We start from the raw sequence: 144,179 nt of genomic DNA on the forward strand, positions 1-144,179 counted from the left end.
CGTCCCTGGACCATAAAGCAAGACCACCTTCTTCTTCAAGTGACCTAACTAGAAGAAGAGCTCCACAGCTGGTTTCTAGTTGTTCTGACTAAGCCAGCCTGGATGTCATGTGCAGTGTTTTTGTTTCTTTTTGAACAGCATTGTCTGTTGTTTTTTGTTAATTCTTTCATGTAAACGGGGACGGCCAGGTTGGTACTATAAAACATGTCATTACCTCATTGTTATGTAGCAAGACCTTAACATGGGCTTCTTTTGGTCCTAGTAACATTTACAAAGCACCTTTTGTAGAGGGCTGCATATTGACATGCTGGGAAAATTCATTCTAAATATGAACAGCTTTACAGGTCTTAAATTCAAATCTGCATTATCAAGAGAAACATGTATCAGTTGAGCTTCCTTTGACCATTCCAAGGTGAGGTTATTTTAGTAGGCCATATTGCAAAGGAGAACAAAAACTTCATTGATGCTGTGAAAGTGTCCTGAAGACCCACAGAGGTGTTTGTTAAGGTCTTGTTCCATAACAGTAATTGAGTAGTCGTACCTCAACTAAAGCGTTAACTGTTCACTTGTGATGACCCACTTTTGTCAACTGTCCTCCTACACTGTTCAAAACAGTCCCTGGAATGATGTTACTCCGTTATGTTGACCTCCTTTGTAAGTCACTTTGGATAAAAGCATCGGCTAAACAAATAAATATAAATGTAAATTTAAAAACTACAATGCCCTATGTAAGTATGAAGATATACAGTATGACTAGAGGCAGTGTGGTGTAGTTATTAAGGCTTCAAACCCTGAGGTTGTGGGTACAAATCCTGCTACTGACCCCATGTGACCATCAGCAAGTCACATGACCTGCTTGTGCTCCAATTGGAAAACCAAAAGAAATGTCACCAATTGTATCAGAAATGTTGTAAGTCCCCTTGGATAAAGGTGTCGCCCAAATCAGTAAATGTAAGTATAGCAGGTTTCGCCTAGGGCAGGGGTGGGCAATGTCGGTCTTGAAGAGCCGCACTGGCTGCAAGTTTTTGTTCCATCCCAGTTTCTTAATGACAAGTCAGTTACTGCTGATGAAGCTCTTATTGCTTAAGTGACACTTAGTGGTCTCGCTTGTTAAGGTTCCCCACCCTTAATTGCTTATTTCAATCTTAAACAGCTGCATTCAGTGTTTTAATGGCTCCTTATTAGCAATAAGATGGAAATGACAAAGCAGTCAGCAGTTCACCATCTTGCTTGTTTCCATTTACATCTGTGTGTGTTCATCATGCACTGTTTGATTTATTGAAACACTTAATAGAAAAATGTGACAGACTGAAAATGATCCGTTTTAGGCTTCAACTCATTTGGATGACATCCGTGGAAAGGAAAAGATCTACGCTATAAGAACCTTACATTGCAGACTAACAAGACATTAAATTAAATTAAATAAGGTCTGAGATTGGAAAGGATTGGTTTATAATTAAACAATTGGGTTGGAATGAAAACCTGCAGCCACTGCGGCCCTCCAGGACCAACACTGCCCACCCCTGGCCTAGGCTGCCTTGTCATCATGGTCTTCTGTTCCATACACAGGCTGATGACACCCAAGTCTTCATGAAGATGACCTGTGAGTCCACCTCGACCACAGATGAGCTTACTGTGTGTTGTACTGGCATCCGTGCTTAGCCCAATGAGAACGTCTTCAAGTAGGGGTATCTCTAAAAGAGGAGAGGTCTTCACCTCTGTCTTAATGAGGTTATTTTGCTTGTCTGGGAAAACAAAAAAAAAACAAATTTGCCATTTCTCAACACGTGCATTTTATTATCTTGTAAGTAAATGAATATCTTGCTCAGTTTAGGTCACCTTTACAAATTCCTGAATTTGTGACAATTTTATAACCAGAGTCCAGCCATTACTTTCTGCAAAAGTCATTCATGTTTTCATGTCAAAAATGTTGCAAAATCTGTTGTGAGTGGCCTTGCTGTAACTTACCTGTAAGGCTTATTTTGGGGGGTGCCAACTGACGTGCAGCTCTAAATCCTTCCATCGGAGAACATGTGCACCAACTTGAAGAGTGGGGGTCCATTCAGAATGACACTGCACCTGACCCACGTCCTTCATAATGTCTGGTATAGTAATATAAAGCCCACCCTCTTGGGTGTTTGGAGTTCACGTTGCCCTCTTAGCCTCATCAGGTTGTCCTCTTTGTTGTGCCAAGTATTAGGTGGCAGGGATGAGAATCAACTCAACCAAATCTAAGGTGATGGACCTCTCCTGGGACAGAGTGGCTAAGCGGTGGGTGGCAGACCCAAGTGGGTCAGGCTCCTATTAACAGATGATTGGGATCAATGGCCTGAAACCAGTTTTGCACAGGTAGTGCTGGACTATTGTGGTGAACAGGGAGCCTTTCAATGTAGTGGTTACTACAGATCCCCATCCTTAACGTAAGGTCACTAGCTGTGGAGAACAACAACAACAAAAAAAATGAGAAAGTAACTGAGTAGACATTAGATTCCTGTGGTGCTGCAATCACCTTACTGTGATGACACTAAATCCAGTAGAGGGTGCCAAAGCCTATACATGCAGCTTGGGGTGTAAGGCAGGAAACCAACCTGCACTGTTAAAAACAAAGGTGCCAGAGCAACGCCATAGGGGAAACAATTTTCGTCCGCAAAAGGAACCATCCACTTGAAGGTTCCAGAAAAGAACCTTTGCTTATTTAGATCTGTAACAGGTAACATAAATATACATGTACTACCTGTGCTACTAAGATGGATTAAAATCTAATGTAATAAACATAGACTTCAGAGTTAGCAGGATAAGCAGTTTGCAACGTGCCAGCTATTGGAATGTATCTTGTAATGTACATAGTATTAAAACACATTGCATTTGTCATTCCAACAGATGGCTCATCACAAATATTTGCAGTAATAAATGCATTACAAATGTTTGTGATGCACCATCTGTTGGAATGACAAATGCAATTCATATGTCTATTTTACGCCCTTTGGTACAGGATTCACAAAAGCTTCAACACTACAACAGTTAATTTTCACTGTTTAATTTTCTGTCTGGAGTTTGCATGTTCTTCCTGTGTTTGTATGGGTTTGGTTAGCTGGTGACTCTATTGGCCCTGAGCATGTGTGGGCTTTTCAATGGACTGGCACACTTGCCAGAGTTTTTCTTTTTCCTACCTTACATCCAACTGCTACCAGACCCACCATCATCTCTACCTGTATGTTTAAAATAAACATAATATTTAGGAATTAAAAGAAGGAGAATACAATAATGTGGTCTTTCTAGCAAAAGACATAACAATAAAGTAAAAGTAGCTGCATCTACTAGAAATAAAGCTGGCAATAAGGGGCGTTTGGGAAACATCACTCAGGGAGTTGAGATATGACTGACGCCTTAGTGCACACTGAGCTCTGAAATAGCCAGCCATGCCGACACTCCAGGGCTAAACTTGGTAAGCTGAGAAGCAGTGTATCGATCGCCATGTTTCCATGCACTCCCATGCTGTCTTCTTATGACACTATGATAAATGACATTTGAATCCCTCTCCGTGCGACTTAAACAGTGCGCATTCTGCTCAAGTGTAACGACAGGCTGTGACCAGCAGAGGGCGCTGTCTGCAGGCCAATCTCATACAGGAGATTCAGATTCATTGAAATCTTCGCTGTTTTCAGATCAACATTCTCGTTTCTGCTTCTACTAAAGATCTGAATTTGCTTCATGTCTGTGTTTTATAACCATGCAATGCTTATTCTTACAGTAATCAGTGTGAAAGGTGATATCTGAAACAAAAATGAGTTTAGGTTTAGAGTAGCATCTCATGGGCTGTTTTTTATTTTTCTTTTACAAAATACTTGTTTCACCATCCATACTTTACAAGATAAATTTTATGGGTTTTAAGTAATCTTAAAACTCAGGTGCCCACGTTGAGGGGCAGTAAAGTGCCAGGGCACCCGTCTCTCTTTGCTCTTCTTCGTGTTCTCTGTGGTGTATGTATTGCAGTAAGTACCATTGTGCTTCATTTGTTTCATTAATTTTTATTTCTAAGGACTGTGTGTGTGTGTGTTTTTTAGTTTTTCTATCTGAAGGTTTTGGCCAGACTCCAAAATGTGTGCCATTCATCTAAAGCTATAACGGTACTGAACACATAGCAGTGAGTGTGCAAACATTCCCCCCTGCATTTTTGTTTCTGTTCAATCCCTTGCCTTTTCAGGCTCCATAATAAAAATGCTGCAGTAAGCAGGGTCAAGTAGGATATGCCAGTGAGAAACGTGAAAGTGAGACTATAGGCTGTGATTAGAGCCTTTAATGTGTGATGAATCCTTTTTAATCACATGATATGAACTAATGTCGCCATTTAATTATAAAACAACAGAGTAGCCAGCTGCGGGGAGGAACAGAATGGATGACAGCTGCACTTTTAGGGGTTTTTTTTTTTTTTTCAGTTAAACACTTTGACCTGAAAGCAAAGCTTTATGAATTTTCTTTATTTTCCTGTATTTTTTTTATTGCCAACTTAACCCTAATTGTAAAAACAAATGTCTGTAGTCACACCTTCTTACCATTGTGCTCTTTAACCTTCAAAGCCTAAGGAAACTTAATGGGATCCCACCAGAAATCATGGAGCCCCCACTCTGATCTGAGCAGGCTTCTAAAAGGAACGGACATGCATTTAATAAAAAAGAGAAAACTTTAATAAGGCGCCACTTTATCCTCTTTTTGTTAAAATGACTCAGGACCACAATTTTGTCTTGTAAAATAAACGTGTGCCATTCCCATTTTCTTTCCAAGTCTGAATGTGCTCCGGCTTTTCTCCCAGATTCCAAAGACGCGTGTTATGCTAAGTTGCAATTCTACGTTTGTTCTGTGTGGCGTATCCAGGAGTGGACCCAGTGGTGTCCGTGGTGGTTCCTGCCTTGCACCCACTGCTGCCAGGACGGACCAGGCTGCCCACAACCATGAATCAGATTGCAGATGTCTAATGAAGCTAAATATAATAAAGGCTTGCACTGTATGTTGTAATGTGTGGTCTAGAGATCCACTAGCAGGGGTGTCAAAAATGACTTCTATTACCGCAGCTTCCACTTCATGAAAGCTGATGATTCTCTCCTCGGTGTAAGACACTGCATACATGAAGACACACTTTCAAAGATGGTAGTCTAAAGTCAAGTACAGACGGTGACCCATTCATGGAATCATCGACACAACCCTACAATTTAACGTAATCACTCTTTCTACACACACAAATCGGGCTAAGCAGATTTGAAAATGGATGTTTTCTCATTTTCAAGATCAAATTGAGTAACCCTGCACTTGATGCCAGCCTGCTGAATGCCAGTTTAGAGTTGCTAATAAAGTATAACATGAGCTACGCTGTGAGGTGAAAGTGGAGTCCATGAGAACATGGCAGCTTCACACAGAAGTTTTCTGATTGTGCTACTTTAAAAATGTATTTTGGCTTTTAAGAATTTTTCTTCTGAACTTATGTTTTAGTATTATAGGGCTTCTGAGCCCTTAATCGGTCATTTTCACTTTGGGCCTGCTATGCATTGTTATTAACATTACAGTTTGTTATTACTTCGATGCCATTTTGTAACATGGATTTTAGGGTTGGTTTCTTTTGTGATTTGTTAATTGTGCAATTCCTTAGTTATCTGAATTAGGTTTATTTAAGCGTGCATCTGATAGACGTGCGTCTTTGCTTCAATCTGTTTAACGAGTGCTGCCCCCTTGCTTCGTGTTGCTAATTGCTTCAGTTGTCACAGCCGGGCTCATTTAACTACCCCCTTATTTAAAGAGACTTAAGACAGCGTCACCCATCATGGGCAGCCATCCTTGTGTGAAGACTGCAAGCGAGTCCACCAGGCAGTGACACCAGACCAGACCTGACCAGACCAGACCTGACCAGACCAGACCAGACCAGACCAGACCAGAGGACACACATACTTCATTCACAAAGGTACAGTTTTACCTTCTTCTTCAGCCTGTGTCTATAATACATTCCTGTTATTAACACTAGATGTTTTAGCAGGAGACGGAGAAATGCTAACAATCCCGTCTGCTTCGTCAAGCCACTTCTTTAGACGGGCTTTTTTCCTTTGGCTTGGGGAGTTGCCAGTCTGCAGTCAGCAAAGCAGACTTTATTCAGGTTTTCGACATCCAAAGATGTCTACCAGAGGTGGCACTGATGGAGACAAGGATTCGCTGAGAAAATGCAGCAACACCGATAGCACTTTCTTCACCCGTAGCTGCTGTTTCACTGGTAGGGTTAGGGTACATGGTATCCTTGTATTAAAGAACTGGAGGTTCACCCTCCTGGATACTGTATGTACTGCAGCTCTGCTACCTTTTTGAATACCATGCAGTTACTGTCATCCAATTAACATTGTTATTTATTGCCCTCCAGATCTGCTCAAGAACTTTGTTGATGAACTGCTCTCTTCCCTCCCACATGACAGCAGCCCAATTTTAATACTTGGGAACCTGAACAGCCACTTGGACACTCCTCTTGTTGCCAGCTCTTTTCCTTTTCTTTCCTCCTTCATCATAACTCCACTCCACAGCCCCCCAGCCCACATGTCTGGCAATCTGCTAGACCTTCTTCTTTCACATTACCACACAACCACAAATGGAACTGTCACTCACCAATACATATTTGACTCGATGTGTTTAAGAAGCAATTGAAAACCCTACTGTTCTGTGAATATCTGTCAAATTGTTAACGGTGGTGTTTTTCCCCTGTGACTATCTATTTTATTGTTAATTGATCGTTCTTTATTCATCTAGCTGTATAGCTCATGTCCCATGATATCACATAAGTATACAACACGAGTTAGATGGCATCAAAGACTTTCCCTAAACCTTTAGCCAGTGATCTTGTTGAATTCTGGTTCTGAACTTTCTCATTCTGGCTTTTTACTGTAGGTTTTGTTTTGTGACTTTTGGCTAAGACTCCGGTGTTATTGACCTCAGTTTCGTTTAGACAGGTAGTCATCATCTGGCCCCTCTCTTCTGCCCCTCTTGGACTGCATTTTTTCACCTTCTGGTAGAAGAAGAATGACAATTGGACAAAAGGTTGTAAAAGTTTTGGGGCATCAAAGCCTCTACATGTATCATAATGTCATAAAATCACAAATTGGTAAGCTATGTAAGACATTTGCTAGTGTAAACATACAATTTTTAATCACAAATATGGCTCTTAGCTACCCTCCCACACACATTTCCCAAGTTTCTAGGAGTTCATCCTTATTATTGTTCCTTAAGTAGACAATCTTAGAAGAGCTAATGAACATGAACTTGAAATTAACCAAAGGCACAAGTAAACGTTTTAAAACACACTAACGAAGGCCACTAATGGCAGACCAAAAAATACCAAAGGTCACAGATGTGATCATCTGGAGAAGTTAAGAAAAATCTTGTATACAAAGCGATTGGTGAACTTTATAGATTTAAGTGTGCTGAATCTATGAAGACTTACAACCACTTACTCTGTTTAGAACTGCTGTGACTTAAAGCAATCTTTTTGTTAATATTTTTCCACATTATAAGTACACTGGTCTGCAATACAATCTTTTTTTGTGTATTCTTATGTTGGCTGGAATTAGAATTCTCTTTCATAAATCCTTTCTATGAGATATCAGATCCAGTGAAAAACACCATTTTGGAAAAAAAAGATTATTTTATTTTTAAATTGTTTCATTTGCTAAGAATATTATTTAACTGATATTTTTGATCTGAAAATGGAAAGCTACCATATTCTTTAGGTTGTTGGGGCAGAAACAACCCAAACCAACTACTTGTTACATATTTTTTTTTTCCTCTCTTCTTATTCCTTCAAAATAGCCTGGGATGTATATTTAGTAATTTAGTAAGATGTTTATTTGTCCAGAAGAGAGAACTTTGATGTTTAAATGTTTTTTTACAGATATATGAGAAGGTGGATTCATCCATCCACTGTCTTGATCAGGTAACAGGTAAGCAAACAACATAAGAATACAAAACAAAAGATTGTAGTGCAGACCAGTGTACTTATAATGTGGAAAGAAATGAACAAAAAGATTCCTTTAAGTCACAGTAGTTATAAACAGAGTAAGTCATCGTTGTAAGTCTTCATAGATTCAGCACACTTAAATCTGTAAAGTACACTGACTGATCTTTGTGTGGGACGGCTTTTCTTAAATTCCCCTTTTTAGACTTTGATTTTCACTTTACGTTTCGGTTTTGAGATATTTTTGTACGTAAGCCAAGGTGGCAGTGCCAGTCATCCAACGTGTGTAAGTATGATGATAAATAATGACTTGTTAGCACTGGCTGCATGCTTAGAATATTGACTTTCTATCTTTGTCTTGGAGACTGATGACTCTGTCGTCTTGAATCGCATTATTTTTGTTTCATCAATTATTTTTGTTCATTTGAATATTTTGTTTTTCTTGTTATCTTTTACTTTTATTATTATTCATGCAATGCCATTTTGGGATCATTTTGCATGACAGCAGCCTTGTTTGTGGTTGCTATGGCCATTGCCATTTGTGTGACATAGGGAATCATCTTTCCTCGCCTGCATGAGATGGAAACACACAGGTACAGGCACAGGAGTGGTGTGACGCCACACTTAAGGAAAAGGAAGCTCATAACATTCTCAGATCTGCTTACTCCATTTCAGAGTTTTATCTGGCAGCAGTGGGCACAAGGCAGGAAACTGCCCTGGATGAGGCCCTTGTTGCACCAGTCACAGGCCAGTTTAGAGTCCACAATTAAACAGAAGACACCATCAAGACAAGTACAAATGGCTTCAAAAAGGTGTTATTCAAAGTACTTAAGCAATGCTTCAAACTGTTAGTTTAAATTATTTGAGTGTCTGATTTAAGTACAATAATATTGTGTCACATTATTAGGAAGTGTGAATTTTTTTTTTCTGTAAAATAAGTAATAGAGCATTATGCATGTTTGGCAATACAGGTATCCCATTAAAAGACTCAGACAGCATTTCTGCAATATATAAAATTCTTTTACAGTCCCTCCCTTTCAAAGATCCAAGAGGACATTGGGAAAAAGATCTATCGCTCAACATATCAGAAAAGGAGTGGAAGGTAGCAATGCAGAGAATTCACTTGAGCCCCACATGCACAAAACATACAATTATTCAACCTAAAATTATATATCGAGCACATCTGTCTCACTTAAAACTGTCCAAAATGTTTCCAGGTCAAGATCCAACCTGCGAACGCTGCAGTCAAGTTCCAGCCTCACTGGATCACATGTTTTGGGCCTGCATCAAATTAACACCTTTCTGGACAAAATTTTTTTAAGTACCTTTCAGACAGCCTTGGTGTCACAATCCCTCCTAACCGATTAACAGCTGTGTTTGGTGGACTCCCAGATGGGCTTAAAGTGGAGAAGGACAAACAAACTGTGATCGCCTTTACTACACTATTGGCACGTGGACTTATCTTGCTAAACTGGAAGAATCCTAACTCTCCTCTTTTAAGTCAGTGGGTAACTGATGTTGTATAATATTTGAAATTGGAAAAAATTAAATTCTCACTTAGAGGATCTGTGCAGAACTTTTTCAAAACCTGGCAGGATCTAATCAATAACATTTTAGAATAAGCTTTTAAATCGCTGAGGAAACTCTCCCCTGTTTTTACTCTATTTATTTTTATTCATTTTCAATTTATTTCTATTAATTTCTCTTTAGTAGTTTTACACTGCTGACCTAGCTCTTTTTCTGAGGGGTGGGGGTTGATTTGTTTCAAACCTTTTTTTTTTCATTCTTCATTTTATAAAACTTGAGTTATGTGTATGAAATGTTATTTGATTTTAATAAAATAAAAAAAGACACTTTTAATTGGAACGTCTGACTTGCATGCAAAAATCAGGTCATGAACAACTTTTTTTTTTGTCCAATATCTTCCAGAACGATATCAACCTGAATTTTAAAAGCATTACGCTATCGGTTTAAATGGTAAGCTAGCTCTTTGCATTCCTTTTATATAGAAATGTCATTTTTTTATTGTTTAAACCATGTACAGTATATGTTGGCTTGGAAGACTCCAACATTCAATTCCTGCGCACCCTTTCCATGCAATTTACTGGAAGACCACAATGAAGCAAACAGCAGGCTTTAGGCTCCTGTAACCCTAAACCTGTGGCTTGTTGAGACAACTCCAAACAAAGTGTTTTTATAGACTGATAATTGAATAACTCAAAACGGAACAACAAAAAGATTTGCTTAAATGCAATCCAAGGTCTGAAAATGGCATACAAATAGAAAAATCTAGAAAGCAAGTAATAACATACAAAATCAGAAATATTAAAAGTAAACAATACTCGCTGTTCCAAGTATCAGTCAATGGTCCTTTGCTGTTTCCGCCACTCTGACCACAATATGAACGCAGATGGAGGACCCAACTGTAGTGATGTCAGGGTGGCCACTCACAAAACACAAGAAATGGCTGAGCCTTTAAAGACACAGTATATCAGTACTAAATAATAAACAAACCCAAAAGGAATTACACAGAGGCATGAAAAAATAATAATAAAAAAACAAAACAACAAATGCACAATCCAGGGAATAAACCCTGGCTGAAATATAATAATAGGTAAGACACCCCAGTTTCTCAATTAGATATTTTACAAACTTCAAACAGCATCTCTACTTCAGCACTCCAGTGATGCCGTTTATGAAGATGTCTTTCCATGGCTTTTAACATAAATGTACTTCCCAGTACTTTCCACTAGCTGTCCCTGAGTACATGAACCACTGTTTTACCAAATGATCTGTTCTCAACAACTTGATTTTCCTGGAATAGGAAGTTCAGCGTAGTTCCAGGAACAATCAGAACCCCCATGGTATCTGATTTACTGCATTTCCACTGCTCATTTTCAGCCAGCTCCTCTTCACTAAAAGGTACTGATTTACATTTAACTAATCATAAGCTTTATAAGAAAATTGATGTGAGAAGTCAAGCAAAATGACACCTTTTATTGGCTAACTAAAAAGATTACGATATGCAAGCCTGTGAGTCTTCTCCGAGTTGCTTCACAAGCTTCCATATTGTAATCTTTTTAGTTAGCCAATAAAAGGTGTCATTTTGCTTGACTTCTCATTACATTCATAATGGCTAACACAATACAACACCCTAGTACTTAAGAAAATTGATACAATCAGATTAGAGGCTTAATGCATATTAGTTTTTTCAAAAGCACAGCAAACTGATGTTTAATATTATTTAGGGCTAAAACACAAATGAAAAACAGCACTGAACAAGAAACTGATTTATAGGTGTCACATACCACTTGATTCATATCTGTGTGGGCTGCTTGTGTTCTCCCTGTCTGTGTCCGTTTTTTTCCTTTAACTATTGTATTTTTCTCCCACGTCTAAGAGATATACAGTTAAGGTTGACTGGCACCTTTAAATTGACCTAGTTGTAATATGTGTGCCCTGAGACAGGCTGGCATTATACCCAGGGTTGGTTTATACTGTAATCCTGATGCAGTCAGGAAAGGCTTCAGGCACCCCACAGCCTTACATTGGAAAGGCGCACTCCAACAATGGATGGACAGGCTGAAGAAATTGACAAAAAATCCTGTGGTCACTGCTGCCCTCCAGGACTTCTCCTGCTATAGTCTTTTTCATTTGTGTCAAATTTGATCTCTTGTCATGTCAGTTTTTCAAAGCTTATTTACATTTTTGAATTTTTTAATCTGCTACCTTAAAATGTTAAGGGCTGGTACCCTAAATTGAGACAGTATTGTCTTCAATGAACTCATAATAAAGTAGCCTTGAAATCTTGGGACTTTTGCATAGAATATGTGGCCCGTTGCCAGTCTGAATTTTCATGCACGACGTTGTCTTGAATGCAGCTTGAAGAACCCTCGCAGAAGCGCATGTCCTGTGACCTTCGTCAAATAAAGCTTGTGTTCAGACTAAACTGCGTCTTTGCATTTGGGGCATGTAATGTCAGAATAAACACCATAGCAAAACTACTTGAGCCCCTCATAGTGTGACTTGGTTGGCTGATTAAAAACTTATAAATAGACTCTTGTCTTTTTTTAGGTGTAATTCTGTTCTCTCTCTATTGTGATGACAGCTGGCAGAGTTCATAGTCCATGCCAACTCCAAAAATGCCTGCTAGTTTTGTTATGTAGTTATCTCAGTCCAACTAAATCCAGTTAGAAGCCAACTTGTTCTACTATATACACTTTAATAAAGAGCTTAACAAATATTCAGGAAAAGGTATTTTGCAACTTTTTCATCTTCCTTACATTTTGTATTGTATGGCTAGCACATCTTTAAACATTTGACAGGCGACTTCTTGCATGTCTACAGTTCGACACTATGGGTGCTTTCACACCTATAGTTCGATTGCTTTAGTCCGCACCAGTCAGAAAAATGTTACAATGTAGTAAACAGACGTGGGTACGGTTTGCTTTCACATATGCCGAGTTCTAAACGAACGAAAATAGACCGCGAAGCCCATCGGCACCAGGGAAACTTGTCTTTCTCTTTTCCAGAACTTCCCGTCTTGCTAAGTGCATCACGCACTTCTATACACTTCGCCCGAAGTTTTTTTTGTCTTAATACGGCATTGTTCAACTGTCCGAGGATAGCCTTTTTAACCTAGGCAGCTTACTGAACAGCGCGTAAATGCAGCTGTTTTTATGTGTCGTAGACAGTTGCTTTTGGATATGCTCATCCGACCATATATCTATGAGGCACTTAATTTCTTCGGCACTCCACGTTTCTCCGCGGTTTGATTTCATCGCGAGTCGATAGCTTGAAAAATGTAATGGAGTCAACAGGAAGTGAAAAGAATTTTACCCACAACCCCGTATCTCTTATACCCAAAGTGCATTAAACTATACAATTTCGTCAGATTTGGTTTGGTTGCTTTCACACCAGACGAACCGTACCAAAGTAGAGCGGATAAACCCCTTCAGGCAGGTCTCGGATCGATTGATTTGGTGCGCACCAAAGTACCGAGATTGCATTCACATCAACGCAAACGAACCGAACCAAGGGACCAAACACGTTTGGTGCGCACCAAATGCTGTAGGTGTGAAAGCACCCTCGGATTCCTTTCTTTGCCACTCAGTTCAAACTCTTTCATTAGGTATCTTATTCTGATTGAAAACATGCATTAAAATGTATCAGCCTACTGGGAGGAGAACCTGGGAGATTATATTCATCACATGGCCTTGGGATGCCTGGGAATTCCCTTCAGTGAGCTAGAGAATGCTAATGAGCTTGGCTCTGATTATTGAATACAAGATTTTTGAGCCTACTATTTTCTTTTGTATTTGCATTTTTGTAGTTATTCCAATATTTTGTATTGGATTGATTCCATCAATAAGGTTTTGACTAAGTTTTACAGCTGGATGCCCTTCCTGACACTATTTCTATTTATCCAGGCTTGGAATCAGCACCAAGTTGGGCTGTTTGGGCTCTTGTGGCTAGATTGTGTTGTGTAGCACCACAAAAGAGCAAGTGGAGAGAAAGATGGAAGAATGGAGAAGGGATTTGGAAGATAGGTGTCTGAAGATAAATAGGAAGAGGACAGAATATATACAGTTTAATGATGATCAGGATTCAGAAGTTAGCCTCCAGGTAGAGCAATTGAAAAGAGTGGATACATTTAAAAATCTAGGACCAGTGGTAGCCCAAGATGGAAAACTAGATGCAGAGATAACTCACAATATGAAGAAGGTATCAGGAGTATTGGGTGATCAAAGAATTAGGTTGAAGGTTAAAGGTAAGGTTTTTAAGACTGTTGTAAGACCAGCAATAATGTGTGGAGCTGAGACATTGGCAGTACAGGGACCACAAGAAAAGAACTTAGATGTGCCAGAAATGAGAATGTTGAGATGGATGTGTGGAGTTACAAAAAAGGACAGAATAAGGAATGAGACAATCAAATCTACAACAAGATTTGGAGCGATATCTATGAAAGTAGGATGAAGTGGTATGGACATGAAATGAGGAAAGACGATGAATATGTGGGCAATAGAGTGTTGGGAATGGAAGTACAGGGGAAGAAAAAGTGAGGGACACCGAAACAGAGGTGGATTAATAAAGTAAAAGAAGATCTGAATCAAAAGGTCCTGACTAGCAAGGAAGAGCAAGACTGAGCTATATGAAGGACGTTAATCACATGATAGAACCCACATAGAAGTGGGAAATGATGAAGAGGAAGAAGAATTCCATATTTTGCACTGTTGAATTATTTTCATGCCTTTTTTTGTGATGTCACATTGATGCTGTTTTGTTAGTGAACAGTGGTGTTGAGACGTGTGATGCTATCGGCCATCTCCTATTTAAGATGGTGGGGTGTAACTTCAAGTATCCTAAGCTTCGAGATAAACACAAATACAAATGAAACACTATTACTCTGTTTTTTTCTTCATGACATTTCTTTAGCAGCAGTTTTGACTTAGGAGGAATTTTCTGACAAAATTTTGCCTAGCATTTTGATTGTTGGAGTTTTTGTATTTTTTTTGGCTTCTGCTTTGCTCTTTGAACTTGTCTGTTAGTTTTCTTTTGCATTTTAAACCTATTAATTCATATACTGCTCCATAACCATAACCATAACATAACATAACCCTAACCCTGAGAGTTTACAGCTTGGCATAATACAAACCAAATTGATCTGTTTCCACAGTGACCCTCACCTAAAAAGTGGGTTGAAAATAGGAGTGGGTGATATGCCAGTTTATCCAGTATACTGAATTTAATACTTCTTGTGGTATGAATTCTGAAAAAAAGATTTTACCCACGTATTAAACATCAGTGGAAAACATGTTCTGTCGCAAAATATGCAAATGTACAGGTGCCGGTCATAAAATTAGAATATCATGACAAAGTTGACTTATTTCAGTAATTCCATTCAAAAAGTGAAACTTGTATATTAGATTCATTCATTACACACAGACTGATGTATTTCAAATGTTTATTTCTTTTAATTTTGATGATTATAACTGACAACTAATGAAAGACCCAAATTCAGTATCTCGGAAAATTAACAATATTGTGAAAAGGTTCAATATTGAAGACACCTGGTGCCACACTCTAATCAGCTAATTAATTCAAAACACCTGCAAAAGCCTTTAAATGGTCTCTCAGTCTAGTTCTGTAGGCTACACAATCATGGAGAAGACTGCTGACTTGACAGTTGTCCAAAAGACGACCATTGACACCTTGCACAAGGAGGGCAAGACACAAAAGGTCATTGCTAAAGAGGCTGGCTGTTCACAGAGCTCTGTGTCCAAGCACATTAATAGAGAGGCGAAGGGAAGGACAAGATGTGGCAGAAAAAAGTGTACAAGCAATAGGGATAACCGCACCCTGGAGAGGATTGTGAAACAAAACCCATTCAAAACTGTGGGGGAGATTCACAAAGAGTGGACTGCAGCTGGAGTCAGTGCTTCAGGAACCACCACGCACAGACGTATGCAAGACATGGGTTTCAGCTGTTGCATTTCTTGTGTTAAGCCACTCTTGAACAAGGGACAGTGTCAGAAGCATCTCGCCTGGGCTAAAGACAAAAAGGACTGGACTGCTGCTGAGTGGTCCAAAGTTATGTTCTCTGATGAAAGTAAATTTTGCATTTCCTTTGGAAATCAAGGTCCCAGAGTCTGGAGGAAGAGAGAGAGGCACAGAATCCATGTTGCTTGAGGTCCAGTGTAAAGTTTCCACAGTCAGTGATGGTTTGGGGTGCCATGTCATCTGCTGGTGTTGGTCCATTGTGTTTTCTGAGGTCCAAGGTCAACGCAGCCGTCTACCAGGAAGTTTTAGAGCACTTCATGCTTCCTGCTGCTGACAAACTTTATGGAGATGCAGATTTCATTTTCCAACAGGACCTGGCACCTGCACAAAGTACCCAAACTACCAGTACCTGGTTTAAGGACCATGGTATCCCTGTTCTTGATTGGCCAGCAAACTCGCCTGACCTTAACCCCATAGAAAATCTATGGGGTATTGTGAAGAGGAAGATGCAATACGCCAGACCCAACAATTCAGAAGAGCTGAAGGCCACTATCAGAGCAACATGGGCTCTCATAACACCTGAGCAGTGCCACAGACTGATCGACTCCATGCCACGCCGCATTGCTGCAGTAATCCAGGCCACAGGAGCCCCAACTAAATATTGAGTGCTGTACATGCTCATACTTTTCAGGTTCATACCTTTCAGTTGGCCAACATTTCTAAACATCCTTTTTTTGCATTGGTCTTAAGTGATACTCTAATTTTCCGAGATACTGAATTTGGGACTTTCATTAGTTGTCAGTTATAATCATCAAAATTAAAAGAAATAAACATTTGAAATACATCAGTCTGTGTGTAATGAATGAATCTAATATACAAGTTTCACTTTTTGAATGGAATTACTGAAATAAATCAAGTTTGTCATGATATTCTAATTTTATGTCCAGCACCTGTATGTATGCCAAAGGAAATAGGAAGTATGATTTAATGTTGTTATATTAGTGTCTTAAAGGTAATGTCTTTTTGAATAAACTTATATGTGAACTATATGTGAGAAGTGAACCCACCCCTTTAAGAATGATGAGTGGTTCACCCTGATTGGTGAGTCATTGCTCTGTCTCCCTGCCCCTCTGCAATTTATCCATCCATCCATTGTCTAACAATGTATATATGCATGTCTAAAGCTGTCACATTACACGACTTCTAGTGCAACAAGATCATTTCATAAATCATGTGACTTCCTGATCACATGACTGCCAAGAGTTGTTGTTGCTGCAAACAATATGACCATGGCCACCAGAAACAAACACATCATCTTATATGTCATTATGGTGACATCACTGTAATGATGTAGTTAATAAACAATGGAAGAGCATGTATAAAAATGGAAAAAAGAACAAAAATAAGCCATAACACAGAATTATTACAAAATGGAAATCATTTAGTAATGACTTTCTGCAGCACTACACCATTTCTTCATGAGGTGTTTCACTGTTTTGAGCAAAAAGAAAAGAAATTGTTGTAAAGTGACTGTCAGGGACCTTCCTGTTGTTCCTATGCTAGTCTTCCAAGATGCAGACAACAGAGTATGTATTTATACTGGTTATCGACAAGAACATTACCAAGATTTAAACACAGAAGAAGTGGACAGAAGCTTCTTATCCTTAATCATCATGGTGGACCAGTATGCAAAGGGCATAATCTGTTAACAGCATCACAAGGTAGTATCGACAAGAAGACTTTATGATTTCTGAGGTTCTTATACATTTAGACTCTCTGGATATTCCCACTGATCAGAGCAGGACCCATATATACTGTTAGTGTAGCCTTAATGTTACTTGAAATGGTATGTCGTGAGAGGACTTGACAAATAGTTATACTTAAACAACAGTGCTGCAGTTTTGAAAATGAAGAAACTTTGTCCCACAAATCTAAATCTGATTGCACCAATTCACGTCCCATCTCAAGCCTCTCTGAGCCTATGGATTGAGGCAGTTGTGTGCTCCCACTGTAATCACCATACAGCCTTGCAGGCCTTGAGATTACTGCATATTAAAGACTTCGGCAGCTCTTAAGGAGACAGTTGATTTACTACAAATGGCCTCACAGCCACAGTCCTTAAGCGATGAATCTCCCAGATATTACATTTAAAACAACATCAAAGTCCCCCTGGTGTTTCTTGTTTCAACCTACTGCCAACACTTGTGTCATTTTGAGTGGAATCATCCATTACTAGGACCTACTGGGCCACCTGGTAATACAGTTTTATCATCTGTATTTGTTATATAGCTACGCCTGCTTACTCTTTATTAAAATGTGCATCTTACTGTAGCTTTTCCATTTCCTGCATTATTTTTTACCTATGACTCTGTTTTGAAGTAGCTCCAAATATTTTGCCTCTTTTCCAATGCCATCATGTTTTTTCTTGGGCGCCACCATTGTGAGCAGAGGTTGCCACAACCTTTATAACTGCCATGCAGGAGTGTCCAGAATCCTGTCCAGGAGGGAAGGCAGCCCCTGCCAGGAAGGGAGACTGGAGTGAAAGGACAAGAATGGACTGGTGTCCAGACCAGGTTGGGAACTGATCCCTTGCCAGGAAGGCTGACCATAATAATGGAAGAGTCCTGGGGTTCACTGCTCCGATTTACCTTCCTGTGGGGCACGCTGAGAATCATAGACCCATGGGTGCCACCAGGAGCAAATGCAGGAATTGACCATCCCTATTTTGTGAAACTTCCATTCAACTTGGAAATACCTCCTCTGGACCTTGCCCAAACACCAAAAATACTTTCAGGGTCTGACTTAAAACTATCCCTCTCATTAACCTCATGAAGTCAGAGTCAGGGGGCAGAGGACAACTCTTGTATGGAAGAAGAGGAAAAAGAGGAAGAATTCGCCATCTCTAGATGTACAGTGCTGTGTGGAACAATTCTATAGGACCTGTAAAGGTATTTGGACAAAATAAAACCATTGCATTTGAACCCGTATCTGTGCTTTGTGTCAGTTGTGTCCAGGGTGACCCCACTGTTGTCAACAGCTTGCTACATAAAGTGTGCAGTGATGACATCATTATTGTGACCAGATAAAAGTTTGATATTTGGCAATTCCTGGGTTCCATGTTCTTGCAACTGTGCTGGGAGACGCAGAAAACTTGTATAGTTGTGACATCCTGGAGGAGCTGGACTATCTGTGTAAACTGAATTGGCAGGAGGTACCATCTTATGCTACCAGTAGTGACAAAGACAGTAGAAAAATGCAAAACTAGACAAGAATCAGTCAAGAAGGATAAGGAGAGAGCAATTGTCTGTGACCACCACCTGCAAAACTATTACCCTACATGGGGCTTGCCTCGCTGTTGCCTCTCCAGTGCACCTCTTGTCACTTTCATCACTAAAGTAAGGTGAAGTTGATTCACAATCACTTATGCTTCCTAAATGGACAGATTGATGTCCCTGAAGCTTAACTGATTTGGTGCTAGTCTGTGATGATTAAGTGTTCCCTTCATTTTTTGAGCAGTGTAGTAACAAGTGGTCTGTATACAGTAAGATCAGTTAACAGCTGAGTCCAGCGACTGAAAGAGGAATATCAGAATGCACAACTCACCTTGTGTTATAAAGGGTGTAGTATGTCAGCAAACACTCAACTGGTTATAGTATTCTCATTTTTAAAATATCTATTTCTCTGAAAAACATTTTCTCAGATTTTTCTATGAAAAACAATTGTTTTGGGAAAAGATAGTTCTATTAGTTAAAGAAGACAAGTTTAAAGGTACAGTAGTTCTACTCACCAATCAAAGCATACATTAACGGACACGAGCAAGTCAGAATCTTAGTGTGCTCTGTACATATCACAGCAGTGACCTGATACACCATACAAGACACACAGAACATGGATATGCTCTCAGTTCTTCTACTCATGCTGTTGCCGCTTGCAGATGTTTACAGGGTGCAAGGCCAAGGTAGACTGTAATTTAAATGTCCAAGTGTTGAACAGATCAGCAGCGGTGGTGTCCTGCTGTGTCCAGATTTCAGTGGTTGTAGGGGTCCAAATGCTAGTGTATGGTAGCACTTTTTCTTTCTTTATGATAATACTGTGTCACACACACACACACACTTGTGCCTTGGGGACAGTTTAAAGGCTCTGGTGGTGGTAATTCAACACCAACGAACAAGGTGGCGGTGTATAGTAACACCTCTTCTCTTCCATCCTATATAAAAAGGATAACTGACAAACTGCCTCTTCATATGTGCCTTCCTGCCTGGCATTTAACCGAAAGTCCAGCCATCATGTACAGTCTTGTCTTAGACTTGTGTCTTGAGAGGCATTCATTTTTGCTGAAAAGTCTAATCATTTTTTACTTATAATATACAGGGTACAGTGTCACCCCAACCTTTTTGATTTGTAGTGTCTCTTTTTATAACTGCTTTGGTACAATAAAACAATGAGCATTTTACCATGAACTGTAGGCATCCAATGTGACAAGTTTTTTAGAAACCAAGGACTTTATCAGCATTTCTGATGACAGAGCCTATAAAATATTTACTCACTCTGTGATAATGAAAACAAAAGCAAGAATATACTATATAATAAAAACTGGCAAGCAAACAATGTATCATAATAATATTTATAAGAAGAAACGGTATGTGAAATCATAATATTCCATAAGTGGGGTATATTGAAACATAGCTTATTGAATACACAATGACACCTTGAACATCATTTGAACTTCATGGCCGCCTATGCTCACATTGACATCATTTTCAGCCTCAGTATTAAATAGAATTAAAGAAAGAATAAACTAGAGTATAATAGAGTAGCACTGCTGCCTCGCAGTTAGGAGACCCGGGTTCGCTTCCCGGATCCTCCCTGCGTGGAGTTTGCATGTTCTCCCCGTGTCTGTGTGGGTTTCCTCTGGTACTCCGGTTTCCTCCTACCTCCACAGACATGCAGGTTAGGTAGATTGGTGATTCTAAATTGTCCCGTGTGTGTGCCCTGTGGTGGGCTGGCACCCTGCCCAGGGTTTGTTTCCTGCCTTGCACCCTATATTGGCTGGGATTGGCTCCAGCAGATCTCCGTGACCCTGTAATTAGGATATAGCGGGTTGGATAATGGATGGATGGATAATACTAAAAGAAATGCCTGAAGAAATCACATAATTTATGATATAACACACACAGTAATTATCCTGGGCATCTGGACAGAGAGGTGAACTGAAAGAAAGGGCAGAATGTCAGGTTAAGTTGAAAGCCCTCCTGAACAGATGAGTCTGAAGTTGTTTTTTTAAAGAACGAATGGAATCAGCTGATCTCATTAATTTAGGGAGGTCATTCTAAAGTCTGGGCGCTATACACCTGAAGAAGCAGTCACCCATGGAGTGCAGGTGAGCGTGGGACACAAATAGATTACCAGAATCAGAGGACCATAGTGGGCAAAAAGGAGCATAGAGATGGAGAAGGTCAATGATATTATCCAATGGGGGGCCATTTAAAGCTTTGTAGGTTATTGTTAGAATTTTCTACTCGATCCTGTAAGACACAGGAAGCCAGTGAAGGTGAAGCAGGATGGGATTTATGTGCTTGCTGTTCTTGGTCCGTGTAAAGACTCTTGCAGTAGAGTTTTGAATTAGCTGGAGATTTGATGTAAGATTTGGGGCACCTGCCAGTAGGGAGTTACAATAATCAATGTGGGATGTGAGAAAAGCATGGACAAGTTTCTCAGCAATAGAAAAGGAGAGGAAAGAGCGAACACGGGATATGTCATGGAGGTGGAAGTAAGAATGTTTCTTAATGTGGTTTATGTGGGTGGAGTAAGAAACGGAGGAATCAAGAATGACACCAAGGTTCCTTGTATTAGAAGAAGGTCTAATGAGATTACTGTCAAGAGTGACTGCAAAGTGTTGTTGCAATATAATTTTAAAGAGTTCTGCTCCATCCAGGTTTTAATTTCACTGAGGCAAGCTGAGAAAGCTCTGATGCAGCTTCACTTTTAACACTGAAATAGTTGAGTATTATCTGCATAAAAATGATAACCCAGTCCATAGCTACGAGTGATATGGCCAAGGGGAAGCATATAGATACAGAAGAGCAGAGGGCAGAGGACAGAGCCCTGGGGAACTCCTTGTGTGACTGGAGCCGAGCTGGATCTGTTGTTGCCAAGACTAACAAACCTTTGCCTATCAGTCAGATAGGATTTTTTTTTTGATTTTATGAAAATTAAATAACATTCCATACAAATAACTCAAGTTTTACAAAAAAATGTTCTAAACAAGCTAGTAAAAATCAGTAAATAGATACATTAATAAATGAATAAAGATAAATGGAGTAAAAGAGGGGAGAGACCCTGCTTCCTGAATTTAAATGCTTATTTGAAAATGTTATTGATTAGATCTTGCCAGGTTTTGAAAATGTTTTGTATAGATCCTATGGGTCAGATAGGATTTAAACCACTGGAGGGCAGTGCCAGAGATACCCAGCATGTTCTCCATTCTGGAGAGTAGAAAGACATGTCTGACAGTGTAAAAGCTGCACTGAGGTCTAGCAGAATTAATATGCTGGTTTGTCCAGAGTCTCCTGCCATAAGAGAATCATTGGTTATTCGAAACAGTGCAGTTTTGCAACTTTTGCCATTTATTTTTGACTCTGGGTTAGTCAGTCGTTTTGGCTTATTTTCATATTCAGTATATGGGTGCAGACCCAATCACTAATCTGTAAGCTAGCATCAAGGATTTAAACTTAATATGTTCTTCTACAGGGAGCGGACATAGTGATCTGAAAAGAGGAGTGACATGTGCCCACCTCAGGTGGGTAAATACCATATGCTGCATTTAAATCATCCGCAGTGACTTGGTACATGCCAATACTCCTTCATGCAGAGAGATGCAATAGTCCAGACATGACAAGACCAAAACCTGGACCAGAAGTTCTGCTGCATATACTACCAGATATAATCTGATCTTGCAGATGTTGGATAGAGTGAATCTGCCAGTCTAAGAGACAGTTACAACACAGTTACATCATCACCCCAAGGTCGAGTACTGACTTGGCGGGTGTTAGCGATAATTGGCCAATTTAAAAAGAGATGCTGAACAGATTTAGTGTAGTTCTCTGTTCGAACACAAAAGGAAGTTCAGTGAAGAACTGTTTTATGCCATGAAGAAAATTTATCAGGAAACACAAAAAGATGAATGACAATATCTTTTTGTGGGACTGGCTCTGTCAGGTCCTCTGTTATCTGACCCACTGACATGTAATTCCAAACCCACCTCATAATCCAAGTCCACCCAACCATTAGACCTCTTTACCTCAGATACACTGAATAAAGCTGCTAAAACATGTCCAACTTGTGTAGACATTGTTATCTTATTAACATTAATTCATGAGTTGTTCATGTCCATTTGTGAGGCGTGGGTAGTGTTTTAATTTCTCTATCCTTCATTTTTCGAGATATTGTGCATTCACAAGTCAACTTTTTTGCCATGCAATACATAGTGCAATGAAATTTGTACTTGCAAAGTTGCCAAAATGCAGAACTGAAAAAAAAACATACTCCTGGTAAAATTGTCTAGTGTAGAATACGTAGAATATGTTTCCTAAATAGCCACTGCAATTGAAAGGTATGACACAATATGGCTTACTATGAGGTTTTTAGCTTTACAGAAGTGACAAGGGAAGATTTAGGCCTTCAAGTGGGTGTTGATGCTCAGCATCTGACAGAAGCAAAACCACTAGGCCAGGTGACAGTGAGGTGGGCAGTGATGACTCCTCATCTGGTCTAACAAAACCACAGACTCACTTGTCATATTTTCTTCTGCCAAGTGGCTATGAGACACCACCAAAGAAGAGCAAAATAGATGATACATACACACCCGCAGAAGCACAACACAACCCCACAGTGACAGTTTTTTAGGTAATGTGCGCTGCTATTCTGCTCTGTAAAGCATAGCTGGTCATGTATACCCGTGTTTAAATGCAGATAAAGACCAGCTCTATGAGACACATACTTGACAAGGTGGTAAATAAAACAATTTTGTGAAACATATTAGGGAGTGGGTGCACACACACAAAACAGTAGTAATATGTCACATGCCTTTAAAGGCCAAATTGAAATACAACAGGAAGAAGGTCAAAATGGTAAAAAAGAACCATAACCATGCCATGTCATTGATGCTTGTTAAGACTTATACCGGTCTTCCCAGTTCCATGGGCTCAGTTGTACTCTTTTTTTCTAAAGAACAAACAAAATACACTTGTTCTTGTCCTTTCTAGTTTTCTCTCTGCTGTACAAGTGCATGCAGTCAACCCTTGATATGCGACCAGCCTGACATGCGAACAACTTGATTTACGACCAAAATTTTTGTTTTGATTTACGACCAACATCTTGCGTTACGACCCGAATGCGGTCACGTGTATCCGCTTGTGCGATTGTAAACAAACAGCCGAGAGCGTTCGTGTCAGTCAGAGCCCAGATACATGTGTTTGTGGATGTAATTTCGGTCAGTGCAGTGATTTATCTATATACAGTATATTATTCACTAAGACCATGGCAAGCAAGACGCATAATTGCTAAGGAAGGAAGAGAAGGTAATGAAGGTAAAGAAAGCGATCACAATTGAAATGAAGAAGGAAATTGTGCGGAAATATGAGAGTGGCGTTCGTGACTGATCTCGCTAATATGTACAGTATGTCGAAATCCACCATCTCGACAATTTTACAAAGAAAAGATTTGCATAAGGAGGCTCCTTCTAAACAATAACCACCTTCCGTTTCATTCTCCTCCTCCTCCCTTCCTGCAGCCCAAAGATGTCAAATTAAATGGCGAGTGCAGTATGAAATTGTTGTTTCTGGTAGGCTAGGCACTTTTTATAAGTTTTTGGTTAGTACATTAGAAAAATTATTGGTGTTTTGGTAAATTATGCACATTATACAACCCTTTTTTATTATGAAATGGTTAAGTAAATGTTGCAGTGGGAGGTTCAGAACGCATTATGGGTATTTCCATTGTTTCTTATGGGTCTTAGTCTTGACTTACAACCAACTTGAGTTACAACCAGCCCTCACGAATGAATTGAGTTTGTAAGTTAAGGGTCCACTTTTTATGCCAAATTGATTTCATGTAATGCATTGTCAACATTATGACTCGTCAGCTCATATTTTATTTCTGGGATCGAGCCTTTTTTAAATAATGCAATTAAAATGGCATCTTCTTACCTCACTCTGGTTGCTAACATTCTGAATGTCACTAGTTTGGAACCCTGCTAAAACTCTAAAAGATGATTTACTGCTGTCTATGAGTGCACTGATACATCAGAATAACATCAGAGATGGTCAATGTTGTACATGGTGAACGCTCATTCTATGGGTTTATCTTCCAGTAGGAATATTAAATATGCAAGGTGAGCTCTATCATGAATTCATTTTAAGCTGCATATTAAACATCATATTGCATTGATTTAAAAGATATTTTTTACATGTACCGGTGTACTGCATGGGATGCGGTATGGCTGGCTTCACTGGCTGAGGACTGCATTTGAGTCACATTGTTCAGTCTTTGGAAAATAGCATTTAATACCCTCACAATTTGTTGCAGTGAGTTCATAACATTCCCCAAATGTTTTTTTTTTATTTCTTTTACTACACCCTTTTAATACTTAATGTCTTTATTGCAGCATCTCAATTCAGGGCTACTCATTTTCAATGATACAAGATTCTATTCATCAAAGGGTGATGGTGGCAGATGTAAGGAAAATGGAGCCAGAAGAACTCTACTAATATAAAAGCCCACAATTCAATACCAAGAAATCAAAACTGCAAGTTGTCTAAGCCAAAACAGTAATCGAATTAGAAGTTAAAATTCAAAGTGAGAAAATTCAGAACCTACAACTCAAACCATGAACAATGTATGTTATAGTTTGTTTCATATCCATAATCTTGGACAACCAGGAACTGAAACCATTACAACAGCATCACATGCTGCACATCTCTGGTCATCCTCATGTAGCAAAGCCTTAGCAACCGTTAACAAACCAACCACAAAATGGTGGCATCCATTGAAAAACAAATGGGTGTATCTGCACAATTCATTTAAAATGAACCAAAATTAAAATAAGCTAAAAAGTGGATTTTGTGGCCTAAGAAACCATTAAAGAGGCTCAAGACTGAAAATGTGAAAACATTCTAAACAAAAAAACAAATCATAACACAAATAAACAAAAAAATATTAACAACAGCATTTGCATCTCAGAACCTAACTGAGACCTATCTTACATCCTATTCTGTCTCATAAGGTGGTGCTTACAGGTTTATCTCCAATGGCCATAAAATACTGAAATTCTCGCCTCCCATTTTACTCTGCATTTATCTCTGTTTACCTGACCTCTCTTATTTACTCAAAGTCTTAGCCCTGACTCACATCTTGAGTCCAAACTCAGTAAGTCTTTTGCTTCAAGGAAGCTTTAACCAGGGGTGTCAAACTCCAGTCCTGGAGGGCCGCAGTGGCTGCAGGTTTTCATTCTAACTATCTTCTTAATTAATGACCAATTTTTGCTGCTAATTACTTCTTTTAATTAACTTGACTCAGGCCATTTATTTGTTTTTTTTTCCCTTAATTAGCAGCCAAACAATAATGAAACACAAAACAAACCGCCACATCACACAATATCTGAAAATAAAGAAAGGTGAAGGTCTCAGTAAGGCTGATCTCTAAACTCACCAAAACACTTTGACGATGTTCTTATGAAAAACAGAAAATCCACAGTTTTGGAAATGTTCGCTGTGGCAGAACAAGAGCAACAAGCCGTGGAATTAAATAACGAGTTTAATTAACAGCAAGAACTGGCTTCTCATTAAGAAAATGGAGTTTGAAGCCCCAATTTAGCTGGTCATCTGTTGGCTCGTTTCACGTCTCATTTTAGTTTCGCTTCATTTTAATGAGAAAACGAATCAATTCAGAGGACTGAATCCTTCTAACATGGCTATTAAAATGTGAATTAGAAGTGAAAACTGGTCACTGATTAGGAAAAGGGTTAGAATGAAAACCTGTGGCCACTGCAGCCCTCCAGGCCTGGAGTCCGACACCCGTGCTTTAAACCATTCTCCAGGATCACTTTTGGCCAAGACACAGAATTACTTCCAAGGTCAAGGGCAGCCTTTCTTTTACAACAGGAACACCAGACTAGAGTTCCCTCTAGTGGCATATGGTGTTCTTTCACCCTTGAGGAGAACAATCTCTACCATAGCATTCTTGTCTTACTGCCTTACCATTTAAAAGAGCAATTAAGTCCATGTTGTCCCAGTCAGGAAGTCCTGGAATTTTCTTTTTCTCAGCCTTCTATTATCATCATTTTAGTAGGAGGGCCTGTCTTTATCTATTCAACTACTGAGTTTCTTGTTTTCTATCGTCCAGGGGGGTTGGTATCCAGACCATTCAAAAGTTCCCTGATGTCTGTCCCTGTCTTTAGCTCTTTCAGAACATCCTGTACTCATAACGTGACACACCGTCCACTGCCAGTGGTCCTCCATCTGCACATCATTTGTGCAAGTGCAAGCTTCCTTGTCTTTCTTAGAGCCTTTCTGGGTCCTACCCTCTGACAGCCATTTTCGCCTGCAGTCCTATTGTTTTTATCAGGCCATCAATCACAACCTATTTAAATGTTTATGGATTAAGCAGTTTGGAAAATTGAAAAGTGGATATATATATGATATCTAAAACTTGCCTGTCAGTTTTGTAAAGGGCCATTTAAATAACTGGACTGGATAAAAGCCATGCATTCTGTGTTATATACTGTATTCTAATAAAAACCTTTCAAAAAGAAGAAAAATAGATTGTGAAGTAATACTATTCACTTTGGAAAATGTACATTGGAGAATTAAATAACTGATTTTTTATAGCTGAATACGTTTCTGGGCAAGCAGAAGATTTATGTGTACATTATTTTACTCCTTAACAGGACTGCTTGGAGTCAAAGATTATTATGGGATAAACATGCACAAGGATAGATCCAATCCAGGATAGAGCCCCATGCTTACATACACAGCCACCCAGTTAAGTGCTGTCATTCAAGCTAACAGCATATCTAAGGACGTTTAGAGGAAACACTAAAGGGCAACGGGAGAATATGCAGACTCCACACAGGAAGCACCTCAACTATCACTCATGCTACACTATAAAGTAGTTAATGGCTGTGCCAATGGACCATTTCTTAATAATTATAACACAGAAAATAGTAAAGTTGTAGCTGTACATTTGTAAAATAGATGACAGTGGGCAATACATTTTTGTATCTAGCAGTAGTGGTCTGTTAACTGGATCTCTGAACTGTCTGTTTCATAGAAGGAATAATACTCCATTTAAATGTACCATATTTTTATTAAAATATTGGTTTATTTTATAGTAATACTTTCATTTATGTTGCCTTTTAAAATTTCTGATGGCATTTTACATTGGCTATTATATCATCCCTAAAACGTTCGTCCCATCACCCTTGCTTTTTACTGCCTGTCCCCACCACAGCTCATTTGAGTGTGAATCACATCTCTCATACTTAACACCCCACCACTGCTGTCAGATGGCACCCTTCTAGTCAGAAAGGTCTCAAAGGGCAGAAGAACTCGATGAAACACACAAGGATGCAGCTTCTTCCAGAGCACCTCACATCTGTTTGACAATCTGTATGAAAACTGATTTTTAACGCTTTTATTTCCTTTTCAACTAATTTTCTAATAGTTAACTTATTGCCTTAAGTAAAAAAAGCCCCATTGACCTGACTACTAGGTATTTTACTTCTTATCAGATGAAGAGGTGTGCTTGAAGTTCATGATGATTTTTAAAATATGTGGAACAAAGAGTCATGTCCATTGAGAGCTTATGGAGGAGGGAGTGGAGTGGTGGGGCACAGCCAACACTGAGGTCAGATTCTCACATGCATTATCTACTGATATAACAAAAAAGCTTCAATGACTGTAACACCAATTAGAACTAGTTTACCAAAAAATGGCAAGGAAGCATAAGATATCCAGTGACAGCAATGGAAAAGTGTGAAAACCAAGCAGTTTAATCTTGTCTGACTAACTGATGCCTAAAACCGTAAAGCAATGTGGCCTGCTGGTTAAGGTAGAAGTTTACCCATTCATTTGGAGCAGCTTCACCATGTGACGTAGTGCAGCTGTCTTAAAGTGACGGTGCTGCACATGCATTCTCATGACATACATTCATGTTCAAAGGCTAGATAGATAGCTATAGAAATCTTCTACTCAAAGTACAATTACCATACACTTTGGGTGGCTAGGAGCTGCAGCAATGTCTTATAACAGTGTTAACAAGGAAGAATGAACGGGATGCCAGTGTGTCACATTGTACACTTATGCCAGGGTTACTTAGGGTCGCCAATCATAGCAAGTCCTTTGACTAACATAAGGATATAAATAGGCAGATTAGATTTTTCTGGAAACAATTCAGAACAGGATGAAGGGATGGGGTTGGCTGATTTATAATTTTATATCCTGCGACTCTGCTCTGGAAAAGCGGGTTAGGAAGAACAGTAGATTGATGGAAGATTTCATATTTTTAAATTCTTTGCTATTGCATCAATATTGAAATATACAGTACATTTCTTTCATGAACATTAAACTGTCCTCACTCACACAACTCCACAGAAGTAGAAGTAGAACACATGTTAAACTGACAATGACAACACAAAAGTACAAAAGGCACAAACCACTGACAACAAACTGAAAATCAAAACTAGTCAGTAATGAAACAGATGGATTTTCATAACATTCTGTCTTAGCTGGTGATGCAGGGCAACTGGTTCACTGTCTGATGGTCGCTCATATTGTGCATGTGAAACAGTAGTGATAATGTTATGATCATGTATACCGATTATGGTGGAATGTGGTCATTCGGAGCTTGAAGGTCTGTATTTTTCAATACCAGGGTGTATACACAACTACAGAAAACATCTTGCCAGCACACATAGCATAGGTATGAGTCTTCCAATCAATGGACATTTACCTGGATCGATTTTATGCTTGTCTTGAATAAAACTAATAAAATTGGTTATACTGTTTAATACAGAGTGAGCGTGTAAAGCTAGCAATGCATTGTATGCACAAACATGTAGAGTGCAATGCTTGTCTAACTTGCTTGAATGAGAATTAGTCATAATATGGAACAAAAATGATATTTTTAGAATAAACTGGGACACCTAAATTAAAGATTACATATAGGACTGTCCCAGGAAATACAAGGATGTGTATTTGCTTTACACACAATATAAACTTTAACAGGACAGCATTTAGTCACAAATTAAAGGGGCCACCTCCAGTCACATTACCTTGGCTTCTTGTTCCAGCTGTCGTCACTTCTTTTTGGGAAGACATATTTTTAAACTTTTTTGCTAAATATATTGTTAACAAGCTGCCATCTCTTTTTAAATAACAGCTGACATCCACTGTACTAATTCCCTTCATAATTGTAAGCACATTATTCACGTTTCTACTTAACTTCTATTTGCTTAAATTGAAAAAGCTCCTTTCATCTGTCATTATTGCCCACATACATTCTGAGATCAGCCTAGTTGCTCTACTATGTGCTTTCATTTGGTGGTGTTACATGTTTTGTCAGGGCCGTTTGAAGGAATTTGGGGGCCCCAAGCAAAATGGACATGGAGGCCCCCCGCACGCACGCACGCAAAGGAACCACAGCATAGCCATACAGTAATCCCTCCTCGATCGCGGGGTTGCGTTCCAGAACCCCCGCGATAGACAAAATCGCAAGTAGAAACCATATGTTTGTGTAGTTATTTTTATATATTTTAAGCCCTTATAAACTCTCCCACACTGTTAACATTATTAGAGCCCTCTAGACATGAAATAACATCCTTTAGTCAAAAGTTTAAACTGTCCTCCATGACAAGACAGAGATGACAGTTCTTTCTCACAATTAAAAGAATGCAAATAGATCTTCAGGAGCAGAGAATTTCAGAGGGAGAGAGAGAGAGAGCTCACAAAGAAAAGCAAACAATCAAAAAATCAATACTTGTGCTTTTAAGTTTGCCGCGGCATTTTTTAGAGGAGCGTTAGTATCTTCTAAGCAAACAGCCTCTGTGCAAACAGCCCCTCTGCTCACATCTCCTCCGTCAGGCGCAGAGAACGTCAGAGAGACAGAGCGAGATTAAAGCAACAATCAAAAAATCAATACGTGTGCTTTTGTGCTTTTAAATATGCCGAGCAACGCAATAAAGCGGCATTTTTTTAGAGGAGCGTCAGTATCTTTTAAGCAAACAGCCTCTGTGCAAACAGCCCTCCATCAGGCAGAGAATGTCAGAGAGGGTGAGAGAGGCAGAGACAAGCAAACAATCAAGCTCAGCGGGATGCATATCTTATAGCATTGAGGAGTTTTAGTTAATATGTAATACATGCTCTGATTGGGTAGCTTCTAAGCCATCCGCCAATAGCGTCCCTTGTATGAAATCAACAGGGCAAACAAACTGAGGAAGCGTGTAGCATAAATTAAAAGACCCATTGTCTGCAGAAATCCGCGAACCAGCGAAAAATCTGTGATATATATTTAGATGTGCTTACATTTAAAATCCGCGATAGAGTAAAGCCACGAAAGTCGAAGTGCGATATAGCGAGGGATTACTGTACATATTTCTGCTAGCCTACCTGCTGCAAAATTGCACCATTTGTACAAGACAAGTAGAGCTATTTTATTTGTGTAATTTATCACTTACCACTGTCTTGTTTTTTCTTATCCTCCTCTTCCTTTCTCTTCTTTCTTTTTTGGCTTCCTGAAGCATAATTCCGCTTCATGACTGCTGAGGAAGTTTTTGTATTTTGCCGGCAGCAGAGATCACGTGGTTGGCTGGCTGCTGTCAGCGAGGGGGGCCCCCTTGAGGGGGATCCCGATAACAGTGTCATTGCACTTTACTGCATTCACTATCAATGGGGCGCTCACACAGTTTGTCGCTGTATTTTATTCTTAACCAGTCGTTGTCTTGGGGCCCCAGGCCAGCTCGGGGCCCCAAGCAATTGCTTGGTTTGCCTGCCTTGTCGCAACGGGCCTGTGTTTTGTCATAGTAGAAGTCCAAACTACACTCAGTATTCGTAATTTGTTACATTTGTATCTTGATATTCTTCTAGATTCTTATATATCTTTGTAGTAACATTAAGTACTTTTTACTCATCGTGAGCATTGATCTTCTGTTTGGTACTAGGCCTGCTATAGGAAGAAAGAGAGCATGTATTGAAGCTAGAGAGAAATAATAATTATTAGTAAACTATTACAGTCATCTATAGCAATGGAAATGTAGTCTGCTCCTTGCGTAATAACAGGTGCACTGTAGAAGTATTAATCTGTCATATTTATAAATATAGCTTAGTGCCATCAGCATTTGAGTGAAACCTAACGTCTCCTAAGAATCTGTGTTGTCGTATATAAGGCTCTGAATAATCTTGTTCATTCCTATATTTTGATCTGTCTGCTCCCGTTTCTTGCTAATAGTAGTATAAGATACTCATATGCTGGTTTGCTTGTTACTATAAAAGTCAAGCATAAAATAAATGATAAAGTAGCCTTTTGCTGTTATGCATCACACAATAATGACTTATGTTACCACATTATTTTTTTTTTACAAGGCCCAGTTGGGACTGAGAGGTCTTTTGCCCTTAAAACTCCTGGAGGTTTGTTTTTTCCAGTATCCTATTGACTGGAGTTTATATTTTTTCTCTCCTTCCCAGTCAAATGACTACAAAAAAACTCATGTAGGTAATATTTAGTTCCAGTACAGAGTCATCTGCATTTGTTTTATTCATTTATTTTCTATTTCATTGCTTATTTGTATTTTTATTTTTTGTTATTTATGTATCTTTTTTTTATAATTTCAAATCTTCTACTTCTTGTAAAGCACTTAAAGCTACTATTTTCCATTAAAATATGCTATATAAATAAATGTTATTAAAAATTGGTCTAACAATAAATAATTTCAAATAGTTTATATTTTTTTAATTTACAATTCATCATTTTTTAGACTATGTATCTTTACAAGAAACCCATCATGTCACAAAAAGAATGCCACATTTTCTAATTTGACCATAATCTGTGGCCTGAAGTGCTCTTCTTAAAGATTTTACATCAGTGACTCTGATAATTGTTTACTTCTTGACTAAATATTTTTCAGAAACAAAATTCTAAATCTAAAAATATTTGGAAACTGCTCTTGAATTTAAATTGCCTAAAAATGCCACAGAATGTTACTATAAAATGGAAAAGCACCTACACTCATCCTCACTTGTATTATACGTCTTATATGTCAACATGAAATAACTTGGCTCCCAGTGGACTGATTATGTTGAAATTTATTACATTTATCTTCAGGGAAGTTTGTTGGAAATATTCTGTTTTTGAGGAGCTATTACAGATAAAGTGTACTCTACACATCTTTTAAGATTGGAAAAGTTCTAGTTAAAAAACTGGTGAATTATTTTAGATTGCCTACCTTAAAACACAGAAACATTTACCGCTTGTGGCGGATGGCCGGGGCCTCTTCTTTATATGGTCCGAGGTAACAAGCAGGGACTGAACAGTACCTCCCCTGGGACGCTAGATGGCAGCCCCCCGGGTGGCACTGGTGCCTCGGATTCCCACAGGGCTCTACGGGAGATGGAGTTCTCTACAACCCTGATGGGATCCGGGGATGCTGCCAGGGGGCTCTGCAGTGGTTCCTGAGCCTGTGTGGGCGGTTGTCACGCCACACCTGGAAGTGCTACCAGAAATAGGTCGTCAAACACCTGAAGCCAGCAGCCATCACTCTGGGAGCCAGAGTTGGATGGTAGTGGATGACGCTTGCCGGAGAGGAGTGGTGGAGAAAAGAGGAAGAAAAGAAATATTGTGAGGATTGTGCTTGTGCTTATTAGAACTGTGTTGTGCCTGTGGGAACGGGGAAGGTGAAGAAAAGACAAAATAAACATTAATTTGTTTTATCAGTGTGCCTCCTGCATCTGTCTGTGTTGGGTTGAGCGTTGATATAGCACCTTTTGTCACACACTTCAGAATTACCATGACAGAGCTTATTTCAGGTTGTATATTTTGTAAATTTCTCCTCTTTACACATTCAATAGCCACGCCTGAAGGCAAAACAGATTCCCAATACAAGTTAGCCTAAGTTATACTGTACATGCAGCCAGAAACTTGAAACGTTTGACATCAACATTAATTTAACTATCCATCAGGTAGACCTAGACCATCCATAACCAATAATTACAAAATGAAACATCAATGTAATTTTTGCATTGTTTCATTTGGAATCTGCTGTCATTAAAAAATGTTTCAGTCACTACAAGTCTATTTGGGTTTGGTTTTCAACTAAATAAATAGGTATCTAATAATACATCTATCCATTATCCAACCCGCTATATCCTAACTACAGGGTCACGGGGGTCTGCTGGAGCCAATCCCAGCCAACAAATCCCAGGCAGGGCGCCAGCCCACCGCAGGGAACACACACACCCCAAGCACACACTAGGGACAATTTAGAATCGCCAGTCCACCTAACCTGCATGTCTTTGGACTGTGGGAGGAAACCCACGCAGACACGGGAAGAACATGCAAACTCCACGCAGGGAGGACCCGGGAAGCAAATTTGGGTCTCCTAACTGCAAGGTGGCAGCGCTACCCACTGCGCCAGTGCGCCGCCCTATAATACATCTACTTTTATACATAACACATTTTCTGAATATGAATCATTGTTACAAAAATATTAACAAAAGAAATGTGATATCTGTGTATCTGATGCAGTACAGTGCCAATTTTCTCAGCCATTCACAAAAGCCCCAAACACATCTTAGTATTACTCCATGCTTACATTTTCCATTTTTGCTTGGATGATTTCAGTGTTACAGACTGAAGGATAATGAACATTATTATGCTGTGTTTGTCATATATGGACCTATGTCCATTGCAGTACTATCCAATGGGAGCTTGTTATCAAACAGAGAAAAGTACAACTTTAAAGATGATAAAAATACATAAAGAATACTTACTGTTGATAAAGACTGAAAAATCTGCTAGTTTCTAAGTCTGGCATGAATAACAGCCTTCCAGCCTTCAAGGTCTTCTGAAAAGTCAAAGACTTGCTTAAAAGAAGAATTTTAGGAAGGATGTTGTGACACTCATTCTAGAGTACAAGCTTGGTGCAACTTCAACTTTCCAGGGTCATTTTTGAAACTTTAATTGAACATCTTTGAGTGAATGGGCATGATCAGAGATAGGGATGTAGGAAACATAATGCTAAAGATGAGAGGTTTACAAGTTACATGGTGTCAAGCGCATGTGAGTAGGAGACATTTTCAGGGCTCTGGTCCCACCTCGTGACAGGAAGGGGTACTTTTGCTAACACAACATTTCTTTCCATCTGCAGTTCAGAGGGATGTCAGCAAGAAGACGAGAGATGGTACGTCTGGGTCTTCACTGTTAACACCTGCCCCTTCTCAGCACTTTAATACCACCTGGCACCAGTTGAAGGCAGTCAGTACTGACACTCACCATGATTGAGATCGACTGCTCACAAAACTTAATTTATTTTCTCGTTTTTAGTAACCTCACATGCTGTTTATTTTCCATTTTTCATTATATCCTGCTTTAAAAGGGGGCCCACTGTTTCCCCAACCCTTTCCGTGGCTTCTTCAAATTCTCTTTTCGAACACAGTGGAAGCATGAAGAATCCATGACAAAACTATTTACTATGAAAAAGAGAGTGGAAGTAGGAAGGAAGGGAAACACACTTTGTATTATTTAATAATTCTGTAATTAAAATAACGGTCCAGGAATGAATAGTTCTCAATAGATGGAGCCTGAAGGCTTTACTTTACTGTTTACAATGAATATTTGTTTTAAAGTGTTGTTTTTTTGTGAGGAAGTATGATTTATCAGCTGAAGAGACAAGTAAAGTGTTCTTTTAATGCTTGTCTTTGTCTTTAGAAGTCCTGCAATTGAAGATCATATGATCTTTCCTTTTCCTAGTTCAGCACATTAGGGTGCCTCGTGACTTGTTTGCTCACAGCAGACATGTGTTTTATATTTCAATTTACTGTGTTAAGCTCCTAGAAATCTTCTTTTATATTTTTAAATATTCGTCTTTAATGCCTATGGACATGTACTGTGAATATCAAAACTATGCACACTTTCAAATTTTGTTAATTTAAAAATTAAATATTGATCCAGTGCTTGTTTCCGGTTTAATCTTTTAACACTCAACAATATTTGAAAAACAAAGATTTTTTTAGAAAAATAATTTTTATGTCTGAAATTCTATACAAATACATGGAGCTCAATGCTGACAGATTAGGGGTTGTCATCACTGGCACCATCTCGGTATTAACAGAGTTCAGTAAATCCTGAGTCTTTATTTGAGTTTTCTTAGTATATGGGAGGCTTTGACTATATTAAATGTCAGATGCTATTTGTGTCCATACTTTTTGAACTGCACATTTCTGCTCCCTAGTTTGTATTTACAACACCAACATGTACAAGAACAAATCTTCTGCATTCTGAAGATGCTGGCCAGCCACTTTTGATCAACATTGTCTAATTATTCATCTTCTAATTTGGCTATCAGATCATGCATTTCTGAGAAAACAGTGGCAATGGAAGAAAGAGTCGCTTGATCATCTCATGCATGAAAATTATAGGAATGTGCCCAAGATTAGTTGTGTCTGCCAAGTTTGAACGTGTGAGGAGACCGAGAGATGGTTTACCACTTCGTTAGGTAAAAATGACACTTTAAAAATGATAAATGAAAATAAATAAATTAAACTCCAGTAGCCACTGTAGAAACAACTTAGTGACAGCAGACAGAGTGACTCGCAGAGTCTGTATCCAATGATTGTTGATGTTGTTTGTTTAGGAGCAAACGTGTTCTGGACAAGTATGAGGAAACGTACTACTACATGTTCAGAAAAGATACAGTACTTAGTCAGACTTTATGACTTATTCACATCTGTGCAATAAATGAGGTCTGACCGCCCTAAGTGTAATTCTGTCTCCCAGTGGTTTTCTTGTTCTTTTGAAACTGTAGTAGAACACAATCAGATGCTCCAGTATCTCAGTGTTTTTTGTTATGGACTAGATCACTGTTGGCATCATAAAATAATGGTTTGAGCTGTAAACGTCACTGCCATTTTCACATGTGCTGAACAACAGTATGAAGCTGCTGGCAATGGTGGGACATTTAGAAACTGTCAACAATAAGGCAGAACAGAGCATAAGAAATACTTGATTAAAATATGCCAGAGAAAGAAGCAGATAACTGCGTCAATCTGTCTCTCCTCTCTGTTTGATACTGCTTTTCACTGCCTTACTGACTTTTTTCACATGAGCCTACCAAGTAGTAGAATCATAGGAAATCATTTCTGGAGAGACAGGAAGATTTACGCATCTGTCTGGTGCCTATGCACCCCTGAAATAAGTGACTCACAAAAAGTACTATACCCCTGTCAATCTCTACGTATTTCTCTGTCTACATCCACTTCTACCTGAGGACCCTTTAAAAAATCCTTGTGCATGATGAAAATGTTGTCAATAGTAAGCATGAGTACGCACAGCATTTGTAACAAAGCCTGTGCAATAGACAATGTCAGCACAGCTTAAATGACACTTCTAAGGCTAACCAAGAGAAGAATGGCTGAGAGAAAGGAAAGTCAAATAATGAGAAAGGAGTCAAAACTGGGAAAACTAAAGATCATAGCATCTGAGCCAATACAAATTCCAAAAATGCCGATACTTGTGTCCTGGAGAAGACCTGCAAGTGGCAAGGAGGATACCATTGCCCTTTTGAATGTGTGGTTGGACAATAAGGCTTCAATATGTTCGGGAATATTGGTGGAGAACAGGAGGACTGGCATTTTGAGAGAAACAAGAGAAACCCCTGGAGTCTCTGCACTGCCTGACCTAACCTAGGTTTAGAAAAAGGCAGTGACCAGTGTCTTTTCCATTTTTTTGGACCTGGTTGTTATTTTGACAGCATTTTATCAAGATCAGTAGGATAAGCCAAAGAAAGGTCAGAACATGCATCTTTACAGAGTCTATTACCGACTGCTTTTTGTATTGTTGTGTGTTCACATATCTTATTACTGTGTGCTAACACTATAAAAATACAATATACACTATCTGTTGAACAATATAATTATTTATATTTCTTGTAAAGAATCAGTATTTGGAGAAAATTAAACAAATGGCGCTAGGATGCCTCATTTTTCAGTATACCCTTAGAAACCACATAACAGAAAATACTGGCTAGTAGGGCAAAGTAGCCTGCACATCATGGAGTACCCACTGAGATGACCTTCAGGACATACAAGTCTGTTGTAATTATTGCTCCTTTTTAAATTTTAATTGAAGGTAAACAAGACAAAAGGCAGCATATACAACCCTTTATGACAGTTGAGGTGGAAAATATAAAGTCAAATAACACCTGGACAGTGGACAAACCAAAGAGGAGAATGTGCCCTATACAGGATCTCCAGGAAGACAGTATTAAAAAGAAAATTTGACTCTAAGAATCGCAGGACAGTCATCCTTGGATTAGCTACCCCATACACTGGAAATGGATCATCCATTAATCTCCAGTGCTGACAATCCTGAAAAGAATGTGACTGAATAGAAGAAAATACAGAGGAGGATCACCCTTTTTTCAGCAAGAGGCTAGAAATGATTTGTCCACTATTCTGCCCAAAGGAAACACCTTCTACTGAATTGGCTAGAGAAGAGCGGTCCAACAGAAGGCAAATTTGACGTTGATGTTGATAGAAATGGCCGCTAAGAGACAGTTGAAACATAAGGATAAAATTTAGAAATTGGTGATATTATCAGAACAAATTTACAAATTTGCCAAGAATTTTTGCCTGACAGTTAGCAGTTTGAACCTGGAGCCACAACCATGGCTAAGCACTTGGCAATGGATGAATTTAAATTGAATGTTTTGAAGGTTGGAGTTTCTGGAGGAGGCACAAATATACTTGATAATCGATCTGAAGAAAAGAGAGACAGTCAAGATGCCAAACAAACTGAATGGGCAAGGGGCTGTAAGTTGCAGTGTGGAAAACTGTATACATTGCTACCACTGGCTTCAAGAAGGTATAGTGAGCTGGCAAAGTTACAGAAAGGATGGGAAGGAAGCGGAGAGGATAAAGGAACATTACAAGCCATATGAACAAATCTAATATGAATATAGAAGAAAAAATGAATACAAGAATATAAAATCTTAGAGACTGGAATGTGCAAAGCTGCAAGTCTTCAAAAATATTTTTTGCAATTACAAAGCCTCAAGAGGACAGAAAAGGACAGAAAAAGAAATAGTGTTTCCAATCATGTGGAAGGCTGGATTTTTGAACATCAGGCTAAGAAAGTGCCATGACAGCCATAGATCCAAACGTTTTTCCTCTTTGAGGAACATATTCAGGGTATACAAGATTAAAGGAACCAGGTCGGAGGTACAGGATTTTAACTTCAACATGGTGTGATGGAAGAAGCTGAGCGACCACAGTAGTAAACCACAAGATGGGGATTCACAGAAGGGATAAATCTGATTCATACTGGGCACAAGATATAAGGCCAATGGTATAACTCCAAGTGTAGCATGGACCTCTCTCAACAATCTTAGAGGTCATTTATTGCTCCAAAGAAGCCTTGAAATTAGGTATTTAACATTAGCCCAATATTTAATGGGGGCATAAATTAAATTTGGTTCTTGTAAATTCAAGGTGAAGGACTATAGTTGTTTTAATAATAGGTCATCTTGTGCCATGAACCTCAGAAAGCCTTTGCAGTAGTGGAGCTGGGGCCCCTTTGAGGTATTGTCAAATCTGTATTATTAGACAGCAATGGTATTCAATAAGGGGCAGCACGGTGGTGCAGTGGTAGCACTGCTGACTCGCAGTTAAGAGACCAGGCTCGCTTACCGCGTCCTCCCTGCGTGGAGTTTGCATGTTCTCCCTGTGTCTGCGTGGGATTCCTCCGGGTGCTTCAGTTTCCTCCCACAGTCCAAAAACGTGCAGGTTAGGTGCATTGGCGATCCTAAATTGTGTATGATTGGTGTGTGGGTGTGTGTATGCCCTGCGGTGGGCTGGCACCCTGCCCAGGGTTTGTTTCCTGCCTTGCGCCCTGTGTTGGCTGGGATTGGCTCCAGCGGACCCTCGTGACCCTGTAGTTAGGATATAGCAGGTTGGATAATGGATGGATGGATAGTATTCAATAATATTAGAAAGATGATTCAAAGTTGATTTAAAATTGCTACAAATCATAATGCTGTAAATCAAAGCCTAAAAGTATAAATAATTATCATAAAATGGATTTGAAAAAATGTCCACCAAATCTACTATGAACGCTGGCCCGGACACACACAGACGGACAACATATTTTCACCCACACACCGTTTATTTACAATATACACAAGTTCAGTGCACTCACGAACCCCAGTGCCTCCAGCACCGATTCCCCCAATGTCCAGGCCACACAATCCTGTGCCTCTCTTTCCTTTGACCAGCCCCTTTTATGGGAACCCGGATGGGCTCCAGCTGCTCCCCGGCAATTAGCACTAGCCACACCCCTGTGTGGCAGAAGTGCCGGCTGCGCACCCGGAAGATGTCCGGGTGTCCCCTGTCGTCTTTCCCCCAGGCACTTCCTGGTGTGGCGGAAGTGCCGGGCTCCCGGGATAATTAGGCATCGGGGCGCCGCCTGGCGGTGGCCACGGGTCCCTACAGGGCTGAGCTTCTAAGCCCCCTACCCGAGGCCTCCTGCATAACCAGGACGGACGCCCCCTCGCGGTCTGGAGGAGGCACAAGCCCTCCTCACGTCCTCCTGGGTGTCCCGGCCGGGGACCACAGTGCCCCACCACTAGCGAGGACACGTGGGTCCGAACGGCACATCCCGAAAGGGCAGCACGTCCCCAGAGAGGGTCCTACTATGTCCTCAGGGTCCAACACGGCACCCTGGGACATCTCTTTTCGGCACCCCCTCCGACGTAAACGGCTGGGTCACTATAGGCCTCCCGGCGTGGAGCTCTCCCGCAGAGCGGCCCATTCCAGGAGGGCAGGTCCCTGATGACGTCGGCTTCAGCACTCGTCGGGGCTTCGTGCCTGTGAAAAAAGGAAAAAGAGGGCCAGAATCGGGTGAAGAGGACGAGGTTGCCTGGGAGGAGTGGTGGAGCAGAAAAGTGTGGGTTTGTGTTGGTTTCTTTGTGTGTTTGTGCTTTGGACTGTGTTGGGCCGGTGGGACACGGGGAAGACGTGTGCCCACGGCTGAAGAGGAAAAAATAAAAGACCTTGAGTGTGAACACGTGCCTCTGCATATTCTGTGCCGGGTCGGGCGCTATAAAGCGCCCTGTTTACACTACCAATAAGAAACAGTAAAAATAAGTTGTTCCCATTCTACCATATACTGAACGATAGCATGCATTAAAAAAAAAAATAAACGCGTCTCATTCTGTTTCAATGTGGTTTAGCACTATCATGCATGGTAACAATATGCAGGTATACAATAGCGTTGCCTTTTCAAAATTGTAAGGCTTTGCTTTAATAAAAAAATGTAGCATTATCAGTTTATTTCAGATTTATTTTAACATGTATACAGATCAAAGACATTACTGTTGCCACACTTAATCAAGATGCACCACACTGCTACTGTCCTTCGTTGATGTTCTAAACCTCACAACATAGGTTATGTAAAATATAACATCACAAAATTCAATTCAAATATGATGTTTTTGTCCTAAAATTACTGGCAATTACTCTTATCCTCCTAAATAGGATTCACATGGCAAAAAATGAAAGCCGCCTATTTCATAAGTGGCTGAGACAAAAAAAACAAGTGATGTGATCGGTTTATGACAATCAATGAGCAAAACAAAAAAATAAGAATGATAAAAATGAACTTTTAAGTTGTAATTAAGAAGAAATGAAATGCAAAATAAAGGCCTATTATGAGGAAAACCTTATCAAGCATGGAAGTTGGTGACATTTTGCAGAAAATAAGGTGAGCACACTACAGATCATTATGGTGATATTGCGCAGAATTAAATGTTATTAAGAGTTGAATAGTAAAAATGTAATCATCCCAATGCAGTTTCTTAAATATCAGACATATATTTGATGGGACAAGCACAATTATATAAAACTGCATTTCCGTGATTGGCAAGTGTTAATATGCTCACATTCTCTTCCTTTGCTTATTTTAGATGGTCTGCTGAATATGATCTAATGGTAATTGAGAACTGTGAAGTCATGTGATGGTGACATCTTTAGAAAAAATGACACATTCTCTGTTGAAATGTGGTAAAATTTAAAAATTGGTGAGAAGTTAAAATGACCATTGAAAAAGGGTATGGATTTCCCATAAATACTACGTTTCCTTACACATAGGCTGCCATTTTTGCCAGGGTTATGTTGCTTCAGATGCTCATAAGGTATATGCCAACGCATAGGAAAAAGTCTTTATCTTAAAAATAGATATATGTGGCACCCTTGTATTTATTAGCACATAAAGGTTTAAATGGTAATTGAAAGAGCACATTGTACAACATCATGAAATGCATGTATTTTCTGAGCCATACTTCTTAGACGGGCAGGCAACCTTATCTAGCTATCTGGCAGTAAGCCATGTTTCCCTTTTGCCCATTCGCTTCAGTCATTCTTTCTATTCTAACATGCCTGCTCTAATCTCTTTTAGTCTAGTTTGGGTCATTCCAATAATAAATTGAGTTACTGTATATGTAAAGATCAGCCTTTTATATGTAAAGAGACACCTCATAGGTAAACCATAAAGCCCCGAGTTGTCTTTTTTGAAATCTTACACTGACCCTGCCATCAAGTTCTATACAGTATGTAAATTGAGCTTCAGTAAACATGAAAGACAATGTTAAAATAGGATCAAGTTTAAATCAGCCTTCTTTTTGTACCTACATTTTGTCACTATGTTTCAGAGCTCTGAATGTGATCCTGGCTGCTTCAAGTACAAAATAGTAAATAATCCTAGTCAGAATTCTAGCCCATTGTATAACTTACACTTGCCATAATTGGCCAGTTTGGATTCACCAGTTAGCCTAACTGTATGCCGTTTGATTCTCTGGATGAAAGTTCTAAGTTCAAACTTACTGCCCACTGGAGGCACAGTGCACCAGCATGCTAGCACTTGGTAAAATTATAAAATACATAGATTGGACACTTTGTTATATATACTTTACTTTACACTTTACTTGACTGCCTGAAGCGTAAAAGTTGGACAGGTAGACAAGTACCCAAAAACACTGTGCATGTTCACAGTTCACTGGGAGAAACAATGGGCTGCCATAAAAAAAAATCAGCAAACGGTGAATCCTAGAAAATGTTCTGAGGAATGGATGGCATTCGGATAGTTGGTTATGATCGGCATAAATCCATGGCAGTTGGATGCAGGATGACAATCTGTTACTGTTCACTCCTGCCAATGGGGGCACAAGAAGATGTGTTGTATGGAAAGGAAGCACTGCACAATGGAGAATGAGGAGAACATCATCCACCTGGTGATTCATACTGTCAGCACCTGCTAAAACCCCTTGTATCCAGCCTGTCAGGTTTCCATAATGCAGACTAATTGTTGCAGTTTAATTGTGTGGTCTATACTTTCATGAAACACTTTGAGTCCTATGATATAAGATACCAAAAGTTTCAATGTAAGTCATTGCCAGTCAAGTGAATCCCTTCAAAGAAGTGGTGTGACCATGAGCTGCATTAGTAGGATGATGTTATATGGCACAAAACTGCAAAAATCCTGAAATTGCTAAAGGAACGTGAATAATGTGAGGTGGCATAGTGGTTAGTGCTTCTGCTTTACAATCCCAGCATCCTTGGTTTCAATCCCATATCCGGTCATTGTTGAACAGGTTTTACCTCACATCCCTAAAAATGTCCAGTTTATCAGAACCTCAGACTCTAAACTGACCCAAGTTGTGTGTGTGAAAGGGTCCTTTAATGGAATAGGACCCATCTATTTCTTCCTTTGTGCCCAGTACTGCTGGGATGGGCTACTGATGCCATGTCCTTCGTTTAGATTAAGTGGGTTTGAAAAGGGATGATCTGTTCACTCTGTCTGTACATTCCACAGCATATAAAATAACAGACCACTGAAGACAATTTGTTTTTGCCCTTAATCTGATTCAACAGACTGAAAAGTTCCATTTGATAGACATAGGTATTTTAGTATTTCTAATGTATAAATGTTGTAAATAAGACAAGAGTGGGATAAAGAGGAAGACCAGATGATGTCTTAATGTTCATTTATATGTGGAACTCTTTATCTCTTTGTGCACATCTATCAATTACAACTTTAAACTTATGGTAGTTCAAAGGTTTTTCCCATTAATTCAAGTGATGAATAGAAAAATGTATGTTAATATTTAATTGTTTTTTTTAAAAACAGAAGGCACAATGGTTAGTGTTACTAACTCATAGCTTCATAGTTCTGTGTTTGAATCCTGGCACTGCTAATGTCTGTGAGGAGTTTACATGTTCTCTCCATGTCTGTTTGGGGTTTCCAAACACATCCTGAAGATCTATGCATGTAATGTTGGTTAGTGACATTAAAGTGACACCAGTCAGGGTTGTGCCTTCCAGATGATTAGCTCCCTGTCCATAGACTGGGATTTAGCAGGTTAGATAATAGAAATTTGCATTTTCATAAAGAATACCTCACACCAGGTCTTTAAATCAGCTATTTACTTATTTTTATGAACAAATGAATATGGCTTTTAAACATGAGAAACTTATAGCCCAAATGTTGATGTTTTGATTTTCTGAATCAGTTCCTTAAGTACAGGAAGACAGGAATCTAGATCCTACTCCTGAGATCAGTATGTGCGATCGATAGATAGATAGATAGATAGATAGATAGATAGATAGATAGATAGATAGATAGATAGATAGATAGATAGATACTTTATTAATCCCAAGGGGAAATTCACATACTCCAGCAGCAGCATACTGATCAAAAAACAATATTAAATTAAAGAGTGATAAAAATGCAGGTATAACAGACAATAACTTTGAATAATGTTAACATTTACTCCCCCGGGTGGAATTGAAGAGTCACATAGTGTGGGGGAGGAATGATCTCCTCAGTCTGTCAGTGGAGCAGGACAGTAACAGCAGTCTGTCGCTGAAGCTGCTCCTCTGTCTGGAGATGATCCTGTTTAGTGGATGCAGTGGATTCTCCATGATTGACAGGAGTCTGCTTAGCGCCCGTCGCTCTGTCACGGATGTCAAACTGTCTAGCTTCATTCCTACAATAGAGCCTGCTTTCCTTACCAGTTTGTCCAGGCATGAGGCGTCCTTCTTCTTTATGCTGCCTCCCCAGCACACCACCGCGTAGAAGAGGGCACTCGCCACAACTGCGTGATAGAACATCCGCTGCATCTTATTGCAGATGTTGAAGGATGCCAGCCTTCTAAGGAAATATAGTAGGCTCTGTCCTGTCTTACACAGAGCATCAGTATTGGCAGTCCAGTCCAATCTATCATCCAGCTGCACTCCCAGGTATTTATAGGTCTGTACCCTCTGCACACAGTCACCTCTGATAATCACAGGGTCCAGGAGGGGCCTGGGTCTCCTAAAATCCACCATCAGCTCCTTGGTTTTGATGGTGTTCAGGTGTAAGTGGTTTGAGTTGCACCATTTAACAAAGTCCTTGATTACGTTCCTATACTCCTCCTCCTGCCCACTCCTGATGCAGCCCATGATAGCAGTGTCGTCAGCAAACTTTTGCACGTGGCAGGACTCCTAGTTGTATTGGAAGTCTGATGTATAAAGGCTGAACAGGACCGGAGAAAGTACAGTCCCCTGCGGTGCTCCTGTGTTGCAGATCACAATGTCAGACCCGCAGTTCCCGTGATGCACATACTGAGGTCTGTCTGTAAAATAGTCCACGATCCATGCCAACAGGTATGAATCTACTCCAATCTCTGTCAGCTTGTCCCTAAGGAACAGAGGTTGGATGATGTTGAAGGTGCTAGAGAAGTCCAGAAACATAATTCTTACACCACCACTGCCTCTGTCCAAGTGGGAGAGGGATCGGTGTAGCATATAGATGATGGCATCCTCTGCTCCCAGTACAAGCTAATTTGGGATTAACACAAATCCTTTTGATGAGATCATTTTGCAAATGACTATAGTTGTTCTACTATGGCCAATTAAAAACGTAGGAAGAAATGCACAGAAACACTCTTGAGGGGGAATTGAACTGAAGTCTAAACTCCAACAGACAGCAACGTAATCTGCTATGCCTTAATCCATAATGACAGATGGCTTTCCTATTTTATTGTGAGTGCCAAGAAAGGAATTCAGGCTTGAAAACAGAGGTCATTTCTAAAAAAAAATACGTACATATGTAGATTTCTGGTGTTGAAGCATTGAGCACATGACTGATGCCAGTATTGCAGTAAGTGTTAATTCATCACAGGGCACACTCACATACATACCCACATTCACTCATACCAGTCCAGTTCAGATTAAGCAATTAGAACAGTTTGAGACAGCTTCCACAACATGAGGATGAACATCTGCACTCTCTGCAAACAGGACCTGAGAAATCCAAACTTTGTGAAAGACTTTTTAAAAAGTATTCCTAGGTATTTTTTCAGTAGAGTAATTGTCACTATCCAAAAGAATCTGACATTCGTGGAAAAGAATATAAAGGAATGCCTCACAATTCAAAATGTCTTTGTGACACATGTATTGTCATAGATACAAAGATCCAATTTCTGACAAACATCTCAACATTAACTACTAATGTTTGTTTACTTATTACAAACCAATTCACACGTGTATCTTCTCTGCAAGTGTTTTTCTGTTCCATGTGTGTTAAAAATGCTCCTTCTTTTTCACTGCTCTGAGTTAATCGCCACTGCTTCCACAGTAAAGGACCCAGGATGCAAAGCTATTTAATTGACAGAGGACATCTGTTGATGTCACTGACAGAACAATCAAACAAAGAAGGACCAGACTGCACTATATCTAACCCATTAGTTGTGGCCTTCCCTTCCACCTAACAGGTAGAACAACACCTTAGTTTTGGTTTCTATAAATAATGTGCACTTATGGATAGATTACTTAATTATTAATGTGTAACTACAACTTAACTAGAGTAGAAACATGTAATGTTTTAGTGCACTACAAGGAGGGATCAAAACATTCTAACATGTCTGTTACAGGAGGTGCAGTGATAGCAGAACTAAGACGGTATGAAAACTGGGACAGATGTCAATGTTTTACCTGAAACAAAACTCCAGCTATGCCCATAGAAGTCATCAGTATCATGATATCCAAATATAAAAAGAAAATGTTGGTAACAAATGAAAATAAAACTGATAGTTATTTCACATTAACTGTCTCAGTATGAAGTGTTTATCTGTAAACCTGGCTTTTATAAAGATATTGTAATTCAACTAAGCGAAAAAACTGAAGATTCTGACACACCTTAAAAATGATTCAATTTGCAGGCAGTGTGGTGCAGCAGGTTACACACTGGACTTTAAACCAGAAGGCTGCCTTTTTAGTTCACACATCTGACTGACTGAGTCACTTAACTTGCCTAAATTATGTGAACAAATCTACTTTATCCTGATCTATAAACCACCTTTGACAAAAATGTCAGTTAAAATAATAAAAGCAGACAGTGGTGAGCCACTTCAACCACCCGTAATGTTCAGCATTCACGTGTATGATATGATAGCAGACACTTTTGCCCCAGTACACTTACCACACATTAGCTATTAGGAGATGAAGAGGTGAGAGAGATAGTTAGCCAGTTAATGACTGGGGATAATTAGTAGACCAGCATGACCAGGCTGTGGTGCACATTTAGCCTAAACACCAGCAAACACTGTCTTTTTTACAATGGATGTGCAGGGATCGTTTATGACCACAGAGAGTTTCCTAACCTGGTGTGAAACTTGAATTTACTATGTTAAAAAGTGTCAAGTACTGCTTCAAAAAGCTGCAAAATCAATGGGTCATATCATTAGAGAGCCACTTCCCAAAATATAATACATGTACTCTGTTCTTCAAAATATTGGCTCAGTCTTAACAATGTTTTGACTGCACCTTGTATATACTTTTCATTGTTATTTCATACTTGGGGCTGTGCTTAGCTGATGGAAACAATTAATCAAGAACCAGAGTATATTTAATGTACTATGTACACATGACAATAAACTTAAACATGAGGCAAATATATACTAATACTGTAATTAGAAAGTAATAATAAAAATTCATAAAAAAAATAAAAATAAAAAATTCATAGTTCAAGGTGATGTCATATAAATTTAGAGTCAATGGTTTCCACATACAGTATATAAAACAGGAAATGGCAGACCAGAAGAATTTTAAAATCCCATTACCTGAATGCCTTCACTGGTCACTCTTGACTCAAGTGTTTGTTGGCTGTTCTGTTTTTCTTATTTATTTAAGAAAGAAAGAAAGAAAGAAAGAAAGAAAGAAAGAAAGAAAGAAAGACAAAATGTTATGGTACAAAAAAGTTTATTTAGTATCAGTTTTGTAAACATTTGAGGTAAATTAACATTTACATCAACTTGTTCTTACAAAATGTAATACACAAGGCACTTTGGTTAAGACAATGCTATTTGCTAATCTTAACCTCCAGATGTTTCAATGTCCCTGACTTGCCCAATGAAATGTTCACTTAGATCTTTGAGGTTTGAAAGTATACAAGAAACATACTTTGTGGGCAACAGTAAAACTCCAAGGGAGCTCAGAATTCCAACAAAACATTCTGCCCTTTGGTAACTAGCTTCATTTATTTCATTTCCTCATTATGTTTCTTTAAATTGGGGGAAGCTATACAATGATCAAGAAAATCCTTTTCCAAAAATCTGTCTTGATCATTTCCAGTGTCACCTTTCCATACTATGACAAATGTAAGAGTTCTAAAAAACATTCACATTTTTGATTCTTGAAAGCAACTGTTCAGTATACCACCATAATAAACCGGACTGACCTTTTCTACTAAAGCTAATGCATTCTTATTAAGACACTGTCAAAATTAACCTAAAATTACCATAGTTCCGCACTTTTGCCTTTTTCTTTTAGTTCTTAAAACCAGCATTGTAAACTTCAGTAACAAAATTGACTTTCCCAAATGTTTCATTCTTAATCTAAATACTAAAATGTAAACTTTAGGAACCAAAATAACAAAATACAACATTTTTTCTTTTATTTTCTTATTTTGTACAATAAAACTGGTGCAAATAAAACAATACAAACATGTAGAGAAATTACTTTGAAAGTAGTCAGCAGAGGCTGTAGGATTTTTAGAGTAAACGCTTCCTTATAGGATTGTGAATTACTGTCCAAATGGTTTGTTTTGCCTTGGATCAATACTGACTACCTCAAAAGGATTTTAATATCTAGATGGGATCACTGCAGAGGAGCTTATAATTGAGTGTGTGAGGTTCGTGTCTGCAGTATTTGATTGCTGATCCTGAGACGTCAGTCTCTCTCCACGGCCGCGGTGCTGAGCTACTCTGCTTGGATCCGTGAACAAGAGATAAAAACGGGAAATCGTATTTATGGAAAGCACATAAACCAAAACTATCTCAATGAATTAATTAATTAATAAAAGGCTTTCACAATCTAAGCGACAGATGCCGTCTTCGCCAGCTAGGTCATTTCTGGTGGCAGCATCTTGCTATGATTCAAATAGCACTGGAAGCGCAGACCCGGCGAGGTTTAATGGTTTTCTTTTTCTCTCTTTTGAAACGCACAGATTTCACGTTTTCGCTTTTAAAGTGAACAAGATGTTTGGTATCCCTTCATTTCATTTGTGTTTTACAGCGCGAGCTTTTTACCTGCTTGTGCCAATCGTGATTTTATTTTCCTTCTTTTTCGTGGCAATACTGGAGCAAAAGGTGTAGTACAAGTACGCTTGGGAGAATCTTACGTTGGTGAACAGTGTTTTCTGCTTTTTCCGTTCAGTTTGACTCCATATATGTATTCCTAGGCTCGCACTTCTGTGTTGCTACCTAAAAGTAGAGAGCACTATATGCAGCACGAATTTACTATAGACGTCTTTTTATTTTCCCTGGTAGAATGTTTACGTCAAGCTGCTTCCATCTACTTTTCACCTGCCTTTCCCATCCCAACGTAGCAGGAACCGCATCCTGTTCTGGCAGGATCGGGCATAGCCCTGGCCACGATGCCCGATGCCAAAGCATGTGCCGTTCACATTAACACAAGGCCAGTCTGGAAGTCTCCAGAAAACCCAGCAGAAGTGTATTTAATCCAAGCTCAAATTAATAATGTTCCTTTAAACGCTGATTCACTAAGGTTTTAAATTGTCAAACAATATTTTTTAAAAGCTGGAAATGTCAACTAAGACAGGTGACGTTCCATTAGGAAACTTTAAATATTTGCAAACCTAACTTTTTGAATTTGCAGGCATCGCCACGTTCATTCCCCACCCCATTCTCATTTTTAAGGGCATTTTTCCGTTGTATTGTCGTCGGGGATCCGTAGCTTGACCCAAGAGGTCTGGACTCAAGGTAGCGGCCAACGCTGTACGGGACGCCTGTTTGTCGCACGCCCCGTTGCTGTTAAATTGAGTTATATTACAAAGTTAGGAATACCAAGAAATGAAGTTAAACCCAACAAAGGAATCCGTGAGTTGTAGCTCCAGTGTGAAACAATATGTGCTTACCGTAACCCGAAGAATAAAATCTTGGAGCAAATCTACCATAAAATAAAAAGCAAACGTCTTAATAATTTATGTGCTTATGCTGTGTGTGTCACCTTGCTGGCAGGAATTTAAAATGTAACAAAATGCGAGCTTACCGTAACTACTTCGATATCGGCTGTACTGTGTTAGTCTAGTTTTATCGCTACCGTATTGCAGCTTCTCTACCCAAATTACAATTCCATGTTATATTGAGACGCATACCCATTGCAGACTATGGACTGGTTTAACATACCTAAATGATTTAAAATTGGAACGATATGTTACTTTTAACGACATTGATCTCCTGAGTACTTAGATAAAACGGAACATAATGGGGATACAGTTTGGAATTGAACGACCTCAAGAGTATAAACTATGCTAAATGAAGAAGCATGGGGGGCAATCGTTTAATTTATATTATGTATTAAATGCTAAGCATTTTTGTTGTTTTATGCTTGACTGGAATTATTTTTATGCATTTGATGTAAGCCTCGCGGTGGGCTGGCGCCCTGTCCAGGGTCTGTTTCCTGCCTTGCGCACAGTGTTGGCTGGGATTGGCTCCAGCAGACCCCCGTGACCCTGTAGTTCGGATATAGCGGGTTGGATAATGGATGGATGGATGGTGTAAGCCTTGGATTTTAAATCCAATGTTGCCGGTTCAATCCTCTCCTTTCACTTGCCTGTGCTCTGATTGAAAAAAATGTGCCTTTTTTTTTAAAGTGCCTTAGGAAGTTTCTTTAGAAAGGTGCTATACAAAATAATTTTTGTTTGTAATAAAATGTTTTTACTTCTTAAACTCGAACTGTCGCTTAAAAGACGCGGGCTCGACAGAATATCCTTTTTCATAAACGTTCCTGAATTCAGCAGGCCCAAATTTCCGTGAATTCACCTGTAGCATTTGTCTTATGAAAATGATAACATACAGTCATTGATCATTCCGTTGTAAAGATATGACCACGAGCAGCCTTTTTACATACGCTACAACTCACAGATTGCCTAACCTTTTAAATTTGGTGATGTGCATCCCTGTTCCAGTAACCTGCCTTAAGGTTCCATCATATAATGTTTTGCTCCAATACTTGACTCCTTGAAAGCGGGATTTCATTAGATAAATTAAACAGCGAGGTCATCAGACCTGGCCTTGCTGCCGCTGCCTTTACTCGCCCTGCTGAATCTCCGGACGTCGCTGAGCGCGGGAGGCTCGTGCATCTCCACCATAGTGGTGGTCACGTGACACTCGTCCTCCTCGCTTTTCCGGCCACTCGCACTTCCGCTGCTGGCGTCTGCAGTCGTGTCCTGGTGTTGCTCGTTGTGGACACTGCTGGTGGTGGAGGCAGAAAGGGAGGCAGGCTTTCTCTCACGAGTCTGCTGCTCGGTAGCGAGATTTGCCCAGTTCTGCTCCGTGGCCAGCCTGTGGTTGTTGTTGTTAATATAGAAGGGAGGTGCTTGGTGCTGGTCCACTGAGAGCGGTGCCATCTTGAACTCTGCAGTGGGGGCCTCAAGGTAATCTTGTGGACCCCCTGCAACGACCTCTGTGTAATAAGATGGATAGCTAAGACTGGCAGGGGCAGTTCTGGGACTTGTGGTATTGGGTTCCAGGTCAACCTTGTGGCAAGGGGGTTCCTGGTCCGGGGATAACCCGTTTGTCATTCCCTGTTTTATCTTCTTCCAGCCAAGGTGATAAATCTCTAACAAATTCAGCAAAAGTGATATGCAAGCCACCACAAGCATAAATATGATGAAGATGGTCTTTTCTGTGGGACGAGAAATAAAGCAGTCCACAGTGTTGGGGCACGGCCACCGGGCACACCGGTACAGGGGTTTCAATTCAAAGCCATAAAGAAAATACTGACCTACAATAAATCCAATTTCAAATATGGTCTTAAAGATGATATTGAAGACGTAGGTACGCAGAAGCGCTCCCCTAATCCGGATTTTACCATGCTCATCTCGGATGGGAAGCCGCTCTTTTTTACCTGCCGCTGCGCCATCATTTTTAAAGAGGAGCTCCTTTTCCTCCAGATGTCTTTGTGACTTGCGCAGCTCCGCTTCTTTTTCCTTCTTCTTCTCCTCCATTCGCACAATATGCAGAACATGACCAAGGTAAATGAGGGTCGGCGTTGACACAAAGATGATCTGAAGCACCCAGAAGCGAATGTGGGAGATAGGGAAGGCCTTGTCGTAGCAGACGTTCTCACAACCAGGCTGCTGGATGTTGCATGTGAAGTCGGATTGCTCATCTCCCCAAACTTCCTCAGCAGCAGCCCCCAGAACCAGGATCCTGAAGATAAAGAGCACGGTCAGCCAGACTTTGCCTATCACCGTCGAGTGTTCTTGTGCATTTTCCAAAAGTCTGCCCAAAAAGCTCCAGTCGCCCATTGTTTAAAATTTGTAGCCTATGGAAAAAGTACAATCTGTAATAAATATTATGGAGAAAAAACACACAAAACTCAAACATTGATGGTAAAGACAGAGAACGACTATCAAAAATGTTATCTAAAGAAAAAGCTTCTAGAGCAGACGTGAAATGAAAATGTGAAGGATGCAAAAACAGGAGATGCAATTCATATATTCAAGCCAAAATACTTCCTAAACAGATCCCTTAAACAGAATTGCTGTTTTTGATTGATTCGGTTTCTGTTCAGTTTCATAATTAATAGCTAGTATAAAGTATTTTTGTATTTCAGTTCAACCTTAGTAATATTAATGACTAATAATGAAACAAAATGCATCAGTTATTTTAGATTCTTACCAGTGTTTATTATTTACCTTCTTTGTCATGGAATGAATTGAACATTCAAAGATCCAGATAATGAAGTCACTAAAGAACTAAAATATGTTACTGTTAAATATGGCTTATGATTGTTACATTTTTCTAAGCACTTTTAAAACAAACAACAAAGGGTTCTAATATAATGTAGTGTTCGTCACAAATTCATTCATTCTAAGGCTTTTCAAATATGCACAAACCAGTTTGGGGGCCTTATATCAGTTTGGTAAACTGTGATGCTCATGCACACTTATTTGCACTCAGGTTCACATTTGTAATTTAACTTGAAATGTGCATTTGGACTTGATAAAAAAAAACCAAAATCAGCTCTAGGGAGGGGAAATTGCAAAGACTCAGTGACAAAATGGAAACTTAACACTCAGTTTTATGGTGCTGGGAGACAGTATTGGTAGCCATTGTGCCATCATGCTGTGTTTTGATTACAAAGTCCTAGTTTTGATTACATTTTAGCCAACCCCACATACAAGTATAACTACAGTGTTTATTTATAAGTCTCTTTATGCATGCGAATACAGTATGCCTAACAGAGCATACCATATCAAGGCTAATTAATCTAATAGTTGTAGAGCAGTATGTACAGAAAAGGTCACACAAACGAGTAAAACATTCATAACTTAGCAAGTAGCACTAGGGTGTTGGTAACTGTGGCAGCCATTATGGATGTAACGAGAAGTCAAGCAAAATGACAACATTTATTGGCTAACTAAAAAGATTACAATATGCAAGCTTTCAAGGCAACTCAGGCCCCTTCTTCGTGATTACATCTTGCCTGAAGAAGGGGCCTGAGTTGCCTTAAAAGCTTGCATATTGTGATCGTTAGCCAATAAAAGGTGTCATTTTGTTTGACTTCTAATAATCGAACAAAGTAAATGAGTTAAACTCATGGTGAACACAGCTAAACAGACAATCAAACAAACAACAAAATAGTGAGAATTGTAATGTGAAGTAAACATCAATTTGTGGTTAATGTAAATTGTGCAGAATATATTATGTAATCACAATTAAAATAAACTGTTATGCTAACTTTTATATGAGTGGAAAGAAGATATTATGAGGGGAAAATGTGGGAGCTAAAACAGTAATACACTTTACATAAAATCAAGATATTTTTAAAACAGACAACTAAGTGAATAAACAAATACATATACAAATAAACAAGTAACAGACTACTGAGAATTGTAATGTGAAAAAATCAATTTTTGGTTAGTCTGATTTAAAGAGTCCAGAATACATTATGTAAATATCACAATAAATTACCATCTTTTATATAATCATATAATTGGAAGCTAAAACAGTATTAAAGAAAGTCAGGTTAAAAAAAGATGTGATATACTGTATGTATAATCCATGATTTATGTGATATCTGTCATTATTCACACTTTACCTATCTATCTATCTATCTATCTATCTATCTATCTATCTATGAAGAACTGTTAGAGAAATTATGCATCAATTAAAAAAAGCTAAGCGAAGATAATCTGTGATTAAATCTTCCTTGTGCATAAAGTTAGACATAACTCTACAAATGTTTATCACTTAATATAAATCACATTACAAATACTTAATTTGTGTTAAAGTCACCAGCTTTTATTGTTCTCTTCTAATTGCTATCAAGCTCTTATAAAAAAATAGTTGTGAGGGACATCTTGAAAGGGCTAAAAACTTAAAATATATGTAAATGAATGCGAAGAATTATAGTTAGTCTGCAATATATGGTTTCTCTCTGTACGGCTGTGCTGTAATTAGGCCGAATTTTGTATTAGAAAAAGTATTTGGATCCAGCTCCTAAGTAATTGCAAGCATACGTACATTATGGTAATTTGTAAATCTGGCATTGGATGTGCTAAAGAATGTTGTCACCGAAATCGCCGTTTCCTTATTAATAGCCTTATGTAGTAATTCGCTTGTACCATTTGTGATTGGCAGGGTTTTGACATCAAGACTAACTGCAATCGGAAGGAAGAAGTTTACATAAAAGTCGTAAATAACAGCATGCTACGTCACCTGAAATCGTCTTTTTGCTTTCCTAACTTCGTTTAATTGTCCTACTGTTTATTTTGATACGAACATTTTATGACTTCTGAATTTACTTGTGGACACTGGCGTCAGAGTCTTTACACATATGAAAATCCCTAAAAATCAGTTGGGACCATCTAAGCAGGTAAAATACAAGGTTCTTAAAAGCTTATAACAAAAAATGACCTACTGCAATCAGTCGCTCGTTTATTTTATATGGCAACATTAGCAGCATGCGCTATCAAAAGGCGCTTTAATAGTAAGCAAGATTTTAATGCAGCTATTTTTAATCACACAATACAATAATGGGAGTATAATAAGAAAAATATAGTATTGAACTGCGCACGTACCAACAATGAGGGAAATGATTAATCTAGCACTCCACGTGTCTTTTACCGTACAATCAGCTTAAGACACGAATCACTGCCCGGACGGGACCATACTCAACATGAGCACATCCCAACTGTTGACCACTTCGAGTTACCAATGCATGGTTCTGTACCACCTGAGAATTGATCACTAGTGCATGAAATATTTTTCAACAGAATTAAAAGTATTCTAAACTCATTTGCATTCGTTTCAACAGACATGATACCTTGAAAGCGTGAGTTAAAGCGTCGATGTTATATTAAATCTTATATTGTTAATGTAAGCCTTACAATTTTAATTGTGGAAAGAATGTATATATATATATATATATATATATATATATATATATATATATATAGATATATATATATATATATATATATATATATCATTTAATTGCTAATATAACACATGAAATTTTCCTGTCTGGAATTAAAGTAGATTACTTCGTTTAAAGCGCTCCATCTCTAACTGCACATAACTGCAAATAACCGTTAACACTAATCTTAATATTTTGGAGCTCAGATTCTTTATGAAGACATTTTATCGTGTCTCTGTACCTTGAAAGTATTTGAAAACTTGTGGTCAAACGGGAAGTGTAAACAGCAAACATATTGTAAAACAACTTCTCTGTTTTGTTTTTTTTTTAGTTTGACGTTTTAAATTCAGGAAAGAACACATGTTGCATTGTTTTTCCATGTTTACGCCTTGGATTGGTCCTTTTATTTGTCACTAAAGTTTAATGTACTGTACACCCCAGCCCCCCAAAAAAGGTATTTAAATATTTAAACGGTTCCAGTGGTTCCACCCATAACGAATGCTTGTCTCATCGGAATCAAAACTGCTGAATAAGGAAAATATTTTGCTAGATCAACTCAACTATTGCATAGTAACCTGAAACACTTGTGAATTAGATTTTCAGTAAATAATATTTGAAATGCTTTGCATGCTCTTCAGGATTTATTTCACAGTTAAGAATTTTAAAGTACTTTAACGAAACAGTATAAATGTGCAGCATGTCATGATTATCACGTTTTCTTGTAGTAGTATTATTATTAATTTCTATGCTGTTTTTACCATTTATTCGAAAATTATAAAATGAAGTTGAATAAGCCCGGCATCCTGAAAATGATTAAGTGGGGCCAGAGAATTATACGGAAACAGATTAGCTGTACAGTACTGTATTTATATCACATACTTACTTATATGTGTATGTACTGTGTATGCATATTTATGTATATCAATATACATCTATTTATATACTTATATGTGCTTACACATACCGTCACCCTTCTCGTATGTGAAGCTGTATATTTATGTATTATATGCATTTGTGTGTAAATATATATACAGTATATATATATATATATATATATATATATATATATATATATATATATATATATATATATATATATATATATATAGTGGGGACAGGAACCCACCCTGGTCAAAACACAGAAGCCATTCCAGGACACTGCTTTCTCGCTAGGCGCAGACCCCTCCTTAACAAGCCAAGATAACATCGGGCCAATTTAGAGTAACCTTTTAATCTTACATGTTCTCACCGTGTACGTACATACACGTACACACACAAATAATCAAGTTTACATCTTGCCTGAAGAAGGGGCCTGAGTTGCTTTTAAAGCTTGCATATTGTAATCTTTTTAGTTAGCCAATAAAAGGTGTCATTTCACCCTACTTTCTCCTGTGAGTGACTTACAAATCATGGTTGGGTCTTTGTGTTTTTTTTTTTTGTTTCAAAAACGAACCCAAAGACAACTCGACACTAGCCCTGATGTTCCTTCCAAGTTGCTCTTTGTGTGGATTTTGCCGCATTCCTCCTGGTGCTCCAGTTTCCCTCCCAGAACCGCACTTCTAAATTCAGTTAACTGGTGGCCACAATTCGTGTCCTGCGATGAACTGGAGTTCCGTTCATGGCCGTTTCCGGGCCTGCATCCAGCGCTGTCGGGGTAGGCTCCGGTCCCCATGACCCAGGTTTGGATGAACTAACCGATCTTGAAAATGATTGCATATACGCACTTATATCTGCATCATATCTTAATTGTTTGTGTGAAAAAGAATGTGTAATGTATTCGTATATACTGTATAGTCCTAATACAGTCCCGTAGCATCCCCGCCATTCATTGTAGGTGTAAAGCTTTTAGAGTAAATCTCCGTTTAATTCGTCTGTGTTTGGGTGTGAGTGACAGGCGGGCACAATTAGGAAGGTGCCAGCTCTCTTTATGCTTGCTGGCACAATCTATTGAAACCTATTTATTCTTGTGCAAAAGCAATTGTTTAAACAGATGAGCTTAATGAAGTGTTACTAATACCCAACACAATGAATACAGAATTCATTTTTAAACTTATACAAGCAACACAGGATATTATGAAAACACAAACAAGTGAAAAATAAAGACTGAACAAAACAAATTAACAGAACTTAATGGGCAGCGGCTGCCAATAAAACGCAATGCACCAGCTTTTAATCATACCTCGATCTGGGGATGCCAAACAGTTAGCTATACAGTAGCACATAATATCCGGCTGCTTTTGATGCCATATTTTGAGTGCGTTGGATAGCAGACAGACTTTCTTTCCTAGGATGTCGCCCTCCCCCTTCCCTACTCCCAATCACAGCAGCTTTGCCAGCTTACCAAACTCCTCTGGAAGCAGCCCAGGCCAACTTATTCAAGAACAACCTTCTTCGCATATGAGAGTAGGGAGCAGTCTTTCCAAAAAAAAAAAAACCTAGATCTTAGGGACGAATTGAACTTGGAGCCAGGATTCCGCAAAGCTTTGCTTCTCATTCCCAGCCATCGCTGCTATCACATTGTGTGAGTATGCATGGTTGAACCCATCAAGTCATCAGGCAGCCCGAGATCGCCACGCCCCTGGCACTATCACTGACTGCGAGTTGCGCACACTTGACCGCCGCTCTTTCACACGTTGCGGGATGGAGGCACTTTTTTATTTTTCCATTTACTTTCCTGTCTCTCACACACACGCGTTCATGCATTGCCGGCTCTTTTCAAAACTATAATTCATCGTTATCTTGTAGTTCTACAAATCCAGTCATCAGTTCCCAACTAACATTTGCGTCATATGATACCATTTCAACTTGGCGATACAATGTCTGCCGAATTCCAATGGTCTTTTTTAAGTGCGCCTTTCACGCTCTTGTCAAGTGCGTTTATCTGTCACGCACACAAGTGTGCAGCTTCAACTTCATAGGAATATTCGCTCCAGTAGGAGACGCTATTGTCATTTGGAGGAACACAAGCATATACTGCAATATATGCTTGTGTTCCTCTAATAAATATTGGTTAGGTATGATTTAAAAAAAAATAATAAAAATATATATATATATATATATATATATATATATATATATATATATATATATATATATATATATACACATATAAATAAATAAAAAAAATGAAAACCCCATCCAGTAAGGACACACTCGTCTCTATTAATAAACATATATTTTTATTTAACTGGCAGCAACATTTATTTTGAAAACAAAATCTAGGAATCATATACTAATTAAATATATTACTTATAAGAAAAACTACCTTGAAATATTTCGATAAAAGATTGTATTTTAAACATACACTAAACACAATTAATCCAGAAATGTCTTACACAGCTACTCTTTTTTTGCTTAATCTCAATCCACTGTATATTTTGCGTCACAATCGCCAACAAAGCAACAATCGAAAAAAATATTACGTATTGCAGTATTTTCCTTCTTCATACACACAGCTTCCACCAAGTATGAATTAACGTTGTGAAAGTTGGGGAATGACTGCATTTTTGTTAGCGGACTCTTAGAAAAATACAAGTTGACATAAGAAATATCTGACAGATACAAAGTGCAAATAAGCATTATTGGTTATTTGGCAGAGGACAGCGGTCAGACTCACAATTTTAATACAGATCGTTCTATTTTACATTTCAAATATAAATCCCGCAGTGGTTTAAATATGAGAAGTCAAATTACATCATCAAACGTTATTAAATGGAAAAGAAACCAGTAACAAAACATACCCGTTTTATATTATATCTTCATTTGTAGTGTAAAACATTTAAGTGTTTGGGCCTTTGATTATCTCTTTAAACATATTATCAATCATATATGTTGCAGACAGATTCAAATAAGTCCTTTATAGTTTGTAGTGAAGGTACCAAAAAAAAAAAAAGTTTACACGTTTACGATTTTTAAAGGAAACACGCCGCCCCCTGCTGGAGAAATAAAAATGTCAACTTTGTTCATTATTAGAGGAACTTCGCCTAACTTTCACAATAGGCACTTTGTTAAAAAAAATACTGAATGAAACAAAGTATTTTTTTAACTTAATGTCTCATTTTCATGAAATGTTCAACCACAAAAAAGCGAAAGTCAGACAGGAACAGTTAGTGGACACTAAAAAGTAGCAAAGCATTTAAAAATATTTCTTAAAATTACGATTTTTACACACTAAGGTTTAGAATCTTGTTTCTGATTTGCACTGCATAGTTAAAATAATTTTAAGTCTACATTCATCAAAAAATGTCGATCAATATAGATCTAGGGCTTCCCAAGTCTTCATGGAAGCTTTTGAACTTGTGCATAGTATTCACAAATATCATTCAAGGAAATGAGGATTCTACCCAAAGTTATTATTTGCCTGTAAAGTGATTAAATAACATAAATATATCTTAAATGAAACATAAATTATCAGCTTAAATATTATCTGCTGTAGGTACAGCTTTGTAACATTAGGAACACTTCTTGTCAGTAACTAATTATCTTTACGTCTTTGTCTACTTTTTGGAGTGTCAGTGCTCTGCCTTCAGTAAACCTGCTACTCCCATTAAAATAATCCTTCAAGCCAGGGAATCCCATGCTTCCTTTTAATGACCCTCCCTTAGCTTATCATTTTTGACTCAGACCAACATCTTTAATAAAGAACAATACCTGCCAGGGGCAGGCCTTCAGTTTACATTAAACAAAATGTGATTTATGTGTATTGTGTTATTTGCTCAAATGAATTAAATCTATTTCTGAAAGGAATATATGTGTTGAAATGTGTATGTACAGTAAACACTGATAATATATTTAAATATATTATAGTGCCGAGGAGTGCCCAAAAACTAAATAGGCAGTTTCTAGTATGAGATTTTAGTTATTGTTGTTAAATACTAAAAACTACAATAATATGGTAAATAAGCATGCATTATTAAAGTAAACACGTTTTGAAATTGGACCATTTTGTGCCTTATGGCTACAATAACAATCCCCTTTTACTAAACTTCTATATAAAGTGGGTATTACTGTACAAGTTGAGATCAGAAAGAAAATGAATGAACTAAACACTTTGATTTGTGGCAGGGATCCCCCTGGAGTGAATATAGACTTCCTATCTTAAGGTTAATAAGGATTGTGCAAAAAGAATCCTCTTAATCATTCTTTAAATTCATCTAGGCATTAAGACAGGACACTGACAGACATAGATGTGTAATACAATCCTCCTTCACTACATCGCACTAATATTGCACTAACTATACACCTTCAGTTTTGTTTTAAACTTGTAAACAGTGTCTTTAATGACTTTCATTATGGAAATATCACTTTTTCCTAAAAAACCTAAGCTGGAATAAATAACAGTATATGAGCTTGTAGATTTTGTTTCTAATACAAAACTTTGACTATTGATTTTTCATAGAACTGTCCACTTACAAGAATACTTCTAACAATATGAAAGCCATTAAATTCTATCATTTTTTAAAAACACATTCAGGCAGTGATGCATAGTAAAATATAATTTCCAAATTGTTCTAGAAAGTACAATTTCTCTTGTGACCTAATAGCAGTGCTATGCAAGCTTGTCCATGGAGCTGTCTTTGCTAGAAGAGGCCTCAGAAAGCAGCTGCTCGTTCTTCTTGTTCTGCAGGTGTTCCTTCCCTTTGGGCAGGTGGCTGGGGTGATAAGACCTTTGCTGCGAACGCCTGCAACAGCGTACTAGGGCTTTGACCACCAAATAGCACATTTCTGCCACATTGAGGACCATGCAGAGTGCAGAGGCACTAATCATGAAAATGGTAAACACGGTTTTCTCTGTGGGTCGTGAAATGAAGCAATCCACCACATTAGGACATGGCCATGCATCACACTTTACCAGGCGGGGCATCTGGAATCCACTGTACAACAAGTAAAAAACATAGATGAAAGCCCCTTCAAATGCCAGCCTGAAAAAGAGGCTTACAGTGTAAGTCCACCATAATGAGCCTGTAATTGGAAGCCTTTTTTTCTTGAGCATCTCTAGGTCCTCATCAGCCTTATCTCCCATAGTCTTAATGATGTCCTTCTTCTGTTCCTTCTTGCTGTGGGCCACATGCATAGCTACTAGGAGAGCCGGAGTAGACACAAAGATGAGCTGGAGGCACCACAGACGAATATGAGAGATGGGAAAGTAATGATCATAGCAGACATTCTTGCACCCTGGTTGTAAAGTGTTGCACGTGAAGTCCGACTGCTCATCCCCCCAGACGCTTTCAGCTGCTACCACCAGGATCATGATGCGAAAAATAAAGAGGACTGAGAGCCATATCTTCCCCAAGCTGGTTGAGTGTTTGTTTACACCCCCAAGCAAAGAGTACAGCTGTCCCCAACTCATCTTTTCTGGTCAGTGGATCTGTATGAACAAAAAACAATACGCCATTAGTCATTCTATATCTACACGTTGCATCTATTTATCATGTTCCTCATTGTATATAAAAAAAAAACGCTTTAAACTGTACATATGCACTCTTCAGACAAACAAACATCGTAAAACTCATTACACATTTACTACTTTCATACATAAATGTCTAGCAGTTGAAATTTTGTTTTTGGATAATGTCCCAAAAATTTCTCTACCAGGTAAGTTAACATTCTTTAGCAAATATGCATTGTTAACAAATACACAGCAGCTAAACAGAACCAAAAAAGACTGGATGTCATTTTCCAGAAAGATGTGGAGGTTCTCAATGGTTTTGCCATCATTTGGAGATCTGTTGCACTGAAGCAAATACAAAATGAAAAAGAAAATGTGCTTTTCTATTGTGGGGTCCAACAAGTCACAGTTCCTTTTACTGTATATCCAAGGCACACAATGGGGAGCATTAAGTTATTGTCCACTACCGCTACCATAACCAAATGGCTCCCTTGCTTCCTAATGAATATTTAATGCTGATGGGAAACACAATTAAGATCATTGTTACATTTTTACTATCAACCAGTTTCAGCCCTAATAGTAAGACAAGAAGTGTGCATTTGAACCATGGATGCTTTATGCACCATATTTAAATAGTCACTCAGTGGCACAGAGACAGGAAAGGGAAAACAGGGAGAGGGTGCCGGGCAAATGTGTCCACTTATATAGATATTTATTACAACGAGAACTCCCTTGAAGCACAGCATAGACACATTAAAGTGACAAAAACACCCCCAAGAGGAACCTCGATCTCTGTTGCAAGACTGTTTGTGCTGAATGTTACATTTGTAGTAGCATTAAATATAATCACTGCCATTTTCATACATCAAAAAAAGAGTGTACATATCTGAAAGCAAAAATCGGGTTAACCTGGTTTGCTTAGGCCATTCGGCAATTTCTGATTAAGCGTCAGGCAATCTCTTCAGGCTCCCCTGTACTCAGTGAACAGCCACAATCAGCAACACCAGTTCAGCCACAGGGTGAGTGGGTAACAGCGAAATGGGAGTCTAAGAAGTCTCAGCAGAGCTGACTCTTTCAATCTCTGTTGCCTCTGGTGAGAGTTTTTCAACTTTAAAGGGGATTCAATTTTACTTGAGATCTACCATGTGCCAGGAGATCCTTTCAGCCCTAGCTCTAGTTTCAATAGAGCCCAATGGCTAAAGTCCTTTGGACTCAGAAGACATAGCAGCCTCATCTGCTGCACCCAAAATAAAGCCACAAACAGCAATTCTGAAAGTTAACAGTTAATACCTTTGTGAGCATTTTTAAAAAATTATAGGATGTACACTTTTAAATATTACAGTTTTCAATTTCTAGTTATCATTTTTATCATGTGTATCTTACATTTATTTGTATTTTGTGTTTACTTTTTCACTAATTTAAATTTACTTTATTCTATTATTATCGTTCGGGACGGCATGGTGGCGCTGCTGCCAGGGTTTGCCTGCATGGAGCTTGTATGTTCTCCCCATTTCTGTATGGCTTCCTCTGGGTGCTCCAGTTGTCCTAAGGCATGCAGGTTAGGTGAATTGCCGGTGCTACATTGCTTCTAGTTGGTTTTTGTTGTGTTTGTAGTCGCCCTGCAATGGACTGATACTCTGTCCAGGGTTTGTTTGTGCAAGCTGGGATAGGCTCCAGCGACCCTGGTCTGGATTAAGCAGTTTAGAAAATGACATCTTATTATTGTTTTTCTATATTCTATATACACGAATTTATTGTAGTGTTTTAGATAGATAGATAGATAGATAGATAGATAGATAGATAGATAGATAGATAGATAGATAGATAGATAGGTTAGAAATGTATTTGTCCCTGGGGAATGGGGGTTTTATTGATATGAACTGAATTAAATTGTAGTTGTGTTTATTAAATTCTCTGTGTTGATCTTATTCATTTAGACTTTGTGCTAAAATAATGTAATAAATTCTACCATGTTGAGACTTGGGGGAGACCGAAATAGAGGGCCTCATTGAGTTCTTTTTTTTTTGCCCTCGGAGTGCCTAGAATTCCCTCTGCCTTCACTATACTTTTTTGGGTTGGTTTAGTTCTCTGCAATATATACTTATTATGCAAAATAATGCTACAAGAAACATGGACCACAGGCAAAGTCTGGGTTGATGACAGCACTAAATACATTATGATAACATCAATCAGTAGCAAGAAAGTGGATTGTCGAACAGCAGCAGTGTGAGAGAGAGTTAGAAAACTGCAATTAGAAAATAAATAGCAAAAAAAAGCAATTTGGAGTTTTGGCAGACTTGCACCCAAAGCTGCTAGGATATGTTTTAGCAGCGTGATAATCCTAAATTGAAATAAACACATCTGCGAAATAATAAATATCCATCTTGATATGCACTCATGGCAAAAATCAAAGGCAGCAGATTGTGACAAAGTGAAAATGTATCTGAATCTGAAAAGCAGTATTTAAGGTGCAATTTCTGAAGGGCATAGAGCTGGAAATTCATTATATTCTATATCACAGTGTTTTTAATATGAAAAAATAAAATTATGTTTTTGAGTGGTGCTTTCAGGAAACAGAACACACAATAAAGTGGGGCTACCTCATTGAAGTCATCTATGTGCCTCGTTTGTGTTATTTTCAGCAGAAAAGCGAGTACTGAAATATATAATTTGCCCAGCTTCAGGCAAAAATGTCATTAAAATTAATAATGTGTAAAATGACTCTTCCTACAGTACATTTGAATGAGCGTACAACATACTTACCAATGGCAAATTCCAAAGGTTGGCGCTAAAGTCTAGTTTACTGTCACTGTATACATACTATTGACGTCTGCCTTGCTCTTTCATCTTTTTTTAAATGCAGTATTCCAAGGCCTTTACGAATCTACACGTTCCAGATTTACTGCCACCATGAGTATTACTTTACTGTCCGATTTTGGACTTAATCGATGGCGCCTTACATACGTAGTTTTTCCCAATTGCAGCTTCTTGTCGACTGTCTTTGCCAGCTCAGGTCATTCTACAACAGAACACTCTGCACTACCGGGATGCCTGCGGTTCAGGGGCCGGGTGCCCACGGGTCATTTCGAATTTGAGTACGGGTATGAACGAGTTTTCAAGCACTGGACGATCTTCTCGCTCACCGCTTGATGGTGTTTTGCACCCGGCGATGACTGGACAGGTTTCGAACACTTTGCAGTATTGGATTATGCAGATTCGTTAACATACCCGACAAAGATTGGCATTTTTATATTGCCACCTTTTTATAAATGCGCGTGTGGCCGCTAGATGGCGCCACATGACGCAGATGAATTGATTTGCTTATTCCTTGTCGCAGACAGTGTAATGCTTTCTGGTTAACGCCTATCCTGTACAGTCTGCTTTGTCCTGAACAGGGTCGTGTGGGTGTTAAAACAGTCCTGGATATCATCGGACGCAAGGCAAGAACAAGCCCTGGACAGGGCGCTAGTCCATCGCAGGGTTGTCCTGTGCATAGCTTTTATATTCATAGTTCAATAACTGGAAGGCAATGCACATTCGTATAAATCCTACTTTCTTAATCCTGTAGGCTAGAATACATTGAAATTAAAAAAGTCAATTGTACATAAAATATCGGCCCCGGCAGCTGAGTGCGTTTTCGACCCTCGGTTTTAGATATAACATTCCCAAATTCGATTTATCCAATTCAGGGTTAGATTAATTGATGTGTGGTTTTGTGACTCCATGTGTCCCTTTAATGGACTGGCTTCTCATCCTCGATAGAATGCTGTCTTGCACTCGATTCTGCCAGGATGAACCCCGACTCTGTGACTCCAAAATGAACGGGGCGCGTTCACATAATGCAGGTATGATGTATACTAGTTAGAGATGCAACGATCGTACAAAAGTCCTGCGAGTTTTTATGTATAGATATGAACTTTATCTTAAAGGACTGCAGTTTAAACGTGGGCACCACACGAATAATCCACGCTTTAGAGTTTAATAAATCCCGAGTTTGAAATACACATCCACACAAACGCGTTTTAAAGACACGAATTCGCAAATTTAAAAAATCACGTTACAGGTCAAATGTGATTAAAAGACGAGTCACGTGAGGAAGAAACGAAGTGGGCAATAAAGTGACTTTAAGTTAAATAGACTATATTATTCCAGAAGGAAACCGACTTTCAGCAGGCAACATTGCTCACTTAAAAAATGAATACACATTAGTATAATTACAACACACTGCCGGGATGTCATAATTCTAACAGTGATATGTAAAAAGACAGCATCAAGGCTGCATATATTCACAGAGTGCTGATAGCACTAAGATTAAAGATGTCATCTATTCCATTTAAGTGTTGGGACACTAAATAAGAAACTTCATGACAAGAACTGAAACTTGGAAAAAGAGGGTGCCTGCCGTTTGATAAAATCGGTCTTTCAACCTGCTTGTGAGATGCTAAAGAGCATTTTATTTTACAACGATTCAGAACCCAGCATATAAATATGCCGTAACAGACGTTTCAACAAAAGATGTATGGAAGAGTAATCCCCTGCAAAAATACATTATAGTCAAATACAAAGACAGTTTCGATGAAAGACTTGTAAAAGAATGACATTATAGTATTCTCTACTTACAAACAATTTAATTTCCTAACAAAATACAGCCCTTTCTGAATTTTTTTCGTTTACTTCACGTAAAAAGTATTTGTTCAATTTGTATTTAAAGTTCGAACACTTAGTTAAATGACTTAAAGGACCATTAAATAATAAAGAAATTGTATCCGGTCTCCGATCAGTTTTAAAATACAGACAAAACTTAGGAACGTCAAGTATGAAATATCAATTTGTATCTGTCAGAAATTGTCTTGAATAAGAGATTTTAAAGCCGTTATTTAAATTCCGAAAATCTGTAGTTTTATTGGACAAAGCGTATTCTTGTAAAATTGTTGAGATTACCTTGTAAATTACGTGACGGTCGGTATTGTCCAATCTATGATCGTTGATATATACAAGTTGCTATTATTTGATGCTTTGAATTGACTAGATATGAAACCAAGTTTACCGGATTGTAAACTACACAAGCCGCGCTGATAACCGTACAGTAGACTCATTGCCTTTTGACACCCTTTTATTAATGATAGCTATGGCCTTCATAAAATAATGACAGCTCTCTCAAAATAACGGGCTACCGATAAAGACCACGCCTTATCTTCTAGACGGGTATGCTTACATTTTATACGGTTAATTTGTTTAAAATCCAGAAAATCACGTGGCAGAACCCACCCAATCTGCCCCAATCCGACTGTAGTCGGAAGTGTTTAAATTGCGGCGCCTCCTGTCCATTTATCTCGTGGAAACCTCCCAAGATGCCTCAGCGAGCAATCCTCACGGAAGAGACGGTGCAAATTTAAAAATAAATGAACCCAATAGGTGTAATGGAGAAAATGATATTAAACATAAACTAAAATGTAATGCAAATTCTTTTAATTCTAGCAACATTACACTTTCAAACTCCCCTTTGTCCAATGATCGCAAGGTCTGGAGCCTATCTCAGCAGCGCTGGGCACAAAGTTAGAAATAAGTTGACATTGCACCAGCCTATTGTAAATCCCGCACACACATACTGGCAATGTTTAGATTTGCTGGGTCACCTAAGCATTCTGTGCAGACACGGGGATAACATGCGACCTCCACAAGACTGAGCGCGGGATCCAGAAGACGCACCACTGGCTTAAACACGTTTTAAACTAAGTAGGCAATGAACCATATCGAGTCACAAGAAAAAAAAATCTAGTAGTAAATAAGAGACACGCCGTCCATTTCATTGGGAAGCCTAAATCGGTTAGCTGGCAGTGTGTTTTTGTTATGGGCCCTTGCCCAGTCCATTGTTGTGACCTGCTTCATACAGAGACGTAAGTTTTATTAATCTGTTTACAAGAAGGTGTCATTTTTATAATGCTATAACGTTTTACATGCAATGTGAAGTGAAAAATACTAATACGCTTTGTGAATCTTCTGTGGTTAAACAATGACATCCATTATGAGAGCCCGCTTAGTATACTTTATAGTTTTAGGACTGTGCCTATCGAACGCATGACAACGATTTTCTGATTGCCACAAAAAAAGAAGAGAAATCAAAAGCGCATTCCTTATTGCAGGACAATGCAAACATATGAACGACCCTTTCAATTACTGAATCTGATTCAGAAGCAGTGTACCCCGAATAGTTTGTAGATACGGCCTTTGAAACGAATACCCGGTTTCTTTTTGAGCCTGTGATCCCCAACCCCCCTTACCTTAAATTTAACTCTTGTCTTTTAGGAGGCGTTTAGTAAAGTGATCTTCCCATTCCTCGATCACACGCTCGCCTCTCAGAGTCCGTCCATATTATCCAAGACGTAGTCTATAAGCAAGTCGGACTTTATACTTTACGAGTACGAAGTTTCCAACTTCAAGAAAGTTTGCGACTCTTTGATTCGGGCTTGCACCTGCCCTTTAGTCCCTGTACCTGCTGTGACGCATTTGAAGGGCGGAGCCAAGATCTTGACGAAATGATGAATCAACAAAATCGGCGGGGCGGGAGGTTGGTGCAGCTCTGGTGGGATTATTAGGTCTTCAACGGATTTTCGCGTTAATCTGTTAGTGAAGACAGACTTTACTGACTAGAATACGCATCAATGCAGTGCTGACTACAGAAAGCTTCGCCACGTGCACGGCAATTTAACATTCCATTCAGTGAAGTTAGTCAATTAAAATGCAACTGAAAATGACAAGAAAAGCTGAACGCTTCAGTGCAGTTTGTTCAGATTCAGCTTGACTGGTACATGTTACTAACGAAAGGGTAGAGAGCTCTTGACAGCCTGGCTATAAAGGGACGTTAATTTATATATATATGGCAATTATTATATAAACATTAGACTTGTTAATGAAATATTATACGCAGTTCATATGGAATATTTATGCAGAGGTCAGAAGACGTTATGGTTTTAAAGAAAGTACTAGTTTATGATTTTTTTATACTTCTGTTTCATTTTTCATTTTTCAAGGGAAAATAATTTCTTTCTACTCATCCATTATTATTATTATTATTATTATTATTATTATTATTATTATTATTATAGAGTAATGCGCAGGAGTCTTTATCAAAAGATCAAGATCCTTCCATTATCCAACCCACTATATCCTAAATACAGGGTCACGGGGGTCTGCCGGAGCCAATCCCAGCCAGCACAGGGCGCAAGGCAGGAAACAAACTCCAAGCAGGGCGCCAGCCCACCGCAGAAAGATCAATATTGCATACGTATATTAGAATATGTTCAGGGAAACGCAAAGTAATTAGGCAACAGAGAACAAAATTCGAGGTTATAGGGCACAAAAAAGTTGTATCGCAGTAAGATAAATTAGTAAAATGTTAAAACAACAGTTAGGTGTTATTTAAAGGCTTACGGCATATTTTAGTTCAGAGAACAAAATATAATTGAAAAGCACAAATGCAACATTAAAATGAATTATGGTAAACTATAGTTAATATTATGGAATATCTGTATTTTATTAGAAAGTATCTTTTAATCAGTGATAATTAAAATAAGGTTAATGTTGACAGAGTGATAGTTAACAAAAAGACAAGAAAGTGTAACTATTCAGTATTTATTAGACTAAGCAAGACTAATCTGGATGTAATTCAGATTGCAAAATAGTGTATTTGTTCTTTAACTTACTCATGTATGAACTTGTCCCTATTTTTATCATTCCTGAAGTTAAAACTCTTACATAATATTTCAGTGAATGTTCAAATGGGCGGTTTATTAGGAATATCAATGAAGGTACTCAGTCCGGCACCTAACGTTTAATATTTTGCTGAGCACGTTGTCGTCAGGACCACAATAAAAGTAAGAATTATTTCATGCTCAAAAATGAAACTTGTCTTATCGACAGTTTTGCGAATCTGACTGTATTAGAATCACCGAAAATCTTTTGCAATGTTTAGATTGCTTGCTACTTTACATATGGCATTGCAAAACTTCTTGTGATGGGGCATTTTGTTTCAAAACATTATATTTGTACCAGAAACAAACAAACAAACAAACAAACAAACAAAAAATAAATAAATAAATAGGTTATACAAAGAATGTCAGGCCGCTGTTTCTCTGCATTGAAACACCTACCGCGGTTTGAGGTCCATATTTGAAGTGTTCGAACATATCGATCAAGTTAAAAGAGAATATCAACGAGTCACTTATAATTTATTTATAATATTTTATTCTCCATATTTACATTTTAGTATCATTAACATTTATTTATTTACAGCCCTTTGGCGGGTTTCGAATTGCCGCTGCAGCGTGTCTCCGTTTTGCGGTTACTAAACTGCTTCCGTACTTAACGGATCGAACTAAGGGAAGTGCCATTTGTCTAACGAATTGCCGCTAATGTTTATGACAATGTGGCAACAGCGCAGTGTATCGTTAATACTAATCGAAATTTTGTGTGCCTGCAGTTTCTGATCCCTGCGATGGACTGAAGTCCAGTCCAGTGTAGCTTCATGTATTGTTCGGATTTGACAATTATAGTAGTTCAACCAAAGCCCTTAGCTACTTTTTCTTGCATATCTGACTCAGCTTTTGTAATGGCTGTAAAGGGTATGGAGATTTTATATTTATTTATTTATTTATTTATTTTTAGTTCATAATGTTGAGTCAATGATTTTGTGAAGGCTTGTTTGTGCTCTCATCATATACATGCAGGACCCAAATTGGATTAAACGGATTTGAGAGTGTTAGATTATGTGATGGACAGGTTGACACACGAGATTAGACAGGAGTCCCCGTGGACTATGATGTTTGCTGGTGACTTTGTGATCTGTAGCGATAGTAGGGAGCAGGTTGAGGAGAGGAATGAAGGTCAGTAGGACCACTGCGACAGAATACATGTGTGTAAATGAGAGGGATGTCAGTGGAATGGTGATGATGCAGGTAGTAGAGTTGGTGAAGGTGGATGAGTTTAAATACTTGGGATCAACAGTACAGAGTAATGGGGATTGTGGAAGAGAGATTAAAAAGAGAGGGCAGCTAGAGTGGGGAAGAGTGTCAGGAGTGATTTGTGACAGACGGGTATCAGCAAGAGTGAAAGGGAAGTTCTATGGTAGTGAGACCAGCTATGTTATATGGGTTGGAGAGGGTGGCACTGACCAGAAAGCAGGAGACACAGCTGGAGGTGACAGACTTAAAGATGCTAAGATTTGCATTGGGTGTGACAAGGATGAACAGGACTAGAAATGAGTACATTAGAGGGTCAGCTCAAGTTGGACGGTTGGGAGACAAAGTCAGAGAGGCGAGATTGCGTTGGTTTGGACATGTGCAGAGGAGAGATGCTGGGTATATTGGGAGAAGGACGCTAAGGATAGAGCTGCCAGGGAAGAGGAAAAGAGGAAGACCTAAGCAAAGGTTTATGGATGTGGTGAGAGAGGACATGCAGGTGATGGGTGTAACAGAACAAGATTCAGAGGACAGAAAAATATGGAAGAAGATGATCCGCTGTGGTAACCCCTAACGGGAGCAGCCAAAAGAAGAAGACGATTATGTTTTTAGAGTTCCTTGGGCTCTGCCATATTTTAGGTGTAAACAAATTCTGGGAATCAAGCCCTATGCCCTATCAGGAGAACTGACTGGTTAACCTCAAAAAATGCCAGAATTGAGTACTATGACATGATTTTTTTAAATGTCGTCATCCATTTTAATGAAGAAGGACTATAAAGTAAGCTAGCCATTCAAAATGCCAAGTAGGGACATTCCGTTTATTCCTTGTGGATTTAGTTTGCAAGAGTGAAAATGTCTATAAGAAGACACTGAACCTTCAGTTTAGACAACTAAGAACAAAAACACTGGGAAGCCCTGGTAAAAACTGAAGTGACCTTGTCTCAGAATGACCAGTTAATTAAGGTCCTTTACACTGTCGCTGTTTATTGTGTAATCACTCTGACCCTGCACTAAGTTGAACTGATGTTGTGTGCATTGAAGAAACAAATATGTTGCTAGGTTGAATATATTTTAAATTGATGGTGTTATTTAAAAAGGGTATGTGTAACCAACACAATACCAAATACATTCCTTAAATAAAACTGATATCATTTGAAATCATAACCAATATGCAGTAGTTATTCCTTGAATGTGGATATCCTTCGTATACTACACCATACTATACAGTTATCCATGCCTGTTTAATCCTGAACAGGGTCATGGGGGGCTGAAGCCAATCCCAGTAAGCATTAGATGCAAGGCAGGAACAAGCCCTTGGACAGCACACCAGTCCAATTAAGGTTATTATTCATATATTATTGTTAAAAACCAGCATTTTGTCATCTTTTATTAAAATGTCTCTGTACATTATTATTTTTAAAACAGTGAGACTATTGTCTTTGTTAAAATGTACTTATACTATATTTACTCAGTATCTTCAGACTAACTAATACTCCTTTATCCTCCTGTAATTAGTGCTTGACTCAAGTAACAGAAGAGTAAAAATAATTCTAAATAATTTGTGTTTCATACTTACTCATAAGTTAAACAATAACCTTGTCTAAGGACACTGTAGTAAGGCAGTTAATTACTGAGTATTTACAATGTAGGTGCCATATACTGTTAAAAAGAACACCTAATACAACACTGGTAGAAAAAAATGTTCATTTTTATTTTGTTTGTCCATGGTTTTATGTATAAAGTGGGATGGCAGCGTATGATAAGGCGTACATATAATGGAATAATACGCATATTTACAATTGCTACAAAATGCCTGACAATATTGTAATGCACTTCAATGTAGTTCTGTACATCATTTAACTTTCAAATAAAAAGCGACATCACCTTCCTCAGTCACTTGATAATAGTTCACTGAAAGAAAATGGTTAAAAAGAATGAGCTGTCTCTTTAATGTGGAGCGATTGAATTTCTTGTGAAGGAGGAAATCCCTGCAGCTGACATTTACGTGTGATTTCGACATGCATATGAAGGTGTTTGTGCTGGTGTTAGATGATGAGTTAAGTTCTTTTAGGAATAGACATTGCTGAGCAGCCTCTCGGTAATCTCTTGTAAATTGCCTCTACCAAGAGCAACAAAAAAAAAAGTAATCAATGTACTCATTTGAGTGAACTGATGTGTGGCAGTCAGAGACATGGGGTTGGTTATCTGGGCAGCAGTGCTTTGCTGTTTATGGCTGAAAGGGAATTGTTGACCTTCCAGATTGGTGGCAAAAATGCACTGATCATACATCAATTGAAGTTCATAATTAATATGCTTAACATTTTGGTAATGCCCATATATATATATATATATATATATATATATATATATATATATATATATATATATATATATATATCCATCCATCCATTCATCCATTTTCCAACCCGTTGAATCCGAACACAGGGTCACGGGGGTCTGCTGGAGCCAATCCCAACCAACACAGGGCACTAGGCAGGAACCAATCCCGGGCATGGTGCCAACCCACCGCAGGACAAACGCACACACACCAAGCACACACTAGGGCCAATTTAGAATCGCCAATCCACCTAACCGGCATGTCTTTGGACTGTGGGAGGAAACCCACGCAGACACGGGGAGAACATGCAAACTCCACGCAGGGAGGACCTGAGAAGCGAACCCGGATCTCCTAACTGCGAGGTAGCAGCGCCACCGTGCCACCCATATATATATAAATGAGTGGCACAGTGGCGCAGTGGTAGCGCTGCTGCCTCACAGTTAGGAGACCCAGGTTTGCGTCCCGGGTATATTATTTATATATATATAATGAGAGAGAAAAAACGATTGACTACCCTCCCAGGTCTTCTTGTTGCATGGTTTATATTGAGGGATAGTTAAATGCATCTGATGTAGGCAACAACTGGTTTTTTGTATCAAATTATTAAAAAGTAACCCATATGTTTGTTTCATTATAAATACATCCTATCCCTATGAAACAAATTGTATTTTATATGTTGAGAATACAGTATTCTTTCCTTGTGTCATGAGAAAAGAAAACATAAGAAACATAAGAGAATATTGAATGACAGCAATGTTTTTAAAAAGAAGTCCCACACCTTGGGTTGGTTCACCTTTGTGCTCATCATGTTTTTACCATTGCTTTGCAGTTTGTTTTTAACTACCCCATTCATGAATCTACTCTCAGAGTTTTCTTTTCCCATGAGAAGGAGTAGCAAGTTATTTCTGTCAGCAACAGGTACAGCACACCAACAAGCCTTGGTTGGGATGCCAGTAACTTGCAAGGGACCCACACACTTACATGCACACTTGGCCAGTTTAGAATCACCAGTAACCCAGCATTATCAGCACATAGCAACAGAAAATTGATATCATAAATATGGAGGGACATGGTTATTAGACTTAGATACACAGATGTCAAATCCACTGGCTATGGGGTGGCAACGTCCCATCTCTACAACCACGTACTCTATTCATTTACTCCTTAGTCTTAGTGAAAAAGATTCTAATAGCTATTCCATGAGCTGTGTCTTTCACTTTAGTTGTAAATTTATAAGAGCACATGCTTTATAAAAGTGATAGGCAGGTGTTACGCTACTAGAGACTAACCAGGCAACAGTAGATAAAAAGCAGGACCCAACCTAGATGAGACACCTGTTATCACAGGGCACAGTCACACACACAGGGCCAATTTAGAGTCACCAGTTAGTGATAAATGAAAGACTTTGGGAAGAAACTGAAGTATCACCAGGCAGACAATGAGAGAACATGCTAATTGCGTTAGGCTAGTGAGATTCAAAGACAGTCTCCTGCGCTTGTGACTCTGTGATCCTTAACACTGTGCCACCACATCACCCTCTTGGTGGACTCCAAGTACAAACACTGCAGAAGAATTTGTTGGCTGTCTCAGTGACCTGTGCTCTTTACATTAGCATACAAAGAAACTTTCAAGTGAACTCTTGATTTCAGAAGTGCTAGGTAAACATGTTCACTGTGCACACGGGTTAACAGGTATTAAAGCACCTCTTATATTTTTCATCAATCCTCTGTCAACAATGTCACACATTTAGCTTTATCTTTATAGCTACCCATCAGCAAATAATTAAAAGGGTTCCACTCTTTTATGTACAAAGGGCTTGACAATCATTGTCTCCACAAGAATTCACTCAGGTTTAATGTATGTCTTGAGTACACAATTTGCATACAGAGAGGATTCTTTATTCCACAAGCATCTATCCTGGAAAAAAAACACTTGGATGAAGAGCAAATTGTGTTGCCTGGAGTCAGCCTGGCAGTGATTGCAAGGCCCTTCAATGACTCCCCTTTCTAGTTATGTTTTAGCTTTTATTCACTTAAGTGAGAATTTACTTTGCGATTAAGTCTGGCTTAATTTTCAACTAGTGAATACAAAGTGGTCTCAGGGAAACCGAACCTGTGCTAGCATATACACGGTACTGACATACGTACACTGGGCACAGGGCAGTAGAGTGGCAACTTTAAATGCATAAATTAAAAAAAAATAGACTCTTTGAAAAATTATTTCTTGATATTTGTGTTATCCAAATAATTCAGTGCCCCTTTTATATCTTTCCTTTTTATAGCTAGTTGTAAAAGTGTAGCTGTAAAGCATACCACCAACATTGTTACATATTGTAACCCTGAACAATGATGGGTGAACAAATTAGGCTGCATGACATGGGCGTTGTGTGGACTCCTTCTGCTCTTGTTTTGTCAGTGACACGGGCACCCAAAAGGAGCAGCAGATCGCCACTGTGGTCCTTCAAAGGACAGCTTAGGAGGAACGTCTGCAATGTCCTGACACAAGAAGGGTGTCTAACTGTCATCTCCAGGACCATCTTTGACTGATCACAGTTATGTTACACTCAAACTAGAAATTCTACATTCATTTATCTGACATGTTACTACTGGACTGGCATCCCATCCAGGGTTACTTGCAGCCATTTGTTTGATACAGTAGGATAGGCACCAGTTCCCTCAACCCTGAACTGGATTAAGGAAATGGATGGATATATAATATTCATCATTAGGAGTCTAAAAGCCTCAAATTCTATAATATCCATCCATCCATTTTCCAACCCGCTGAATCCCAAAATAGGGTCACGGGGGTCTGCTGGAGCCAATCCCAGCCAACACAGGGCACAAGGCAGGAACCAATCCCAGGCAGGGTGCCAACCCACCGCAGGACACACACAGGCACACACTGGGGCCAATTTAGAATCGCCAATCCACCTAACTCTTTGGACTGTGGGAGGAAACTCATGCAGACACGGGGAGAACATGCAAACTCCACGCAGGGAGGACCCAGGAAGCGAACCCAGGTCTCCTAACTGCGAGGCAGCAGCGCCACCCTAATTCTATAATATGTTTAACATTAATATAAGTGGGTTTTTATAAATGTTTCATTTTATGAACATGGGTCCCATGTCCCCAAAGTGTTAAAAGTAAGGTTAATTGGTGATCGATAATTGGCTCTGTTAGGTGTTATTATGGGCAAGAATGGGGCCTGCCTTACAGCTGACTCTGCCCGGGATAGACTCTAGGCCACGAAACCCTGAATTACATTAAGCATGGTTGAGAATGTAAGCTTTTAAGTTGCACGATGTTTGTGTTTTATTTTAAAAGTCTGTTTTGTAAATGTACGTATACAGCACTCTGAGCTTGACAAGTCAGAAATGTGTTAAATAAAAATGAACTCAATATTTACTAGGCATGCACAATCTTACCTAAAATAATTCTATAAGAATATAGTACTCTTTTAGTCGTCTTCTTGGTACATGCAGCTAATTCTATTTTGTTAACTTGACTGAGGACATGTGTTCTGCCCTTAGGATTTTTATTATTTTGGTTTTAAAAATATAACACATGTTATAAATGAAGTGACCATTGAAGCTCATTCGGGTAGCCAATAGCTATCTTTCTCATCCTGGTGTTTTTAAAAAAGTCGAGGTCTCCACTTCAAATGATAACACAGGAGTTTTGCTTCAGGTTCCATCAACCCTGGGTGCAGGAGTACTTCCTGACTTCAGTCTAAACTGTATGCCCCCTTCATTTTCAAAGGTGTGGTTGAGTATGTGATGTACTATTTAGTCAAAAGAATTCCAATGAACTTTGCCAATGTCTTTGTGAATTTTGAAGACCTGTCCACACAGACACAGCCTTCTCAGCTCATAATTATAGAAGGTTAATTCTTGTAGCTTTAGTTAGACATACAGTAACCTTTGGTCCTGGGATGCACCTGGTTGCTCTTCTCTGCATGGCTTCTGGAGTTGCTGTTTTTTTGTTTTGTTGGAAGCAGACAGATATTGTCTTATTAGTGTATTAGTGAATCTGGACAGGTTTGAGCATGGGTGTGAATCCTTACCTGCGTAGTGGCGTGCATGTTACTGTGTCTGTGTGGATATTTTTTCACTACCTCTTATTTTCCTTATCCATCCCAAAGACATAAGATCTAAGTGAGCTTGGCCCGTTATGAGTTAGTATGCCCTGACTACTACTAGTTTACTTCTTTGACCCACTGACTCAGGACTACATAGTGAGTGCTGATACCTTGTTACAGTGTAATGTCTTAGTCAACAAATCTGTCTACCAACCATATTGTTGCCATAATTTAACAGATAAATAACTGGCCACTAAGCTGACAGTTGTATAACTGTCAAAGCACAGTCAGAAGCATAAACCACTGGATTGTTTAGATCATTAAAATTAATACAATTAATGGCATTTATTCTACAAAATGCTCATTTGCAAACACTACTTTTACAAACATTTATCTTTATATTGTTGCTTTATTGCGAGTCTATGCCAGTACAGCAATTACAAATAGAAAACTTGGAATCTTCCACATTGAAACAATTGATATTGGTCGCTAAACGCTGCTTACACGTAAATGTACGGACCATGTATTCATCTCTTTTAAAACATATGTTAACTGTTAATTGTATTAACAGTTTTTTACTGTGAAAAGAACAGTATTAGGTCAATTCAATGTATTTGTTTTGGATTTTTATAGTGTATGTTCAGATTGCAATATTTGTAATTTGCCTCATTATTCTATGCTGAGTTGTATTATATTCTTGTTCACTTTGTAAAGGACTTTGTGATGGAAGCCATCCAGGGTTAAATCAGAGAATATCATGAATTTGTTGGACTTCATCTATATATTAAAATTTATTCACAGAGGCAAAGAAATTAAAAGACGACATGACAGTTATCTACATACGTTGACTATCACAGGTCAAGTGACTCATTTTTGGCTCATCTTGGCAGTTAGTGATGGAGACTTAGCAGAAGACCATTAAGTTTATAGTCATTAAGCCATCCTGCCTGATATTGTACGTGTATATATGATGACAAATAGGCAGCAAGGATTTAGCCTTGCAAGTACTAGATGAAGTGATCTTTGCAAGGAGTCAATGAAGTGATCCAGAAAACACACACAAGTACTACTGAGAACATGCCATAGCCTGAATGAAAAAGAACATTTCCTACACTGCTGCTTGTTACCTTTGAAGGGAGAACTCTTATATTTCCTACCCGTTTCACATTTCCACAGTCCTCAATGTTTCTAAATATTCTTACTATTCATGTATCAGTTTCTAATCCATTGTTATTGAATTAATTTTGTTTGGTGAGACCAAAAGGGGATGCTTACCCTCTGGTTTGTATGTGGCTCTCAATGGCCTAGTGCAGTGACAGGGACACTGTGCTGTAAATATGGCACTGTCTCTTGGATGAGACATAAACCCAAGGTCATTAAAGATCTATGGGCATCTTTTGGAAAAAGTAGGCTTAATCCTGATGTCCTGGCTAAATTTGCCCTTGAAGGCCTAGTCATTCTGGTCCCCTAATCATCTCATGTCTCTAATTGGCTATCTCTCTGTCTCTCTCTCGTCACTTCACCACCTAATAGCTAATGTGTGCTGAGTGTGCTGGTGCAATAATGGCTGCAGTCGCATCATCCAGGTGGGTGCTACACATTGTTGGTGTTTGAAGTGGTCTACCTCTGTCTAAGCGCTTTCACTAAAAAGAAAAACGCTATTTAAATGTAATTAATTAGTATTTGTTTATCCCAAGAGCACTGGTAACAAAGGTAGGAACAAACCCTGGACAGGAAGACAGTCCATCACAAGGCTCAATAACATACACACACCTACATTGGGCCACTTTAGAGTTACCACTTAGCTGGAGTAATTGAAGGAAAATCCACACTGACCCACACCAGCAAGGTGAGACAATGCATATTCCACCCAGGCAGTGGTAGATCAGGATTAAACTGGTATCTCTGAATGAATGGATAGAAGTCTGAGACCATTCACCATTACACAGCTCCTCCAATGTCCTTCACCTCTGGTGACACTGAAAGTTTAACTGGTTTTATGTAGTTAGTTATTGATTGCATCCGCCAGTGATAGCTGAAGCTTTGTTTCATTGTAGCCTCCTGATTGCTCTTGTACAAATTAACCAGCATGGATAATTCAGTCTGTGACTGACAAAACGATTAATCATTTCAGGGGCTGAGCTGCTCTTTTTTATTAGTTGCCTTCATTGTTTATCTGTCTGAATGGCAGATTTAAAACAAATTTAGGATTCAGATAGACTCTCAGATCAGCAAGATATTTACAGCTTTGGCCTGATCTTGTGGTCATGCTTAGTAACAAGTGATAACAGTGGAAGATGCTTATTAATCTCTGCTCCCCATTTCCTGATTAGTTTAGTCACACATGCTTACACACATAAAAAAGTGCAACACTTGCAGATAATGGTGAAGAAATCCTTTCAGTCTCACTGTTGTCACGTGTTCTCTAAAATCAGAAGTAGACTTTGCTTTCTCAAAAAAGAAATTAAATCATGAAGGGAAAACACTATAAGTCACCCATTACACTGCATTTATAAAGGCAACCACACTTATGCCACCAGTTTGATGCAAGCCAACCTTTTCCATGATGGCCTTATTAGCACAGACATTTTAGGTGAAATGTGAATGGGGTGCACATGTGAAGGGGCTGCACTTTAGACCCCAAGAATTCTGGTTCAATCCTCCCTGTGGCCCTCGTGCTCAGATGTAAACAGATGAGCATTATGTCTGTATTCATAAAGCACCTTGGTCTGGTCTTCCACTTTAGAAAGACACTACATAGTCTAATTATTAGCCTTGATTTGTGAAAGGTTTTCTTTAATTTATGCATTTCCTGGAAGATTTTGGTGACCATCCTGCAGTGTTTGAAGCTGGTGCAGTGGTAGTGCTGCTGCTTTGCAGTAAGGAGACTGTGGAAGATTGTGGGTTTGCTTCCCAGTTCCTCCCTGTGTGGACAGCGCTTTGAGTTCTGAGACAAGCGCTATGTAAATGTAATGAATTATTATTACTACTTTGATTCCCAACTGTAGCTCTTTTATTGTGAGCATTACATGTTCTCTCCATGTTCATGTGTGTTTATTTCTGGACTCCTCTTACAGTCTAAAAACCAGATGTCAGATTATTAAATTGCTTCACTTTCTGCTCATGAGGCAGCAGCAGGAATGCACTACTTCATTTTTTTTTAATCAGGCCAGGATTGCAGACGTGCAAAGTGTCCCTTACAGCAGAAGGTGTTGTATAAAATGACAAACTCCATGTTATTACAAAATAACATTACAATATCCATCCATCCTGCTATATCCTAACAACACGGTCATGGGTGTCTGCTGGAGCCAATCGCAGCCAACACAGGGCGCAAGGCAGGAAACAAACCCCGGTAGGGCGCCAGCCCACCGCAGGGCACACACACGGGACAATTTAGAATCGCCAATGCTCCTAACCTGAATGTCTTTGGACTGTGGGAGGAAACCGGAGCACCCGGAGGAAACCCACGCAGACACGGGGAGAACATGCAAACTCCACGCAGGACCCGGGTCTTCTAACTGCGAGGCAGCAGCTCTACCCACTGCACCACCGTGTCTCCCAAAAAAATAATATCGTTCTCAAAACTGCTAAATCCAGTGCAGAAATACAGGAGGCTGAAGCTTATCCTGGCTACATCACAACAGGGTGCCAGTCCAACATACACATGCCCATACCGAGCCAATGTTAGAATCACATAGTAACCTACATCAATCAATCAATCAACATTTATTTATATAGCACATATTCATACAAAAAAATGTAGCTCAAAGTGCTTTACAAAATGAATAGAGAAATAGAAGACACAATAAAAAATAAACATAAGTCAACATTAATTAACATAGAATAAGTAAGGTCCGATGGCCAGGGTGGAGAGAAAAAACAAACAAAAAAAAAACTCCAAAAGCTGGAGAAAAAAAATAAAATCTGTAGGGGTTCCAGACCACGAGACCGCCCAGTCCCCTCTGGGCAATCTACCTAACATAAGTCAACCAGTCCTCTTTGTATTTAGGGTTTTCATGGAAGGACCTGATGATGATGGTCACGTAGACTTCTGGCTTTCAGTCCATCAATGTTGGTGCATCATGATGCTTTGAGTAGGTGGTGGCGCAGGCCGCCACCACAAAGAAACCGGAAAAAGAAACAGAAGAGGAGGAAAACACAAAACATAGGAAGAATGAGCAAAATCTCAATGGACAACGAATGGGTGTGGAATTCAAGTCCAGAATGCTGGATCCATGAGGCAGTGGTGCTTTTCTAAACACAACCAAGTCACCCAGGATTACAAAATATTAATTTCCACTTTTATGAGTCTTTATTTTAGTTTCACACTGAGTAGTCTTTAATTTCTGTTAATTTCATTTCATTTCTTGAGAACTAATCAATCTGTGAAGGTCTTATGCTTCAGTGAATATTCCAGTAGTGTAATGGCTCAGTATTTAACACTGCGCTCTACAGCTCTAAAGTCCTAGTTTGAATCTTAGGCCTGGCACTGTCTGTGAGAGACTTAGCAGTAGAGTGTTGTACCGTGTTAGCCATAGATTGATACAGGAGAAATTACTGTGAAATGACATCTTTTACTGGCTGACGAAATAGATTACAAATGCAAGCTTTACACCTCGTCTGATGAAGGGGCCTTAGCTGCCTCGAAAGCTTGCATTTGTAATCTATTTCGTCAGCCAGTAAAAGATGTCATTTCACCCTACTTTCTCCTGTGAGTGACTTACAAATCATGGTTCGGTGTTTGTGTTTTTTTTTTTGTTCCAAAAAAGAACCCAAAGACAACTCGACACTAGCCCTGATGTTCCTTCCAAGTTCTTGTTTCTGCTTTTCACCTAATGCTTCTGAGATAGGTTCCTGCCCAAGCAAACCTTGAACTGGATTAATGTTGGCATGGTGAAAGAACATTTTAAAAATATGCTTGAATGGGTTCCACTAGAAATTCATCCACCAATTTGTTTTCTGAACTGAGTATATTAATTATGGTGACGTGAGGAGCTGAAGCCTATCCTAACAGCACTGGGATAAACCAAAAAGGGATAAACCAGAATTGAACAAGATGCCAGTCCATCGCAGGGCACATTGACTCGCATATCTGTATTAATATAATGTCAATTTACAGTCACCAGCTAATATGACAGGATGTAGAAATAACAGACACTGGAAGAATAGGCTGACTCCATTCTGACAACGTCTCAGACATTGAACCCAAGACCTGAGAATTGAGACAATGTGTACTAACCATTGTGCCATTGTACCACCTTTCACTATTCATGACTTTGATGAATGTTAATGAGTATAATAAATGATATTAACTTGTCACAGTATTTGAAGCATGTTTAGTGGTAACATGCAAGGTTTACTTTAATGCTCATTTAAGTAAAGCAAAGTTCAAGAAAGAAGTACAGCTGCTTGTATGGACCCATTTCTCTTTCCATTTCAACATATTAAATTTCCGTACCATTTCTGCATCAATTGATGCCACTTGAAGTGTTTGTGCTGTGTATATTAATATGTGTGCATTGATTTATTCATATATTGTACTAGATAATGTATGTATGCTGATGATGAAATTCTTTTTATAACACTTTATTCATATACTGTACTATATAATGTATGTATGCTGATGATGAAATTCTTTTTATAACACTTTAGCAGCATTAATCTGCATCCAGCTCTGCAAGCAGGACCCCCAATTTACAGGGGAAATCTTGGGGGTTGGTGGCAGGATTGGCATTCCCACCACCATAAAAATCCACACACTGTTCCCAGTCCACTTGGGTCCCAATCCAGATGGTTGGTCATGTGGTGGATGCAACAACGTGCTGTTAGCATGTGCTCCCAACCAACCTTAGCATCTTGGACTCTTGGGCTCACAAGGTTTTTCTAATGGTGTTAAATAAGCAGATATTGTTTACAGAGGTGCAGCTGTGTTGAGCTTATCTGAAGAGATGCCATTAGATTACCAATATTAATAAAGATGCATTATACTGACTTTTGTCTATCCACTTCAAGTATGCAGAAACTTCTCTAGGAAGCAGCCTCTGAAATGAGTCTAAGCACCATGAATATATCTCATTACTAAGTTTAGATCTTCCTACTTTACCTTTTAAGTAAATATGCTCATCTAAAGCTTTGCATGCTATCAGCTATATACTAAAGATACTCTTATATATTCATAGCTATAAAAGCTTTATCTGAACAAAGAAATGTCAGTATATCCATTTTTTACATTGCAGGACTAACATCATAAATGGAATGCTCCTTAGACGTCTTTGTTATATACATTTCATTTATAACTGTTGGGGTCCAGGAAGCCTTTGTGTAACTAGTGTCAAAGTGAACCGGGGATCAAGAAGAACAATCTTGAATCAAGATTTTTTCCCTAACAATTCACATGCTCTTCAGAGTGTTGTGTGTCTTATTATCAGTGAAAAATATTGCTGATGATATTTTAAGGTAAGCAAATCTAAATAGTGAAGGTGTGAGTGTGCATACTGATGCCTGTTTTTTTTTTTTTGCTTGGTCCTGCCTTGTGAACTGTCCAGATTAATGTTCGGATCCCTGTGACCATACAATGGATAATTGGAATCTGAAATTAAATAGATGGAGGAACAATGGACAAAGGCTTTCTGGAAATAAAACTTAATAATCTGTGTCTGTGCTTCACGGTCTTAGATTGAGTGTTAGTTGTTAATTTTGGTCATTAGCCCTGATATTCCACTGAATTTCATTTTTTGTATATTTTTACATGGCTATGAAAATAATTTTGTTTACAGTGTATTTAAAAATAGAATCATTTCATATGACTATGCAATGTATACTTTGAAATTCATTGAGCCCAAAGCTGGCATTCAGAGTAGTAGAGAATCAAATGGACGACTGGAGAACTGAGTTGCTAGATGTTGTGGGGTCCATACTGTAGTTAGAATTTATGATACAAATATAATTAGCTAAGACCTAGGAAGGTCTGCCAGTGAAGCAGCAAGTGACCTGGGGCCTCATGTATTAATGGTGCATACGCACAAAAATGTTGTGTACGGCCATTTCCATGCTCACATTGTGATGTATAAAAACTAAACTTGGAGTAAAGCCACGCACATGCTCATGGCAGCCCCTCACCTTACCCAGCGTCAAAGAAGTGCTACTGTTTCTGTCTGGTCTCCCTTTTTCCAGATTTGCATCAGTGACACAGGATTTATCAAATACACCAAAATTAATTGCATATTGTTTATACATTTAATTCACTTGATTGTAATCATTCTGTAACAATATAAAGGTGTACACAATGAACAAACTCTTTCCAAATACCAGAGCTGCTTTAGTGTTGTTACTCTCAGTGCACCACTCAGAGTATTTTAACCCATTGTATGTGTGTGTGGTATCATAGCTGCACAGTAGCTGATAGGAAACCTCTATGGTGGGTTGTGTCGAGAGTGCAGAAATACAGTTTCCAGCCCTGGAGGACATTTATAGCGGGGCCGGCTCTACGCTGGGGCAAGGGGGGGCAATGCCCCCTTAAACAAACATCCTGCCCCCTTAAATCAAACTTTTACAAGCTGAGAGAGAAAATAATAGATTACCCACAAACTGAATATGGACAAGATTTTAAAAATTTAAAAACTACAGTAACTGAAAAATCCACTGGAAAAGGCACAAATGAGATGATAGGTTTCACTTCTTGTTCGCTCTTTCCCTCCGTGCTCTGTTTGTCTGCAGCTCACACAGCACTCGGCAGAGATCCCCCACTCACCCTCCCCCCAGCTAAACATCCAATCACTGTTAGTATGCAAATGACCCGGTGTCAGGTTTCTCAGTAGGCAGGGCTGCGCAACAGCGGCAGGCTTTGAGGAAGCAGCAAATCTCTGTTGTCAAAGTCATAGCACCTCGTGAGATAATTAACAACAACTAAAAAATACATCAATATTTGTACAGTCAATGGGGGACTAGTCCATTGTTCTTCTTACAGTTTCAGTCTGGTAGAGAAGTGTTTCTTTCTCTATCCCACAAGCACCACTGCTGCTGCATAGAGCCGACTGGAGGACCCGTGTCTGTCTGTCAGACCCCGACACAAAGCCCCGCCCCAGCTTTCAACTCTGCACTCAACAGTTTTCTTGTTTCATATACTGATGTAATCCCAGCGATTTTAGTAAAGCTTAATTACTTTCCTCCCCAGCTTCCAGCAGTTCACAAAGGGAAAGTTAATGCTGTGAGATGCATCCTTTTTCCCAAGCTTTTAAAAAGTGTGGCGCTGCTCCTGCCTGTACCAATAGCAGTAGCAATGATCAGAGACAGCAACTAGCATGTCTACTCCTGTGGCATCAACAGGCACTGCTTCTCCTGTACCTCTGACAACAATTGCTGCCCAAAACAACCCACTCAGCTACCCAGTGACTTAAATGGCAATACACCATCCCAGTCAATACTGGGTAGTTACCCCAAACGTGCATTTGGTGGTACAACATTAAGATCATTCAATCCTGCCTGGTACCGCACACGACCATGGCTGGAGTACTCTGTTGTGCGACGCATGCTTCTGTTTCCCATGTCGGAAATATGGCAGCACTGTTAATGAGAGGGATGTAGTTTTTACCTTAACTGGTTTTAACAACTGGAAAGCAGCACTTGATCGAGACAAGGGGCTACAGAGGCATGTGTCCAGCCACAACCATGTGCATGCTTCAACCATCTGGACTGAGCATAAAAGCAGAGAGGCCACAGGGGGACTGTGGATTCAATGTTGGCTGGTAAAACACAACTTGAAAAAAACATTATTATGTCAAGAGTATTGGTAGTGCTATAAGGTTTCTCTGTGTAAATGAGTTGGGGCTCCGTGGGACTACAGAAACCTTGAGACATGTTGCAGCGGGTAATGATGATGACATTGCTTCAGGTATTTTTCTAAAACTGATGAGAAGCTAGCAAGCATTGCTAAGGGTATCCCATAAAATGCAAAATACACATCTAAGGATATCCAAAATGAAATTATCCAAACACTGGCTGACATGGTGCTTGGAGAGGTCAGGAAAAATATGAAAGTGCTGATTCTGCAGGGTTTTGCCTCAAAAGTGATGGGACCAGGGATAGGTGCAATGTGGAAAATGTGTCTGTGATAATATGGTTTGTCAGAAACTCCATACCAGAGGAGCATCTTATTGGGTTGCTTGACTTGCAACAACTTGATGCAGAGTACATCACCTGTGAGATACTGCTACACCTTTCTGATGCTGGCTACAGTGCTGACAGTATACTGAGCCAGTGTTATGATGGGGTTAGAGGTGGGGTACAAGCTCTGCTCCAAAAGAGGCTTGACAGATATGTCCCATACATCCACTGCTACAACCATCAACTGCACTTAGTGGCTGTGCATGCCATGCAGAGTGAGCCGTGTGCAAAAAGATTTTTTAGCCTATCTAGTTCACTCTACAACTTTTTTCACCACCACTATGTGCTCAATAAACATGATGCACCTTACTTGTCTAAAAAGGCTGCTTGAGATCAGATGGACAAGCCACTATGAGGTGACAAGGTGCACTGTGGACAATCAAGAACAAATCCTTAGTATCCTATCTGAGATGACAGAGGATGATGATGCTGCAGTTGACCTGTGTACCGAGGCATCAGGCCTGCTATGCCAAATTAAGAGGCATCACTTCTTTGAGATTGGAAAGTTCCTAGTGCGGGTGCTTGGTGTCTTGAAACCAGCAAATGCTCTTCTACAGTCTCAGTCAGTCGATCTGTGCAGTGCTTCTGAGGTTGTTAGTGCAGCACTGGACTCCTTAAAAAACATCCATGAGGATGACTGTTGGGGAGTGTCATCTCCTGCTGAGGATGAGTCACATCCAACAAAGAGAAGGAGAACAATGAGCAAACACCTGGGTCAAAGTGTTGTGCTCTCAACTTTGGGCCATACAGACTCTGGTGACCCAACCATTTCCCCCCATCAGTCTCTGAAAAGATCCCTGCTTAATATCCTTGACAGGGCCATTTCAGAAATGGAAACTAGATTTTCACACAAGAATATTGACCTGATGAGAGCCACATCTAGTCTTGCACCCAAATTTAGCGCATTTCTAGATCCCACCCTGTTGCACCCTCTGGCTGTGATGGCTGGCACTGTAGCAGATGTTGTAAGTCTGAAAAATGAAGTTCTTGTGGCAAAACTGCTCAAAAAATGTTCAAAGGAAACAGACCCGTCCACTGTGTGTAAACTCCTGCAGGAGTACAAGGAAGCCTTTCCTGAGTTGCATAAATTGTATGTAACAGCCCTGGTAATTGGTGTGTCTTCAGCATCGTGTGAGAGTTCCTTCTCCACTTTGTCACAGGTTTTATTCTTTATTTTATTTTTCAAGACTTGGTGAATTGATTTTTTTTTTATAACTTGGCCTACCCTTTTTAGTTTTGTTAGTATTGAGAAGTGTTATTGTTGGCTTCAAATATATTTGATATAGGCCATCCAATTAAGGTAAATGTCATGTTTTTAGTTGTTATAATTTGATGAGGAATATTTATTTTACTTTTTGTTGTTTTATTTTTCAGTTTTCCTCCTGAGGGATTGCCACCTTATCGTGGTCAGGGAGTTTGCGTGCCTCAGTGACCCTAAGAGCTACACCAGCAGAAGCTTAGCCTTCAGGTGGGACACCCAAGCTGGACCGGTCTTAGGGTAGAGGCCTGACAAAGTGCAATCCAATTACATGACAAAAGCAGTTATCCAGAGCACCCCCACCCCTTTCCCGCCTCCGTCATCACTATGTGACCCCTTCACATTTCTGTCTGCCCCCTAATATATGCCTGTGTAGAACCGGCCCAGATTTATAGGATTCCACTCAGCCATGCCTTAGTCTATTTGAACTGTAAATGCACTCAATCAGTCCATCAAGTGCTCCTGGTAGAAATACTTGTACTCAGAATTACAATAACCTCGCTGTAAACCTGCACTACAACTGTAACATTGCACAACCTGAGCCACTTCATGAATCATTTGCACTATCTTAACTTTATGTACATGTTTATTGTACTTTTGCTGTTATATTGTATATTTGAATTATTTGTTATTGTATTATTATTATTATTATTATTTTATCATTTTAAGAAAATAAGTTTATGGAGGATTTGCATATTGAATCTCATTGTACCATACAATAATAATTAAGGAATTACGTTTAATTCAATAGAAGAAGCATTTTTACAGATGATGATGACTGGCTTCTAAGCAGATTTAGAATTCCAAGATCTATCCTCTTGGAGCTGTGTGCGGTTAGAATACTAAGTATACTATGTATACTTGATATAATTTTGCATAAACTTAATAATTAAACATGTCGGGGTGCGGTGGCACAGTAGTAGTGATTAGCTGGCACCTCATGCAGTCATTGTTCCTGCCTCGCACTTGATGCTTGCTGGGACTGGCACGACCCTTGATGGATGGAATAATTAAACATGTATCATTATAGATTTTTCAATGTCCCATAAGAGTTTTGAAGAATCGGCGTTCTAAGCTTATAGCTGGTTTTACATTTATTACAGACCTCATTATGTGGAGAAAGAAAGCGGAAGGACAGGAATTGGGGATTGGTACATTTAACATAGACAGTATTTCTGAGTTAAATTATTACATTCAGCGGCGTGAGTGTCCCAGCAAGCATCTTGTGGGAGGCAAGAACAATCCCTGGATAGGGCATCAGCTCATCACTACTGCTGCACCACCATGCCCCCACATGTTTAATACATACATTAATGCATTTCATCATGAAAATGATATCAAATATACATCTTACTATTTTAAAATGTCCAGAGTTGTAATATCATGAATGTAATGTATTCTGTGTGGCGATCACTGCCTGCATGTTCTTGTCTACGAAACAGAAAGCCCATTTAAAAAGCACGTAGTGATTAATGACTGGGCCGGGGAACACATAGAATACAAAGCATTTACCGTGCTACTTTAGTTATGATGGGATTTGAGAAACTCTATTAAATTATACATCGATTTTAAGATGAAGTGATGAAGTTTACAACGTTCTACTTTTTTGACAAAATAGACTACAAGAATAAAGTGGCAATTTCAAGATTAAAGTCTATATTTTGACCATTTTTCCTTCACTGTGTCCCTGATTTTTTCTTCTGTTCTCTGTGCACTAACACTCTGACGGTGGGCTACAACTCGCCTTATCACCTCAATTTTGACATCTGACCACTTCTTTTTTTATTTCAGGCACTGTGTGACTTTCTGAATTTTAACTTTTGAGTGCCACTGTGTCAATTTTTTTTTTGTTGTTCATACCACTGCCTAACCCACCAAAAAGTATGTTTGTCCGTACGTTTGTCTGCATTTCACTGAGTAGTTTTTTTTCTCCATGCTTTTGCCATTGTCTTTTTGCAAAACGTTAAACGTAAGGGACTATTTATATTGATTTGCACATTCAAAGGGGAGTAATTCTGGGAGGAGTGAGGGTTGGGCAGCAGGCACGTTCATCGGTGTTACATTTCACACTGACTGGGATTTGTGGAGCAGAAATGCGTGAGAGTTGGCTTAGGCACTGTTTTGTGCATGTGAAGTTTTTTGTGCGTATGCATATTTCCACTTTTGTCTGTACACCATGTTTTAGTGTGAATTGTACACATGGTGTTATAATGAGGCCCCGGGTCTGCAGTAACAGATGTTCGAGCCAGCCAACTTAGGACATAACCAATTCAGTGACTAGCACGCACTTTTCTTTGGTCCATATCATGCTGAATGAGTATACTTCAATGTGGTTTAGCACATTCTCCCAGAAAGGGGCTGAGGGTCTGGTTTGATTAGTTGTTTATGTTTTTAATAGAGATGAATAGCCAGTGTCTAGAAAAAAAAGATAAAGGGCAGGGTAAGGAGAGCCAAGAAAGCAAGAGGTTCTAGAAATGGAGGTACTATCAGCAGGGCTGGATTAAGACAAAATTGAGCCTGATGCTGCAGTGCAAAAAAGGCCTATTTTTTCTCAGCATTGGTGCATGTGCATTCGACACTAACTGTACATGCGCACTCAGACCGACCAAGAAGCCTTAACTGCTTGCGATGCAACCAGCCAGCCTTTATTGAACATAAATAATAATAACGACGTAGTATCGTAACAACTCAAGATTAACATCAAACTATGTAACATCAACATTCAATAGCAATTGTCTGAAAAGTGCACTTAATGCAGAAAATCTAACAATGAAATACACAAAATTTTGCAATTCTTTTACGAAGCAGAGTAAGAAAAGATGAATTTGCAGAGACATTGGGTCAAAGTGACTCAGTTCAGGCTCTTGAGGGTAAATATTTGTCCATGATTTGAATTTCATAATAGACTAGAATCCTGTTGAGGATTTAAAAAATTCTAAACATCACGGGCCGGCTTTTAGTTTTACCTTTACAGATAACCATTTAAATAGCCATCGATTTTTACCGTACAATTAGCTTTCAAGCTGAAAAATTTACTACGTGGCACTTACCGAACAATAATAAAGTGGCAAGAATCCCCACGATATTGCAAAAAACACATCTAAATTACTAAGTAAACTGTTTAATGTAAAATTGATAGCATTAACTTGAAATCTTCAGTTAACAATAAACACAACGACGTTATAGCTACGTCACAGCACAAAGAACAACAGTAACTGTATAATAAGTAACGCTGTGTCTAGGCATCTGACAGTCGGACTCCAAATTTCATTCTAAGAATTATTTTGAGGTTAATATAGCAAAGGAAAACTGCTCAGCCTCTGGAAAATTCTCATCTGTTTTCATCTGGGCCTATTTCAGGAATGGACCTAATGCTGGAGCATTAACAGCACCCACCTTAATCTGGCCCTGACCATCAGGATGGTAGTGGTTATGGCTATGTCTATAGAGAGTCTTGAGGAATAAAAACAAGGGCATGGTGATAGTAGATGAGCATCAGCATTTGTTAATGTCGGAGCACAGGGGCTTGCTATGGGTGATACTGTATACCCAGTAGGTGTGTTGTGTGCCCTGTAGAGGCAGTAGGCAGGGGCAGCATGTGTAGAAGTGTGCAGTGCTCTCCCAAGATTCTGCTGTTGTGTTTCAGCCAGTCGGCTGGGCTTCAAATGCTGTTTTCTTTCCATTTTGTTCATTTTTGATTCTTTTGTTTAGGTTAATTTTGGTGGTTATTTAGTTTCTATGTGTATATGTATTTACTGTTATGTTCCATGTGTCTTGTAGGTGGTCTCACAAGAGTGTGGGCCGTCTTCCCATCACCACAAGGGACTGCCTTCAACCCTATAAATATAAAGGCTGCAGAAAACCCACAGTTCCTCACAGCCTAATGAATACACTTTGTGTGTTAGTGAGCTTAGAGATTTATTTTGTATACTTTTGTATATATTCTAGATTTTTGTGACCTTTTTCTCTGTTTTTTGACTTTGCCTCTTGGATTTTGTATTGAAATGGGGATTGCTTTTGAATTACCTGTTTTGAAGGCATTGTCTTCAGTGCTTTTGGGCTCCTCTGAGTTTTTGTACTCATTTTTTTATTTATAAAGATTTCACGTTTTCTCTTTTTCCTGAATAGCTGAGGTTTGGTGGTCCCAAAGTCGGCAATTTTTGCGGTTGTTTGGAACTCTGTTGCTAGGCTCTTTCCAAGTTCATGACAACTACAGGGTAGACAACCCATGGTTGGTAGTAGTATTTGGCTCACTATTTAATGAAAGAGTGAGGAAAGAGAAGAAATAGTAAATGTGGTAACACCTGCTGTCTACCAGAGGTCTATGGCTTACAACCCCTGGTAAAATTATGGAATCACTACTCTTACATCCATAGCCCTCTGCTACAAAATATCAAAGACCACATCAGTTTCTGAAAAGATTTGTTCATGTGTGTTCAACATAAAAACAAACATAAAATCCTCCAGGGTCCTTAAGAAGCCTTTGGCAGCATTGAGTGTGTCATCATCTACTATGGTCTCATTCTTGGTAATCTTTTCAAAAGTCTACAGGAGCCCATCATAGTTGTTCACCACAGTACTCACTATTCATGATGTAAAGTTTCACCGAACAGGAGCATTTCTGGGCAATCTTGAACACCCAAGAAAAGACACCCTCTTGATAGATTTAGAACAAAATGTGACAAACCCAGAGAGATTTGCAAAAAAACTCCTAGATTCACTCAAACATTTTATACTCATAGACAACGCCATGTTCAGTGTGTGTGCATAGCAGTGTACAAGCATGGCATTGGGTGCTATTGCTTTAACTTCAGCCTGAAGTCCATCCCCATCACAGATTTGCGACACAAGATTTTCTTGGTAATTGTAGCCATGCATTTTTTCATTTAAACATCAACGACAGATTGGGCATCTCACCCCAGAGAAACATAAAAAAAATCTAGCAAATTACTCATGAATGTGACCTGCATTATCAACACATCAAACTATAACAGACAGTGCCTGACATGAAATGCCGCTTGTCTCATTTAGTTACCATGTGAAAAAGGGAGCAGTTTGAACTTGACCTTTGATTTCATCAACAACAGTGGCTGAATAGTAGAAATCAAATCATTTTAAATGGAATGGGACATGCCAGAAAACACAGAAGATGACTGGAAGTGTGTGGCCAAGACAGAATCATATTTGGATAATGTTTCAGTGAATTCTCTGTAATTCCCCTTGCTAGCTGCTTCACTACCCTCATCATGCCAGATCTTGTGAATGTACATCAATTAGGCAGTTAAGAAAGGCCCGGTTTTTTTCACCGTTTCCTTGTGTTTTGCCACCTGAATGAGAACACCATCATGAATTCCATGTTCTGCTCTGACCACTTAACCGTATACATGAACTCACATGTTCATTGTGTTTCTCATGTCTTTTGTATGCCCTGTCCCAGTTTCGACCAAACAACCTAAAATGGTTTCATTAAGAGGTGTGGCCAACAATACTTTCTCTTTGTCACGGCACTTCCAGTCAACCAGCTTACCTTGTCATATCAGGAGAATTCAAAAGACTTTGTTTCCCTGACTTTTGAACCAAATCAATCTTGGGCATTGATCTGCCCTGCTGTTTAATTCTGAGTCTTTCCTCATAAGGAAGGCAATCAAATGGCTTCACCAAAATCAGGTCAACAATATTAACACTGCCATTGTGTATAGCTGGCTGGCTGGCTAATCCATTCCCCAACCCTAGTTTGAAATATACAAATGCACTTTACTAAACTGAAAAACAGAGCTAACTGAAGAATGCTACATACAGTATATGTTTTAATTAGCAGTAGAATGGGTACAAATGAAAATTGTGGGCTATTTTGCCAGGAAATAACAGACTATGAGCAGCAGCTTGTTTTACGACTTCAGTTACCAAAAATTTGCATGGGACTGAACTTGAAATGTTCCAATGCGAAAACGCTGTTAATCTAAAAGAGGCCTAGCCACTTTGACTGTTCCTCCAATCATCATGCTGAAATATATACTGAACATACAATGTAAAAATGACAAAACTTCAAATTTAAAATCCCCCAAGAAGTCTAATATAAAGTTCAGGCTTTTAGGCAACCAAAGAGTTGAGTTTAAGAGAATCACACCACTAAATAATTACACAGCAGATTTCATATGACCACAATCAAGCTGACTGATGAGGTTGGCTGGCTTTCTTTTAATTGTACTTGTCTTACCCAACAGCTGTTTATAGTATTTCTCACACCATATTTAATTTGTGATGTGCATTTCCTACTGCTATGTTATACTGTCTTCTGTGCCCATAAGTGAAACTCGCATTTTCCTTTGGCTACTTTTTGGTTTCAATCCACTACTTATATTTGTCTAAACTCAGTCCTCATGTAACAATTGAACTTGTTTTAACGATAGACATAGAAATGCTAAATGCCGCATGACCAGCAGCATCGTACATCAACGTCGCCACCATATTGCGAGTGGCACTGCTGTGGAGTGAAGTAATGGATAAAGATGCCTCACGCATGTGCTGCTTGGGATTGTACAAACCGCTGTACGCTCCAAACCAGTTCCCGGGGGATTACATTTCATAGGTAAGGCTGAACAATTGTTTTCGTTATATTTGGCCATTTTATAATCTTAGCACTCAAGGTCACTTTACAAATAAAATTAAACAACATTAGTAAAATTAAAACAAGAGAATGATAAATCAAACATCAATAATTAGCAAACAAACAAAGATCACTGGCAGCAACAGTGCAAAATTCACAATTGGTATGCCAGTTTGAAAAGAAAAGTTTTGAAGGCAGTTTTAAAATGTGTTATTGAATTGAGCTGAAGTATATGAGAGAGAAGAGAATTCCTGAGATGAGGAGCACTATGAGAGACGCTCGAGCTCCCATAGCACAGAGTTTGATGTGTGGTACAGAAAGTCGAGCTGCAGATGAGGATCTGAGTGAGTGAGAGGAGTGTCAGTCTGTAGGATATCAGTGAGGTTGTGGAGAGCTTTAAATGTTAAGAGCGGTATTTAGTATTGTATTCTGTAGTTAACATGGAGCCAGTGAAGTTGAGAGAGAATAGGTGTGCGCCACCTCCACCTACTCAAAGCTTCATGATGCTCCAACAATGATGGATGGATTAAAAGCCAGAAGTCTACGTGACCATCTTCATCAAGTCCTTCCGTGAGAACCCTAAATCCAAAGAGGACTGTTTCATTTATGTTAGGTAGAATGCCCAGAGGGGACTGGGCGGTCTCATGGTCTGGAATCCCTACAGATTTTATTTTTTCTCCAGCCGTCTGGAGTTTTTTTGTTTTTCTGTCCACCCTGGCCATTGGACCTTACTCTAATTCTATGTTAATTAATGTTGACTTATTTTATTTTCTTATTGTGTCTTTTATTTTTCTATTCTCTATTATGTAAAGCACTTTGAGCTACTGTTTGTATGAAAATGTGCTATATAAATAAATGTTGTTGTTGTTGTACTTTAGTACTGTGTTGTGTAAGAACAGGACATAGACAAGAAATGTTTCGGAGATGGAAGAAAGCAGTCCGAGAAATGTTACTTATATGGGAGGAATTATTTAATAATAATAATTATTATTATTTAATAATTGTCATTATTAGTGTATAAATGGATATAAATAATTGCATGTAAACGATTCGCCGAAATCTGTTGTATGTAAACGATACTGTTTTAAACGTTATTGTTTTTTCATCAGAAAACCCGGTTTCCACGTCTACCTGTCTTAGTTTAAATGGCACTTTTTTTACGACTCGCAATATGGCGGACGCGCTGACTTATTGTGTCGACTGGGCAACACAGTGAATGCGGCGTCTACTCTATATGGCTATGGTTTTAACAGCTACACTTCCAACATCTTCCCTCATCTTAGGAATGCCACTGACTGTAGTTTTTATTTTCCTCTCCTCCTTTGCCAATTGGCCATCATTCAACAATTAATTAATTAATGGAAATACATTGTTGGCTTCCATTTATGATAATGAGCTTCAGACTACTTAATTTTTCTGTCTCTTTAAACAAGCCTGTGTTCTTATATGTACTCATTATGTAATTAATAATAGTGTAGTTTGTATTTGCATCTACCGGAAAACTTTTCATGTTACTCTGGGCCTGCATTCAGTGAAGATAAGCTTAAACTGAAGCCTTTATTTAATTTTAAATTCTACTTCACTGCGGTGGGCTGGTGCCCTGCCCAGGGTTTGTTTCCTGCCTTGTGCCCTGTGTTGGCTGGGATTGGCTCCAGCAGACCCCCATGACCCTGTAGTTAGGATATAGTGGATTGGATAATGGATGGGTGGATGTTTCTGTTTTATTTTATCTTCATTATAGTGACACTGTGTGTATCCTGGGCTTGAATCCCACGTTATCCCCAGTTTGAGTGGCTCCTCTGTTTTGACTCCCACATCCCAATGACAGTTATTAGCTTGTTGATTTTAAATCAGCCTCAGTGTGGGTGTTGTGGTGTTTGTGAGTGTGTCCTGCAATGGCATGGCACTCTGTGCAGAGCAGTGTATATTGCTTTGATGCACTGTGACCTTGAATTGGATTGAACAAGTGATTATCTACATATACATTTATACCTTTGAGCAGTGATCTGACCCTGACTAATGTGAAGGGCACGTTATATGAGTAACTTGCTTGCCCAGTCTTAATCTACTTGTGCTAGTGAGGGCAGAGTTGGACAGACAAGACCACCATAGCTCTGGCCACAGTCTCAAACAAAGCTGAATTCTCAGAAACAGGAAATAAGGAAAGGAGCCATGGGTCACAAACCTCTTAACACCCTGTTTTTTCCTCTTTTTGGCAGTTAGATTTAGGTTGAGCATAAAAATTATTATTCATCTAGAGGCTATCTAATAAAAATGTTTCAGATGGAATAAACTCTGTATTGTAAGGTAGCATTTTGTTTTTGCAAAGCTTCCTTTGAAACTCTCCCTGAGCAAAACACTTTCGTTACTTTTCATATCTTACTTTCTTGCCATTATGTGGCCTGCTGATAAGTGTGTTTTTTTTTTGGAGGGGAAATCTCTTGTATCATTGTTTGCTGAAAGGAAACTTTGATTTGGTGACATAATGCTGTGTGGCACCTACTCTCTGACTTTCTCCCTCATTAACCTACTTTGGTCACAACATTCAAATCCAGAATGCTGCATTTCACAACACGTTGAGCATTGTCAGCCCTCATTTTTGTACATATAAATGCAACGTAATTAGTGAGAAGGAGGTCGCTGGGTCTGTGGCCACCCCTGTGTGATCTTTCTTAACTCACATTAAGGATATCAGTTACCTTGTACTATACAGTGGGGCGGAGTTGAATTAAGGAGATAGAATTGTTTAGTCAGATTTAGTGTACTGCCTAAGAAGTATTAAATATCAGTTGGTCAATCGCTCAATCTTTATTTTATATGGCCTGCTCTAATGCTTTTTAAAACATCCTCCATTATAAAATGTTTAATGATATTAAAATGCAGCCTCTAAACTATAAACTGGATAGCACAGTGAAAACAACTCAATAATGGGAACATAGCAGGAGGAGGTGACATTTTAAAATTTTACATTGATATTTATTTGCTTGGCAGATGCTTTTATTCAAAACAACTTACAAAAGAGAAAAACACAATTGAGTAACATTAGGCTAGGGTCTGTTTGTTCAGCAAGTGTAGTAGGACAGTTAACGAAAGTGAAAAGATGTAGTAACTAATGAATTTACAATCATAGATAGATAGATAGATAGATAGATAGATAGATAGATAGATAGATAGATAGATAGATAGATACTTTATTAATAGATACTTTTTTAATCCCAAGAGGAAATTCACCTACTCCAGCAGCAGCATACTGATAAAGAACAATATTAAATTAAAGAGTGATAAAAATGCAGGTAAAACAGACAATAACTTTGTATAATGTTAACGTTTACCCCATAGGGTGGAATTGAAGAGTCACATAGTGTGAAGGAGGAACGATCTCCTCAGTCTGTCACTGAAGCTGCTCCTCTGTCTGGAGATGATCCTGTTCAGTGGATGCAGTGGATTCTCCATGATTGACAGGAGCCTGCTCAGCGCCCATCGCTCTGCCACGGATGTCAAACTGTCCAGCTCCATGTCTACAGTAGAGACTGCCTTCCTAACAAGTTTGTCCAGGTGTGAGGCGTCTTTCATCTTTATGCTGCCACCCCAGCACACCACCGCATAGAAGACGGCACTCGCCACAACCATCTGATAGAACATCTGCAGCATCTTATTGCAGATATTGAAAGACGCCAGCCTTCTAAGGAAGTATAGTCGGCTCTCTCCTTTCCTACACAGAGCATCAGTATTGGCAGTCCAGTCCAATTTATCATCCAGCTGCACTCCCAGGTATTTATAGGTCTGTACCCTCTGCACACAATAACCTCTGATGATCACCGGGTCCAGGAGGGGCCTGGGTCTCCTAAAATCCACCACCAGCTCCTTGGTTTTGATGGTGTTCAGTTGTAGGTGGTTTGAGTCGCACCATTTAACAAAGTCCTTGATTAGGTTCCTGTACTCCTCCTCCTGCCCACTCCTGATGTAGCCCACAATTGCACATGGCAGGACTCCAAATCGTATTGAAAGTCTGATGTATATACTGTAGGCTGAACAGGACCGGAGAAAGTACAGTCCCCTGCGCCGCTCCTGTGTTGCTGACCACAATGTCAGACCTGCAGTTCCCGAGATGCACATACTGAGGTCTGTCTGTAAGATAGTCCACGGTCCATGCTACCAGGTATGAATCTACTCCCATCTCTGTCAGCTTGTCCCTAAGGAGCAGAGGTTGGATGATGTTGATAACAATTGTTGTTAACAATCAATAAAGCAATTAAACTTATTGCAACAACAAATCAACCAACAATATGAATGATCACAGAGCAAAGTTTGTTTTTTTTTCAAATCAATTAGACAGATATTCACAGAACAGATAGGTATTCAATTGTTTCTTGAATACATTGAGGGAGTCAGCAGTTCAGATGGAGGTGTCCAGCTCGCTCCACCAACTAGGAACTACACAGGAAAAGAGTCTGGATTGAGGCTTGATACCACGCAGAGGCAGCATCACCAGCCGCTGTTCACTGGCAGACCTGAGTTGGCAAATCACCAGGATCTCCATATACACAGGTGCTGACCCACTGACTACTCTGTAGGCAAGCATCAGGGGCTGGAACTTAATATGTGCTGAAGCCAATGTAGTGACCTGAAGAGAGGGGTGATATGAGCCCATCTTGGCTGGTTAAATAGCAAGCATCAAGCAGAGTTAAAGATATAAAGAGTATTAAACAAAATAAAAGTAGAGGAAACATTGATAACTCTCACACCACTCTGTCTCAGATAGGGATTGGCAGGTCAGCCGACTGTGTGCCTGATTGTGCTTTGATATTGGCTGGAAGCCCTGCCAGTGTTGTATCCTACTGGTGCAGTTGGGACAGGTGCTGACCCCAGTGAACCTGACAGGATGTTTGGATGGCCTTCAAAGCTTGAAATCTTAGTTAATATACAGTGTGGTAGTGATAGCAGAGATGTCTCATCAATTTGTCAGAGTTAAATGCAGGCAGAATTGCAAACTGTGATAAACTGGGATTTTTTTATAATATGCACACAAAATTTACAAGCACAGAATTAATAAACAGGAAGACTCCAACCATTAGGACTTAGGTCTAGTATTCCTGTTTACTCAAATAGAAATGTATTTTAATATTGTTCATAAATACTAATTTTTTTTAGAGAAGTTATGTATGGTATGAAGTCATATCAGTACAAATTATTGTGAAATGCGTTCTTTGATTTGTGAAATGCGTTCCTTAATTTTTAAGATAAGGAAGTAAGACTTTTTGAGAAAATGTAGTTAGAAGAATGTAAGAAGAAGGAAGTTTCGAGGTAAGATGGTTTTACTTACTAATCAAGGCGCAAGAGAGTGATGATATGTTACATGTTGATTAACATGCGAGTAAGAATTTCATTGTACACTGTACACGACAGTAACGACCCTCTAAAAAAGATAAACAGAGATCATTCACTTCGATTCACTTCAATCATAGATGACAGGTGGCTCACTGCTGAACACTTGGCGAAGTCGACGAAGAGGCTCGAATTGTTATGATTCATGACAATTTAAACAATGTGTTCTCCATAGCTACATTTTTTAATTTGAATCTTTTGACTGTGAAGATTTAAGTTTTTCTTAGCTGTGCATTTATTTTATGTTTTGTTGAATATTTAAAACATCACCATTTTGTTTTTTGTGTGGTCCCACCATTTTGTGGTGCTCTCATCTAGACATGATGGCCCCATAGGGGGATGACTCCAGAGGTTATACAATGTTATTTCACAAACATAATAGCATAAAAGCTGTCATCAAAGAATTTTCTTTATCTAAGATTGTGGATAAACTCTAAATAACATGCGATCAAAGTCTCAGTTACATTAGCATTCTGATCTTCTGCTATGGTTTTTGACTTTGATTCTTGTTTAACGCTTTTGTTTAGTAACCAGTGCTCACTGATTTCCCAGTATTGATCTTTGCTAGCCCTTGTTGTGTATGGTATTTTCCAAATCCTATTTAATACTCTTGTAGCCTGCAGTTTTGTGTATTCTTTGCTGAAAAGTAATGACTAATAACTTAGTCTGGAGACTTAAAAAAGTCAATCATTCATTGCAGTTTCGAACTCGGCGTACTGAAGAATGTTCTACGTAAGTTAAAATGGCACCAAGAGAGAAAGGAAAACTGATCCTTGTTTATTCGAGAGACAGTACCATGTCTTGATCTTGAAAGTCAGCTCTTCACACTCCAAACATTACATTTCCAAATGAGTAGACTGGAAGAGGTGTTATTTTAACAGCTCTAGATTTTTTCGCATGGAGGTGTGTGCAAAAAGTTAACAGGATAGCATCCTGGTTAGCACTGCTGCACCACAACCTAACAGATCCTGGTTCAAATCTTATCTCATCTGCTGAATTCCTTTGTGTAGACTCTCATAACCCTCAACTCTATAGTGGGAAAAATGGGTTCAGATGATTAATAATAATAATAATACATTTTATTTATATAGCGCCTTTCCCATGCTCAAGGCACTCCACAGAGTTTAAGAAAGAACGGCAGGGTATACAGCAGGGGTTCCCAAACGTTTGGACGTCAAGTACCACCTGAGGTTAAGTGAGTTGCGTTGCATACCACCCGCACCTTGTTGAAAGGGAGGGAGAGCTGTAAGGGGGGGAGTTCGGGTCTAAACCTCCCCAAAATCTGAATAAAAGTTAAAGAATTGGAAGAAATTATGCATAAAATTAATAAAAAAATTTGTGCATGTACATACAGTAAATTGATAAATTCCGCCCCAAAACTAAATCCTGCCTTTGGCCTGTATGTGACGCAGTTACCGAAGACGAAATAGTATCGGCTTTGTGCTTAGATCTAGTGACTACAAAATGATACAGCGGCAGTGCACGTATAACAACAAACGCGAGCGGTTTCTGTGAGGCAGAGTTATCGATGACTAAATAGTGTCGCCATGGGCTTTCATCTAGTGAGCAAAAGTTCAAACAGTGAAGAAGTAGAAGTTGCGGAATTATGGTAGCGTTAAATGAACTAAATACTGATTCGAATAATAGGTTTTATTTATTCAGATGACGAAATTTCACACCACACTAAATTTGGGAATCCACGTATTATTGTATTTAAACAGTTTCATTGGTTTTTGCTCACAACAGGCTTGTCATAAAGGGTTTTGCACAGATAAATTAAATTTCAGCGACCGCGATGCGTACCACCTGAAAAGGCTCCACGTACTGTACCACAGTTTGGGAACCGCTGGTATACAGTATATAGCATTGTACAAACCAAATAAATAAATAAAGAAGATTAAGACAGTAAATTCAGAGGAAAGCCTAACAGACAACATAATTTATGGTCTCGCACACACATACAGGTTACATGAGCATCTTGACAGAGAGATAAACTGAGAGAAGGGGAATAAAGTCAAGTAGAGCTAAAAGCCTTGCTGAACAGATGAGTTTTGAGTTGTTTTTTAGAATGGCTGGAATATAAAAAGCATATATACTGAAATAATATGATGAATCGCACTATGTGTTTTACTGCTACAAGGTGACCAAGCAATGTGAAGGACATATAAATTGTAGAGTTTATTCGAAGTGTGTTAGCAATGAGATTTTGGTAAAAACCTGAAAGGCTGACATTTTAAGATGTGCAATTCACTTTCCTTCTTCTGGCCTCTAAACAAATACAGTGAATTAAAAAGTATTCAGTCCCCGACCATTTTTTCACATGAGTAATTGTCACCACTTGGACTTTGATCAATTTCACTCTAAATTTTTATTTTATTATTAAACGCTCTTTCATAGTACTGCTCGTCTTGCAGCTCTTACAACAAGGAGTCTTTTTTGGACAAGTCTCCATTAATTTTCCACAGAGTCGGATTCTTTCAGTCTTCTTAGTAATAGGATGTTGTACCGTGTTAGCCATTATCGATGCAATGAGTAGTGAAGCAAAAAGACACCTTTTATTTGAGAGTTATAATAATAAAAGGTGTCATCTTGCTTCACTTCACATTTCATTCCTTCTTGCAAAATTGTTCAAGCCCTGCCAGGTTAGTTGGAGAACGGCAGCAATTTTTTTTGTCTCGTCAGAGATATTCAATGAGGTGAAAGTCAGGACTGTGATTAGGTCACTCAACGACATTTTTATTATTTTAAGCCACTTAACTGTTGTTCTGCCAGTGTCTTTTGTCCTGTTGAAAGACAAACTTCCACTCCAGTTTAAGGCTTCTGGTAGATGTATGCAGGCTTTCCTTCAGGATCTCTCTGTGTTGTGCAGCATTAATCTTCAATCCTGACCAGATGGCCAGTCCCTTTTGCTGAGAAACATCATCACAACTGGAACCTGCCACCCCCATTTTACAGTAGGGTTGGAGTTATTTGGCTGATGTGCTCTGTTAGATTTATGCCACACACAGTTCTTAGTGTTGAAGCTAAAAAGTTTCACTTTAGCCTCACCAGACCACAAAACCTTCTGCCACATCTTTGCAGTACCTTTCATCTGACATTTTGTACATTCTTTTTGGACAAGGACCTCTCTTCCATAAAGACCCTTTTTGTGCAATGCCTTGATAACATCCTGTCTAATCGCAGTCATTGAATTCTGCGACTCAATCAGAGTGACACTTGCATGACAGTCAAGTGCCATTCCTGTTTGGTGATTAGGTCCTGAGGTGTGACCTGACCTGGGCAGTCTATCTAGTTTTATCGAGTTTTAGATTTTTTCCACGTCTGTATAATTGACTGCACTGAGCACCAAGGTTTGGTCTGTGCATTTGAGATGGTCTCCTACTCTTCCAGACATCTGTGCTTATCTATTAATATATTCAGTTTGAATTGGTTTGTTCCATATGATAGATAGATAGATAGATAGATAGATAGATAGATAGATAGATAGATAGATAGATAGATAGATAGATAGATAGATAGATAGATAGATACTTTATTAATCCCAAGGGGAAATTCACATATTGTTTGACCTCAGAGTTTTGGGGTATTTATCTTCATAAAGTAATTGAAAACAGGCTAGTGGCACCAAGTTTTCCTGAACCCCCTGAAGAATACTATGTTTTCAGGGCAGCTCTCTTGCTGCCTCATCCCTTAAAAGGAAGACTTTGTCCCTGTGGACATGCAATAGTCTCTTGATCTTCTCCAAGCTCTCCATGGCCTTGCTCTCTTTTGATCAGGGGGACTCAACAATCTTGGTCAGTGCTTTGTCATCTGGCTTCTAGTATTACATGTTTCCATGAGGCCACACCTGCCTCTTTCTGGGCCATTTAATTCACATCCAATCCTGGCAGTTCCCATTGTTCTGAACTGATATGATGCATGATCCCTGCCAGTAAGTGCTTCCCTCTCTTTTCATAGAACCTTGCTGTTTGTCACTCGTTCCTGTCTGCAGCCCCCCTTTTACTTGGCCATCCATCACAACTAGTAATGGAGACAATGTACATATAAACATTTACACTGCAGCTATGTATATTGGGAGGTGGGCACCACAGAAGGGTGTCATATCAAATTAAATCTGCATGATAAAAGAAACAAATATGAGCTACAGGTTGAAAACAGGAAATCAATCCTTATACACCATTCACAAGAGAAGATTTACAAAGCTGTGAGAACATTTGAAAGCTTTTGGATGTTCCAACAGCTTTCACAGAAAAGTGCAAATAGACTGCCAGAAATTAGGTGTCTGTGTTGCCCAGTGAATGTTGTTCATGTCACCAGTTAGTGCTGAGGAAACACTAGTAATATGTAAGTTAGCCTCCATTGACACCAACCTGGCAAATGGATAAGGTGTCGCTGATAGGAAAGCCAAATAAACATTCACAGGCTGCAAGTCCCCTGAAAATGGATTATCATTTGAATGGGGCTTCCTGCCTATTTGAAGCCATGTTGAAATGGATGGGGGTTACAGTGAACTATCTTCAAATGTATTTATAATACTTCAAAATGTACTTTCATCCATTCTTTTTTATTATGCTAAATATGATTGGATGGTCATTGGGGGCCAAGATTCTTTCTCAAAATACAGAGATATATCACCATTGTTATTCAAGGCTGGAAGCAGAATGCTAGGAGACCTGATGGTGATACAAAAAATAACTGGTGTGAAACAACTATGACTAGTCTTTACATCTTTTATACAACAATTTTATATAAAACATTAACATATATCTATTATGAGCAACTTGATATCTGCCTTTATGTTAATAACCAATGTCACGTTGACTGTATGCTGTTTTGTCATTGCATGTTGATTTGTGTGTTCTAAGAGGCCATCACCAAATACAGTACATCATATTGTACCATGTAAAGGGTGGCATGGTAGAGCAGTGTTAATCATGCTGATTCACAGATCCACAGTCTTGGGTTTGAATCTCATACCTGGTCATTCTGCATGTTCCTCCTGTGTCCATGTCAATTTTTGTTATGTCTGCAGGGCAGACAAGATTTGGAGTAATCAGGAAAACAATGTGGAATCACTAACAGGTCAAAACTGTGAGATCAAAGAAAAATTTGTGCCACGGCCAAAACTAAGAGCAAGAAACAAAGTCAAGGATGTAAGCAGAAGAGTGATACACAAAAAAAAAGATTTTCAGCAAGCGCTACAATTGTTTTTTTTTTATCTGCAGCTCAAATAGGGAAAGATTTCCTCAGAGGACCTTTTATATCTGTTGAGTCACTGTATCCAGGTCACAACCTCCATGGACATGCTACTTACAACCATTGCGCTTCCTGACAGCAGATGCCAACATCCATCCATCCACCCATCCATCCTCTTCCGCTTATCCGAGGTCGGGTTGCGGGGGCAGCAGCTTGAGCAGAGATGCCCAGACTTCCCTCTCCCCGGTCACTTCTTCCAGCTCTTCTGGGGGAATCCCAAGGCGTTCCCAGGCCAGCCAGGAGACATAGTCCCTCCAGCGTGTTCTGGGTCTTCCCCGGGGCCTCCTCCTGGTTGGACGTGCCCAGAACACCTCACCAGGGAGGCATCCAGGAGGCATCCTGATCAGATGCCCGAACCACCTCATCTGACTCCTCTCGATGCGGAGGAGCAGCGGCTCTACTCTGAGCCCCTCCCGGATGACTGAGCTTCTCACCCTATCTTTAAGAGAAAGCCCAGACACCCTGCGGAGGAAACTCATTTCAGCCACTTGTATTTGCGATCTCGTTCTTTCGGTCACTTACCCACAGATCATGACCATAGGTGAGGGTAGGAACATAGATCGACTGGTAAATTTAGAGCTTTGCCTTACGGCTCAGCTCGTTTTTCACCACGATAGACCAATGTCGAACCCACATCATTACAGACGCCGCACCGATCTGCCTGTTGATATCACACTCCATTCTTCCCTCACTCGTGAACAAGACCCCGAGATACTTGAACTCCACTTGGGGCAGGATCTCGCTCCCAACCCTGAGAGGGCACTCCACCCTTTTCGGCTGAGGACCATGGTCTCGGATTTGGAGGTGCTGATTCTCATCCCAGCCGCTTCACACTCAGCTGTGAACCGATCCAGAGAGCTGAAGATCACGGCCTGATGAAGCAAACAGGACAACATCATCTGCAAAAAGCAGTGACCCAATCCTGAGTCCACCAAACCGGACCCCTTCAACACCCTGGCTGCGCCTAGAAATTCTGTCCATAAAGTTATGAACAGAATCGGTGACAAAGGGCAGCCCTGGCGGAGTCCAACTCTCACTGGAAGCGGGCTCGACTTACTGCGGCAATGCGGACCAAGCTCTGACACCGGTTGTACAGGACCGAACAGCTCTTATCAGGGGTCCGTACCCCATACTCCCGAGCACCCCACAGGATTCCCGAGGGACACGGTCGAATGCCTTTTCCAAGTCCACAAAACACATGTAGACTGGTTGGGCAAACTCCCATGCACCCTCTAGGACCCTGCTAAGGGTGATGAGCTGGTCCACTGTTCCGCGACCAGGACGAAAACCACACTGTTCCTCCTGAATCCGAGGTTCGACTATCCGATGGACCCTCCTCTCCAGAACCCCCGAATAGACTTTTCCAGGGAGGCTGAGGAGTGTGATCCCTCTATAGTTGGAACACACCCTCCGGTCCCCCTTTTTAAAGAGGGGGACCACCACCCCAGTCTGCCAATCCAGAGGCACTGTCCCGATGTCCATGCGATGTTGCAGAGGCGTGTCAACCAAGACAGTCCTACAACATCCAGAGCCTTAAGGAACTCAGGCGTATCTCATCCACCCCGGGGCCCTGCCACCAAGGAGTTTTTGACCACCTCGGTGACTTCAGTCCCAGAGATGGGAGAGCCCACCTCAGAGTCCCCAGGCTCTGCTTCCTCATTGGAAGGCATGTTAGTGGGATTGAGGAGGTCTTCGAAGTACTCCCCCACCGACCCACAATGTCGAGTGAGGTCAGCAGCGCACCATCCCCACCATATACAGTGTTGACACTGCACTGCTTCCCCTCCTGAGGCGCGGACGGTGGACCAGAATCTCCTGAAGCCGTCCAAAGTCATTCTCCATGGCCTCCCAAACTCCTCCCATGCCCGAGTTTTGCCTCAGCAACAACGAAGCCGATTCGCTTGGCCTGCGGTACCTATCAGCTGCCTCCAGAGACCCACAGGACAAAAAAGTCCTATAGGACTCCTTCTTCAGCTTGACGACATCCCTCACCGCTGGTGTCCACCAATGGGTTCGGGGATTGCCGCCATGACAGGCACCTTACAGCCACAACTCCAGTCAGCAAACCTCAACAATAGAGGCACGGAACATGGCCCATTTGGACTCAATGTCCCCACCTCCCTCGGGGCGTGGTTGAAGTTCTGCGGAGGTGGGAGTTGAAGCTACTTCTGACAGGGGACTCTGCCAGCCGTTCCCAGCAGACCCTCACAACACGTTTGGGCCTACCAGGCCTGACTGGCATCTTCCCCACCGTTGAAGCCAACTCACCACCAGGTGGTGATCAGTTGACAACTCCGCCCCTCTCTTCACCCAAGTCTCCAAGACATATGGCCGCAAGTCCGACGACACGACCACAAAGTCGATCATCGAACTGAAGGCCTAGGGTGTCCTGGTGCCAAGTGCACATATGAACACCCTTATGCTTGAACATGGTGTTCGTTATGGACAATCCGTGGCAAGCACAGAAGTCCAATAACAAAACACTGCTCGGGTTCAGATCAAGGGGCCATTCCTCCCAATCACGCCCTTCCAGGTCTCACTGTCATTGCCCACGTGAGCATTGAAGTCTCCCAGCAGAACGAGGGAGTCCCCAGAAGGTACGCCCTCTAGCACCCTCCAGAGACTCCAAAAAGGGTGGATACTCCAAACTGCTGTTCAGCGCATACGCACAAACAGTCAGGACCCTCCCCCCACCCGAAGGTGGAGGGAGGCCACCCTCTCGTCCACCGGGTAAACCCCAATGCACAGGCTCCAAGTCGGGGGGCAATAAGTATGCCCACACCTGCTCTGTGCCTCTCACCGGGGGCAACACCAGAGTGGTAAAGAGTCCAGCCCCTCTCAAAGAGATTGGTTCCAGAGTCCAAGCTGTGCGTCAAGGTGAGCCCGACTATATCTAGCCGGAACCTCTCGACCTCGCGCAGTAGCTCAGGCTCCTTCCCCTTCAGAGAAGTGACATTCCACGTCCCAAGAGCCAGCTTCTGTAGCCAATAATCAGACCGCCAAGGTCCCCGCCTTCGGCCTCCACCCAACTCACACTGCACCCGACCTCCTTGGCCCCTCCCATAGGTGGTGAGCCCTTGGGAAGGGGGACCCATGTTGCCTCTTCGGATTGTGCCTGGCTGAGCCCCATGGGTGCAGGCCCGGCCACCAAGCGCTTGCCATCAAGCCCCAACTCCAGGTCTGGCTCCAGAGGGAGGCTCCGGTGACCCGCATCCAGGCGAGGGAAAATGCCGTCCAAGGTTTTTGATCTTCATAGGAGACTGGACAGCGGATGCCAACAGTGCTGTGAATATGCACAATTGCCTCTAAAAGGATAATTCCTATCAGTTTTTCACCCACATCCTCCAAGATGAGCAGGTTAGGTTAACTGGTAACTCCTCGGTGTGACTGAGTGAGTCAGTGATAGATGGGCATTCTGCCTTATTTCCAGTGCTGCCAGGATGGGCTCGAGCCCCCCTGTAAAATGTAAGACTTTTGTGGAGAGGGGCACTAGGGCTGAATGACAGAGAGTCCTAGAAATTGCAGTGTGGAAGTCAGAGGCTCACTTGCTCAGCTGGGCTTGGGGGTTTCCCATTAGCTCAATTGAATAAGCTACTGCTTACTTATTCTGAGGCCTTAAGTTCATGGCCAACCTCTCCAAGCTAGGATGTGCAATGGAGATGAGCAGGGGCCTGAGCAATGGCACTTTGGTGACAATAAATGTCTTTGGGTTGTTGAAGAAAGACAATGCAGACAAACAAGGATATGCAAATTCCTCAAAGACATTGACTGGAACAGGACTCAAACCTATTCTCCTGAAGCTGTGAAGCTAACCCTTGTGCCAAAGTGCAGCTATGGATATTAGAGGCCATTTAGATGATTTGCATTGAACTTAAGGTAACCTCTTGGTATCCTTCCGTGCATAGCTTTTCTCTCTTCATAAGCCTAAAATCTGAGTTTAAGCCAAGGGATACAGAATTGGTGATTTAACGGAAATTGAACTTGTTCAGTTAGTGGTTCAGTACACAATCTACTATTGAAAGAAAGACAATCCAAAATCAGGGTCAACAAACAATGAAAAGTTAGAAATCCTGTTAAAATTAAATGAGAAAGAAACATGATAAAGTGAGTGCACTAAGCAGGCTCATGTCAAAGTGACATCCACGTGAAAAGCTGATGCCAAATCAGTTAGGGCATACAGTAACATTTGAACCCAGTATACTAAAGGTGTCGGGCAGCAGCACTGATCACTGTGCCTCCATTCCATCCTCTACATGAATAATGTGAGCAAAACAGAAAGGGGAATGTCACATATAATCTTACAACATAACTTTCAGGAGTTTCACTTTGAAGTTTGAGTCTAATCAACCATTATCTTTAGTTTTGTCTTCTGCATTCAGCATTAGATGCTCATTAACTGTGGCCTGAATTTTAAATGACACACCTCATATACTGTTGAGAATGCTTTGCATCATATCTTTCTGTTTATACTAAATATTCAATTTTAGTTGGTCTCTTTTATAGTCAGGACTGTTCTATTTTTCTACTCTAATCCTGCATGCTTTTTGTTCCTTTTACCTTTTTATTAGGGTTTTGAAACACGAAGAACTCATTTCTGCTCTTTAAATCATTTTTGGATCCATTCTTTAAGATGTAAATAATTTTTCACATCCTTCCCAACTTAATTTGTTTTCCTAAGGGGATCCACTATCTTTTGGGTTGGTTGCTGTGGAAACTAGCTTGGTAGCAGGATATACAGTATTATATCATTGACGGGACTGAGGATTTCTGGGTTATCCATAATTAGGTGTGCTTCATAGTGAATTCGGATTAACAGAAACTTTGCAATGGTTTCAACAGAACAATTTTTGGTTTAACAAAAGATTTTTAGTTATTGAATTTGCTCGAGGGCCGCACGGTGTCGCAGTGGGTAGTGCTGCTGCCTCACAGTTAGGAGACCCAGGTTTGCTTACCAGGTCCTCCCTGTGTGGAGTTTGCATGTTCTCCCCGTGTCTGCGTGGGTTTCCTCCGGGTACTACGGTTTCCTCCCACAGTCCAACAGGCGATTCTAAATTGTCCCTAGTGTGTGCTTGGTGTGTGCTTGGTGTGTGTGTGTGTGTGCCTTTTATCATCTCCATTGCCTTTCATTGTCTCAACTGTAACACCTACGTTGCATCAACTCCGAAAACCCTTTATTACCCTGCAATGCTCTGAATCTGACCAGTCGTTTTTAATTACTTCATGTTGTCTAGACCTGTGCTGGCATCCTCTGATACATTCTGAATATTTACCATAATTCTCTCATGAGCTTGTTCGGCTCTGAGGCTCCAGAGGTGGGACTCCATCTTTATTCTTGTATCAGACACAAAAATGCTTTTCACTAAACAGCAATATTGTCTTTTGTGTGGTTATTTAGGAGTTTAGTTTTTCATCTTAAATGTTTGCCTGTTGATACCTAATGGGCCCTTATGGACTAACCTGTCTGTGATGGATTGGCGCTCCAATAAGATTGGTTTCTTACAGTATTTGTTTTATATATCCTCTGTTTAATCCTATTTGCTTGGACCCCTCAATTAAGAAAGTTTGAGAATAGAGTGATGGAATTCAAACATATTCCGTTGATTCAATCACCTTGAGACAAACTAAACTGAATATATAATTATTATAGATATTCAGAGTCTGGTAGAGCCAACTTATTCGTAAAGTGAGCTGTTCATTTAAACATAATAGCTTACTATGAAAGAGAATGCACAACACTTAACTGAACAGTAGTTTGTGTTCAGACTGAGTTTAAAGACTGCGTTACAATTGTTATGTTTTGTTTTTTTCTGAATTTTGTCACTTTCTCACACCTTCATGTTTGTTCTATGGTTAGGTACTTTGTAGTGGTTGATCATTTTACCCCAGTCTCTTTTCTAGGGCTGTTTTCTGGTGTAAACTCTATATTATATGTCACCTGATTGCTGAGGCTCCTTGCTGAAGCATTAGTTTGCAACTCATTTCTCGTGCTTTTTGACTCTCTTTTACGTGTGTCCCTCCTTTTCCCGTTTGTTCCTTGAGTATTGTTAGTCTCTGAACATTTTTGTTTGGATTTCCTGCCTTATACAATTTGACTCTTGTTCATGGATGTTTTTCTTGATAAGCATTTTGGTAATCATTTACATTGCCTTTTGTTTTGCTTATTTAGTATTTTGGTATTCTTTGATTGTCATTGCTTTTTTGTTTTGAAGTGTTATTTGTACTTTATTTATTGAGTTTTACTTACTTTATTTTATATGGTAAATTAGGTATACAGGTTTTGTTTATTTGGTCAGGGGCTTTGGTGGCTCCCCTCTTTTTGGGTGTTGCATTTTTTTTGTGATTTTTACACCCTAGGAGTGTGGAAGCATCAATCATTTTTGAATTATTTGCGCCTTGAAGTTTAAAGGCCTTTATTACAACAAAATCCATCCATCCATCCATCCATTGTCCAACCTGCTATATCCTAACTACAGGGTCATGGGGGTCTGCTGAAGCCAATCCCAGCCAACACAGGGTGCAAGGCAGGAAACAAACCCCGGGCAGGGCGCCAGCCCACCGCAGTACAACAAACTAAAGGTAAAGAATAACACGCTATATAATGTAAGACACAGATGAATACCAAAGCTCAATGACCTTCATAAGGACCTGGGGCCTCATGTATAAACGGTGCGTACGCACAGAAATGTTGCGTAAGAACTTTTCCACGTTCAAATCGCGATGTATAAAACCTACACTTGGCGTAAAGCCACACACTTTTCCACGGTACCTCATACCTTGTCGTACGCAAGTTCTCCGCTCGGTTTTGCAGACTGGCGGCACCCAGCGTCAAAGCAATGGTACTGTTCTTGTGTGATTACTCATTATTTTCACTTTATAAATACATAGAAACTAACCGCATATTGTTTATTAGTGTAATGCATCTGATTGTAATTAACTCGTAACAATATAATGGTCCAGGGAACAGCCATAGTATTCCAAATACCATAACTGTTTTAGCGTTGTTACTCTCACTTCTCCTTCTTCTTCTTCTTCTTCTTTCAGCTCCTCCCGTTAGGAGTTGCCACAGCGGATCATCTTTTTCCATATTACTCTCACTGCACCACGTGGAGTATTTATATCACTGTATTGAGTGTGAATCACAGCAGCAGCTGATCGGAAAGAGAATTATCGGTATACAGCTTTAAGGACACGCTACCTCAGCCACTGCAAAACGTTTTAAAGCCTTTCCTGTACGGACCTCGCGGTTCAGAAACAGTTTAATCCCAAGAACTTTAAATGCAGCCAATCAATTGCTCCTTGTAGAACGGTTTGTACTTATAAGTACAATCACCCCACTGTAAACTTGCACTACAGTTATAATATCGCACAACCTGAGCCACTTTATAAAGCGCGTATTTACATATGATGACGATATCATTTTTAAGGTGAAATGCAGCAAAATATGTTTGTTAAATTATACACATAAAACTTTAACTTCATTTAAATAATCTATATTCTTCACTGGGAGTGTCTTTAAGGATAGAATAATTAAACATGTACTACGAAGATATTTCAATGTTCTTTAAACGTTTTGAAGAATCGGCGCTAAGCTTACAGATGGCTTAACTTCTATTACACAGCTGATTGTGTGGCGATCGATTACTTGGGGAAAGAAAAGCAAGGACTCTTGGGGCGGCCACGCCAATATATATTGAATATAAAACAGAAAGAGAAAATAACAACACAGCTAAAAACGCAGCGACAAATTTCGATAAAAGATAAATGCTTGTCATGAGCACGAGGCTCATGAAACACATGTTTAATAATGTGCTTTAGCTCCTATCATCATGAAAATGACATCACGTATACATCTCAGTATTTTAGTTATTCAGAAGGCTGTAATATCACGAATGTAATGGACTCTGTGTCCAATTGGAGGAAGAGAGACAGTTTAAGAAGCAAGTAGTGATTCACACACATAGATCACATACGAGTAGAAGATCAAATACAAAACAAAGCATTTAACGTGCTACTTTAATTACGATGTAATTTTGAGAAACTGGTTAATTAAACGATTTTAAGATGAAGTTTATAATGTTCTACTAAATGACAAAATAAACTACGTGATTAAAGTGGAAATGTCGAGATTGAAGTGGACATTTCGTGCTTTTTCCCCACCGTGTGCCTTTTTCTCTGTACCCTAATAAGCTTTCACATGACACTAAGAAAGTGGGCTTACAACTCTTCTTTTCATGGCAACTTTGATATGTGACTTCTTTTTTATTTCCGGCACTGTGCGATTTTGTGAACGTGAGCTTTCAAGTTTCTCCAACACGCTATATCACTCGATCAACTTCCTTCTGTTGATTATACCACGGTTTATTTGAACAAATAGTATGTTTTTCCTTTGCCTCCACTTGGTATTCGCTGAAATTCTTATGTTTCCCCCCGTGCTTTTCCCATTGTCTTTTCACAGAAGGCTGCGCTTAAGGGCGATTTATATTGATTTGCATATTCAAATAGGCGTAATTCTGGGAGGATTTGGGGCGTTACATAATGCACGTGCACGAGCGTTAGTTTTCACGCTGATCGGGATTTATGTAACGAAAGAACGTGGAAGTTGGAGTACGCACAGATTCCTGCATCTGGATTTTTCTGTGCGTAAGCACATTTCGGCTTTTGTGCTTACGCCATGTTATAGTGCGAGTTCTACGCACGGCGTTATACATGAGGCCCCTGGTGTAACACAGGAGTGTTTGTCAGAATGGCCGTACAGGACACTTAAATGTTAAAGAAATTTGAATCAATTAACCTATATCTAACCTGAATATAAGGAGAAACAAATCTTCAAACATGTTCACCCCTTTTTAAGGGAATTAGCGCATAGCTTAGATCAAAGATGTGTCTGTTAATTGCATATAAAAAAAAGACATTTTCTAAAGTCAGTGCCAGTAAGATGGTCCTCCTAATACCCTGGGAATAAAAAGGCATTTGTCATATACTTTAATAATAATAAAACTAAATACATTGTGCATGAAAAGGATTGTTGCTATCCTAATAAAAGTTTCATCATCTGATTTTGAGGTAACGTGTTGCTTCATTTATTCTCAATCACAGCATTGAGTCTGCATAGATGTGTACGTATCAAAGGCCAGTTTTTTCTTGCTGCATATTAATCTTCTTGTATTTCATCTGGTGGTTTCTATGTTGCAAGCATTGGTAATAAAGCCTGCTAAGAAGAATGCTTTGTGTTAATGTCTCAGGAAAAGCCAAAAGGGGAAAACAATTCCACGTCTAAAGGTGGGGCTGAACTTTTAAAATGTGCTGAAACAACTGAAACAACAAGAGCATATCAATTTACAGGATCGAAATCTGCAAAGAAATCCCATTCAGCATGTGTTACTATAGGCCTTTGGGGCTGCAGACACTCATTCAGTGCTGTCAGCATTTGGATACAATTAAGGGAGTCAACTCCATAGAGAAGGGCAAAGTAAAACAAAAATGGCAAAGGGAATGTAAGTATTTGAAATTAAAACAAAATATGCATACTGGGCCTTCAGAAAATATTCAGACTTTTTGCATATTTTGTTATGTCACAGCCTTGTGCTAAAATCTTTTAAATGAATATTTTACATTATTAGACAATACTCAAGAATCCAGACTGGCTTAAGAAAAACAGATTTTGGATTTTTTTGCAAATGCAATAAACATCAAAAACTGAATCGTTACACAAGTATTTAGAGCCTTGAAATTTGGCCCAGGTGTATCCCGTGCTATTGATTCTTTTTTAGAGGATTCTACACCTTATTTGGAGTCCACCTGTGATCATTTCAACTGATTGGACATAATTAGGAAAGGCAAACACCTGTCTATAGAATGTCTCACAGCTGACATTGTTTAGCAGAACAAAAACCAAGCCATGAGGTTGAAGGAATTGCTTGCGGAGCATAGAGACAGGATTGTGTCGAAGGCACTGATATGGGAAACAACAAACAGTGGCCTCCACAATTCTTGAATGAAATACTGTATGTTTGGAACAACTACGACTCTTTCTAGAGCTGGCTGTCTGTCCAAACTAATCAACTTCTGGTGAAGGACCATGGTAAGAAATATGAGCAAGAACCCAACGGTTATTTTGCTAAGCTCCAGAGAACCTGTATGGAGATGGAGAAAACCTCCAGAAGGATAACCATCATCGCAGCACTTCACTAATGTGGGCTTTATGGCAAAGTTGCCAGATGACACATGAAAGTCCACATGGAGTTTGCAAAAAGGCACCTGAAGGACTCTTACACTATGAAAACCAAGATTCTGTGGTATGATCAAACCAAGATTTTACTTTTTGGAGGAAACCAGGCACCACTCATCTATACAATACCATTCCAATTGTGAAGTGTGCTGGTGGCAGCATCCTGCTGTGGAACTGTTTTACAACAACATGGACTGGGAGACTCCTAGTCAAGAGTGAGGGAAAGCTGAACAGAACAAAGTCCAGAAATATTCTTAATGATAACCCACATCAGTGTTTTTGGAACCTCAGACTAAGCTGAAGGTTTACTTTCCAACAGGACAACACATGAGTTGTTTAGGCACAGCTCTGGCAATGTCTTTGAGTTGCCCAGCCAGAGCTCTGTCTTGAACCCAAATCAAACGTATCTGGCGTAAACTGAAAACAGCTGTCCACCAACAGTCTCCATCCCACCTGACAAAGCTTGAGTAGATCTGTAGAGAAGAATTGCAGAATTTCCTCAAATCCAGGTGTGCTAAGTTTGTCGTATCAGACCCAAGAAGTCTCCAGGCTGTAATTGCTGCCAATGGGTAAAGGGTCTGAATACTTGTGTCAGTGTGATATTTCGGTTTTTAATTCTTATTAATTTTTCAAAAATTCTTAAAATTCTGTTTTTTTGTTGTCATTCTGGGGTATTGGGTGCTTCTGGAAGAGGGAAACATGAATTTAAGTAATTTTAGCAAAAGACTGCAACATAGCAAAATGAGTAAACAGTGAAGGGCTTTGAATACTTTCTGAAGGCATTCTCTTAGAATAAGAGAATAAAAGAGGACAGGTCACTAAACATTGAGATCAGTTAAAAGTATTAATGATGCACTAATTGTGAAATTTGTTGGAGTAAATATCTGCAGGACTGAACGTGGGAACTACTAGCTCAACATAAAGGTTTGTCAATAAATACATTTTTAAAACATGTTATACTGTATGTGCAGTTCAACTATATCACAAGTCAAAGTTGTTTTTTTTAACTCACATCCTGCTTTAATACTGCAAATATAATATGCTGTCAGAAGCAAAAATTTGAGAAGAAAGAGTAGCTCAAGGTAAAAACATTCTGCATTAAATATTAAATGCACATCATCATTATTGTGCCAGACACAATGCTGTATGAACAGATCAACAAGTGCCTAATTAAAATTCAAAATTTAAATATTACTCCATTAAATGAAGTTATTTCTGATAACTACTTAATTACATTTGATTTAGTTCTGCCCTTGCCAACGCACTCACAGATTAAAACAAAGACAGTGCGACATCTAGAGTGTAATTCAGCTTCAAAATTTATAGATACTTTGAGCAAGTCAAGTGTAATTGTGGAAAACCATTTAGATCAGTTAACATCAAATGTAAACGTGGAAAACAATTTAGATCAGCTAACATCACATTATAATGTGACCTTGAGAGATGCTCTGGACACAGTGGCTCCCCTTAAAACAAAAGTGATCAAAGCACATAGAAACTCTCCCTGGTTTAATGAAAACACTCAAGCTCTTAAATTAGAGTATTGAAAACTGGAGCGCAGATGGAGAACAACAAAACTACATGTCTTTCAAATTGCATGGACAGAGAGTGTTAAAAAATATAAAAAAGCTCTCTTTAAAGCTCACTCAGAATACTATTCTACAATAATAGATAGCAATAATAAAAATCTTGGGTACTGTTTAGAACAGTGGCTAAATTAACAAATGGAAATTCAGATCTACAGTGTTATGTAAAAACAGATATTAACAGTACAGACTTTATGAACTTCTTCAATGAGAAAATTAAAAATATAAGATCCCAGATCTCAGCATCACAGTACAAACCAAATACTAGCTTAGCAGACCCTGCCGCACATTGCATTCAGCACTATAATAATTTTAATCCTGTAACTGAGCAGGAAGTCTTAACTTTAATTTCTAAAATGAAGCCCACTACTTGTTCCCTAGATCCAGTGCCAACAAAACTAGTAAAAGTGCAATGGATGTTCTTGCAGCCTATTCTAACATTATCAATAATTCATTACTGCATGGCACAGTACCTGATGCACTAAAAGTGTCAGTCATTAAACCTTTACTTAAAAAGTCAGACCTAGACCCACACATACTAAATAATTATAGGCCTATTTCAAATTTACCATTTCTCTCTAAAATACTAGAAAAAGTAGTCGCCAATCAGCTTCAGTCACACCTTACGCATTACAAGTTATTTGAGAAATTCCAGTCTGGTTTCGCACTGGTCATAGTACAGAAACGGCACTAACGGGTTGTAAATGACATTCTGATATCCTCTGATGAAGGAAACTCCACTGTAATTATGTTGTTGGACTTAAGTGCAGCATTTGACACCATTGACCATTCTATTTTACTGCACAGGCTAGAAAACGATGTTGGGCTTACAGGCCCCGTGCTTGCTTGGTTTAGTTCTTATTTATCAAATCGATTCCAATATGTACAGAAATGTGCAGACAGTACTCCATCATTATACATAGAAGTTCAATATGGTGTCCGCAGGGCTCAGTACTGGGACCTTTACTGTTTTCACTTTACATGCTTCCACTGGGATCTATCATTAGGAAACATAATGTTAATTTTCACTGTATGCAGATGACACCCAGTTATACCTTTCATTTAAATCAAATGAAGTTTCTCTGATGTTGTCTTTAATTAGTTGTGTTAGTGAATTAAAGGAATGGATGAATGAGAACTACTTGTCTTTAAATACAGATAAAACAGAGATGTTAATTGTTGGAGGGAATGACGCTGATCACAGCAATATTTTGTCATCATTTAACTCAGTTGGAATCACCATTAATTTTACTGAATCAGCCCCAATCTAGGAGTTATCTTTGACTCTAGCATGTCATTTAAAGCGCACATATTACAAAGTTGTCCAAAACATGTTTCTTCCATCTTAAAAATGTTAGGAAATTAAGGGCTTTCTAAATAAACAGGATTCTGAGAAATTAATTCATGCATTTATCTCTAGTAGGATTGACTACTGCAATGCGGTGTTCACTGGCTGTTCAAACTGTTCTTTATACAGCCTCCAGTTAATCCAAAATGCTGCTGCAAGAATTATTACAAGAACAAGAAAATATGAACACATAACCCAGTTCTTAAATCCTTACACTGGCTCCCAGTTAAGTTTAGGGCAGATTTCAAAATCCTCCTTTTAACATATAAAGCATTAAATGGCCAAGGTCCGGCTTACTTGTCTGAACTTATCATGACTTACAAACCTGAGCACATTAAGATCTCAAGATGCCGGTCTGCTTAGGATTCCAAAGATTAATAAAATAACAGTGGAAGGTCAAACTTCTAGTTACAGGGCCCCTAAACTCTAGAATGGTCTGCCTGCTACTATAAGAGATGCCCCTTGGTCTCAGCTTTAAATCCCGACTGAAGACTCACTACTTCAGTTTAGCATATCCTGACTAGAGCTGCTGATTAACTGTACATACTGCATCTCTGTTGTTAGTCATTAGCACTAAAATATATTTAGTAACATGATAGTTATAATTTAATACTAACCCTCACCTATTCTGTTTCTCTTTGCTGTACTCAAATGTGGCACTTGTTGCCACGGCCCACCTGCCAAGTTGTTTGCCTGCCTAAGGTAAAGTCATCCCTGATGGAGGATCGCAGGAATTGTGGGGTAGAGAGGTCCTTTCATGAGACTGGCTGGCCCAGTGCTGTTTCAGCTGTGGAATGGCCAAATGGAGGAGGCAACTTGATGGATGAGGTCTTCAGGACTCTAAAAAATCCAAATCATATTATGTGATATCATCTACTGTTAAATTCTGCTCCGTACTTCTAAAATTTTTATTTTTATACTGTACTGAGGATTTGTTATGTTCTGTGTATTGTATTGTATTGTATTGACCCCCTTCTTTTTGACACCCACTGCATGCCCAACCTACCCGGCAAGGGGTCTCTTTTTGAACTGCCTTTCCCAAGGTTTCTTCCATTTTTTCCCTACAAGGGTTTTTTTTGGGGAGTTTTTACTTGTCTTATTAAAGAGTCAAGGCTAGGGGGCTGTCAAGAGGCAGGGCCTGCTAAAGCCCATTACGGCACTTCTTGTGTGATTTTGGGCTATACAAAAAATAAAGTATCTTAAGTATCTTATTGTAATTGTCACCATGAATACAGAAGACTTGGCTGAGCTTGGAAAGAGCTGGAGACAATGGGCTGCACGAAACACTAAACTAAAAAAAACACACAAACCACAAACACAAACACCACCAAAGCAATCATCTAGAGGCAAGTGTAAAACTATTGAAATGGCAGAAATGAAAGTCATCAGGTACAAAGAAAAGAATCCAGAGGGTGTCAGAAATACATTCACTCCCTGTATCTCAGTACTGAAATAAGCAAATATGGTGAATGAATGAGTGAATAAATACACTTTGCTATCCTTTCTTCAGTCTAAATAAATCTCTATTGACTGTGTTATGTTCAATTCAGTGTTGTTTCCAGGGGCCTAGAATGTCAGAACATTTTCATGGAGAAGCCATTCTGGAGATTCTATAGATAGATAGATAGATAGATAGATAGATAGATAGATAGATAGATAGATAGATACTTTATTAATCCCAAGGGGAAATTCACATAATCCAGCAGCAGTATACTGATACAAAAAAAAAAACAATATTAAATGAAAGAGTAATAAAAATGCATGTAAAAGCAGACAATAATTTTGAATAATGTTAGTGTTTACCCTGCCGGTTGGAATTGAAGACTCGCATAGTGTGGGGGAGGAACGATCTCCTCAGTCTGTCACTGAAGCTACTCCTCTGCCTGGAGATGACACTGTTCAGTGGATGCAATGGATTCTTCATGATTAACAGGAGTTTGTTTAGCGCCCGTCGCTCTGCCACAGATGTTAAACTGTCCAGCTTTATTCCTACAATAGAGCCTGCCTTCCTAACAAGTTTGTACAGATGTGAGGCGTCCTTCATTTTTATGCTGCCTCCCCAGCACAACACCGCATAGAAGAGGGCACTCGCCACAACCGTCTGGTAGAACATCTGCAGCATCTTATTGCAGATGTTGAAGGACGCCAACTTTCTAAGGAAGTATAGTCGGCTCTGACCTTTCTTACACAGAGCATCAGTATTGGCAGTCCAGTCCAATTTATCATCCAGCTGCACTCCCAGGTATTTACAGGTCTGTACCCTCTGCACACAGTCACCTCTGATGATCACGGGGTCCATGAGGGGCCTGGGCCTCCTAAAATCCACTACCAGTTCCTTGGTCTTGCTGGTGTTCAGGTGTAAGTGGTTTGAGTCACACTATTTAACAAAGTCCTTGATTAGCTTCTTATACTCCTCCTCCTTCCCACTCCTAATGCAGCCCACAATAGCAGTGTCATCAGCGAACTTTTGCACGTGATAGGACTCCAAGTCATATTGAAAGTCTGATGTATTGTATATAGGCTGAACAGGACCTGAGAAAGTACAGTCCCTTGCGGTGCTCCTGTGTTGCTGACCACAATGTAAGACCTGCAGTTCCCCAGACGCACATATTGAGGTCTGTCTGTAAGATAGTCCACAATCCATGCCACCAAGTGTGAATCTACTCCCATCTCTGTCAGCTTGTCCCTAAGGAGCAGAGGTTGGATGGTATTGAAGGCGCTAGAGAAGTCCAAAAACATAATTCTTACAGCACCACTGCCTCTGTCCAAGTGGGAGAGGGATCGGTGTAGCATAGAGATGATGGCATCCTCCGCTCCCATCTTCTCCTGGTATGCGAACTGCAAAGGATCAAGGGCATGGCGGACCTGTGGCCTCAGGTGGTGAAGCAGCAGCCGCTCCATGGTCTTCATCACATGTGATGTCAGAGCAACAGGCTGGAAGTCGTTCAGCTTACTAGGACGTGATACCTTTGGGACTGGGGTGATACAAGATTTTTTTCAAAGCCTCAGGACTCTCCCCTGTTCCAGGCTCAGGTTGAAATGGCGCTGTAGAGGACTCCCCAGTTCCAGCGCACAGGCCTTCAGCAGTCATGGCGATACTCCATCTGGACCCGCTGCTTTGCTGGCACGAAGTCTCCTCAGCTCTCTGCTCACCTGTGCTGCTGTAATTGTGGGTGGGGATGTCTCTCCTATGCTGGTATCAGCAGAAGGATGGTTGGAGGATGCAGTACCCTGAGGTGAGAGTGGGTTAGGGTGATCAAACCTATTAAAGAAGTTGTTCATCTGGTTTGCTCTCTCCACGTCTGTCTCGATGGTGGCACCCCGCTTCAAGCTGCAGCCAGTGATAATCTTCATCCCATCCCACACTTCCTTCATGCTGTTGTTCTGCAACTTCTGCTCCAGCTTTCTCCTGTACTGCTCTTTCGCCCTGAGCTGGACTCGGAGTTCCTTCTGCACGCGCTTGAGCTCATGCTGATCACCACCTTTAAAAGCTCTTTTCTTCTGGTTCAAAAGGCCTTTGATGTCACTTACAATCCATGGCTTGTTGTTAGCATAGCAGCGTACTGTTCTTACTAGAACTACAATGTCCATACAGAAGTTGATGTAATCAGTTGTGCAGTTAACAGCCTCTTCAATGTTCTCACTATGTGACCCCCACAGGATATCCCAGTCCGTAGTTCCAGAGCAGTCTCTCAGAGCCTGTTCTGCCTCAGGGGACCACTTCTTGAATGATCGTTTGGTTGTAGGTAGCGCCCTCACTCTTGGTTTATTGTGAGGCTGAAGCAGAACCAGGCTATGATCTGCTTTCCCAAGCGTAGGCAGCAACGTCTGTTTTCACTTATGAGTTTGTAGAGAGGGAGATCATAGCAACAGTAGACACAAGATAGAAACCAGTTGTGAGTGCGAGTCTGAGTCATCACGAGACACACAATCACAACAGGGGTTCGGTTTAGAGCAACCAATCAACTTAACTTATTATGAGAGAAATCAAATATAATTATGGGAAACCTAGGTGAACAAAGGGATACATTTTAGGGATAATACACCCTGGCCAACGAAGCAACCAGGCCCCATCTGCTTGTTAAAAATATGCAATATGTACAAATTTCCATTTTTTTTATTTATTATTGTTTATAATGTCACACATGAGCAAATGGAAGGGATCCATCCATGTCAACAATACCACTGCCGGGAAGAGAATTTAGAGTGATGTCGATCAAATGCCAAGTGACCTCACTTCTATTTCTCCCATGAATAAGTCTCTGCCCCTTCTGGGTATCAGCAATGTAAAACCATCCAGCTCCAGGAGTCAGGCGTTCTTGGACTCGAACATGTCTGAATTGGAACACTCAGGAGGTCTTTGTTCTTTCTGCTTTATTAACATCCTGTGAATGCTTTTTAGTTTGAATTTTTGGTTGTTACCAACTTCTGGCATTAAATGGGGGCCTGCTGGTTCTCCAAGGCTTATTTGGTGGCAATAGGCATTTTATTTCCTACTACTGTTATACATTCTGCTCTAAGCCCTTAAGGCCTGTTTCAAGCCCAACAACAAAGAGTCAATGGGCGACTCAGCAAGGGTTCATTACCCCTGTTCACAATATCATCCACAGATGTGGAAAAGTTTCTGAAGAGGATAAACCCCTGGAAGGCAGTTGGCCCAGATAACATCTGTGGACGTGCACTGAAAGCTTGTGCTTCAATCCTTGCTGATGTTCTGGCTGACATATTTAACCTCTCCCTTACACAAGCCACAATCCCGACCTGCTACAAAACAACCACCATTATTCCAGTGTCAAAAAAGGGCAAAGCTAACTGTCTGAATGACTACCAGCCCGTTGCACTGACTCCTGTAGAGATGAAATGCTTTGAGAGAATCATTATAAGCCCTATTCAAACATTCATACCAGACACAATGGACCCCCTGATTTATATATACAGTTTACATATAGACCAAACAGGTTGACTGAGGACACAGTTCGCACAACATTGCATACAGTTTTTACACACCTGGAGAATTAGAACTGCTACGCTTGATTGCTGTTTATTGATTATAGCTTGGCTTTTAATACCGTGATACCAGCTAAGCTCACCAGCAAGCTCTCCACTCTACTCTAGGTGTACCACCTACTCGCTGCACCTGAGTTCAGGACATTTTAACAGGCATCCCCAGTCAGTCAGGCTGGGGAATAACATTTCCAAAATAATAACCATAAATACAGGAACCCCACAAGGCTGGGTGTTGAGTCCCATGCTGTTCAGTTCCTTTACCCATGACTGTGTCACTTCCTAGCATAACACCAGCATTATTAAATCTGCGGACGATACCACCATCATTGATCTGATTTCTGAGGGTGACAAGTCAGCGTACAGGATGGAGGTAGCCGGCCTTGGGATGTGGTGTCAGGACAGTAATTTATTTCTTAACACCAGCAAAATGAAGGAGATAATTATTGACACATAGTCGGAAGACGGGGCAGCACTCACCACTGTACATTGGAGAGACTGAGGTGGAAAGAGTGGCCACATTTAAATTTCTTGGTATTAACATCTCTGAAAATCTCACTTGGACCTATAACACCCCAGACCTGGTAGGGAAAGCCTGGCGCCGTTTGTATTTTCTGAGAAGGCTGAGGAAGTTTTGACATGCAAAGCACAATCCTCACTAACTTCTACAGATGCACAATTGAGAGTATTCTGACGTACTCCATCACAGTCTGGTTTGGGAACGATACAGCATGGGACCACAAGGCTCTACAGCAGGTGGTAAAATTGGCACAAAAATATCACTGCAACAGCACTGCCTGCACTAGAGGACATCTATAACACCAGAGTTCTCAGGAGGGCCCAAAACATTATTAAGGACACAACCCTCCCACAACATGAACTGTACATACTGCGACCAGCGGGGAGACGTTGTAAGAGTTTAACAGCTAGAAGGGTGAAGGACAGTTTTCTTCCTTTTGCCATCAGGCTTGTAAATAAATGTATTTGCACATGCACTCTTTCTTCTGTTTTTTGCATTTTTTTTGTTTTTGTTTGTTTTGTATTCTTCTCTGTTGCTGGGTATTGTTTTTTATTGCTGTGTATTGTTATTGCCAGGGGAATCACAGAATTAAGAGTTTTGTTGTACCGAGTACATATAACAATAAAGTTGAAGTTGAAGAGCGGAATACTATAGAAGAATAAATGACTTGAACTAAAATACCTCCATCATAATTTTGGAATGACGTTACTTCTCCTAAAACATCCATGATTATGACATACTTAAAGTGTGAATCAATTTAAGTACTGATGTGCAAGAGGTTTTAAATGCCTGAACCTTTTATTTAATATGATTATTTAAATCCAACTCAATTTGTTAATTTTTAACACAGAAGAAGACATTTTGCCTACTATTTTAATACATCATATCATTCTCAGACACATTCGATCCAATTCAGAGCTTCTGAGGTGCTAAAGTGTACCCTGTATTAGACTGGGCACAAACCAGGAAACAGCGCTAGGCAAATTGGCATCACAGCGGCCTACTATTGAATCACTCAGTTACTTTGTGAATTACATTTTACTTTCATTTGGACCCAGGTAGTGAGAAGAATGAATGGTGACATCAGTGGAGTCTGGCCAAAGTGAGTACAGAGCATTCTGCGTGGCTTTATTTTACTAAATATGGCACTTAATTAGCAGAGGTGGCAGCTGAACACATTGCCATGGTTCAATCTGTATTTTCAGTAAAAAGATATTGTCTACTGTATGTCATGGATTTCTTTTCAATAAATGTTCCAAAGTTACTCTGCAAAGGCTTTTTTTGTACATTTAGAATTATTTAATAAATCTATTGGAGCGCAGTAAGTAAACTCTCCCTTTTACTTTAGCCACTCTGACTAGACAAACTTATTCTTAAGCTTACATAGGCAAAGATAAGAAAGACAGCTAACATGTAGCAAATCATCATGTAGACCGCGGAAAGTTACTTTGAAATTTAGAAACTTGAAGTACATCCATCCATCCATTATCCAACCTGCTATATCCTAATTACAGGGTCACGGGGGTCTGCTGGAGCCAACTCCAGCCAACACAGGGTGCAAGGCAGGAAACAAACCTTGGGAAGGGCACCAGCCCAATGCAGGTCTGAAGTACACAACTTATCAAATGATGTAAGGTATGCCATGTTTGTACTGAGGCTTAAGGAAATCCTTTGTTTAATAATAGTAATATATCCAAGTTTGCATATGTATGAAACTATTCATGCATTCATGCATGCATGTTGTGAATTTCTGGAGAGACTCATCTTTGTCCTGACTGCCCAAACAACCCTAAGAATGATGTTTCACAATGCTACACAAGCTCAGTTCCTCTCTTCAGGTCTACTTTTCATTCCAGTGTGATAACAGCAGTAGGGGCAGCAGTAGCTCAGTCAGTAGAGCGGGTTGTCCAGCAATCGGAGGGTTGCAGGTTCGATCCTGGCTCCCGGCATGAGAATGCAGCTGTTGTGTCCTTGGGCAAGACACTTAACCTACCTTGCCTGCTGGTGGTGGTCGGAAGGATTGGTGGCGCCAGTGTTCGGCAGCCTCGCCTCTGTCAGTGTACAAAGTAGCTTATCATCACCAGCGTGTGAATGACTGTTGTGTTGTGAAGCGCCTAGGGGGGTTCTATATCAAATACAGGCCATTTAACCTGCTCAACTGAAGAAATATGCCCTTTGATTCTGAATGTGCTGACTTACTTTTTAGTTGCAGATCCCTTTCTTTACACTTGGGTAACCAGACTGAAGGGTTTATGATGGACTTCCTAATGGAAGAGTCTCCCCATATTGCCCGCCAGTACAACTGAACACTAAACATTCATGTACTCCATAAACTTCATAAAGAACAAGCAGATCATGGAGAGGTGAACAGCAGAGATGATGCTCCCCTACCCAGAAAGTATTTAATAGACTTGGCCTACAGAACACTTGCGCCAGTACTCTCATCACTACTCACAACCCCAGCATTAAAATGGAGGCAGTAAGACCTGAATGTAGTGGACTTTACATTCTTACTTTTAATTGATCTCATTGTTTATTATCTTGCCTTCAAATACATCTCTGTATACTTTCCTATAGCTTTAAATGTTTGCATTTCTTTTTAATTTACCTTTTTCTATAGAGGTTGCTCCATTAATTGTATTAAGATGCTGATTCTGATAATTAACAATGAGCTGAGCAGACACAGGTACAAACAGCATTAAATCATAAAGGTTTTACTTGTCTACTCATTGACAACTATTCCTTACAAAAGTGCAGTCAGCGTTTTGATACTGAAATTAAAAGCTTAACTGCACTAATTGAGAAACTGCACACCAGTGAGCGAATATCACAGGTAAAGTTGGATTTCAGGCGGTCAGCTTTACGACACTGGTGAAGTTGTTCATTTAATAGCATTAACAAAGGTGTTTATTCAGTGGAGGATTGCTCTGGTCTGAAAATAACAAAGCACTTATAGTCTTTGTCAGGACCTTGAAGTACTCACTGTCATGCAAGCTTGGGCTGTCTTTTGTGGGGAATGACATGAAGGATACACTGGGGAAGCACTGAACAGATGTACCACAGCCTAACTGTTCTCCACTTCTGTTCTCAGCCAATCAGAAGACTCACAATGCCACCCAAGCCCCGCCTCTACTCCCACCTCTACATCAGTGGTTTCCAGTCCAAGTCCTCACCACACGAGGCTGCAGGTTTTTGTTCCAAACAGTTTCATAATCAGCAAGCAGTTTTACTTCTAAATGATCTCATTGTTTTATTAGAGTCTTTAGCTTTTTTCTTTTGTTCACCATTTAGAAAAGAAGAAGAATGTGAGATTTACATTTGTAAGAAATGTAAAACTATTGTAATTTTTGACATAGTTTGAGGTTATTAGTGGAATACTCCACCAAAAATGATATTTTTTAAGATACTTATCTCAGGTGATGGCCGAGAAAACTTTTTAATCGCCTGTTTTCACGTTGAAGGGAACTAGCAAAGTTTGTGCTTTAATGGAAGTGGGCGATGATCAATGCTGGACATCAAAAAATATTAAAACATCAATAAAAACATCTTACATAATTCATGTTGCATAATCCATGTCTAGTCATGCAGTCATATATTGAAAACAAGCAAACTGCTAAAATTTTATTAAGTCGTGAAAAGGGTAAAAGGGCTGCTGGGCTGTGGGCGACTTTTGTTTTATGGAGGAATAAGGAGGAACTTTCGTGGTCTCTGGTTGACATGTGAGGCCCATATGATTTTATGCTGCTCACGTTCTCACTCTTCCAAGCCCCACTTGGTAATTGTTGAAGAATGCACATGCTGTATTTTTGTGGTCCCCACGATGTCTTGTCCTGTCAGTGTTATCAGACATTGTCCTTTTTGTTATAGGCTTGCTGTTGCACACAAAAACCTCAGGTTTGAAAAATATGCACATGCAGGGCCTGTTTTAGCTGAAAGCCACCTGGGGCTCTCGGCCCCAACCCGTTCTACAGTAGAATTGATGCCTCTTTGAGTTCCTGAACTAAGCTAAGAGCCAGTGACAAATGTTCAGCTATCTTCTGAATTTTATCTGGTAATAGAAGGGGTATTCAAGAGGAGTAGACACCTCTGCAGATTGTGCCAGCACTCGTCTTAAGCTTATAATGTCACGTTGACCTTTTTCCTACTCTGACGGGCACACTGAAGCAAGCTTTGACCTGTACATGGAAGTGAACTCTGATCAAATCAGCAGAAGATTCATGTTTGCATGTGAATGTTTTTCTCATTCCCTCTCTCCTGAATTCCTCAGAACACACCACGGGATCACTAGCTTTACAGTCAGCCCTCTAGTGCCAGTGTCTGATCCCAATGTTCAAGAGGGAAATTTCTATTATATATCATTTATTAGAAGAGCACCTGTAAGAGTCACACTTTTTCCTATAAAGTAGCTGAGAACATAGTAAACAACCCAACGCTGAGAACGATCTGAGAAAGAACACATCACCGGCACTGACAAAGGGCCACATAACAAAGACTAACAAGCTCAGTCCATCACTAGCAATAGTCTTCTTTTGATCCCAGAGTAGAGACAATGCCAGTTCACACAACATCAGACATCTCCATAATGTCCTAGTATTGTTAGAACAGCTTCATCTGTACCAAGATAAATTAGGACTCTGTGGGTCAGTTGTGTGAGCGCTGAAGTTGAAAACAATGGAAGAACTTAAACCCAATTAAAGTAAAAATAATTTCTTTATTCTTAATTCTTGGTGAGTAGAGAGAATGTGAGACTGCCTCTTTCCAACTCAGTCAACTGATTTGGATTTTGGCAGCCTCTCTAAAGTAAACCTGTTCTCTCTTTTATATCCTAGAAAAGAAAAAAAACCCCTAGCAGTTCATTCTGAGGTTATACATAGCTTAGGTTAAATCTTAATTTATGATATACTGGAATATTCTTAAACCTGAAACAAACAGCCATTTGCATTCCCAAGGAATACACCCTTCTAATTATACACACTTAGAATCAATTTAAACTTTCTTATAGTCCATAAAGATTCTTACATTCTTCACAAGGTCTTCTGATCTTTCTGCATAAATCAGGAACAAATCATATAGCTCTCTGCAGCATGAGCAACTCAAAACACAGTCCTTGATATCTGTGAGTTAAATAATAATGTTTTCTCTTCCTCAGTTCCCCCCTTTGCACATAAAATGTGCACATGAGAATGATCAGACCCAATCATCGGGAACAATATTATCATATTCAGAAGAGGGAGAAAGTTCTGGAAGCAAAGGGTTGTAATCAGGGTTTTGGGAATTGTCAGCATGAAGAAAATAGGCTTTTGTGAGAGAGGTGTCAATAAGCCTCTGAAGGAGGCCATGAATACAGGGGATGAGGCAGCAACCACAAACCTTGAGATCATGTTGCTGAGCCTTCCAGGGCTGATAACCCCAATCATAGGTACCAGTATTTGCAAATACCCACTGCCATTTTTCACAATTACTGCCATAATGAATGGAGACAGTAGTCACACACACATATTTTTCAGCCCTAGTCCATTGTTCATGGCTGCTGGTTCCACATGGAGCAACAGTACAAAAGTCAATCTGGAGTTAGGTAGTCTTCCCTACTTGGAAAGTTAGTGTGGGAAGGTCCCCATAAGTTCGTTGTTGCATGTTCAAGGGGACAGAAAAAGTTATTAATAATAGAACTAAGAATGCCATTCTTTGCAATGTGAGACGTGGATCCAGGAAGGAAGTCCTTCGACTTTAACAGCGTGAGGTGCAGATAATAGCACCTGGAATGGTCCCCTCCAACGAGGTTGATGCCAATGTTTCCTTCGGGTGTCTCTGACCAGTATCCAGGTTCCAAGGGGGATCTGGAACTCCTTTGGTGGGGGACCGGACCGCCAAGCCTTGTTAACGTGTTCATGGACTTCCTTCAGGGAAGCTCGGAGACCTGCAAGACTAGAGAGAAGATCATTGTCCACAATATGCAGAGTAACATTTCCGATAACCGTGCCAACAGGCATGGGGTGTCCAGTAAAAATTTCAAATGGTTCTTCCTCTCATCCCCATCAAGGCCAGGGGTAGAGCATCTGGCCAGGTTAAGTTTGTCTGTTCACAGATTTTTGCCAATTTTGATTTTAGGGTACCATTGCACCTTTCTACAATACCTCCACTTTGAGGATGGTATTTGCAATAATGATATACATTTATCTGGAGCCAAGTAGTCAGCTCATTTATTACAGAACTAGCAGAATACCCGCGCTTTGCAGCGGAGAAGTAGTGTTTTAAAGAAGGTACGAAAAAGAAAAGGAAAAATTTTAAAAATAACGTAACATGATTGTTAATGTAATTGTTTTGTCATTGATATGACATCTATCTATCTATCTATCTATGTTGTTCTCATATCTATCTATATATATATATCTATCTATCTATATATATATCTCTATCTATCTATATATATATACCTCTATCTATCTATCTATCTATCTATATATATATATATATAGCAAAATACCCGCGCTTGGCAGCGGAGAAGTAGTGTGTTAAAGAAGGAAAGAGAAAGAAAAGGAAACATTTTGAAAATAACGTAACATGATTGTCAATGTAATTGTTTTGTCACTGTTATGAGTGTCGCTGTGATATATATATATATAGCAAAATACCAGCTTGAGCGATGTCATGTGTTAAAGAAGTTATGAAAAAGAAAAGGAAACATTTTAAAAATAATGTAACATGATTGTCAAAGTAATTGTTTTGTGTATTTGGTGGCAGCGTCACAAAGTTGTTTTCGGTAGCTGCATCAGAAAATGTACCACGACGCCTGACACGCCTCCTTTTTACTGTTTTCTCACAGCTTGGATTGCTGCTGTCATATATATATACACACACACATACACACATACATACATATATATATATAATATACATATATATACACATACATATCTTCATATCTACATATCTATATACATATCTACACACACAAATTATATATATGCGTGTATGTATGTATGTATGTATGTATGTATGTATGTATGTGTGTGTGTGTGTGTGTGTGTGTATATATATATATATAATCTAGATAGGTGTGTGTGTGTGTATATATATACATATATATATATATACACATACATATATATATACACATACATATACTTGTGTGTATGTTTGTATGTGTCTATATGTGTGTGTATAGCTTTGGTCACTGAGTGCAAGGGAAAAATAATGAAATATAGTCTATAAGTTATTAAACAGTAAAACATTAACGTTTTAAGAAGTACAGGTACATTGAGCACTACTGGAGTGGTTGCGGGTAAACTACATTTTAAAGACTGTGTAACAAAACAGGTAAGTAACTAACAGCAGCTAAAATGTATATGGATCATCTCTCGGTAGTAGATCCCTTTTGAAAGCGCTACACGACGGCTGTGGTATAGAAATTACATTTTCTATGTGAACGTTCAAATTTGTGCCTCTGGTAATGTGCCTTACCGGCAATTAAAGAAAATTATTTTTGTGTCCTCTGACGTGTTAAGAGAGAAAGGCTTTGGTTTGGGATAAAAGGAAAAAGGTGTAAAGAAAGGAAAGTTGCCTTTTCTTTTATATAGTATAGAGAGATGTGTTCGCTGACGTTATGATCGCCTTTTGGGACAGTCGCGTGGGTCTTGTGTAGACTGGTGAGACGTCCCGCCATTAATCGGCTGTGATGGCACTGTCAGTCCTCCACTCGTGCGTGTCTTCATAATCCGAGCTGAGGACCTCATAATCGTATACGTGCAAAAGAAAGTGTGAATCGCCTTAATATTATTTTGCCGTGGTGTAGAAAAGGGGTCACGTGTTTGCACTTGTCTGGGCTATAGCTCAGGGGGCGGATGAAAAAAATTAAAAGTGCTCACTTTGACTTAAGGCAGAAGCGCAGTCAGCGTCTCAAAGGCTGGCACAGCTATGCACGCGCGCTGGCTGCTCGACTTTTGCTGGGCAGGAGACCCCTTTTGTACACACATTCATGATATCAAAAGTCTCAGCGCTCTTTGGAGGTAATTCATATATATATATATAGCAAAATACCGCGCCGAGCAGGAGAAGTAGTGTGTTAAAGAAGTAATGAAAAAGAAAAGGAAACATTTTAATAATAACGTAACATGATTGACATTGTCATGAGTGTTGCTATCATATATATTTCTGCCTAAATAAGTCACCCTCGCTTCGCTCTTACTTTTTTACCGTTCATTTAATCATGGCTAGTGGCGGAAAAATTATAAAATGGAAGGAGGATGGCTTTACCAAAACAATTATTGATGGCGAATCGATTATTCATAAAGCTTGAATTGGTGATCTGTTTTTCTGTGTTAACCTCATATTTTTTCATACTTCTTCTCAAACTAAGGTGGTGCAAGGGTAAAATGAATCGGGATGCGCTGATCAATGTAATCGGTGTACCAGGAAATCATGCATTGACAAAAGCTCCCCTTGCTTGTAATGCAAAGTGTGATTAAATGCATTATTTTTCAACGTTATGGAGCACATGCATCGAAGCTTCTCAGCTGTGCTTGTGCTAAGAAAAGGAAAGATTTTAAAAATAGCGTAACACGATTGTCAATGTGACCTTTTGTAAGTAGTGCCTGGAGGATTCAGTGTGTTGAAACTCTAGAGACAGCGTGTGTATTAACTTGAGGTAAATGGGAGGGAGATGATGACGTGACTCCCCACCCCCTTAACTGTCAATCCCCACAAACACAGTCTCGAATTTGCATAAGCACACCCCTTCACCTACAATTTTAACTTAGTTACAAAGTGATCAAAACTCTCGTTTATATCCTGCGTCCTCTCATTAAACTTGTATCCCGCATTATCTGTGTGTATGTGAAACGCCAGCGTAGCCTGTCTATGAACTTAATTTAAAGTTTAGGTTTACACCTTGCTTTCTTTCCGAAGTAGCAGCACTCATGAATATGGTAGTATATGTCACTCGCTCGCTTGTTATTGTTTCGCTGCCTCCTCAATTATATAATGCATGTTTTCTTAAGCGCTTTTTGTAGGTCTTCCTGGTTTTCTACGTACTGCGTTGACAGTCAGTTCACGTGATTATGTGGGAGGCGTGATGATGTCACACGAAACTCCGCCCCTACGTCTTTGCAGCTCTACTCCATTACAGTTAATGGAGAAAAATACCTTCCAGTTATGACCATTAGGCGTAGAATTTCGAAATGAAACCTGTCCAACTTTTGTAAGTAAGCTGTAAGGAATGAGCCTGCCAAATTTCAGCCTTCTACCTACACGGGAAGTTGGAGAATTAGTGATGAGTGAGTGAGTGAGTGAGTGAGTGAGTGAGTGAGTGAGTGAGTGAGGGCTTTGCCTTTTATTAGTATAGATTCACAAAGTGGGTTCCGTTATCGGTATGCAGTTTCTGTGATATTCCCCATCTTGGAATGATTTCTTTTATTAAAGCTTTAGCCACAGTTTTTGCATCCGCATGTTTAGAGAGAAAACTTCCACTTATCGGGAGAACACATCGACAATTACCAAGCAATAACGGTACCCTTTAGACGGTGTTAACTCAATGAAATCCATTTGGAGGTGTTCAAAGGAACCCATTGGGTTAGAAGTGACGACGGGGCTTACCTGAGTACCTTTACCTACATTAAACCTTTGGCATAGTGCGCATTGTCAGCAGAATTGTTCAGCATATGTAGAGAACCCTGTGGTTTCCCAATGCCGCTCGACATACTGAGTCATAGTGTCTTTTCCTGCATGATCCAGGCCGTGTGAGAATTTGCCATTCCTGGAAAAGAAGCTTTTGGGAGGAAAGGTTTGTTAGTTTGCTTATGGGTCCAGACCCCAGCAGAGAGGTATCCTTCTTGGGACCACTTTATCCTTTCTCGGTCAGTGGTAGCTCTCTGTAAAGAAATAATTTGATTATTAGGGTCTTTGTCATCCTTCTGTTTGAATAAAGAGATTGGTGTGTTATTACAGGCGGCCTGTTTAGAAAAATGGTCAGCCAGTTCATTTCCTTGGCTGACTGGGTTTTGTTTCCCAGTATGGGCTTGGCATTTAATTATTGCCAGTTGTGATGGTTCTGTTATAGCTTCAGAAGGGATTCCACTAATTTCTGGTGTTGTATGGGCTTACCAGTACTGGTTTTGAATCCCCTTAATTTCCATAATGCCCCATGATCATGGAAGACTCCAAAGGCAGATCTGGAATCTGTGTAAATGGTTATGACCTTCCTTTCAGACAACTGGCAAGCTCGAGTGAGAGCTTATTAGCTCATCTGCTTGTGCGCTTAAACTAGAAGAGATTTGGTTTGCCTCAAGTAAGTGGTCCCCTTTGACCACTGCGTAACAGGTGGAGAAGTGTTCTGTTATCCAATCCCAAGGAACAGCCGTCCACATAAAGAATTTCTCCTGTTTCTAGTAGAGTTTCCTGGAGGTCCGGACTAGGTTTCAGGACCTTTGTTATCTCATCCTGGCAGTTATGTGGTTCCCCCTCTCCCTCAGTGGGAAGTAGGGTAGCCGGATTTAGAGTTGAGCATCTTGCAATAGTGACATTTGACAGGGTACAGAGCACATTTTAATATTGTATTGCCCTTACAGTAGTGAGGTCGTTCACCACGTTTCCCTCACTTGTTCATGCACTCTATCTGTAAGGCACTACGCAAACCTGCAAGCCTTTTCCTACATTAAATCTTTGCCATAATGTAGACCTCTTACAGAACTGATCAGCAAAGTTAGAAAAACCTCGGGCGTGACAGTATTGTTGCACCTGTGCCATCATTGCGTCTTCTGGAAGGGTGGGCCAAACCATGCGCAGCCTTTGCAATTCCTAGAAAGAAAGCTTTTAGGAAAAAAGGATGTTTAGTTAATGGATGGATCTAAATTCCTTTCAGAGCTTTATCTGATCCCTCTTTCTGCAACGTCTTTATCTCCTTTTCCGTTGCTACAGTTCGTAGAGATAGTACTGCATCCTTGTGTGACTCTTGTTTCTCCTTCTGTAATAGAAATGAAGAAGTTAGTGGTGAAGTAGGATCCTGGGCGGCTTTCTTTGCCCACATGTCTGCTTGCGCATTTCCCTTACTTTCTGGATTCGTCTTCCCTGTGTGAGCTTGACACTTCACTACCGCAAGCGCACCTGTCAAATGAGATGTTTTTGTCTGTACCAAGATGGAATGTACAGCATGTGGTACCTTAACAGTTAATAAACTCATGAGAACAACATCTGAGCATGCTAATATGGCCTCTGTTATTGCATCAGCTGCTTTCAAACAGGCCGGGATTGTAGCGGCCACTGGATCCAGTTTTATGTGTTAATTTTTTTTTTCAGAATAGTATGTGACCAGTCATTGTCTATTTCCTTGTTGTTGAGTTAATACTGCAGTCATACACCCCCCTTTCTCGTCCACAAACAGGGTGAAAGGACGAGACTACCGTAGTCCGGAACTCTTAACGCAGACATCAAAATTTAGTTTATATCAGTTAAAGCCTTCTCAGCCTGATCCGTCCATGAAATTTTATCAATCAAAACCAAATTAGAAAAGGTTGCTAAATCTTGGAGTGGCTGTGCTTTTCAGCAAAAAAAAAATCTTTTTTAACCCATTGCCGGCAATATCAATATCAATATAACATTCCAAAAACAGACATAACTTGCCGTCTTGCAGACTGTGCACATTCGCCTGAAGTCAAATCATGACTCAGGTATTTAATTTTTCTTTCAACCCGTTGCAACTTTTTCTGGAACACTTTGTGCCCGATTTCTGCTAGGAAGACCAACAAAGCCTTTGTGTCTTCTTCGCCTTATTCCCGAGCCTCAGAACATAAAAGCAACTCATCTACATATTACATCAGGACACCACCCCCCTTTGGCCAATAACCTTTCAATTTTTTATCTTTTCTAATTCTTATCCATACACACACGAACACACACACACATGCACACACAATCACATGCACGCACACAGAGCCTCTGTATATCCCTGCGGCATCACAGTTCAGGTCCAATGCTTCCCTTTAAAAGTGAATGCGAACCAGAACTGAGACTCAGGGTGTAGAATAATTGAAAAGAAAGCATTCACAAGATCAGTAACAGAAAACCACATAGCAGTGGCTGGGACAGTACAGAGAATAGTGGAAGGTTTCGAGACTATAGGAGTCCTAGGGTGTATAGCAGCATTGACTCCACGGAGGTCCTGAATGAATCATTATGAATCATATGCTTTCTAACTGGAAGAATAGGAGAGTATTGGATCAGAATAATGGCACGCCGCTTAACTAAATCAGCATAAACAATTGTAATTCCAGTCCCAGCCTCAAACGAAATAAGATATTGTGCACAATGTAAACGGAAGGATGTCTTTGGGAAAATGACCAAGCTATGACCAGCATGAGCTATTCAGACAAAATATTATTTCCCTTGTACCCAGAGAGATGAGTGGAGCAAATCAAACTAAAAATTTTTAAGGGTAAACAGCATGGGTTTAGGTGGAGAAGTGAAAGATAAATGACAGAACGGATCGGGTTACAGGTACAACTTTCTACTGCTATTTTCTTAACAGATCTATCTGGGTGAACTATCTGGGAGGATTTAGCAATGAGGATATGTGGTAAAACCACTCCAGAAGAAAAGCAATTGTTGTAAAAAGAGAAATACTGCTCCAGCCAGTTTTGCTGAGATATAACAGTTCGTTAGGCAAATAGTCTCTTTTTCTGAAAACAGCAGCTGAAAAGTCCAAGAGTCAGACTTCATCATAATACAGTCCAAAAATCATGCAATATAGTAAAATGATTTTGAATACTGTAATCAAAGTGGAACCCTGGACAGCAGAGATTTTTGCTCTTTTTTGAAACAAACATGAACAATCAAGGCAGCAGCATACAAGCATGTAATGGTGGTGGTCAGTGCAAGGGCGGTGTGCTGTTCTGATGCAACCTTCACTCCCTTATTGGTAACTGAAATGCAAAGGCACAGGCGGACCATCAAGTCTTGTCAAAGTTCACTGGGCATTAGAGGGCTGATATATTTTGCTTTTATTTGTGCTCGTAACTGTCCACTGAACACTGAACTGGCCACTATCAACCCCCTGCCGTCCCAGAGTCTCAGTCCATTGCACTTTCACATCATTTCAGCCTGGACCTTCCTTCTAAGGACCTGAATCCATTCTGCAGTATTTGGCTTATATATTTCATCTAATTGTTTCTCCATTGTCATGAACTGGTTCAGCAATTCCTGTACCACCTCTTTTAATTCTTGCAGGTCCCAGTTTCTTTGCACCATGAAGGTGGGACAGTTTTAATCTGAGTCAGGCTGTTGTACATTATATTGCGGAAAGTGCACTTGTATTAATGGTGCTTGAAATTCCATCCTTTCATATTCATGTTTTTTGACCCTGAGGAGTCAGAATCGGGTCATATTAGGCATCCCTTTTCCCGCTTCTTCATCCCTCTCTGGCTGAAACTGTTCATTTTTAAAAATCATCGGGACCATCTTCTTCCTCTCCCCCATTAATTCCACCAGCTGCCCCAAGGGGTGGTGATGGACTGTTGTCCTCAAAGGGAGTTTAAACGCATGCTGTCACTAAATCAAGGTATAATCTGTTCTTCTTTTTCATATATTTTTATTTATTTATTCTTCCTTCTTTTATCCGGACTTTTGGGACAGTTCTTGCATTATCAAGAACAACTTTTCTTTTTCTGCAATAAGTTTAATTTGGCTTTGCAGTCCCTCATTACACTTCTGCATCGCATTCAGGGCTCTATCTTTAATTATCAATTCCCATCTATTAAACATTTCCATTTTCTCTACCACAGCACCCTCGTGCTTTTCTATATACAATCTACCTAACTTCCTGTATTTCACTCATATCACCAGATCCTTCTACTGGCCACCTGCCCCTGCTCTGTTCATTCCACCATTTACAACTTTATTTTTTTAATCTAACCCTGTTTTCTGTTCTATATAGTGTCTTGGAGAGCCGCTTTTTTTCCCTTGGTATGTTTTCTGAAAACAATACTCCTAACAGAGGCTCCTCATTCACACCCTGTTTTTTCAATTTCTTTCTTTAGGAAATCCCCGACCAGGAGGTACTTTCCCTTTTTATTACACTTCCACCTCTTCCTTCTAATTACAAGACTACTCAAGACTCATTCCAAGAGGCGTTCTTATCGTTACATCCCAGTACCTCTCCCGGACGGTAAAGCAATTGTACACAGCGGTCACCGATCTTATTCCTGTCTGCAATTCGCACCTTCACTCGGGTTCTCCAACACAAAGGAAACTGTTCGGTTGCCAAATAAACAGTGGAAGTAACACCCGAGGAAGACAGGAATAGTTCAATCAATTAGTCTTTATTCAGTCACAGATGAGTTGATTCATGCTTTCTGTTTCCCAAAGGAGTTGTAACCGGTTTGCTATTAGTTTTCCCCATGGTCAGTGAGTTTCCAGCACTCTTTTTGCTAAACCAGCCTCAATTGTCGCTTCACTCCCGGTCCCTCCTGTTCCCCGGTCCACCGGGACGATCAACCTGATTAGCGGACTGATAGTTTCACCCGAAGGCCGCTGGTTACCGCTGTTTAGGTGATCATTTCAATGAGTGACCCGTTGGGTTCAGAAAATAACCAGACCGTTAGAGCAAAGAGTCTCACCCTCCGGCAACAGTGCTTTTTCCCGATCACGAAATGTTCAGTTATTTATCTATTATTCCCACTCCCTTACTACCCTTACTACCTACTCCCATTTTACTTTTAGGCCTCTAAGAGACTTCTTCATTTCCTAGGGAGTATACTAACTCATGTCCTTAACATTCATAATCTTTACACTGTTTTATTTCCGAGAGCTTATCTATACATTCCGGTCCACTCACTGCCTGGTTTCTTATTCCCGGTCAGACTCCCTCGGTCTACTCACCAAGAATTTTTCCTCCCGCCTGGAAGTTCTCAGTTAACTCGACTTTCAGGAAGAATCAGAGGAGGTCAAAGATTCCCCATGCAGGAGTCGCCCGAGGCAGGCCAGTCCTAACTTTTTCCACATCTGGTCCTCCCGATCCGGCCGGTGTCGGTCCTTTTACCGGTCCTCTGGACGGTCCCGCTCAAGGAGTCGCTTGGCCGTCTCTGCCCCACGTTGGGCGCCAAAACTGTGAGCACTGAAGTCGAAAACAACGGAAGAACTTAAACCCAATTAAAGTAAAAATCATTTCTTTATTCTTAATTCTTGGTGAGTAGAGAGAATGTGAGACTGCCTCTTTCCAACTCAGTCAACTGATTTGGATTTTGGCAGCCTCTCTAAAATAAACCTGTTCTCTCTTTTATATCCTAGAAAAGAAAAAAAAAAAAACCCTAGCAGTTCATTCTGAGGTTATACATAGCTTAGGTTAAATCTTAATTTATGATATACTGGAATGTTCTTAAACCTGAAACAAACAGCCATTTGCATTCCTAAGGAATACACCCGTCTAATTATACACACTTTCAATTTAAACTTTCTTATAGTCCATAAAGATCTTACATTCTTCACAGGGTCTTCTGATAGTATAAGAGGTCAGCCTTTCCTATAAATGATAAAAGTTAGTCCCTTAATGCTGTGCACACAGCCCAACTCCTTTTCTGCATAAATCAGGAAAAAATCATATAGCTCTCTGCAGCATGATCAACTCAAAACACAGTCATTGATATCTGTGAGTTAAATAATAATGTTTTCTCTTTCTCAGTTGCAATGTGCTATCAGCTGGGGATGATTCTGTGCTGTGCTAGTGTGGACTTAGTACGTATTTAAGGTAACAAGACTAACTTTCAGGCTTAGTGCCATTGCAGTGTTCCCTAGAACTGTGGAGTAGCAGTGCATCAAGACCAAGAATAAGTGAAGTTGCAGTGCACTCACAGTGGAGCAGGAGATGGGAACAATGTTGTGTACCATCTTAGACCACCTCATTAGCAGGTTTAATGGACAGTTCAGTAGGTAATGTTACAAAGTGAATTCTGCACACATCAGATAGATCTTTACAAAAATAAAAAAGCACAAATATACCATTTAAGATGTTCCCACTTCTGGGCTTCTGTAGGGGACAGACAGGTCTCTAGCAGGTCTGACCTTAACAGCTATTACTGTGGGCCCTCCTAATAATCAAGTGGGTGTTTGTCACCAATTAACTGCTCAACCACATTGCCATAATTACAGGTATCTCTACGGTCACATCTGTGTCCTGTTGCCTCCTGTGGTCAATCACTTCTACGTCCAGTACCCTGTCATATTATTGTTACCCATAGGTGTTTCGATGTCCTATGGGAAACTTAATGGTTGTATGGTGACTTTGCATTTCAATTAGGATGTGCAAGTAAGAATTTCACTATACTCATGCAACTTTTTAAATAAATACTTGTGTGACAGGTGGCATGTAGACAGGAATTGTGTGTGGGTGTGAGCGAGCACATTTTGCTCCACAGTGAATTGAAGTGCTGGCTGATCGTGCCACATACACATGCAGAGGCGGCCAGATTAGTGAGGTGGATGGATGATACTCCCCCACAAGGCCAGGGAATGGCAGCAGAAGTCGAAGGAGTGGAGTCTTGGCAGTGCCCCCATAGAATGCCATGGGATGGGTGGTGGAGACACGAGCAGGATCAAGAGGTTGTCTGCACCTGTTGGATGACATCTCTCCATGCTACAAGATCCAAATAGGATAAGCTGGAGAGATGTTGGTTTTAAAGGGATGCACCAGAGCTGAGGAATTTTAAAAGATGGCTTCCTGCAATATTTTAACCTCATTTTATGGATATTTATTTATTATGGATTTTCAGCTTCCACCAGCACTTAATTTTATGGATTATTTATTGATTGAATGTTTGATGCACTTCACTTTTAAACTGTTTTCTTTGGTTTTAAATAAAAACACTGAGTACTTTATGCATGTGCCCCTTGGCTTGATGTTGTGTCCTCATCTGCCCGGCTCATCTTGGTTACGGTATCGACAGAGTTGGGTTCAAGACGCTCCCAAAGAAGAGTGGGAGTACGCAGTGTAAAAGGCACTATATAGCGCCTGACCCGACACAGATTGGACACAGGAGGCACGTGTAAAATAAAAGGATTTTTATTCTTCTTCAGCTGGAGGGCACATCTTCCCCGTACTCCCTCCAGCCACAACACAGTCCCAAACACCAGTACAGCACAAACACTCTTCTCTGGCACCACCACTCCTCCCTCACAACCTTGTCCTTGACTCTGGCCGATGAGTGGTGGTTGCTGGCTCCCTTTTATAGGTCACCTGGAAGTGCTCCAGGTGTTTGATCACCAAAATCCAGCAGCACTTCCAGGTGTGATGAAGCTGTTGCCCACACAGGCTCAGGAGTCCCAAACACAGCACCCCCTGGCGGTACCTGCGGGACCCAACAGGGCTGCCCCCAACTCCAATTCCCAGGGAGCCCTGTGGGAAACCGAGGCACTACACCAGCCCAGGGGGGTGGCCATCTAGCGTCCAGGGGGAGGTATTGCACTGTCCAGGGCTGCTCCCCGTAAATATAGTGTGCAGGGGCGTCCCGGCTGGGCATGGACGCCAGGCGCCTGTCACAGCAGCTAACTCATACCATCACAATTATGTATACATGACAATAATGAACCTATGAACTACAACAGCGTGATAACCTATAATAAAATCACTTCATTTAACTAGGACTCACTCTACGGTTGGTTCTGCCTTAATGCCACATGTAAACTCTGTTTCATTACAACCCTGAAATGGGAAAAGCAGGTTTAGAAAATTGATGGATGAAGAGATTGTTTTATTTGATTGTTTCTTACTTTACATCTAAAAGTTCATATTCTGTGTAAATAACAAAGATTCTTTAAATTGGCTGCTTGTCAGCTGCTAGTAACTTACTAGTCCTACTCATAAGTTGCCATTTTTTTAAATTACTGACATTTTTATCAGGCTGCAAGTCATGCTGAATGTTTCTATCCACTACTATACTTACCAAAAATGCAACACAAAGATACTCATTTCAAATCTGAAATTTGAACCAGGGCTTAATTCTGAAGACATTAACCTTTTTACCATTGTATTCACCGTCTGCCAACTTCTGAAGAATAGCCTTCACATTATACCCCTTGCGCACTGCTCTAATGATAAAGCGTGCTAATACACAAAGGTTACACTCATATAATTCATAAAATAAAACACTAGACATTGCTATGATGAATGTGCCTTAAGTTTTTAGTCTGTAACAAGAAGAGATGACTCAGCTTTTGTAAATAAATGGTCCTGCAGTAAAGAATGGAGAAACAGAAAATGAACAGACCTTGAAATACGTAGTGCTAATTCTTTTCATTTTAACAACATAACATTATTAAACTCACTTATCATAGAGCCTATCCTGACAACAAAACACACAGGACAGCAAAACTCCTGGACAGGGCAGCAGTCCACTGCATGGCCCATTAGCCAATCCTTTGCACCAAACCATATCTTTTGACAATGAAATGTTTACCCAAGATGTAATATCACATTACCAGACTGAGCTAAATTGCCATTTTAAATATGATATTAATAATGAAAAAACTGAATAACATTTGGGTTTCTAGTATTCACCAATAGACTGCAATGTAATTGATGCTGTGGCTGGTTTAATCCTCAGCACTTTGTGACCTTAACCTGCCAACATGGGAAAAATTTGCAATATGCACTTTATAAGCCACACTGTATAAAAAATCCTCGAAAATATACTGAGAACAACAATAATAAAGTATGTCACAATGAGGATAACATGCTTTAATATAACACACCTAGAGTTTAAGTGTTGGTATGGGCAGTTTAAGTTAGACTGCACAAATCATTATTAGGGCAGAAAAAACTCTTTGCCTGATCAGACTCTACACCTAGCAGATTTAACTCCACTCCCCTGTTTTATTATTATTATTATTATTATTATTACGGTGTAACAAAAACCATGTACTGTGATTGCAGATGCGACTTTTAGGACCATTGCAAAGAGTGAAATTATCTGTAGAAGCCCAGCAGGATTACACCAGGACCAAACCTGAGGACTCCTGTTTTCCACCAAGAACCATACATGATGACCAATGACTACATCTACTGACAGCATCCTAGAAGTGGCAAAGACCTTATAAATTCATTATTTCCAGCATTTAACCAGGTTTTGTCCCACTTTTTATTCTTCTGTGTTTTCTTTTCAGCATCAATTGGTCCATCAATTTCCTGAAAACATTTATTCTAGTTCCAATAATGGGAGGCCAGAGTCCTGACAGTTTCAGTGGCAAAGTATCAATCAACCCTGGACCAGTTTATCTCTCCTCTCAGAGCAGAATCTCTATGTAAAAAGTCACCTAAAACATTTCTGTGCACCAGTTTCAATTTAAATGTATCCGATCAGAGGCGTCTTATGGTGGGCTTCTCTCAGAGAAGCAGCAACAGGAAGGAGTTAACTTCAGGGTGTATCTCTCTGCTTGGTGTATGTGGCTTAAGAACTAGACTTCATCTTAAAGTTGTCCTCTTAGACAATCAACAGGTGGGACAATACAAACAAATTCGCATGACTGCAAGAGTAAACATTCAGATAAGTAAGCACCTAAAAGAGCTTCTGGGAATACACGTCTGCCACTTCAGTTACAGTGCTACTTTTAAAGAAAATACAGCACACAAGCATTTTCACTTTCATCCACTCCAGCAGACTATTGTGACTATAATTATGTACTTACTTTTTCCACAGACGGAAATGGCATATCAGTTCATTTTTCCTTTTAATGCATTTTTTGCAAAGTCAAATATTGTTTGCTTTTCAATTACATCAACTTTATCTAAAAATACTGCTTAAATGAAGATCTTGATATACCCACATATGTTAAAAAACATTTCATGGAGTGCACTTACATTTTTAAATGACTGTATGTTAACTGGGAACTCTAAACTGCCCACAGTTCCACCAAGTACATGTGCCCTGTGATTGCCCAGTGTCTGATCCAGGGTTGTTTCTCACCTCGTGTTCAGTGCTGCCAAGATAGGTTCTGAAGTGGATTAAGTGGTGTTTAGGATGTTTGCATTTAGTGCTCTTCTGCAAAAATGCCAAAACAGTCTGTTGTCTTATATAGGCACACATGATTAGCATATGTGAAAATACAAAGGGTGATACAGTATATGACAAGGTAAATGCAAAATTATTAATAGAAGTTTTTATCAATGTAAAAAAACAGGTATGGGAAATTCAATTTGCAAAAACAGGATAACCAGAGACTGAGAAAAATGAGACTTGTGGAGGAAAATATAAAGAAACAATAAAAATATACAACTGGAATAAGTAGATATGTTCTAAGAAGTCAGAGCAGTGAGTAAGTTTTCTCATAAATGACACACTTATAGAAACCCAGGTTTCCAAGTTC

At 39.7% G+C, this 144,179-nt stretch overlaps 3 protein-coding genes across 5 annotated transcripts in view; all 3 read right to left on the minus strand.

Annotated features, from left to right (window-relative positions):
• Nucleotides 1–1,474: 1,474 nt before the first annotated feature.
• On the minus strand, nucleotides 1,475–58,620 carry gja3 (gap junction protein, alpha 3). Of its 3 annotated transcripts, XM_039744002.1 has the most exons (4): nucleotides 58,064–58,620; nucleotides 52,204–52,623; nucleotides 47,895–47,950; nucleotides 1,475–1,745 (listed from the first exon to the last, which is right to left on the minus strand). In XM_039744002.1, exons 2-4 carry the CDS (start codon nucleotides 52,604–52,606, stop codon nucleotides 1,713–1,715), a joined length of 492 nt encoding a protein of 163 aa, XP_039599936.1. In that variant the 5' UTR covers nucleotides 52,607–52,623; nucleotides 58,064–58,620; the 3' UTR covers nucleotides 1,475–1,712. The 3 variants fall into 3 exon arrangements, with proteins under 3 accessions (XP_039599936.1, XP_039599934.1, XP_039599935.1); XM_039744000.1 differs by lacking the exons at nucleotides 1,475–1,745; nucleotides 47,895–47,950 and having other exon boundaries at nucleotides 51,229–52,623; nucleotides 58,064–58,600; XM_039744001.1 differs by lacking the exons at nucleotides 1,475–1,745; nucleotides 47,895–47,950 and having other exon boundaries at nucleotides 51,229–52,623; nucleotides 57,902–58,600.
• Nucleotides 58,621–59,792: 1,172 nt separating this feature from the next.
• gjb8 (gap junction protein beta 8) lies at nucleotides 59,793–68,588 on the minus strand. The gene is made up of 2 exons (XM_039744004.1): nucleotides 68,392–68,588; nucleotides 59,793–62,089 (listed from the first exon to the last, which is right to left on the minus strand). The coding sequence occupies exon 2, from the start codon at nucleotides 62,069–62,071 to the stop codon at nucleotides 61,271–61,273; it is 801 nt and encodes a 266-aa protein (XP_039599938.1). The 5' UTR covers nucleotides 62,072–62,089; nucleotides 68,392–68,588; the 3' UTR covers nucleotides 59,793–61,270.
• Nucleotides 68,589–143,940: 75,352 nt separating this feature from the next.
• cryl1 (crystallin, lambda 1) overlaps nucleotides 143,941–144,179 on the minus strand; it is a 158,752-nt gene continuing 158,513 nt past the window's right edge. Inside the window, exon 8 of the mRNA XM_039744005.1 lies at nucleotides 143,941–144,179. This exon is cut by the window's right edge and continues 1,683 nt beyond it. The gene's annotated coding sequence lies outside the window, so the exon portion shown is untranslated.

This window comes from Polypterus senegalus, chromosome 2 (genome assembly GCF_016835505.1).
Source record: "Polypterus senegalus isolate Bchr_013 chromosome 2, ASM1683550v1, whole genome shotgun sequence".
NCBI lineage: Eukaryota > Metazoa > Chordata > Cladistia > Polypteriformes > Polypteridae > Polypterus > Polypterus senegalus.

Coding starts and splice junctions, on each gene's coding strand:
- gja3 (XM_039744000.1), bottom strand. CDS start 52,606: ATGGGCGACTGGAGCTTTTTGGGCAGACTTTTGGAAAATGCACAAGAA.
- gjb8 (XM_039744004.1), bottom strand. CDS start 62,071: ATGAGTTGGGGACAGCTGTACTCTTTGCTTGGGGGTGTAAACAAACAC.